General features: G+C 47.0%; 2 protein-coding genes across 3 annotated transcripts; both read right to left on the bottom strand.

Moving 5' to 3' along the window:
- Positions 1–28587: 28587 nt before the first annotated feature.
- Positions 28588–117023, bottom strand: atg2a (autophagy related 2A). 2 transcript variants are annotated; one of them, XM_056283868.1, is made up of 42 exons: positions 116424–117023; positions 115635–115797; positions 111151–111300; positions 110658–110760; positions 101444–101588; positions 99897–100091; positions 99480–99579; positions 97655–97819; positions 90361–90503; positions 89251–89329; positions 88691–88940; positions 87905–88046; positions 87085–87183; positions 79118–79273; positions 76697–76970; positions 73604–73676; positions 73317–73491; positions 67205–67347; positions 66914–67032; positions 65157–65311; positions 62326–62458; positions 60642–60826; positions 60465–60545; positions 59608–59714; positions 54058–54150; positions 53110–53180; positions 52738–52814; positions 51689–51859; positions 51274–51400; positions 45318–45544; positions 43950–44179; positions 41151–41286; positions 39777–40016; positions 39084–39185; positions 37316–37400; positions 36581–36734; positions 34865–34934; positions 33940–34022; positions 33602–33723; positions 33278–33432; positions 31354–31512; positions 28588–31171 (listed from the first exon to the last, which is right to left on the bottom strand). In XM_056283868.1, exons 1-42 carry the CDS (start codon positions 116592–116594, stop codon positions 30935–30937), a joined length of 6045 nt encoding a protein of 2014 aa, XP_056139843.1. In that variant the 5' UTR covers positions 116595–117023; the 3' UTR covers positions 28588–30934. The 2 variants fall into 2 exon arrangements, with proteins under 2 accessions (XP_056139843.1, XP_056139851.1); XM_056283876.1 differs by lacking the exons at positions 28588–31171; positions 31354–31512; positions 33278–33432; ... (4 more) ...; positions 37316–37400; positions 39084–39185 and adding an exon at positions 39488–39605.
- A 4441-nt stretch (positions 117024–121464) lies between these two features.
- On the bottom strand, positions 121465–124046 carry LOC130110764 (THAP domain-containing protein 1-like). The gene is given in 4 exon segments (XM_056277948.1): positions 121465–121482; positions 123080–123462; positions 123840–123965; positions 123968–124046. Coding segments are annotated over 4 exon segments (606 nt in total).
- Positions 124047–144179: the final 20133 nt, after the last annotated feature.

The following is a 144179-nucleotide window of genomic DNA, read 5'->3' on the forward strand; positions in this document are numbered from 1 at the left end:
TATGCATCTTCAGCACACTGTCATAGACAGAAAATACATCCACCAGTTCAAGGAAGTTACCACGGTTGTTACTGCAGTTGCTCTCATCTCTACCTTGGAATGCTCGTCCCTGCCGTGCAAGATTTACTGTCAGATCAATTAATCTGGTGGTCAGGATTTAGCTATTTGTCTGCCTCTCTCGCTTTCCAACACACCCCTTTACACCTGATACATTAAATTAAGACTATAGTGCCTTTTTATTCTTTTCTTTTTTTTGGTAATTGGACCATCTCACCATGCTTGTCATGTGCATCTCTGCGACTGAGTGTGGCTATGGACTGTGCACCTATGGACTGCTGGTGAATGTCAAAAACCGCCACTTGATCAACGCTGTCACTTTCTGCTCATATGCGTTCTCTCTGAGTGCAGCAGACTCCATCAGACTGTCTAGCATATTCTTCACCACAGACGAGTTTCTCTAGCTTCTCGCTGAGTTCCTGGTCCTCATGCATCCCACCTTCTCATCATCCACCGCCAAGCATGCATGGGAGCACTACATCGCTACCACTGGCCCACTGTTCTATGCTCGGGCTTGGAGCCTCGACCTGGCCAAGCTTACTGCCGCCAGGGAGGAGTTTGAGAATATGGAGCACCTCGGCCTCCAACAGGCTTCACCCCTCCACATTGTCCCGAAGCCTGGAGGCGGGTGGCACCCGTTCAGCAATTACCACCAACTCAACAATGCAATGACACCAGACCGCTACTGAGTTCCACACATCCAGGACTTTACTTTTCCAGCCAGGTGGGTGGTAATCTTTTCCCTAGTGGACCTCGTCCGTGCATACTATCAGGTGTCCGTCCAACTGCTGGATGTCCCCAAAACGGCAGTGATCACCCCATTTGGGCTGTTCAAGTTCCTGTGCATGTTGTTTGGCCTCAAGAACACTGCGTAGAAATTCCAGCACCTCATGGATTCAGTTCTACAGGACCTGTCTTTCATCTTTGTCCATCTAGATGACATCCTCATTACCAGCACCTCCAAAGCGGAACACCTGTCTCACTTCAGGACATTTTTCGAGTGACTCAGACAGCGCGGGCTGATCTTTAGTCCAGGCACGTGCCAGTTCGGGCTGACCACCATCAATTCCTTGGACACCGAATCACCAAGACGGCGATACCCCTCCCGTCAACAGTGGACACCGTTATGAACTTACCGCGACCATTCTCAGTCAAGTTCCTGCAGGAGTTCCTCGGCATGGGGAACTTTAACCACCGCTTTATCCCTCGAGCTGCTCAACTCATGCAACAGCTGTACGAGGCCCTGAAAGGCAAGGCCACCAAACACATTGTGGAATGGTCTGCAGAGAGGGACAAGGCATTTGTGGACGCTAAGACTGCTCTGGCTGATGCAACAATGCTGGCGCACCTATCACCCAAGGCTCCAATCACCGTAACCACGGATGCTACGTACTATGCAGTTGGTGCAGTGCACGAGCAGTGGGTGAACAGTGCTTGGCAGCCTCTCGCTTTCTTCAGCCGACAGTTACACCCCAGCGAACAGAAGTACAGCACCTTTGATAGGGAGCTCCTTGCCCTGTACCTCGCCATTCGACAATTCCGTTCCATGCCGAAGGCCTGCCAGTTCATAGAGTTTGTGGACAACAAACATTCGCCATGGCCAAGGTGGCTGAGCTATGGTCGGCCTGCCAGCAGCAACAGCTCTCCTACATCTTGGGAGTTCACCACGGACGTACAGCATGTCTCTGGCAAAATCAGCCTTATTGCCGACTACCTCTCCCCTGCCATCGTGGGGGCCGTCCACTTGGGACTTGACTACACCCGCATTGCAGCTGACCAGGCCGCCAAACCAGAGATGCAGACCTCCAGGACGGCTGTCACAGAGCTGAAGTTAGAGGACGTGGCTTTCAATAATGCTGGTACCCCGCTCCTGTGCGATGTCTCCATGGGTTAGCCCCAGTCCATCATTTCCATTGGATGGAGGCGACGTGTTTTTGGTGCTGTCCATGGCCCTTCCCACCCAGACAAAAAGCCATCTCAGAGACTGGTGCCGGCCAAGTTCATCTGGCACGGGCTCAAAAAAGACTTGAGAGACTGGGCTGACACCTGCATGGAGTGCCAGCACTCTGTAGTGCAACGCCATACCAAAGCCCCCTAGCACAGTTCCCGTTGCCCAAAAGGAGGTTCGGCCACGTAAACGTGGACCTGTTGGGCCCCCTGCCCCCCTCCCACGGTTTTACTTACTCCCTCAAAATGGTGGACAGAACGACTCGATGGTCTGAAGCCGTTCCCCTGTCATCGAGGACGTCCACTGAGGTTGCCCGGTTCAGCACACCATCTGACCTCTCCTCTGACCAGGGCTCACAGTTTATGTCTGACCTCTGGAACGCACCCACAGAGGGCCTAGGGATGAAGCTCCACTGCACCACCGTGTACCACCCACAGGCCAATCGGTTGTGTGAGCAGTTTCATTGCTCTATGAAGGATGCTCTTCGGGCTAGCCTAAAGGACAGCAGCTGGGTTAACAGGCTCCCGTGGGTGATGCTTGGCCTCAGGACCGCCCCTAAGGAGGACCTCAAGTCCTTGTCTACTGAATGGCCAGCCGCTGCAGGTCCAAGGGGATTTCATCCTCAACACCACGGCTCTCTGGTTTGCAGCCCACCGACGGACAGCGCTTGTGGATAACACCAGAGTTTTTGCCCCAGTCCCCGCTTCACAACACGGTCTCCTACAGTCTCACGTTGCTGCAAGTCTGCAGAATACGTTTTCTTCCACCACGACGCCCACCATGGACCCCTGCAGCCTTCCTACGATGCCCTTTCCGCGTCCTGGAGACCGGGAACATGCACTTTGTCGTGGATGTCAGTGGCAAGCCAAAGCGCATTTGTGTGGACCGCCTCAACCCGGCTCACCTGGACTTGGACCGACCTGTTGAACTGGCCCAGCCTCCATGGCGGGGCACCCTCCTACCCAGCCCCCAGCCCTCAACAAGGACCCCAAGGGTCCTCCAACCCCCACCCTAATCCCATGCCACCACAGGGTCCCTAACGCCCCTCCAGCATCTGGCCCCCGCCACATTAACGCTTCCTGTTATGGTGCATTCTGGGGGAACGTGTGTTGTGGACTTAAAACTCACCATAGCATGTTGTTTTGTATTAAGTTGACATGCTCACTTTAAGGGCTCATGGTGTAGCCAGGGCAACGTAGTGCCATGTTGTTGTGGCGGGGTTGTGAAAAGGAAATAAACAACACACGCGTTCATGTAGTCAAAAAGAGAAGTTGGTCATCTCTCTTCTTTCCCAACTTCCTCAGAATATACATCAATATTTGCGTAGCTGAGTGGAAAATACGAGGTTCCCACTAAAGCCACTAGGTGGCACTGTGCCGTTTTGGGTAACCCCCAATTTGAGATTTGCCCCCACGGAAATAGCGCAAGAGGAAACAGGAAGTGAAGGGTCTTTCATTTCGAGCGACTCACCTGCTTTTCTGCGGAGCATTTGCCGTTTTAAAAAGGGGTAACTGTATTTTCTATAAAATATATGCACGTGAGACAACTTAACTAAATATCAACACTTTATTTTAGCTTAGCAGCAACATGACCATAGCGTGGTGCAACCTAACGTCCTGCCCCGTATATCCTAACCTTGTTCCAATTGGTCCATATCACATACGGCTTCCTACTGGTCAAAACACTTATCCATCAATATATTATGTACTAATGTACAATAATACCACATCTCCCCTTTCTAGAGAACAAATGGTAGACTGCCTTTGTCTCATCAGACCTTAGAGGATTATTCTGCCTCTTTTGTTGAAAGGTCTGTCCCCATCTAAATCCTGTAAAGAAAAACAGCCTTAACATAGGCACTCGAGTGATTCTCCAAACTAAACAATTACTGTTTGCTAATTCTCACAGTATTACTTAAAGTGCTAAAAAACAAAACCCATAAACATGAACATAGGCTAGCTTTTCTTTTCTTTGTTTTCCCCCATAGAACAGTATCCATAACTTTCACATAGCCTTTTAGTTCCATAAAACATGTTACATTGGTGTTCTTTTTTTCCAGTTCACATGTTAAGTCTGACCGCCCACGCTTTCCAAGCGCTGGAGCTCTTCTTTGACTTTTCCTACCAACGGTAGTGGAATCCTCCTAGGGGTATTCAAGGAAAATGGCAAAGCCTCTGGTTTGAGCTTGATAGTGTACGATTGTTTACCTCACCTAGGCCACTGCACTGTTTGGGGTAGCTTTCCTTGAGGGTCTCCATTTCTATGCTGCCCACTTGGGTGAGCAAGCCAAAGGCTACAATGGCTGGCCTCCCGAGCAAGAGTGTGCTCAGGTTCTTGATCACATAGACCTTCTCCATGGTCTGCTTTGCTCCTCTCCTCAGCTGCAGCCTGGCGAACCCCGACACATCCAGCGGTTTCCATCCTGGACCATACAGGGGTTTCTCTGCTTTCTGGAGAGCAGACTGCTATGCATTAGAAAAATTGCTGTTAAAAACAGCCTGTGATACAAGAGTGACATCTGCTCTGGTGTCAAGTTTGAAAGTGATATTTTTGTCCATTATGTCTATATCAACAGTCCATGGATCAGCATCAGATGTCACAGAGCCGAGAAAGAAGCACTCCTCCTCCTCTTCCTAAATACCATGCACGGCTTTACCTGCACAGCACACACGCTGGTAGTGGTCTTTTTTTCTCCACAGGAACGGCCTTTGGCATCATTGGCAGGGCACTCATGCCTGGGGTGAGGCGTGCCTCCACATTTGTAGCACTGAGAGCTTTTTGGGTTTTTGCTCTGACCGCTGTGTGGCTTAGCGCCACTGCTTTTGGATTTGTTGAATTTAGGCTTTTCTTTATGCCGTCTGCCTTTAAATACTCTGTCCACAGGGCTAACGTCCATCTGCGTTACACTACTGGCATCTCTCCTCGGTGTGTTTTGCTGCTTTTTGATCTCCTGATTGTCTTGCCGCGATAATGGCTTTTTCCAGGTCTAGGTCCTTTGCCATCTGCACGCGTTCTGAGAGACGTGTATCTGCCAGTCCTACCACTATCCTGTCCCTTATTAGCTCGTCGTGCAACGCCCCATAACTGCGGGGTTCTGCTAATGCGTACAGGGCCGAGACGAGCGCGTCGACAGTCTCGTTTGCTTCTTGCTTGCGCGTGTTCATCAACGATGGTCTTTTGCACTTTAAAGAACGACTGGAAGCCATCCCGCACTACTGGTCCGCTTCAGTCAGCTTCAAGCCTCTCGACACACCATCAGCTTCGTCTGCCATACAATGAAATCTCCGTACAAATCCCCCATACAAACCTCCGCATCCACCGTGTCCACTCGCGTGGCTTGGAAAACCCAAAGCGCTCCGGTGACTGGACGCCAAACGTGGCGCTGGGTGTGTTAGCCATTCTGCTAGCTTGTTAGCCATTCTGCTAGCTCCTTCCCCGCTCCGCTCGTCTCCACCGTCACTCGTTCGTCTTGCTCGCCACACTCCTTTCTCCTTCCGGGTAGACCTTCTTCAGCACGGATGTAGTCAACAGCACTTCTGACACCATGTCGCATGTTCTATATAATATATGCACGTGAGACAACTGTTAACCAAATATCAACACTTTATTTGCGCTTAGCAGCAACACGACCATAGCGTGGTGCAACCTAACTTCCTGCCCCCGTATAGCCCAACCTTGTTCCGATTGGTCCACGTCACATAAGGCTTCCTATTGGTCAAAGCACATATCCATCAATAGATTACGCACTATGTAGAAGAATACCGCAGTGAATGTGCGTAAAATGTTATTTCTGTACAAAAGATCAAAAGATGGACATTAATATGATGGTACAGAAGGACAAACTGTCATGTTTACCGCCGATGGTAATGTACTTGGGCCGATGTTACACATTTCATCTACATGTGCTGTGTGACGCATGAGAGGACCGTGAGGTTAATAACTTTCTGAAAGCGCCAAGTTCATTTTACAGAGATGTATTTGGTTATAATTCATGTTTGAGAACATTTAATGTGTGCACATTGTGCCGAAAATAATGTTTATTTTCGTTGTGTGGCGCGGTATGGGGTTGAATGGCTGCCGCCATTTTGTGCCTCTGAGTTAGCACAGAGATAAAACGTTGTATTTTGAGCTATACTGCACATTTCATTTGGATTTCATCCAATATTCATGTACCAATCGTTTCCTCTTTTATAGAAACTCACCTTATGTTGCTTTGCTTACTTTTATTTTGTGTTAACAGAAGAGTTGCCACTGCAGTTACTTATGCACTTTATATTTGGACACCAATTAGATACTGGTTGCTGTAGGTGCTTTTAAGTTAACCTAAGATTCTGAGCACTGAGTGTTAAAGCACTTCATAGGGGTAGATTAGTGACCAGGAATAGTGACGTTATTATGTCCCTGTAAGGGGGAATATGAAAGGAATGAATACAAGTCAAGTTTATTTATATAGCACATTTAAACAACCAACACAACCACAACCACAGTTGAATCTAAGTGCTGCACAAGCTTAAAATACAATATAAGTGACACATATGAATATACAAATATGTAAAGAAGACATAATAAAATAGAGAATATAAATACAGAGAAGATGTGTTGCTGCTTCAAGTGCAAAAGTTGTAATGAAAAAAAAATCCAAATATATAGATTTTACATGTTCACCAAAATCCCCAATAAACATTGTATTGTCCCTTTAAGAAACTTTACAATAAGAAAAAAATCCCAATATTAATCAATATCAGTGCCTTTCGTCACCATAAACTACACAAAGAAATCACATTGGAAATGCATCAGAAAATGCTATCTGCATTGTACCTTTAACTGAATTAAGAAATTGTCAGAAAAACATCTGCATTGCGCCTTTAAATAGACTAAACAAGATATCAGGAAAATACCTGCATTGCACCTTTAAGCAAAATACTTCCACAGTTCCTTCAAACTGAATTAGAAAATACCTTTGACCAAACTGCATAGTAGGTGTGCATTATCCCATAGTGTCTATACGGCTGCCATACGTTTAAACCTGAATACAGTTGCGTCACTGGTGTAACGGGTTATTTTCTTGCCCGGTGCGGGATTCGCTACGGGCTGTACTGCACCACAAGGCGACATCACTAACTGTAATGTCCGTAGACGCCTTGTCTTACTGACATAAGAATAATTCAAGAACGAGCCGACTTCGTAGGTTCTTAACTGTGTAGCTTTTACTAGCGTTCATCCGACAGACAACCTTCATAACATGCGCTTCTCACTTCCTGTATACGTCACACGCACTGCACGTACACCCGTGAGTAGGTCAAGTTAAACACGTGACCTTTCATTCATTACACCTCCCCCTCTAAGATTATTTTCTAAACATTTCTCTGAACATTTACTGCCAACAATTTTAACCTGTATATCACCCCCCTTTTCACAAAAAAATAAAAAATCTCCCACAGTACACAAGTCCATACGCCTCACAAATCCAGCCGGATTGCAGGCTTGCTCACCCTGCCAGAGCGAGTAACATATGGTGTGGAAGTTGGCATTTCTGCTGCTCGGGACTCATCCGTGTTTCCACTCTCCCCTGGAGTGACATGGTCAGGATCCCTGCTGACAAAGGTGAGTGTTTTAGGTGTGGCCAACAGGTGGCGCCTGTTCCTTCTGTAATGTTCACCTTGAGCTGTCTCCACTATGTAGGATCTGGGAGTGGAGCTCTGACTGTGAACAACTGCTGGCATTGTCCATGTTTTCTGTCCATCAAGTTTGGTGAGTACTGCGTCACCCGAGTTCAGTGGGCGCAGTGTCCGCACGCCGTTCCTGCGGTTGTAGTAGAAAGCCTGCCTCGATTTGGCTGCGGCGTCAGCGGTTTTGATCAGTTCCTCTTTAGGCCAGGCCGATTTCAGGTTATGCTGCAATGTGGGTAAGGTGGTTCTGAGTCTCCTACCCATGAGCAATTCCGCTGGACTGGCTCCAGTGGAAGAAGAGGGTGTAGCTCTGTATGTCAACAGGGCGAGGAGAGGGTCTTCCTGCCTTAATATGCTTTTGGCTATCTGAACAGCCCTCTCTGCCTGTCCATTACTCTGGGGGTAGTGTGGGCTTGAAGTCACATGGATGAAATCATAATCCTCACTGAACTTCCTCATCTCTTCTGAAACTAGCTGTGGCCCATTATCACTAACTACAATTTCAGGGATACCAAAACGTGCAAATGTAGCCTTCAGCCTAGCTACAACCTGACTGCTAGTAGTTGTTGGTAGATTTAGGATCTCCAAAAACCTGGAATAATAGTCAGACACTATCAAGTAGTTTTGCTTTTTGTACTCACACAGGTCTATGCCAACTTTCTGCCATGGTCTGGATGGGAGCTCACTTGACATTAAAGGCTATTTTCTCTGTGTGTTCTTGTGTTCTCTGCAGAATTGACATTGCTGTATCTTTGTTGTAATGTGCTCTGTCATTTTGGGCCACCACACTGACTGGCTAGCTCTCTCTCTGCACTTAACTATCCCCTGGTGCCCGTCGTGTATTCTGTCTAAGATCACCTCCCTCATCTCTGTGGGAATGACGATACGACTGCCTCTGATGACTAAACCATCTACCTCAGATAACTCCCCTCTCACCTGATAAAAGTCTCTGACTGTCTCCGGCACTTTATCGACATACTCAGGCCAGCCGTGTCTGATGAAGCCCAACACTGTCTGGAGCTGCAGATCCCCATCCGTGCTCTGTTTTATCTCCTGCATCCTTTGAGGTGTGGCAGGCACCTGGCACACGATGGCAATGTGCGCTGCAACATCATCATGAGAAGCACCATCTCCGTAGCACTGCTCTGGGCCTCTGGAGAGTGCATCAGCCACAGCTAAAGTTTTGCCTGGTGCGTATTGAGCCACTGCATTGAAACGCATCAGCCTCATTAACAGTCTCTGGCACCTAATGGGCACATTATCCAAGTCTTTGCTGTTCATGAGAGGCACTAGTGGTTTATGATCGGTGACAAGTCTGAAATTGTCAAGCCCAAACAAGTACTTCTCGAACCTTTCACATGCCCAGACGCTGGCTAAGCACTCTTTCTCGATCTGTGCGTACCTTGTCTCTGCGTCACTCAGCCGTCGGGAGCAGTAGGCCACGGGCTTCCAGTGTTCCCCGTGCTGCTGGAGCAGAACGCCTCCCAGCCCGTAGCTGCTGGCATCTGCTGACACCACCGTAGCCTTAGTGACGTCATAAAAGGTGAGTACCGGGGCGGTGGCGAGTGCTGCTTTAAGGTCTTGGAATGCTGTGTTCTGTGCAGGTCCCCACAGCCACTCTGTCGTTGCTTTAAGCAGTCCATAAAGCGGCTGACCTACAGTGGACAGCTCTGGGACGTATTTTGCCAAATAGTTCACCATCCCGAGGAACCTCTTGAGTTCCGTCACGTTCTGGGGCTGAGGAAAGTTCTCTATTCCGGCCACTTTGTCCGGGTCAGGTCTGATGCCTGCCTCGTTGATGATATGACCAAGGAAGCGGACTTGTTTCTGTTTGAACTTGCATTTCGCTTGGTTCAGTTTGAGACCTGCTGTTTCAATGACCCCCAGTGCCTCTGCTAGGCGCCGGTCATGGATTTCCTCAGTCTCTCCATGTATAAGGATGTCATCCATGTACACCTCTGTGCCCTCTAGCCCGGTCAGAGTTTCCGCCATCTTTCTCTGGAAAATCTCTGGAGCACTCGTTATACCAAATGGAAGGCGGCAGAAAGCATACCTCCCAAATGGGGTGATGAAAGTGGTGAGCCCCCTGCTGTCTTCATGCAAGGGGATCTGGTAAAACCCACTTGCTGCATCCAACGTTGTGAAGAACTTTGACCCTGCGAGCCTTGGCATTATTTCCTCCATAGTGGGCAGCACGTATTTCTCACGTTTCACCGCTCGATTCAGCCTCCTGAGGTCAGCGCAGCAGCGAACCTCTTTCTTGTTCGGTTTCAGCACCGGCACCATAGCGGCGCACCATTCTGTGGGCTGAGTCACTTTTTCAATAATGCCCTCATTTTCCATGCGCTGCAGTTCTTTCTTAACCAGTGGTACAAGTGGCAGCGGTATCCGTCTCGCTGTATGCACCGCGTATGGCTGGGCACCCTCCACCAGAGCTATTTTCACTGGGTCTGTTTTCAGCAGTCCACTTGAACCGAAAACTCCACTGACCTCATTCATCCGCTTCACTAGACCCATCTCCACTGCCTCTGGACGACTCAGCAGACAGCTGCCTCTCCCCTTGATCACATACACTGGAAAGGAGTATTGTTTCTCCTTGTAGTTGGTTGTGGCTTGAAACTGTCCTATGCAGCTGATGTTTCCACCTGGGCTTATGAAGCATGTGTCAGGAGGTCCCAGTTTTATGTTTGGCTTCAGCTTTTTAAATGTCCCTTGGTTGATAACAGTAGCGTCAGCCCCCGTGTCAATTTTAAAGGTTATTGGTACATCACTTATTGTTAAACTAACAGTCCAATCTTCCTGACTGCTCTCTTTGCCAACTTCTCCCAGAAAGTACAGCTGTTTAACCTCTTCAGTGACTTCTCTCACCGCTTTAGAGTGACATACACGCTCCCAATGTCCCTTTTTATGACACTTGTTGCACTTACTGTTCGTTGCAGGACACTTCCGCTCATCGGTGTGCTGCGTCTTGCCGCACCTCCCGCATTCATCTACTTTGTTGGTTGCAGGTCTGCTGCCACCATGACGCTGTCCGCCCTTTTTGTTTTGGCGTCCGTCCCGCCGTCGGACAACATTGACGTTAGCCAGCTGGGCCTCTGGTTGGTTAGCTTGGAGGCTGAGCTGCTTTGTTATTGCCTCCGCCTGGCGCACTTGTTCAATGACTTTCACCAGAGTAAGGTCCGCTGTGAGCTGGAACTGACGGGAGAGCACCTTATCTTTTATGCCCACTACCAGACGATCTCTGATATGTTCATCCCTCTTGTCCCCAAACTCACAGTGTTCAGACAGCTCATACAATGCCCGGATGTACATCTCCGCTGTCTCTCCTGGCTGCTGGCTACGTTGATAGAAGCACGCCCTCTCATGTATGATGTTACGGCGGGGAATAAAGTAGTCGTCGAACCTTTTCAGTACGATATCATAGTCCACTTTATCACCCTCCGCCGCGAAGTCAAACGAGCTGAATATCTTTTCAGCCTCGCTGCCCATTGCATAAATCAGCGAACTCACTTGAATCTCCCCGTCGTCTTTATCCAGCTTTGTCGCGAGCCTGAAGCGCGAAAACCGTGGTTTCCACTCCGGCCATTCAACGGGGCAGTCAAACTTGAATTCACTCGGCGGATTAAACTTCGGCATGACCGCTCGTGTTCCGATACACAGACTATTCTGACACCATGTAATGTCCGTAGACGCCTTGTCTTACTGACATAAGAATAATTCAAGAACGAGCCGACTTCGTAGGTTCTTAACTGTGTAGCTTTTACTAGCGTTCATCCGACAGACAACCTTCATAACATGCGCTTCTCACTTCCTGTATACGTCACACGCACTGCACGTACACCCGTGAGTAGGTCAAGTTAAACACGTGACCTTTCATTCATTACAACTAACCGCTCGGCTTAAGGGTCAGACCCGTTAGCTAGGGGCTACCGTGTCTTATTAGTAGTTTACACTGGTAAACCAATAAGTCATTAAACAGTCTTGCTTTAACTTCAACACAAATAGCAGTTTTACATCTCCACATTCAACTAGCAGTGATCTACCTGTTAACCTGGAACACGCTGGCATCACTAGTCTACCCACGGTACCACATGAAACGCATACGGACCAAACAGCTGCCGCCTCACGAAATGGCGGCCATCACGTTTGTACGGCGCTGTCGCCAGCTAGCAAGCATGCTACAGCCGAGCAACACTTTCACGGTTAGCCCAACTAGAATCACTCGCTAAAATCACTCTAGACAGATATTTTCCTCTCCACTTGTTCCATGTAGCACAGAAAACCCATGGTGAAACATATTATAACCCTCGTTCTTACCTGTGAGGGGAATATGCTTGCTTGCTGGTTGTCCATCGTGCCCGATGATGACCATCTTCTATTTGTGGGTCCTTTGAGGACTCAGATAGCAGAAGATACCTGCGCAGAGATGATTTTTAAAGTGGCATGGGGGGTGCGCTTCTCCCAACGCCACATGACTTGATTGTAGAGGAGATGGTTCCGATGGCAAGGGGGATCCCTAGACGACCGACACCTCCACACAACTGCAGGGGGCTGCCGGAAATCCAGTTTTTCGGAAACCGCCTCGAAGCGTGCCGCCACAGCTTGCTTTTCTGTTGGGGTAAGCTCCCTTAGCCTTATGTCTTCCAGACTCACCCACAAGGCAGCGGGGCAGTGGTTGATAGGTGCCAGTGCCTGCACACCATATCTCTGGGGCCCACTGCTGCTCCGAGATCCCCTGCCAAGTTAGCCTGGGGCCGCAAGACCCCAGTTACCATGTGTGGCCACGGGGAGGCCTGGCAGGAGTCTTGGTGAAGGAGAGGCTATGTACTGGCAAGGGAAGGCTTACACGCTAGGATGCTTCCCTATTCGCCACAAAGGCTAGCCAGCGGCAGCAAGCTAAGGGCAGGAGGGACACAAGCGGGTTTGGAAGAACACATGCACCTTCCCTCCAACTACACACTGCTGCACTAGACGCATCACAACACCCTGTGTGTATGTACACACACACACACACACACACACACACACACACACACACACACACACACACACACACACACACACACACACACAGGGGAATATGAAAGGAACGAACACGGACACGACGTCGCCGCTTCGCGTCCCAACGTTGTAATGGACGAGCCGCAACCAACGCGTTCCCCTCGCGGGCAGAGCTAGGCATGAGCAATCGAAAACGCATCAGTAGATTACGGGCTGATTAGTTGAATTTGGGGGAAATAAAGACGCACTGTTAAAACGTTACTTCAACAACATTTCCCCAAAACATTAGAAGAAGCAAACTGGACGACGTTTTAAACACATCATCTCTTTTTAACCCCTTTTACCTGGACAATAAGAGCAATGGATTACACGGCTCTATACCAAAGCAATGGATTGCAGATAATCCGATCCGCAGCCCAGAGTGCGTCTCTAACTCCGATCTTCTTGTAAAGCAATGAATTATAGCCATTTTAACTTATTCGGTGCACATCCAGTGGACGTTTTTAACACCATCTTTTCCCATTCAGTGCATTTATTGGACATTTTCATATCCATTACAACGTCTCTTTTTGGGTGTATGAGCTACATTTTGAAGTGAGACGTTGTGTCTAAAGTTGCAAATCTGTTTGTATCAGAAAATCTCTGTTGAATCTATACCACTTGAAAATTCCAAATTAGTGTAAACTACTAATAAGACACGTTAGTCCCTAGCTAACGGGTCCGACCCTTTAGCCGAGCGGTTAGCGATGTCGCCTTGTGGTGCAGTACACTCTCTATCGAATCCCGCACCGGGCAAGAAAATAAGCGATTACATTAGTTTTAATACTACTGAGAGTAATACTTTGAGAGTAGTCGAGTAATAAAGAACCCTGAATATAGTTGTGTCCTGTGTCACACACATTTGCGATGTGTGTGTCTCTCTCGCTTGTCATCTTGCTGTTATGGAAAGGCAACATTGGGTGAGTTGACTTTTAACTTTTGGGAATGTAGGTTAAAAATAATGAATAAACTAAAATGTGTATATATGTATCGTGAGACGATGTTGTCATGTGCTGAATGGTGTACTGTACCTTTAAGAGGAACTGGTTGATGAAAATATGCAACCGGGGGAAGACAATTTATATAACACATACACAGTTGAGACGATCAGCAAAAGAGTTGGAGTTCAAAACTGGTGTCCGTGATTTGATTCCGAAAACCTCATTAACAGACTTGAGGTAAAGAAAGAAGTTACAAAATATAACATCGGCGACGAGAATTGGGAAAGCACAAGTAAGTGAGCTTACTTTCAACGTGTATAAAGTGAATATTTCGACGTTTGAGTCCTTCAAAGATCCAGCTACATTAGGCCCAAGATGGACAAGATGGCTGACTTGATTCGAACCTTTCGCCGATGGGAAAGGACTTTTCGTCAACCATGATACACCACCAGCTGCAACTATGCAGCGCAGGAGAGCGTTGCTTTTACATCATGCGGGCCAGAGGTACAAGATATCCCCCCCCCCCCTCCACAGGGGCGTCCGGGTAGCGTAGTGGTCTATTCCGTTGCCTACCAACACGGGATCGCCAGTTCGAATCCCCGTGTTACCTCCGGCTTGGTCGGGCGTCCCTACAGACACAATTGGCCGTGTCTGCGGGTGGGAAGCTGGATGTGGGCATGTGTCATGGTCGCTGCACTATAGCGCCTCCTCTGGTCGGCCTGGGCGCCTGTTCGGGGGAACTGGGGGGAATAGCGTGATCGTCCCACGCGCTACGTCCCCCTGGTGAAACTCCTCACTGTCAGGTGAAAAGAAGCGGCTGATGACTCCACATGTACCGGAGGAGACATGTGGTAGTCTGCAGCCCTCCCCGGATCGGCAGGGGGCAGTAATGTGCAGTCAGGGGAGGCAGTGCCTCACCCAGGCTGATAAGAAAAGAAAAATCATGATAGTAATACATTTATTTATATAACTTTAATTTGTTAAGATTGTTGTAAAAAATAATTTTAAAAAAGTCATGTAAAACTTGTTTTATCAATAAAAGGCAGGCCCTATTCAGGATGGCTTGCTCCCAAAGCTAGCGTTCGTGAATGCAGGCTGCTGAGGCAGAGTCTACTTGTGCCTCTCTGGCGTGTGAAATGAAAGCGAACGGTTTCGGAATTTTGCGCAAGCGTAGTCTGTTCTTAGTGTCTTTTCAGTAGCAACGATGAGGCACATCGCTAACCTGCCGCGCCTTTTGTGAACGGATATGTTTTGACTCTCTCCACCCTCTGGCCTACTGTCTTCTGCTTTTTCGCGCTGCCTACCCATCTATGGACCTCACTGCACGTTACTGGCAGAGGGGGTGGAGCAACGACCGGTACGGCTCGGAAGAGTGGGGTAATTGGCCAAGTACAATTGAGGAGACCCCCCCCCCAAAAAAAACATTTTTTCCCACCTTGCCTAATGCAGCCGACAGTGGCGATGCTAGGGTCTGTTGGGGCCCTAGGCAAAAATTCTCAGGAGGGGCCCTCCCAACCAGTGTTCGCCATTATGTTATAATCTGACACCAACAAAAAAAATATACGAAATATACACTTTTGATTCCAAATGTGCACATAATGTAACTTTCAAAATATAACAATAAAAACCAGAAGATTGTCACACTATAAATATAGATTATAAGGCTAGTGCAAATACTATACAGTTATCTGCTTAATCAGTAGCTTTTCTGCTCCACTTACCACCGTCTCTCTTTTTCCTGCTCACGAGGGATAACTTCATTTTCCTTCGTTGACGTCTTGGTGTGGACGCTGGGGGTAACTTTCACAGAGCACAGGCAGTGCACGTGCAACGCGAATGACATGGGGCCCCTACAAGGGAGGTTTCCTACTGTGATGTCATTGCAACTCGTCCATTGGTTGTTTAGGGCAGAGGGCTAGAGACTGTGCATTTAATGCTGATGCCAATCATCAAATTCGTGACGCAGTAGTCGCACGATGTTCAAGTTATGTGCGCCGCAAACTTCTGAAGAAGGGCATGATCTCTCTCGCCCGTGCGTTGTAGGTCGCGTCGCCCAGAGAGGATTGAGGAGCAGATGTGAGCGCCATCGGGGGAAGAGATTGCAAAGACAGTGAATGAAAGCGCGAGTCGCATAGGGCAAAAACAACAAAATTCAAAAGATTGCAATACCCACAAAGAAGCACGTCAGAACAACGTTGTTACAGATGTGGAAATGCACTTCGGCAAAGATCCGAAAGAAATGCCCAGCTAGAGGTCAGAAGTGCCATAAATATAATGGTAATGATCATTTCTCTAAACTATTTAAGTGTCATGGGTGTAGCAGAGAGAGGACCCAAGTGCAGACGGTGAAGGCAACCAGTTCAGACAACGAAGACGACAAATGGTAGGTAAAAAACAGCGGAGAAAGCTCACAGTAGTAACGAGACCAAACTTACACACTGCAGGAACTGACAACGGGGAAAGCTGACAGACGCGGAACTCTGGCGAACAGAAGTTCGTGTGTGAGTGAGACGAACCGACAACGAGCAGAGCTACCCAGGGGGATATATACCCCGTGGAGGCCATCAGAAAGATTGGGCGCAGGTGAACCGAACAGGGCAGAAACCGGACAGCCAATCAAAAGGGAGAGGCGAGTGAAGCCGGGCCATCAGGGTCATTCGGGCACACGGACTACACCACAAATCGGGAAACGGGAGAGCCCAGACCATGACAGGACCCCCCTCCCCTTTTCAAGGGACAGATTCCAGACGTCCCAAAACTAAAGGACCCAGAGTACCCAGCAGGACGGACAGAGGGGCCCAGGGGGAGGACGAATGGGGCCAGGGATCTCTGGCGGACGCAGGAGGCAGAGCATCTCCGGCGGACGGGCAGATGGATGATCCGGAGGCCAGCGATGCCGACAGTACCGCCGTGGCTGGAGGGCCGCGGGGCAAACGGACCTCGGAGGCGGCGGGACGGCCACGAGGCAAACAGGCCTCGGAGGCGGTCCGGCAGCCGCTCGTGGAGCAGGCTTCGGAAGCAGCTGAGACTCGGGGACGCTGGGCAGCTGAGGCGGTCGGCCGAACAGGAACCTATAGAAGGAGTCGGCCGGTGTGGCCGGCGGCTGGTAGTCGGGCCGGACGTCGGCCGAGGGACATGGGACTGGCGGAGACTACGGGGACCTCTCCTGGCCAGGCTGCTTCCCCAGAATGGGTCCAGGGCTGGAGCCGGCTAGGCACCACCCCTCGACCGATGGTTATCCAGCCGAACCCCCCCCCCCCCCCCGCCGGAGGCCATTCTCCCCAGACACCGGCCTCAGCCTACGTTGTCTCCGGTACTTCGAACCATCTGCTGGGTCCATACTGGCTGGTTCGTACTGTTACGGGTGTAGCAGAGAGAGGACCCAAGTGCAGACGGTGGAGGCAACCGGTTCAGACAACTCTTTTATTACAGGAAGGCGACAAATAGTAGGTATTAACAGCGGGGAAAGCTCACAGCAGTAACGAGACCAAACTTACACACTCTAGGAACAAAACGGCAGGAACAGACAACGGGGAAAGCTGACACGGCACTCTGGCGAACAGAATTTTCTGTGTGTGTGAGTGAGAGGAACCGACAACAAGCAGCGCAACCCAGGGGCATACATACCCTGTGGAGGCCAATCAGGGAGATTGGGCGCAGGTGCGCAGGACAGGACAGAAACCGGACAGCCAATCGGAGAAGGGGGAGGCGAGTGAAGCCGGGCCATCAGGGTCATTCAGGCACACGGACGCAGGCGAACTACGGCACAAATCAGGGGATGGGAGAGCCCAGACCACAGACCATGACAGTAGGACCAAGAATATAGGGAAACAGATAGTCAATAATGTGAAAGAGCAATCAGATTATGCGTTTGTGGTGAGTGATGACTCATTGCGAAATTGACTGGCTGTTTCCCTGGGTGGGGTAAACTTAAAGATGCTTGTAAACGCTGGTGCAACCTGCAATATAATTGATGAGAAAATCTGGGGGAAACTGAAGTCAGAACACATAAAATGACATTCCTATGTGCTAGAGGCAGAGAGAAAATTTTATGAAAATGTTATTAACTTGTTCTGAAGACTAGAATCTGCAGGGTGTGAAAGGGATTGAGACTGTGAGGTGCTGACAGAGGAGAACGTAGCTAGGCAGCATCGGATGGTGGTCTGTAGGATGACTTTGGCGACCAAGAAGAGGAAGATAGTGAAGGCAGAGCCAAGGATCAGATGGCGGAAGTTGAAGAAGGAAGACTGTTGTGTGGAGTTCAGGGAGGAGCTAAGACAGGCACTGGGTGGTAGTGAAGAGTTGCTGGATGGCTGGGCAACCACTGCAGAAATAGTGAGGGAGACAGATAGGGAGGTATTTGGTGTGTCATCTGGACAGAGGAAGGAAGACAAGGAGACTTGGTGGTGGAATGAGGAAGTACAGGAAAGTATACCGAGGAAGAGGTTGGCAAAGAAGAAGTGGGATAGTAGAGTGATGAAGAAAGTAGACGGGAGTATAGGGAGATGTGGTGTAAGTAGACGGGAGTATAGGGAGATGTAGTGTAAGGTAGAGAGGTGATGAAGGCAAAGGAAAAGGCATATGGCGAGTTGTATGAGAGATTGTCCGGGTACGATTGGGGAGAAAAAGGGTGGAAAATTAAAACAAAACAAAAACACACAAAACAAAACAAAAACAAGGTGGCGCAGTGGTTAGCGCAGTCGCCTCACAGCAAGAAGGTCCTGGGTTCGAGTCCCGGGGTAGTTCAACCTTGGTGGTCGTCCCGAGTCGCCCTCTGTGTGGAGATTGCGTGTTCTCCCCGTGTCTGCGTGGGTTTCCTCCGGGGGCTCCGGTTTCCTCCCACAGTCCAAACACATGTAGGTCAGGTGAATCGACCATACTAAACTGTCCCTAGGAATGAGAGTGTGTGTGTGTGTGTGTGTGTGTGTGTGTGTGTGTGTGTGTGTGTGTGTGTGTGTGTGTGTGTGTGTGTGTGTGTGTGTGATGGCCTGTCCAGGGTGTCTCCTCACCTGCTGCCCAATGACTGTTGGGATAGGCTCCAGCATCCCCGCTACCCTGAGAGCAGGATAAGTGGTTTGGATAATGGATGGATGGTTTAGGGCCAAAATACATTTCTGATCTTCTGCTACACTATGAACCACTCAGACCGCTCAGCTCGTGTAGGACAGCTCTGCTGTCTGTCCCCAGAGTCAAAAGTAAACATCGAGAGGCAGGTTTCAGTTTTTATGCATTATTTTATTCCGTTTTTTATGCACCGCAGAGGTGAAGATGATAAGATCTTCACTGGGAGTGATGAAAAAGGACAGGATTAGGAACGAGTATATTAGAGGGACAGCTCAGGTTGGACGGTTTGGAGACAAAGCAAGAGAGACAAGATTGAGATGGTTTGGAAATGTATGGAGGAGAGATGCTGGGTATATTGGGAGAAGGATGCTGAATATGGAGCTGCCAGGGAAGAGGAGAAGAGGAAGGCCAAAGAGGAGGTTTATGGATGTGGTGAGGGAGGACATGCAGGTGGCTGGTGTGACAGAGGAAGATGCAGAAGACAGGAAGAGATGGAAACGGATGATCCGCTGCGGCGCCCCCTAACGGCAGCAGCCGGATGAAAAAGAAAAAGAAGAAGGCTTCTGCATTTCGTGAGTTCAGCATGTGCCTGGTGAAGTTTCCTATGTAAAATTCAGCTCTTGCTGTCACTTTATCAGAAGTAACAAACAAGTTTCCTACAACATGGTAGACATGGTTAAATTTTATGTTTGAACCTGCAACACAGAAGTTTCCCGTTTTGTGTAATTCGTCTCCCTCTTGTGGCCATACATTAAATGCATCTTGAAAAAAGAAAAAAAACGGAGGAAAAACCCTTGAGAGAATCGCGGAAGGATCTGATGAGGTAATTGGCCTTGCAGTAATTACATTTATGCAATTATTGCAGAACTTGTTAAGAGTGGTTCACGTAAACTTATTATCACGTGTGTTCAAGCGCGGGAACGTCGCCAGAGACAGAACTTGTTTGAAGTAGAGGTGGACAATACTGATTCTGCATACTGTAGTATTCCTGTAACCTATCACGTTACAGTTGATACGACAGGATATGACATAGGACGTACGGAAGTACTTGAGGTCAGAGACGTCATGGGGATGCCCCGATGGAGTTCATTAAAGACAAACAATTTGAGTGAACCGCCTCATTCACTATACCGTATCAATGAATACGACATGGTGTCTGAGTCGTTGATCGAACTCGCGTCAAAGAGAGAGAAGATGGATTCCCACGGCGTTCCGAGCCCTAAGATGGACTGGGATTCGACGAACCTGCCGGACGCATGGAGAAAGTTGCGACAGCATGCTGAGCTGATGTTCTCAGGCCCACTACGTTTGCAAAACGAAGAAGCAAAGTGCAGTTATCTTCTACTACGGGTGGGAGAAAAAGGACGCGACGTCTTCAACACATGGACCCTGACAGCTGCTGAAGCTAAGTTACTGAAAGCGTATTATGATAGATACGCGGAGTACGTGATTCCTAAAGCTAACCCGATTTTTGCAAGGTACAAGTGTAAACTAGACACGTCAGCCCCTAGCTAACGTGGCTGACCCTTTAGCCGAGCGGTTAGTGACGTCGTCTTGTGGTGCAGTATACCCCGTATCGAATCCCGCACCGGGCAACACAATAACCGGTTACACTGGTGGCAGCGGTGGGATCCGGAAGTGTGCAGATCCTCAGAAGTCTCTTCGGAGCGCGGGAATAACAAGCGCGAGGGCGCGCTTCCGGGGAGGGTGACGACTGTAAACTACTAATAAGACACGTTAGCCCCTAGCTATTGTGGCTGACCCTTTAGCCGAGCGGTTAGTGACGTCGCCTTGTGGTGCAGTATACCCCGTATCGAATCCCGCACCGGGCAAGAAAATAACCGGTTACACAAGTTTCATGAAAAGATGCAGAAGGCGGGAGAGTCCTTTGAGAATTTTGTAACAAAGCTAAAGTTCCTCGTTAAAGACTGTAACTATGCTAACAATGATGAAATGGTCCGGGATAGGATTGTTTTTGCAACCAGCTCACCAAGAGTGCGTGGGAAACTGCTTACCCACGGACCAGATTTGACCTTAGAGAAAGCCATCGAGATCACTAGATCGCATGAGCTAGCACAGGAACAGATCAGAATGATGGCTGGCAGCCGCGCCAGTAGCGATGCTGCGCTACATGCTGTAAATAAGAAACCCAACAGGAATGAAACAGTTAGGCACAGACAGGGGTGATATGCCAAAGGTGATGATGGTGCCAAATGATGACCACAAACAATACAGAAATGAGAAGTGTGGATATTGTGCATGGGAACACAATGCCGATGAGGTCTGTCCCGCAAAAGGGAAACAGCGTAGTAAGTGTAAGAAATTTAATCACTTTGCTAAAGCTTGCAAGACAGGACCAAAAACGACAAAGATACACAGGAAAAGTGCATGGCATAGTAGAAGATGACAATGTGACTGAGGATGAATCCTTCATAGACACAGTTACTAAGAATCCCAGTAATAATGACAAAAGGCAAGCATTTGCTTAACTGGAGTTGGGACCACAAAAGCACAAACTGAAGTTTAAACTGGACACAGGTGCTGATGTAAACACAATACCGAGAGACATGTATGACAGGGACTTTAGAGATGTAGATCTAAGACCAGCAGAAATAAAACTCAGTGCATATGGTGGTCAAGCACTGCATGTGACAGGGATGTGTGACCTACAATGCAAGTACAAAGGCACTACTGTCATGCAAGAGTTCTACATAGTCAGTACACAGGGCCCACCTGTCCTAGGCCTGCAAGCCTGCCTAGACACAGGCTTAGTCAAACTGGTGCTATCTGTCGATGCTGCACAGAATGAATCTACTAACATTATGGCTGAGTACTCTGATGTGTTTAAGGGCATTGGACAGTTCCCAGGAGAATGCACAATCTAGCTGAAACCGGATGCAGTACCAGTGGTGTACCCTCCACGGATTTTACACAAGCTCCGCAACCGTTTGAAAGAAGAGCTGGATGAGATGGAAAGAGTTGGAGTCATCCAGAAGGTAACAGAACCCTACAGAATGGGTGGTTGTTGAAAAACCCCACACTGGCAGACTGAGAATATGCCTTGACCCCAAAGACCTGAATCAGGCAATACAAAGACCACATTACCCAATGCCTACATTAGATGACATCACAGCAAAGTTGGCTGGAGCACAATATTTTAGTATGCTTGATGCACGGTCAGTCTACTGGGCGATCAGACTAACAGAAGAATCTTCAATGTTGACAACCTTTAACACTGTGGTTGGCCGGTACAGGTTTCTCTGCCTTCCTTTTGATGTCATTTCAGCACAGGATGAGTTCCAGAGGAGGATCGATGAGACCTACGAGGGCCTCAGTGGCGTTGCAGCCATCATTGATGACATTCTGGTGTATGGCAGCACAAAAGAGGAGCACGACGCAAACCTACTGGCCATGCTGCAGAGGACGAAGGAAAGGGGGGTAAAGTTAAACCCAGATAAATGTGTCATCTGTGTTCCAGAGGTCAAATACTTCGGACACAGGCTGAGTCGTGAAGGCATCAAACCAGACCCAGGCAAGGTGGAAGCCATCAGAGATATGGAGCGACCTCAGAACAAGGCAGAGCTTGAGACAATACTGGGGATGACCAAATACCTGGCCAGATTTGCACCCAGATTGTCAGAGGTGAATGCACCACTACGTCAACTACTGAAGGAAAGCAGTGAGTTTGTATGGGATGCAACACACGACAAGGCGTTCCAGAACATGAAAGATCTCATTGTACAGGAACCAGGTCCAGTCCTCATATACTTTGATCCAGAAAAGGAACTGACACTACAAGTCGATGCATCCAAGAGTGGCCTTGGAGCAGTGCTCCTACCGGAAGGTAGGACAATTGCATATGCCTCAAAGTCACTAAATCAGTCTGAAGAAAACTACACTCAAATTGAGAAGGAGCTCTACGCGGTCCTCTTTGGGTGTAAGCGCTTTCACCAATACGTGTATGGTCTCCATGTAGTCATCGAGTCTGACCACAAGCCTGTCGAATCGATACTGAGGAAACCCCTCGCAGCAGCACCAGTCAGACTTCAATGCATGATACTACAACTGCAAAGATATGACATCACTATCATGCACCGCCCTGGAAAAGACATTCCAGTCGCAGACACGTTGTCCAGGAAGTCGTCGCCACCAACGAGACCAATCTGAGTGAAGGCATGGATGCCCAAGTACACATGCTCATGAGTAACATACTGTGAGTGACAGCAAGCTTATGGAAATCCAGGCAGCTACATCCCGAGATGCGCAGCTCACCGTGTTGAAACAGGCAATTCGGGCTGGCTGGCCTGAATCAAGAAAGAAGTGTCCACCCAGTGTTGCTGAATACTGGAATCGCAGGGACAAGATCACAGAAATCAGTGGTGTGTTGTTCAAAGGTAAGAAAATCGTTGTCCGCACACACTACGAGAAGAAATGCTAAGACACATACACACAGGACACATGCGAGTAGAAAAGAGTAAACAAAGAGCTAGAGACATTCTATTTTGGCCTGGCATGAATGCACAGATAGAATATGTAGTGGGGAGATGTCCCATATGCATAGAGCGCTGCAGCTCAAACACAAAAGAACCAATGATCTCACATCACATTCCTGAGAGGCCATGGCAGGTTGTAGGTACGGACTTGTTCACCTCTGAAGGGCAAGACTACATGGTAGTTGTAGATTACTACAGTAGATACTTTGAGATTGAAAGAATACATCACACTACTTCGTCTGTAGTCATCCACAAAATGAAAGCCATATTTGCTAGACAAGGAATACCTGAGAGAGTTATCAGTGATAATGGCCCTTGTTACAGTTCCAGGGAGTTCAAGAGCTTTGCAGAAGCATGGGAGTTTAACCACATCACTTCTAGCCCCCACTATGCACAGAGTAATGGCCTTGTGGAGAGAACTGTCCAGACAGCCAAGATGATACTGGACAAAGCCAGAGCAGAAAGAAAGGATCCATACCTCAGTTTGCTGGAGTACCGCAACACTCCAGTCGATGGCCTGCAGCCACCAGCCCAGCTGCTAATGAGTCGACGACTGAGGTCAGCACTTCCCACCACAGGTAAACAACTCCAGCCACAAGTTGTCTGTCAAAAGGCTGTGCATGCCAGGAGAGTACAGCATCAGCACAGACAGAAGCAATACTATGAGTTCAGTGCAAGACCACTGTCAACACTAAAGTGTGGTGACACAGTCCACATCCAACAGCCAAACGGATGTTGGAAACCTGCCACTGTGACGGAGCCTGCAGCCACAGAGAGATCCTACAACGTCCACACTGATGAGGGTCAAGCCTATCATCGCAATTGTCGTCACCTGCTACAGCCAAAGGACAACACTACACACACAAGCTGTGAATTACAACCAGAACCAAATGATGGTACAGAACAAGGGACGTCAACGCCGGACACTACATCTTCATACACATACACTACCAGGTTTGGACGTGCAGTTAAACCAAGAAAGGTCCTTGACCTGTAAATGTAAAGGGTGTAGGCGGATCACTGCCCTATGGACATTTGTCCAAAAAAAACCCAAAAAACAAGTAATGATAATCATGTGTTGAACGTTACATTTTCTGAATTGCACTGAACATGCCAAATGCAAGAGTTAAAGTTTACTATTACCTGCTTATCGTGCTTATGTTGCATTTTGAATTGCACTGACCGTACTGAAGGCAAGATTTGAATACGATACTTGCCTCTTTATCCTACCTACTTACCTGAAGGGTATACTTCGTTCGAGTGTTCTGTTTATCATATGCTAAAAATTAGCAGTTACTATGTTTTCACTGTAGCCTTGAAATATTTAGTGTTTTAAAAAATGAGCACGTTTAGAATAATGCACTTACGTCATAAAATGGTTTACTCACTGGGGCAGTAGAAATGTGATTGATGCCAAATGTGTTGTATGTTATGAAGGCATTTTATTTTAAGAAGGGAGACGTATTCCTGCAACCTATCATGTTACAGTTGATAGGACAGGATATGACATATGACGTACGCTTGATAGGACAGGATATGACATATGACGTACGGAGGTACTGGAGGTCAGAGATGTCATGGGGATGCCCCGATGGAGTTCATTAAAGACAAACAATTTGAGTAAACTACCTCATTCATTATACCGTATCAATGAATATGACACATACTGCTGAGAATTAATGCGCCGTGTCTTTATGAACAAGTAAGCCGGGTACCTGAACACCGAACCCTGCCTAGTGTTTGTCTTACTGTGCAGATTTAACCGCAGTGCTCATTATCATGACTTGCTTTCTCTCTTTCATGAAGTAAAATGTCTTTTCCTTGTGTCCAACATGACATGACGGCTCAAGCGATGTTCTGGAAAGAGAGGATGACCACAAGGGTGATGATTATGAAGATGATGATCAGAGCCTATTGCAGAGGACACCCCCCCCCCAAAAAAAGAAAAAGACTGCAGTTGTTCTTGATGAGGATGCAGTAAAAGGTTTGAGACGTAGGCTACATCAGATGTTAAATGTGTTTGAATGAATCAGGCCTCGCAATAAGATTTGATTTGTACTGCCATCTGAGATTTTCTATGTGGGAAAGCTCTAGGCAGCAATGGAGCGGAACCAATCAGTTTTTTTTTACTCTCACTATCGACTCTGTGCATAACTGTAGTCCACTGACTTCCGGTTTCTACTGCAGCGGTCATACCAGTTTCCTGTATGTTGGCGCGTGCTATTGACAACGGCATATTTTTGGCGATGCCTGCAAGATTTACCATGGATAAATGTCCACCACACGCACACAACTGTCCACACACTTCCACCTGCACCTGCTTCCAGCCAGCGGGTGAGAGGAATCAAGTTCCGTCCCCCATTGTGAGGACGGACAGACGGACGGAGTTGATAGATATATTGACGTGTTTGCTTTTCCCCACATAAAACCCCCTTTCTTACAGTGAGGTGTGACACACTGGGGCGTCTTGCTTTCAGTGAATTTCCTCTTCAAATGTATTCTCACAGGAATGTAGTGCAGCTAATTCAGGGGGGCAGCCGGGACGCTAGGATTCGAACCGCCGATCCCCATGTTGGTAGGCAACGGAATAGACCGCTACGCCACCCGGACGCCCCCCCCCCCCCCACAAACGTTTTTAATCACATTGTTGACCAATTTAGTTATAATTTTGTTCCCTTAGCCATCACTTCACTAAATAGACTAGGACGCTAACCATACATAACTACTACACTGTACAACACTCACAGATACGAGACCAGGCAGGAGTCTCCGTGGACTATGATGTTGTGGATGACATTGTGATCTGTAGCGAGAGTAGGGTGCAGGTGAAGGAGAGCCTGGGGAGGTGGAGGTATGCACTGGAGAGAAGAGGAATGAAGGTCAGTAGGAGCAAGACGGAATACCTATGCGTGAATGAGAGGGAGGACAGTGGAATGGTGAGGGTGCAAGGAGTGGAGGTGACGAATGCATACGAGTTTAAATACTTGGGGTCAACTGTCCAAAGTAACGGGGAGCGCAGGAGAGAGGTGAAGAAGAGAGGGCAGGCAGGGTGGAGTGGGTGGAGAAGAGAGAGCAGGCAGGGTGGAGTGGGTGAAGAAGAGAGAGCAGGCAGGGTATAGAGTGGGTGAAGAAGAGAGTGCAGGCAGGGTGGAGTGAGTGAAGAAGAGAGTGCAGGCAGGGTGGAGTGGGTGGAGAAGAGTGCAGGCAGGGTGGAGTGGGTGGAGAAGAGAGTGCAGGCAGGGTGGAGTGGGTGAAGAAGAGAGTGCAGGCAGGGTGGAGTGGGTGAAGAAGAGAGTGCAGGCAGGGTGGAGTGGGTGGAGGAGTGCAGGCAGGGTGGAGTGGGTGAAGAAGAGAGCAGGCAGGGTAGAGTGGGTGAAGAAGAGAGTGCAGGCAGGGTGGAGTGGGTGAAGAAGAGAGAGCAGGCAGGGTGGAGTGGGTGAAGAAGAGAGTGCAGGGAGGGTGGAGTGGGTGAAGATGAGAGAGCAGGCAGGGTGGAGTGGGTGAAGAAGAGAGTGCAGGCAGGGTGGAGTGGGTGAAGAAGAGAGTGCAGGCAGGGTGGAGTGGGTGAAGAAGAGAGTGCAGGCAGGGTGGAGTGGGTGAAGAAGAGAGAGCAGGCAGGGTGGAGTGGGTGAAGAAGAGAGTGCAGGCAGGGTGGAGTGGGTGAAGAAGAGTGCAGGCAGGGTGGAGTGGGTGAAGAAGAGAGTGCAGGCAGGGTGGAGTGGGTGAAGAAGAGAGTGCAGGCAGGGTGGAGTGGGTGAAGAAGAGAGAGCAGGCAGGGTGGAGTGGGTGGAGAAGAGAGAGCAGGCAGGGTGGAGTGGGTGAAGAAGAGAGAGCAGGCAGGGTGGAATGGGTGGAGAAGAGAGTGCAGGCAGGGTGGAGTGGGTGAAGAAGAGAGAGCAGGCAGGGTAGAGTGGGTGAAGAAGAGAATGCAGGCAGGGTAGAGTGGGTGAAGAAGAGAATGCAGGCAGGGTGGAGTGGGTGAAGAAGAGAGTGCAGGCAGGGTGGAGTGGGTGAAGAAGAGAGTGCAGGCAGGGTGGAGTGGGTGAAGAAGAGTGCAGGCAGGGTGGAGTGGGTGGAGAAGAGAGTGCAGGCAGGGTGGAGTGGGTGGAGAAGAGAGTGCAGGCAGGGTGGAGTGGGTGAAGAAGAAAGTGCAGGCAGGGTGGAGTGGGTGAAGAACAGAGTGCAGGCAGGGTGGAGTGGGTGAAGAAGAGAGAGCAGGCAGGGTGGAGTGGGTGAAGAAGAGAGTGCAGGCAGGGTGGAGTGGGTGAAGAAGAGAGTGCAGGCAGGGTGGAGTGGGTGAAGAACAGAGTGCAGGCAGGGTGGAGTGGGTGAAGAAGAGAGAGCAGGCAGGGTGGAGTGGGTGAAGAAGAGAGTGCAGGCAGGGTGGAGTGGGTGAAGAAGAGAGAGCACGCAGGGTGGAGTGGGTGAAGAAGAGAGAGCAGGCAGGGTGGAGTGGGTGAAGAAGAGAGTGCAGGCAGGGTGGAGTGGGTGGAGAAGAGAGTGCAGGCAGGGTGGAGTGGGCGAAGAAGAGACAGCAGGCAGGGTAGAGTGGGTGAAGAGAGTGCAGGCAGGGTGGAGTGGGTGGAGAAGAGAGTGCAGGCAGGGTGGAGTGGGTGGAGAAGAGTGTCAGGAGTGATGTGTGACAGAAGGGTACCAGCAAGAGTTAAAGGGAAGGTTTACAAGATGGTAGTGAGACCAGCTATGTTGTATGGTTTGGAGACAGTGGCCCTGATGAAAAGACAGGAGGTGGAGCTGGAGGTGGCAGAGGTGAAGATGCTAAGAATTTTCACTGGGAGTGATGAAGGACAGGATTAGGAACGAGTATATTAGAGGGACAGCTCAGGTTGGACGGTTTGGAGACAAAGCAAGAGAGGCAAGATTGAGATGGCTTGGACATGTGTGGAGGAGAGATGCTGGGTATATTGGGAGAAGGATGCTGAATATGGAGCTGCCAGGGAAGAGGAGAAGAGGAAGGCCAAAGAGGAGGTTTATGGATGTGGTGAGGGAGGACATGCAGGTGGCTGGTGTGACAGAGGAAGATGCAGAGGGCAGGAAGAGATGGAAACAGATGATCCGCTGTGGCGCCCCCTAGCGAGGGCAGCCGGAAGCGGTGGTAGATTGTAGAACACGTGGCATGTGTGGTTCAGTTTTATATATTGTCTTGTTGAATGTTGCCCATCAAATGCCCTTTAGGGGTTGTAATAAAATCTTTAATAGTTTTTTAAGAAGACCCCCGCCCCACAAATGATGTTTTCAGGGGCATGTGAGCTTCCAGGTGGTGCAGCTCCAGACCGCGCTCCACATAAACACAACAGCTAGAAGATAACGCCACTGCTTTTACAAAACCAAATGACAAACGACACAGCCTGTTCAGGTTTTTATAATCACGTTTTTATTTTTGTATTAATTTTGTTGACTCGTTGTCTTTGTATTATACAGTTTATGATATAGTAAATAGTAATTACACACAAGAGGCTTTACAAGTATCACCTACTCGTCTCCCCCACAACATGCATCAAGTGTGCATGTGCACACACTCATCCTCTCAAGCACACACACACACACATTCCTTTACACATGCGCACTGGGACAAAAATCCCTTGCACTTAACAAAAACAAAAAAAGATAAAAATGTAAAATGCTTTTACGACCAAACCCCAGTTTGCCTTCTTCCGTCACCACCGCATCCACCTGCTTCACATAAATGAGTATGACACTAATGTTTAACAAAATTAGAAAAAGGAAACAAAACAGAAGCATGAAATTAGAAATAAAGGCAGCTAAGAAGTGGGCGGTGGCTCTGGAGGCATGGCGGGCTAACTCAAAGGCCAGAACGAGTCTCCGATCGCCTGACAGAAACGGGATCTGAACGCAACAGAGACACAAAGTATGGTGAAGTGCTTCCAATGCCCCTTTCCCACGACATGGTACCGGCTCGACTGGACTGGACTCGCAGAGTGTTGTTCTCCATCACCGTAGCAGTACTCCTCAGTGTAGCTGGTCTGCATTGACTTTGGTACCCGTGCCAGTTTCTTTGGAACCTGGACAAAGGCGGTACCCGAAAAGTGGTAACAGTTACCAACATGCCGGTACTTTCCAGGAATAGAAAAGGAACAAGTCGAGTGGAGCTGGTACCATGTAGTGGAAAAGGGGCATCAGTAAGAGAGCAAGGTGCTGCCATCAGCAGGCCGTTGTGCTGTGGGTCTGTAGACAGTGTTCCATGGAAACGATGGAGCTATAGTTAACCTCTATGTAGCATGAGGAAGACTCACCGTGCTACGGTCCTCATGAGGATCTGTCTGAACTGGTTCCTCCAGTCGGCATAACCGAGTACATGAATGAATACGAGACGGTACGCATTACGCTGACAGGATCTGGAGGCAACACAAACTAGTTCCAAATAAGAAAAAAACAAAGGACACTCAGCAAGTTTTATGGCACAAATGACCACACTAGGGGGAAGGGTGCATTATGGGAAGTAGCTGTTGTGAGGTCAGGGTGAAAAGCCGACAGTCCTAACAACCTGTGTAAGGCTTTTAGTCACAGGAACCTTCTCTAAAGTCATCGATGTCTTCACTGTTCTGGTGTGGGGGAGGTGTACCCCCACATGTGGACATATTCCAACCCCCCCCCAAATTACTGACCCTCGTGTACGCAGATGGGCGGGGCTAGTCGCTGATTGGCATATTTTTAAACAACACAGAGTTTTTATCTGTTATGCCGGTGACTTGAGCAGAGAGCTACAGCGATGTCTGCATGATGAGGAGAATCTATATACTAGAAATGTAGTGCGGGAAGGGGGTGAGGAGGAGAATTTATATACTAGAAATGTAGTCGGGAAGGAGGTGAAGAGGAGAATCTATATACTAGAGATATTGGGGGGAAGGGGGTGAGGAGGAGAATCTATATACTAGAGATATAGGGGGGAAGGGGGTGAGGAGGAGAATCTATATACTAGAGATATGGGGGGAAGGGGGTGAGGAGGAGAATCTATATACTAGAGATATGGGGGGAAGGGGGTGAGGAGCAGAATCTATATGCTAGAGATATGGGGGGGAAGGGGGTGAAGAGGAGAATCTATATACTAGAGATATAGTGGGGAAGGGTGTGATGAGATTCTACATACTAGAGATGTGGGGGAAGGGGGTGAGGAGGAGAACGTATATACTAGAGATATAGTGGGGGAAGGGGGTGATGAGGAGAATGTATATACTAGAGATGTAGTGGGGGAAGGGGGTGATGATCTATATACTAGAGATGTAGTGGGGGAAGGGGGTGAAGAGGAGAATCTATATAGTAGAGATGTAGTGGGGGAAGGGGGTGATGAGGAGAATCTATATACTAGAGATGTAGTGGGGGAAGGGGGTGATAAGGAGAATCTATATACTATAGTGGGTGAAGGGGGTGAGGAGGAGAATCTATATACCAGAGACGTGGGGGAGGGGGGGGTTGCTGAGCTCTTTGTGACTGCATCATGAAGAAACAAGGGTGTAAGCTAAGTGTGTGCACTAATACGGAGCCATGTGAACTACTGGGCCTTGGTCATGGCAGTAGTAGTTGAGTCTTTAATTTTGCATTAGAACAAACCCTCAGTCGGTCGTTGCCACACCGTACGTACAAACCCACACACACACACACACACGCACACACACACACGTTCAATCCCTTGATTCCCTCCCAAAGCATCGTCACAAACACACACACATGCAAACACACAGGCGATCACTCTTGGCTCTCCTCCGTGCGCCACTTTAAGAAGTCCTCTTTCCTCGCGTCCGGTTTGATCTGGTTGCGCATGCCGCCCAGCAGGTTGGAGGTGGCCTCGGAGGCCACGATCAGGGGACGGACCACGGTGGGTGGGATCTGTCGCAGAACGCCGCCCACGGCACCTGGAATACCCTTCTGCTCGTGGCCGCGGGACGCCACGTCGCACAGGGTCTGAGCGGTGTCGATCACCCCCTGCGGAAGCACAAAGGAGGCCACAGGTGTGAGCGAGGGAGTAAGAAGCACGCCACGGAAACATGGAGGTGTGACACCGACGGGGAGTAACTGCTGGTTTCTGGACTTTGCTTCGGGTTCCAGCAAGGTCGCCTATCCCCTTCCCTCCCTCCTGACAGGGTAGGGGAGGTTAGAACACCCACCTCGCGGACGGTGTCGTAGGCCTTGACCACACCTTCGCGGAGGTCGGCGGGTTGGGGAGCTCTGCGGGGCCGGCTGGAGGGGGGCTGGCCCTCTGTGATGGCGTAGCGCGTGAGGGGCGGCGTGGGAGACAGGATGTCGTACACAGTCTCTGCTGTGGCCTGCAGGGGCAGCAGAGGGACACCCAACGTTAACCACGTACGTGTGTGTGTGTGTGTGTATATAGTAAGAGACGATCTGCCGTCACACCAGCCTCATTTTGATGTACAGGACACAGCTGTGAAAGCGCACAACTGAACTCTGATCCACACACACGTTTGTGCTTTCATAGTGTATTAAAATGAAGCCCTTACGTGCTTTCTGAAAGAGCTGATAGGAACACGAGTGTTACCTCCCTCTCACCTCACTCCGTTGCACTGGACTTTGTGCTCAGCTAGTGCTTCTCCACAACCGTACTAACCAGACAAACACGAGGAAGTGCCGTTTGTTTGAGGCACTGTGGAGGGACTGTGCACCAATGCCCCTTTTCCACTGCAGGCACAGCTCAGCATTTTCGCTTTTTACCGATTTTCACCAAAAAATACCCAGATTTCTTAAAAGGAGCAGATTGGTTTAAACTGATTTTCACCCGGATTCTATGTTTCCACGGATCCAAAGGTTGTTCCTGTTCGTGTGAGGTTATGTAACAGTGTCCTCTTGTGGCGAAATTTGGCATGCGGGATGGCTTTGGAAAATAAAAACCGAAAATGCTGAGCCTTGACTACATGGTACCGGCTCAACTCGACTCAACTCACTTCTGTGTCGTTTTCCATTACCGTAACAGTACCCCCTCAGTGTAGCTGGTTGTCAGAGCGACGCCTGGTTTTCGATTTCAAAATGTACTTTTAAGATAACGCCGCTTCGACCGCTTCGGTATTTAAAAATGCCGGGTGAAATCCCATGTGCGCATGGATGATGCGGTGACACGTTTCTCTGACCAATCAAGAGAGCTGCATTGATTTCAGTACCCGCTCCGGTGTTTCTGGAACCTCGACAAAGGCGGTACCAGAAAAGTGGTAATGGTTACCAAAATGCCGGTTCCTTCCAGTGATGAAAAATGAAAAAAGGGCGAGTCAAGTCGAGCCAGTACTGTGTAGTGGAAAAGGGGCTATGTGTAGCAGGACTGACAGACAGCACTATGAATAACTCTGTTACCCCATCCCTAACTGATCCACCTGACGGTCTGATGTGACAGCATCTGTATCATTCCTTTTTTTGGGGGGGGGGGGTTTCCCCCCCAATTGTATCCAGCCAATTACCCCACTCTTCCAAGCTGTCCCGGTCGCTGCTCCACCCCCTCTGCCGATCCGGGGAGGGCTGCAGACTACCACATGCCTCCTCCCATACATGTGGAGTCGCCAGCCGCTGACAGTGAGGAGTTTCACCAGGGGGACGTAGCGTGTGGGAGGATCACGCTATTCCCCCCAGTCCCCCCCCCCGAACAGGCGCCCTGACCAACCAGAGGAGGCGCTAGTGCAGCGACCAGGACACGTACCCATATCCGGCTTCCCACCGCAGAAACGTCCGACCAAGCCGGAGGTCTCTATCACTCCTGTGCAACCAACAAGTAATCCCTGTAAAACCCCGTGTCAGAAACCACTACTTATCAGGAGTGCACATGCTGAGTGAGACAGAAACTTGAAGATTTTATCATGACTTTTACCATTTCTGAAATGTCTGTGACACATTTTAAGCCATTATGAACTTTCATAACAAGCATGATTTTCTTCCCTGAAATAAAAATGAAATTGCATCATCGGGGTTCAAACATGTGACTGACTGGACGGTCCAGTGCTACATGTGTAAGGCTTTAGTTTAAAGCATGCAGCTCCTCTCCAAGGTGCCCCTAGCTGGTGGGGGTCTAACCAGTCACTTCGTGAGCAGTACCTGTATGGCCTGCACCAGCCTGTTGCTAAGCTCCAGAGCAGCCGAGGCTGTAGAGGTGCCGAAGGACGCTGCCCCCCTCTGGAGGCCTCGGATAATGCGTCCATCTTTCCTGTACTGCTCTATGGGCATCCAGAACAGATCCCTCACTCCGTGAACTAAAGGGAAATGAATAACAAGGAAGAAGAGGATGGGGAACAACAGACAAGGGAAGGAAGCATGAAATGAGAGAATCAAGGCGGAGATGTCAAGGTCACTCGTCACATGTAAGCACATGTTGGGAGTTTCAGTTCGTTTTGGTCACGACTCAAGGAAACCTTCACTCACACAGCTGAACGACAGAGTGCATGGGGCCCAAACCTCCCAGAATTCCCGGCAGCTGGTTCTTTCTGATGTCAGACAGCCATTCTGTAACAGCATACTGGATCACCTTGTCTACACCGAGAAGACTGGGTGGGACAGGATAGGGAAGGAGCAGGAAGTCAATAGAGAAAGTCCTCCACTTATCATTCCTGTAATCCCAACAATATCTTTACAAATCCCAACATATAACAACGTCATTCAGGGCCAACTCTCTGGGCCCAGGATTTCCAGTATCACTTCTCAGGATCTTTGTACCGATCGAGTGTTGTGTAGGTAGTACTGATCAAGTGTTGTGTTGGTACCCGTGTCTGCAGCAGAGTCTCTTCAGCTTCAGCTCGGAGCAGTTCAGCTGGGCCAGGCCAATCAGAATCCCTGCAAACGTTCCCTAAAGAAAAGTTCATGTCAAAGGGTAAAAAGTGGAAACTTAATGTGCGCAACCAATTTTCTTATTTCATACACAGCAAAACGCCGTCACATATTTCCAGGTTTTCTGGTGAGTGTGATCCCTCCTCTCTCTCATCCATCCATCCATTATCTGAACCGCTTATCCTGCTCTCAGGGTCGCGGGGATGCTGGAGCCTATCCCAGCAGTCATTGGGCGGCAGGCGGGGAGACACCCTAGACAGGCCATCACAGCCCCACCCCCCCCACCCACACACACACACACACACACCTAGGGACAATTCAGTATGGCCGATTCACCTGACCTACAAGTCTTTGGACTGTGGGAGGAAACCGGAGCCCCCGGAGGAAACCCACACAGACACGGGGAGAACATGCAAACTCCACACAGAGTACGACCCGGGACGACCCCCCAAGGTTGGACTACCCGGGGCTCGAACCCAGGACCTTCTTGCTGTGAGGCGACTGCACTAACCACTGCGCCACCATGCCACCTCTCACCCATTCAGTCTATCACCAAGTCATTATTTCAAACTTAATTCATATCACATATTCAGAACATTAAAACTGAACTGCAACTCACGGTAACATGAGAACACGTCAGTAGTCATTAACCACACAGTTAATAATGGTGTTACTAATGTTAAGGAAATGGTAATGTTAGGTAATACTAGATAAATGCTAATAATAACATTTACCTAGGACAGTATGTATGTGTGTGTGTGTGTGTGTGAGAACATGAAACCTGGTTAAGGGATAAGCTGAATGCATGTCTGTAGGCCTGAACGAGAGCGGGCTGATGGGTAGTGTTGGGGTGCAGCTCACCTGCTCAATGGCAACGTGTTTGCCGTGGTAGTCCAACCAGATAGGCACTTCAGAGGTAAACCGAAACTCCCTGGAAGAAGAAGTGAATTCCATACAACTAATGACTATTTCCTGTTATTCCTCTAGCTTTTATTTTTCCCCCAGCAGGGTTGGCTGATGTTACTTCTTATAAGCTATGCCTCGCCTTCATATCTGCGACCCTGCCGCCACCACGGTGTCCATATAGTTCCATACACACAACCTGAATGGAGTTGTGGAGCGACTAAGCGGAGCAGCAACTGTGTGAGGACGCATTATGGGATGTTTCTTTTTGGTATTTCCCCCCTTTTTTCTCCCCAGTTGTATCGGGCCAATCACTCCACTCTTCTGAGCCACCCCGGTCGCTGCTCCACCCCCTCTGCTGATCCGGGGAGGGCTGCAGACTACCTCATGCCTCCTCCCATACATGTGGAGTCACCAGCCGCTTCTTTTCACCTGACAGGGAGGAGTTTCACCAGGGGGACGTAGCACGTGGGAGGATCACACTATTCCCCCCAAGTTCCCCCTCCCCCCGAACAGGTGCCCTGACCGACCAGATGAGGCGCTAGTGCAGCAACCAGGACACATACCCACATCCAGCTTCCCATCCGCAGACACGGCCAATTATGTCTGTAGGGACGCCCGACCAAGCCGGAGGTAACGCGGGGATTCAAACCGCCGATCCCCGTGTTGGTAGGCAACGGAATAGACCGCCACGCCACGCGGACACCGGAAGTATTTATGTTTTGTGTGAAAAAATACGGTTCTATGCGCACAGAGCTGCGACTAGTGCAATTTTGATTTCCCCCCGGCTCACGAGCAGTCAGTCACCCACCGCGTCGAGTTGGTTTGTGGCACTTTGGGGTGGGGGTGGGATGGAGAGCGGCAGATGTTTCCCCTTTTTTGATTGGTCACTTGAATACAGGCTGTGACTTGAGTGAGTGGCGGTTGGAACACAGCCATACTTGGCCCACTGGTTGGTGCAGATGGACTAGCGGCCTGCCAAAACCGCTACTGCCACTCATAACATGGCAGGTCAGGCAAGGTAATACCTTCATGGCCCTGTGTACTCCCACCACCTCTTATAGTGAACCATTTAACATGTTGCATTTCGGGTGTCCGGGTAGCGTAGCGGTCTACTCCATTGCCTGCCAACACGACAATCACACCAATCACCAGAATCTCCGTGTTACCTCCGGCTTGGTCGGGCGTCCCTACAGACACAATTGGCCGTGTCTGCAGGTGGGAAGCTGGATGAGGGTATGTGTCCTGGTCGCCGCACTAGCGCCTCCTCTGGTCGGTTGGGGCGCCTGTTCGGGGTGGGGGGTGGGGGGAACAGTGTGATCCTCCCACGTGTTACGTCCCCCAGGTGAAACTCCTCACTGTCAGGTGAATAGAAGCGGCTGGTGACTCCACATGAGTCAGAGGAGGCATGTGGTAGTCTGCAGCCCTCCTCGGATCAGCAGAGGGGGTGGAGCAGCGACCGAGACGGCTCGGAAGAGTGGGGTAATTGGCCAGATACAATTGGGGAGAAAAAGGGGGAAAATTAACAAAAAAAAGTTACATTTCACAGCTTCGAGTGCATGATATGATACACTGGTTTGGTGCACTAACATCACAGTGCCACTTGCAGGGTGTTTAATGGACCAATATAAAGCCGTACGCCACCCTGTGGGGTGAGGAGGGAGCGTTTCCTACCGGAAATAGATGGGCTGGTCAGACGAGGATGTGGAGCCAGCAGAGGAGGAGCTCTGCTCGCTGTAGGTGGTTTCAACAGAAGAGGTGAGGTCGGGTCCCAGGCCACCAGCTGACTCAGTCTCCTCAGAGGCCTTCTGGGAGGGCTCTGCCTTGGCTGGGAAAGCACGGGTGGACGGAAAACAGACAACAGACAACAGTGGATAAGACAGTAGAGCACAATGTAAGGACAGGCCACCTCCTCGACACAAAAATACAAGAGTCAGTCACTTCTCAGAGTCTTAAATCACGCCCCAAGACATGTAGGTCAGGTGACCCGGCCCTACTAAACTGTCCCTAGATGTGAAAATGTTGGCCCTGTGATGAACTGGCGGCCTGTCCAGGGTGTCTCCCCTCCTGCCGCCCAATGACTGCTGGGATGGGCTCCAGCATCCCATGACCCAATTGGGGTAAACGGCTTGGATAATGGATGGACAGATGGAATAACACCCTCATGCCAGAGAACAAGTCATTTCTAAAACAAACACTGCCCTAAAAACCGGAACCAAATGATACTGATGTCTGGTCAACCACTTGTTCAGTCCTCAGCGGTCCAGTGCAAAGCCAGGAGCCTCGCTGACATAAGTACCCTGCATGACTGACCTCACTGCTGTCTGACACACGAGCTCAGCAGCACGAGCAGCCCTTCACATAAAATGACTGGGACACGTGTTGGACTGGTTGGGAGAGAAGGCTCACCTTCAGCTGCTGGGTCTACAGGAAGGTAGGGGTTAACGGAGGAGGCCAGATTACTGAAGTAGTCCTTCAGGAAGAAAAGAGCATCCTGCAGGGAGAGAAACAGCAGGTTCATACACTGGCCTCCATTTTCATTTTTCTTATTATATATTTTTCTGCAATGGATAATTGTCCAAAGGAGTTGAATCAGGTGCAACTCGACTTGGTATATATCCGTGAAGATGTTTTGCCTCATCCAAGAGGCTTCCTCAGTTCGTGCCTTTCTGACTAGACCAAGCTAGTCTGAAAGGTCTAGTCAGAAAGGCACGAACTGAGGAAGCCTCTTGGATGAGAGGCAAAACGTCTTCATGGATATATACCAAGTCCAGTTGCACTTGATTCAACTCCTTTGGATAACCATGACCTGGATGAATGAGAACATTTACAGACAATGGATAATTGTCTTTTACAGAGAAGTTACGAAGGTAACCCTGGTTCTGTGAATTCCCGCATGACTGCCAGTGTCTCCTCGCAAATATTTTTTTCATCTTTTCTTTTGGATTTTTTCCTCCTTTTTTCACCCCAATTACATCCGGCCAATTACCCCACTCATCCCAGTCGCTGCTCCACCCCCTCTGCTGATCCAGGGAGGGCTGCAGACTACCACATGCGGAGTCGCCAGCCGCTTCTTTTCACCTGATGGTGAGGAGTTTCCCCAGGGGGATGTAGCGTGTGGGAGGATCACGCTATTCTCCCCAGTCCCCCCCCCCCCGAACAGGTGCCCCGACCGACCAGAGGAGGCGCTAGTGCAGCGGCCAAGACACATATCCACATCCGGCTTCCCACCTGCAGACACCCAACCAAGACGGAAGAAACACGGGAATTCGAACCGGTGATCCCCGTGTTGGTAGACATTTCCAAATATTTTATTGAAGAATAATAATTACATATTTTCAATCACACATATACAATTTACACTGTTGTATTTGCAAGATACAAAAACAGGAGAACACTCGCCTAAGAAGAGTATATGGGAGGAATAAAAACAGTAAAGTGAAGTGAAATAAAATAAATCGAATAGGACCCCCCAAGTGTGTTATCAGTATACTGATAATCCAGTAGGGTTCTACAACATGAATGAACTGGGTTATTAGTGTACTGATAATCCAGTTGGGTTCTACAACATGAATGAACTGGGTTCTACAACATGAATGAACTGGGTTCTACAAAAAGAATGTACTGGGTTCTACAACATGAATGAACTGGGTTCTGCAACATGGATTAACGGGTTCTTCAACATGAATGAACTGGGTTCTACAACATGAATGAACTGGGTTCTACAACATAAATGTACTGGGTTCTACAACATGAATGACCTGGGTTCTACAACATGACTGACCTGGGTTCTGCAGCATGAATGTACTGGGTTCTACAACATGAATGAACTGGGTTCTACAACATGAATGTACTGGGTTCTACAACATGAATGACCTGGGTTCTACAACATGACTGACCTGGGTTCTGCAGCATGAATGTACTGGGTTCTACAACATGAATGACTTGGGTTCTACAACATGAATGAACTGGGTTCTGCAACATGGATGAACGGGTTCTACAACATGAATGACCTGGGTTCTACAGCATTAACGACCTGGGTTCTACAGCATGAATGTACTGGGTTCTACAACATGAATGACCTGGGTTCTACAACATGAATGACCTGGGTTCTACAACATGAATGACCTGGGTTCAACCACAGTTGCTCGTGTTTAACCCCAGCAGTTGGTGGTACCTGGTCAATGTTGAGTCTTAGCGGAAGCAGGCTGACCCTGAGACAGCACTCCGGTCCACCAAGGCCAGACTCCGGACACAGCTGCAGAGCCTTCACCGTCAACTGAGACAGACAAACCACAGTCACTGTCTGATATTGTTGTCCCATCAACATTACACCCACCAAATAATACGTCTGTCATCATCTCAGAAGCTACGTCTACATGCCGAGCACGTCCTTATCGATGTCGTGAGAGAACCTGCTCCCCGTCTGATTCGTGCCTTTGTCCCCCTCTTTAAGATTTTGTGTTTGTGTAATAGTATGAAATAACCTCTCACCAGGATATTCACACTGACTGACTACAGACTGATGACTGATGGAGTGAACTGCGTGATTTCTGAGAAAATGAATCACAGCACGATCCTGTAGTTTCTGTCCTCACTTGCTTGGACTTGATCAAACCAAAAAAAAAAGAAAAAGAAAAAAAAAGAAGGTTGCTGGGTCAACCCGAGCTTGAAAATACCTCTTTGCATCTGTTTTGACCTGTCAGGTGGAGGAGGAGGAGGATTTACTACATCTGGTCACTTCACTTCAGATAAAGGTTACAAATGAAGCTGTGTGCAAAGACCCCTCCACCCCCCAATTTATCTGATATCTCAGCAGAATAAGTTAAAACAAAAAAGGCCTGGTGAGGACAGAGAAAAGCCCCCTCACCATGTTGGAGTGGGTACGGCGGGGCATGCTCTCGCTGGTGTAGAGGTAGAGGAACTTGTTGATCTGTGAGGACGCCAGCCGGTCTCGCACCTCCAGCTCCTGCACAATGAAAACCTGTCTGGAGAGAGGCTGTTCCCCACCCGGGCCAGCGGCTGCACCCGACCGAGCGCCGTCCCCCGCCGATATGTCACCCTCCTGCCCTGGTACCACCACTGTGTAGGACTCATGCTGGAAGGACACCTGGGGGAGAAACCGGGAGGGAAAAATCCTTCAGAGAGAGATGCTGAACCTGAGAATGACAGCGATACTCACCTGTATCATGCTATGATGCTACAGGCTGAGCAGGGCTTTTAAATAAACGTGCAAGGTTAAATACGATAAATAATATATGTAATAAAATGTAATAAGTATATATTTAATTATATATAATAATATATAAAAAATATAACAATCAAATTTAATAAATATATATTTAATTATAATATATAATAATAAAATAAAACAATAAATGAATAATTATAATATAATAAAATGAAAATGTAATTAATAAATAAACATTTAAATTTAATAAATATATATTTAATTACAATATAATATATATGTAATATATAATAAAATAAAAATTAAATAATAAAAAATTAAAATTAGTAATAATAATTTAAATAAATAAATAAATAAACAAATAATAAGAATGTTTCCAGAGTTAGGGCCGTGACACACCAGGCCAACGGTCGGCCAATGTCAGGCCGTGGGTGACCCTAGTTTTTGTGGTGTGTCCCACATCGTCGGGACTAGTCGGACCTGTCAGTAGCTGTTTGGCTGATTCAGCATGTTGAATCGGCGGAGCCCGTCGTGAGAGAGAGCCCTCTGATTGGCTGTTCAGCTTAGTGAATCAGTGCTAAGCTAGCGTATCAGGGCCATCGGCTGTAGTCTTTGCGGTGTGTTCAAGTGATACTTTTTGGCCCAGACGGCAGGCGATGTGAGGCGACGCAACGGTCGGCCTTCATCACTGCTAGTTGGTTTGGTGTGTCTGGGCCCTTAATCAGTCAGCCAGAATCACAGTTTGCACAAGTGATGAGTGTGGTACTGATGGTCCAGTGGAACGTCTTTTATTTCTGGTGATAGATCTGTCACCAGGGTATCATTTGGTGTCAGGTGTTTTCCAGATGTTGCAGCCTCTCCATGTAGAAAACGCTTTGCAACGAAACCATAAACTGTTATACCACATTAACCACACTGGTTCAATTCCTCTCAGCTCGGTAGCGCTGAGGGATTCTGCACAGTGTGCAGTACCATCAGCACAAGATGGTATACGTTAATCCTCAACTAAGGGTGTCAGGGAACCGTTGAGCCATCACACACCAACACACACACCTTGGTAAGCTGGATCTCCATGAGCAGCGTGTGCTGACGACCACTGCCTCCGGCCCAGCGCCAGGAGTTCTGGGGTCTGGAGGAACCCACGGAGCGGGATGGTGAACCACGCATGCCTGGCGGGACAGAGCGACTCCTGGTGGGGGTCAAATGAGAGGGGCAGAGAAGTGGGGAAAGCAGAGGAGACAGGGGGAGGGAAGTAGGGAGGGACATAAGATGAACTGAGGGAGGGAGGTCTTGAATAAAACTGAGACCACCAATACACAAAGTAGTATGGTAATTAATTTATGTTTCAGATAAAATCAGTCTCTCTGACTACGTTTGTACACTTTGGCACCGGACAATCCAGGCATGGGCAGCCATGTGCCACGGGGCACCAAGTGGATTTCCCAACAGGAGGTAATGACTAGTCTGTGTGACGGTGGGTAAGCAGCGGTATCAGCTAGCGTAGTGATTGATGGATCACTGTACAGGATCACTGCCCTCCAGGATTTCACGATCGTAACAATTAACGCAAATTCAGCCAGTCCCCGTGAATTCTGCGCCACCTTGCAGTTTTGTCCAATCACCGCAACTTTTCCGCAAATCTGATCGTAGTTTCCCGCGAGTTTCACCGATCACAGCAGTCCCCCGCGCAAACCGTTGAGCCACACGTCACCAAACTCACTTCCTGGTTTCTGATTGTGAAGACGCAGACACGTGCGCCACAAACATCTCACATTTACTTACTGAAATCACTGCCAGAGACCGTGCAGGGCAATTCCCTGATGCTCTGCACGGAAGCAGGGGGAAACTGTTTTGCAACACGTGCAACGTTGTGGTGGAACACAAACCAAAATCATCACTTGACTCACACTTTTCTACTGCAAGACACACCCAGAGAACGGCTGAAACGCGTGGACAACAGACAAGAAAAACCACCACGACAGAGGCTGCTGCATCCAGATCTACTGCATCCGGATCTACTGCACCCAGGTCTGCTGCATCCAGATCTACTGCACCCAGATCTGTTGCATCCGGGTCTACTGCATCCGGATCTACTGCATCCAGATCTGCTGCATCCGGATCTACTGCACCCAGATCTATTGCATCCAGGTATACTGCATCCAGATCTGCTGCATCCAGATCTATTGCATCCAGGTCTACTGCATCCGGATCTACTGCACCAAGATCTGCTGCATCCAGATCTACTACACCCAGATCTGTTGCACCCAGGTCTACTGCATCAGGATCTGCTGCATCCGGATCTACTGCACCCAGATCTATTGCATCCAGATCTCTTGCATCCAGACCTATTGCATCCAGATCTACTGCACCCAGATCTGCTGCACCCAGATCTGCTGCATCCAGATCTCTTGCATCCAGATCTATTACATCCAGGTCTACTGCATCTGGATCTACTGCACCCAGATCTGCTGCATCCAGATTTACTGCACCCAGATCTGTTGCACCCAGGTCTACTGCATCAGGATCTGCTGCATCCGGATCTACTGCACCCAGATCTATTGCATCCAGATCTCTTGCATCCAGATCTACTGCACCCAGATCTGTTGTATCCAGATCTGCTGCACCCAGATCTGCTGCATCTAGATCTGCTGCATCCAGATCTCTTGCATCCAGATCTACTGCATCCAGATCTATTACATCCAGGTCTACTGCATCTGGATCTACTGCACCCAGATCTGCTGCATCCAGATCTACTACACCCAGATCTGTTGCACCCAGGTCTACTGCATCAGGATCTGCTGCATCCGGATCTACTGTACCCGGATCTATTGCATCCAGATCTGCTGCATCCGGATCTACTGCACCCAGATCTGTTGTATCCAGATCTGCTGCATCCAGATCTCTGGCATCCAGATCTACTGCATCCAGATCTGTTGCATCCAGAGCTACTGAACCCAGATCTATTGCATCCAGATCTACTGCAAGCGCAGAAAGAATCAAGGTGAGGTAGATTCAGTATGCATGGTTAGTGGTGAGGCTGTGTGTACTTTAACTTTTAAGCCTGCTTGCTGCTTTGTAGAATACCCACTAGGTGCACTTCTTCATGTACAAATAAGGCACATTTTGTTAGAACTTTTGAAACCTGGAGCCTTTTCTGGTAAGGTTACTAGTAACAGAACGATGTGGTTTTACTCTGCCTGGAACGATTTATCTTCGATTTTTAATGAACTTTATTTCCTTGTAAAAAAAATAAAAATGGCTAAAAACATCCATTGCAAATTTTTTAGAAAAGATGCCATGAAATCAGCCATTTTAGGCTAGGCCGCAACAATCCCCCAAAAAAACCCTGCGAGATCCTGGAGGGACTGACTATGCCTGCATACAAATGGCACACGCCCCTTTTGCACTACATGGTACCGGCTCGACTCGACCTGACTCGCTTCTGTGTCGTTTTCTATAACCGTAACAGTACCCCCTCAGTGTAGCTGGTCGTCATAGCGATGCCTGGTTTTCCATTTCAAAATGTACTTTTAAGATAACGCTACTTCGACCGCTGCAGTATTTGAAAATGCCGGGTGATATCCCATGCACGCACTGATGACGCAGTGACACGTTTCTCTGACCAATCAGAGGTCTGCGTTGATTCTGATACCCGTTGCAGTTGTTTTGGAACCTCGACAAAGGTGGTACTGGAAAAGTGGTAACAGTTACCAAAATGCCGGTACTTTCCAGTATGGAAAACGAAAACGGGGCGAGTCCAGTCAAGTCGAGCCGCTACCATGTAGCGGAAAAGGGGCAATAGTTGCCCATGCCTGTGGTAATCCCTCCCATGTGTAGGTGTGCTTGTTTTACCTATTTGTATGCTGGGCATGTAAAGACAGGGGCTTGCCCCCAAAGTCTTTGCCCCCATAGAGGTGCCAGATGACGGAAACCTCTCGCAGCACCACCCTGTTCTGGGGCACGGGGAAGTGGCTAGGTGCCCTGAGCAGATCTGTGCTGCCACGCGGCCTGGAAAAGTGGCCATCCTTAACACGAATAGGTCCCTGGGCAAGCACCGTCACCACTGGCTCTCCATCTCTGGGCTGGAGGGGAAGAAAGGGAACACTGAGTACTCGGAGCACAACAATCACTTTGAGGATGAAGACTGAGTTTATTTCAACTGCAGAGGCAACACGCTAGCTAGCAGGGGACGGAGAACACAAATTAGACGAAAAGGTCGGTTTAAAGCAGTGCTTCTCCACGTTTTATTGGGTGAACTCTACCCTGCCAGCCTTCTTACCAACCTCAGTGGGAGAACAGTTGTAAATTAGGGCTATACAAGCAAATTTCCCCCGATTTGACTATATTACAAGTTATTTTTATTATAGCTATAGTTGCCCACCAACACGAGGATCGGCGGTTCGAATCCCCGTATTACCTCTGGCTTGGTTGGGCGTCCCCTACAGATTCAATTGGCCATGTCTGCAGGTGGGAAACCGGATGTGGGGTATGTGTCCTGGTCGCTGCACTAGCACCTCCTCAGGGGGGAGAGGGAACTGGGGGGAATAAGCGTGATCCTCCCACACGCTACGTCCCCCTGGTGAAACTCCTCACTGTCAGGTGAAAAGAAGCGGCTGGTGACTCCACATGTATGGGAGGAGACATGCGGTAGTCTGCAGCCCTCCCCGGATCGGCAGAGGGGGTGGAGCAGCGACCGGGATGGCTCAGAAGAGTGGGGTAATTGGCTAAGTACAATTGGAGAGAAAAGGGGGGGGGTTATAGTTACTATAGTTATTACTACCAGATATTACCAGTAAGAGTTATTTAGCAACCTTGAGATATTTCATCTAACTCTTTAAGCATGAAATAAAAACACAAGACCAGTGTGACCAATCTACAAGAGTAGATGTATATAGACTTATTTAAAGGTCAGTAACAACGATAGGAAACCAATGTCAGCTCAACACCTATACTCATACTGGTGAGTACCAGCCTCACTACAAGCATTGGTGAAATGAATGGCTGTTGTGAATGCCCCGTTTGCACCCCAACCACCCAACTTTCTGCCACTTTTCTCCCAGCACCCCTCATCATCCTCTGAACACCCGGTGCAGAGGCCCTCATTAAGAGACCCTCATTTAGAGGGAAGAGGAATCAGAAGAAAGGGAATCAGAAGAATATTATATAAGGTAGGAAACAGAATAAAGGAACAAAGTGGGCTAACAACTTAAAAGGGCTCACAGGGATTCCCATGCCAGGAGCCTCCAAGATGCAGAAGTCGTCATTGTCGGTGGAGCCCTCTGAGCCTTCCTCTGACATCATGTCTGCCTGTGCCTCAGTTGCTGTGGCCACTGGTCCATCAAACTCAGACTCCTCCTCCCGGTGCAGGATGGAGGATTGGCGTTTCTGTGCCTCGCCAGGAAACAGGTAGACAGAGACAGGTGAGCCCCGAGGTACTGTGGGAGAACCTGGATACACAAGGAAATGCCTGTAAATTGCTTGTATTTTTCAAAGGGACTCAAGACACCTCCTGGGTACATCAGGGGACTGAAAACCGGTTTATGTGAAAGACTGGCATTGTGTGTGAACCCAATATAACAAAGCAGGAATAAGGGTTTCACATAATATATATATATACACGTATCATTGTGGATGAGTGTGAAGACCCTGCTGTGTGTGAAATTGCACACTGTGTCCATAAAGAGGGTAGCTACGACTGCTTTTGTGACACCGGTTATGTCTATGACAATGAAACCAACAGCCGCCAAGGTACGCAAACACACACACACACGTGCACACACACAAAGAGTTTCATAAGCAGTGACTGAACTGCTTTAGCCTCAGCAGGAGCTGATGCAGCTGTGTTGTGAAGTCAGAAAAGGAATGCTGGAGACATCTGAAATCATGGAAGTAGGTCAACTGTCACATGTATCGGGCCTCGTCTCAATGCCTAGCGAGTAACCCCAAGGGTAAGAAACTTCAACCGACCCTGTGCTCCCCCTTATGATTGTATGTAATAGGGCTGAACAATACATCATTTCAGAATGGACATTACAGCATACACGTGCTGTGGTCACATTGTAGAGGATGTTATGTACGGCAAAGGGGTCCATTAGTCCTGTTAGGCTAAAACTCTTATTGCTTGATTGAAAATGAAATCTAGCCAGTCTGTTTTTTTTATGCCTACTCTTGAAGAAAAATACTCTAGCACATCTGACATATAGTATAATTTAGCCTGATTTAATGACTTCTTGGACAACTGCCTTGTTTCCCCCTCTAAAATCCCCCTTGTCATTGCTGGAGTAATACATGCTTTACAAATGCTGCTTTGAAAGCTGCATACTACTACTACTACTTTCGGCTGCTCCCGTTAGGGGGCGCCACAGCGGATCATCCATTTCCATTTCTTCCTGTCTTCTGCGTCTTCCTCTGTCACACCAGCCACCTGCATGTCCTCCCTCACTACATCCATAAACCTCCTCTTTGGCCTTCCTCTTCTCCTCTTCCCTGGCAGCTCCATATTCAGCATCCTTCTCCCAATATACCCAGCATCTCTCCTCCACACATGTCCAAGCCATCTCAATCTTGCCTCTCTTGCTTTGTCTCCAAACCGTCCAACCTGAGCGGTCCCTCTAATGTAATCGTTCCTAATCCTGTCCTTCTTCATCACTCCCAGTAAAATTCTTAGCATCTTCATCTCTGCCACCTCCAGCCCTGCCTCCTGTCTTTTCATCAGTGCCACTGTCTCCAAACCATATAACATAGCTGGTCTCACTACCATCTTGTAAACTTTCCCTTTAACTCTTGCTGGTACCCTTCTGTCACAAATCACTCCTGACACACTTCTCCACCCACTCCAACCTGCCTGCACTCTCTTTTTCACCTCTCTACTGCACTCCCCGTTACTTTGGACAGTTGACCCCAAGTATTTAAACTCAAATGCCTTTGTCACCTCCACTCCTTGCATCCTGACCATTCCACTGTCCTCTCTCTCATTCACGCATAGGTATTCCGTCTTGCTCCTACTGACTTTCATTCCTCTTCTCTCCAGTGCATACCTCCACCTCTCCAGGCTCTCCTCAACCTGCACCCTACTCTCGCTACAGATCACAATGTCATCCGCGAACATCATCGTCCATGGAGACTCCTGCCTGATCTTGTCCGTCAACCTGTCCATCACCATTGCAAACAAGAAAGGGCTCAGAGCCGATCCTTGATGTAATCCGACCTCCACCTTGAACCCATCTGTCATTCCAACCGCACACCTCACCATTGTCACACTTCCCTCATACATATCCTGCACCACTCCAACATACTTCTCTGCAACTCCTGACTTCCTCATACAATACCACACCTGGCTCGTAAAATCATGTATCTCGTTTTTATTCTTTAAAGTATAACAAAAACAAAAAAATGGCAGTGTTGGATTTATTTTTCCTCTTTTTCTGTGGACTGGCGGCCTGTCCAGGGTGTCTCCCCGTCCGCTGCCCAATGACTGCTGGGATAGGCTCCAGCATCTCTGGGACCCTGAGAGCAGGATAAGCAGTTTGGATAACGGATGGATTATATACAGTGGATCCGGAAAGTATTCACACCCCTTCACTTTCCCCACATTTTGTTATGTTACAGCCTTATTCCAAAATGGATTAAATTCCTTTTTTTTCCTCATCAATCTACACACAATACCCCATTATGACAAAGTGAAAAAAGGTTTTGTAGAAATTTTTGCAAATTTATTAAAAATAAAAAACTGAAATATTGCATGTACATAAGTATTCACACCCTTTGCTATGACACTCAGAATTGAGCTCAGGTTCATCCTGTTTCCACTGATCATCCTTGAGATGTCTGTGAATGTTCTCATTCATCCAGGTCATGGTTATCCAGAGGAGTTGAACCAAGTGCAACTGGACTTGGTATATATCCATGAAGACGTTTCGCCTCTCATCCAAGAGGCTTCCTCAGTTCGTGCCTTTCTGACTAGACCAAGCTAGTCTGACTGGCTGCTGGTGAGACTCAGAATTTATCCTCTAGGAGTCGTTGTCAGAGCTATTGATATGCGTGGCTCTTTGTGATCTGATGTTTACCAATGCCCGTCGCTAACAGAGCCATAGATATGAGTGGCTCTTTTTTGTGTACCAATGTTTGGCCGCGCCCGTTGTTATCGGAGCTATTGATATGCGTGGCTTTCCTTGAGACATCCTTGAGATGTTTCTACATCTTGATTGGAGTCCACCCGTAGTAAATTCAATTGATCGGACATGATTTGGAAAGGCACACACCTGTCTATATAAGGTCCCACTGTTGACAGTGCATGTCAGAGCAGAAACCAAGCCATGAAGTCAAAGGAATTGTCTGTGGACCTCCAAGATAGGATTGTATCGAGGCACAGATCTGGGGAAGGGTACAAAAAAATTTCTACAGCTTTGAAGGTCCCGAAGAGCACAGTGGTCTCCATCATTCGTAAATGGAAGAAGTTTGGATCCACCAGGACTCTTCCTAGAGCTGGCCGCCCAGCCAAACTGAGCAATCGGGGGAGAAGGGCCTTGGTCAGGGAGTTGACCAAGAACCCGACGGTCACTCTGACAGAGCTCCAGCGTTCCTCTGTGGAGATGGGAGAACCTTCCAGAAGGACAACCATCTCTGCAGCACTCCACCAATCAGGCCTTTATGGTAGTGGCCAGACGGAAGCCTCTGCTCAGTAAAAGGCACATGACAGCCCGCTTGGAGTTTGCCAGAAAGCACCTAAAGGACTCTCAGACCATGAGAAACAAGATTCTCTGGTCTGATGAAACCCAAGATTGAACTCTTTGGCCTGAATGCCAAACGTCACATCTGGAGGAAACCAGGCACCTCTCATCACCTTGCTAATACCATCCCTACAGTGAAGCATGGTGGTGGCAGCATCATGCTGTGGGGATGTTTTTCAGCGGCAGGAACTGGGAGACTAGTCAGGATCGAGGGAAAGATGAATGGAGCAAAGTACAGAGAGATCCTTGATGAAAACCTGCTCCAGAGCGCTCAGGACCTCAGACTGGGGCGAAGGTTTACCTTTCAACACGACAACGACCCTAAGCACACAGCCAAGACAATGAAGGAGTGGCTTTGGGACAAGTCTGTGAATGTCCTTGAGTGGCCCAGCCAGAGCGCAGACTTGAACCCCATTGAAAATCTCTGGAAAGACCTGAAAATAGCTGTGCAGCGACGCTCCCCATCTAACCTCACAGAGCTCGAGAGGATCTGCAGAGAAGAACGGGAGAAATACCCCAAATATAGGTGTGCCAAGCTTGTAGCTTCATACCCAAGAAGACTTGAGGCTGTAATCGCTGCCAAGGGTGCCTCAACCAAGTACTGAGTAAAGGGTGTGAATACTTATGTACATGCAACATTTCAGTTTTTTATTTTTAATAAATATGCAAAAATTTCTACAAAACCTTTTTCGCTTTGTCATTATGGGGTATTGTGTGTAGATTGATGAGAAAAAAAAGGAATTTAATCCATTTTGGAATAAGGCTGTAACATAACAAAATGTGGGGAAAGTGAAGGGGTGTGAATACTTTCCGGATGCACTGTATATATATATACATATATATACACATGTATACACATATATACACTACCGTTCAAAAGTTTGGGATCACCCAAACAATTTTGTGTTTTCCATGAAAAGTCACACTTATTCACCACCATATGTTGTGAAATGAATAGAAAATAGAGTCAAGACATTGACAAGGTTAGAAATAATGATTTGTATTTGAAATAAGATTTTTTTTACATCAAACTTTGCTTTCGTCAAAGAATCCTCCATTTGCAGCAATTACAGCATTGCAGACCTTTGGCATTCTAGCTGTTAATTTGTTGAGGTAATCTGGAGAAATTGCACCCCACGCTTCCAGAAGCAGCTCCCACAAGTTGGATTGGTTGGATGGGCACTTCTTTGAGCAGATTGAGTTTCTGGAGCATCACATTTGTGGGGTCAATTAAACGCTCAAAATGGCCAGAAAAAGAGAACTTTCATCTGAAACTCGACAGTCTATTCTTGTTCTTAGAAATGAAGGCTATTCCATGCGAGAAATTGCTAAGAAATTGAAGATTTCCTACACCGGTGTGTACTACTCCCTTCAGAGGACAGCACAAACAGGCTCTAACCAGAGTAGAAAAAGAAGTGGGAGGCCGCGTTGCACAACTGAGCAAGAAGATAAGTACATTAGAGTCTCTAGTTTGAGAAACAGACGCCTCACAGGTCCCCAACTGGCATCTTCATTAAATAGTACCTGTTAGAGCCTGTTTGTGCTGTCCTCTGAAGGGAGTAGTACACACCGGTGTAGGAAATCTTCAATTTCTTAGCAATTTCTCGCATGGAATAGCCTTCATTTCTAAGAACAAGAATAGACTGTCGAGTTTCAGATGAAAGTTCTCTTTTTCTGGCCATTTTGAGCGTTTAATTGACCCCACAAATGTGATGCTCCAGAAACTCAATCTGCTCAAAGAAGTGCCCATCCAACCAATCCAACTTGTGGGAGCTGCTTCTGGAAGCGTGGGGTGCAATTTCTCCAGATTACCTCAACAAATTAACAGCTAGAATGCCAAAGGTCTGCAATGCTGTAATTGCTGCAAATGGAGGATTCTTTAACGAAAGTAAAGTTTGATGTAAAAAAAATCTTATTTCAAATAAAAATCATTATTTCTAACCTTGTCAATGTCTTGACTCTATTTTCTATTCATTTCACAGCATATGGTGGTGAATAAGTGTGACTTTTCATGGAAAACACGAAATTGTTTGGGTGATCCCAAACTTTTGAACGGTAGTGTATATACACATATATACACACATATATACACACACACACACACACACACATATATATATATATACACACACACACATATATATATACACACACACACATATATATATATGTGTGTGTGTGTGTATATGTGTATGTATATACATACATATATATATACATACACACACACACACACACATATATATATATATATATATATGTATGTGTGTATATATATATGTGTGTGTGTGTGTATATATATATATATGTGTGTGTGTGTGTGTGTGTGTATATATGTATATATGTATATGTATATATATATATATGTATATGTATGAATAAACGCAGAGCCCAATGGGTCAGCCATCCATTTTCTTTGGGACAATCATTTGTACATGCTGAAGTACCTGAGTCCAATCCGTCTTCTCGGTGGCTCTTCTCGGTGTCGATCAAGGCATCGGCGAGATCGTACTGGTTGATCTCAGCTGTCTCAGCTGGAGGGTATGGCAGCAGGGAGGCAGGACTTTCTGACAGCTGGAAAAACAAAACCAGACGATGAGTCTGCCTTTTTATCCGACATCCACATCTAAATGCTCACACTCTCACTTAATCACTCAGGAGCAACTGTCATTTGGCAAAAGTAAGAAAACGTCATGCAGGTCATTCTGCACTTTTTGGGTGCTGCCATGTGACAGTGTTGAAGCACTGCCAGCTGAAGGACCGAACGATCATGTAATCAACACTTCGCTGGTATAAACAACCATTTAAATCTCATGAAGTCCAGGTTTGTTAAACTTCTCCATTGAGGATTCAAGGTCTTACCGGTAATTTCTGGCCGGCAATCTCTGTGGGCGAGGTGTGTCGGGGCGGTGGATGCAGGTCCCCCTGAGAGACAAGGTACTGCAGCAGGTTCACCAAGGAGGCACAGGAATCAGCACAGGTGTGGAGGTGGACCACGTTGTTAGAGCAACGCAACTCAAATAGCGGCTGGCTCTGGGGGGGGGGTTAGAGAGAGAGGAGTCAGGGAAGGGTGACAGACTTAACTGCTTCAATCCCCAACATCACTCATCAGTACTGACTGCAGGTACACAAAACCATCGGTGACATTTCCCTTTCAGGGAGGAGCAAGAGGTGTGTGTGTGTGTGTGTTTAAAGACCCCACACCCAGAAAAATGTTTAAGATAAAAACAACAAAGGATAAAAGGATAAAAACAACAAAGGACCAATGCCATTCATCACCCATTTTGTGATACTAGTTTTGGTTCTTCTGCAGGATGCAGTATAAGCCATTCATAACGGGGCGTCCGGGTGGCGTAGCGGTCTATTCTGTTGCATACCAACATGAGGATCGCCGGTTCGAATCCCCGTGTTACCTCCGGCTCGGTCGGTGTCCCTACAGACACAATCGATCGTGTCTGTGGGTGGGAAGCCGGATGCGGTTATGTGTCCTGGTCCTGCACTAGCGCCTCCTCTGGTTGGTCGGGGCACGCCTGTTTGGGAGGGGACTGGGGGGAATAGCGTGATCCTCCCACGCGCTACGTCCCCCTGGTGAAACTCCTCACTGTCAGGTGAAAAGAAGCGGCTGGTGATTCCACATGTATGGGAGGAGGCATGTGGTAGTCTGCAGCCCCCCCGGATCGGCAGAGGGGGTGGAGCAGAGACCGAGTGACTCGAAAGAGTGGGGTAATTGGCAGGATACAATTGGGGAGAAAAAAACCGGGACAAAGATTCTGGTTATGTATTGGGGGTAACTGGTAGTGTGCTTCCCGTTGTATTGAGCAGTGATGTGACTTTTCCTGCCAAACGGCACCGCTGCTGCAGAGGGAAGGTGAAAGAAAGTGCAGGTACACAAACACACGGTGTGCACTCACCAGCTTGCCCGTGTCACTGCCCTTCCACGTGGTGATGGCCAGCTCCAGCAGGTCGATGTCCAGGACACAGATGTAGTCTGGGAACAGGAGAGACATCTGGGCTCATCAGAACCACTGCAAACCCACGCTGCCACAGGAACACTGGTGCTTTGTGTTTACGATGACAAGGGATACGTCCTAACCACAACACCCATACAGTGATGACACGGTGTTGTGCAGACAACACTCTGTATGCTGACTGTAAAACACCCATCAGCCGTGCAGACCATGTGCAGCCATCCTCTCAAAGACACACAAATATTACACTGCAAGACTGACGGCTACTGTGAGACAAGTGCCCTAACAAAGATGGCCCCGTGTGTCCTACCGTACCTCTCCTCAGGTCGACGGTGTCGGTCTCAAACTTGTCAGACAGGTAGAGCGCGGAGTTGTCCAGGATGAATCTAGCCACAACCAAGACAGAACAACACAGCGCATCATGAAGTGCAACGAACAATTATTTTCCGACTGTTTTCTGAGCCGTTCCGGTCGCTGCTCCTCCCCCTCTGCTGATCCGGGGGGGGGGGGGGGGCTGCAGACCACCACATGCCTCCTCCCATACATGTGGAGTCACCAGCTGCTTCTTTTCACCTGACCAGTGAGGAGTTTCACCAGGAGGATGTAGCACATGGGAGGATCACGCTATTCCCCCCCAGTTCTCCCTCCCCCCTCCCGAACAGGCACCCTCACTGACCAGAGGAGGCGCTAGTGCAGCAACCAGGACACATACCCACATCCAGCTTCCCACCCGCAGACACGGCCAACTGCGTCTGTAGGAATGCCCGACTAAGCCAGAGGTAATACGGGGATTTGAACTAGAGATCCCCATGTTGCTAGGCAACGGAATAAACCGCCACACCACCCGGACGCCCCTCCGTTTAATTTAGATGCCTCTATAAGACTGACACGAGCAAATAAGACCGTCAGTGGGAAGGTTGTATGTCATTATATAATGATTTTGCTCGTCTGCGGATTGGATTCCCCACAAAATGGGGGAACATTTTATGGCACGTCGCCCCAATTAAATATATATGCATTACCTCACTGCTGTATATCCGGCAAACACCTGTTTCTTCCAACACACCACCACATCTCTCACTCTTTCCTTCAAAACAAACTCAAGAGCAACGAAAAGATGACGGCAGGTCTCTGCAGCGAGGTAATGCTAACGTGAAATCAAGTCATCCTTCTGCAAAAGTCGTGTGTGTTACCGTGAACTGGAGGGCAACTCACAAAGACTCACCCACAAAAAACCACGTAATGTCTCTGTTGAGCCAGTACCTTAGGTGGAAGGTGGCCGTGTCAACAATGATGTTGCTGGACAGAGAGAAGGACTCGGCTGTGAAGAGCACTCTCAGTGGCAGATACAGGGGTCTGTGGCAAGCAGAGAGACAGACAGACAGAGACGAGAGGACAAAGAGTAGGGTTAATACACTCTATCATGTTCACTATTCTTATATTTTATACATACATATACATATACGTACACTACCGTTCAAAAGTTTGGGATCACCCAAACAATTTCGTGTTTTCCATGAAAAGTCACACTTATTCACCACCATATGTTGTGAAATGAATAGAAAATAGAGTCAAGACATTGACAAGGTTAGAAATAATGATTTGTATTTGAAATAAGATTTTTTTTACATCAAACTTTGCTTTCGTCAAAGAATCCTCCATTTGCAGCAATTACAGCATTGCAGACCTTTGGCATTCTAGCTGTTAATTTGTTGAGGTAATCTGGAGAAATTGCACCCCACGCTTCCAGAAGCAGCTCCCACAAGTTGGATTGGTTGGATGGGCACTTCTTTGAGCAGATTGAGTTTCTGGAGCATCACATTTGTGGGGTCAATTAAACGCTCAAAATGGCCAGAAAAAGAGAACTTTCATCTGAAACTCGACAGTCTATTCTTGTTCTTAGAAATGAAGGCTATTCCATGCGAGAAATTGCTAAGAAATTGAAGATTTCCTACACCGGTGTGTACTACTCCCTTCAGAGGACAGCACAAACAGGCTCTAACAGGTACTATTTAATGAAGATGCCAGTTGGGGACCTGTGAGGCGTCTGTTTCTCAAACTAGAGACTCTAATGTACTTATCTTCTTGCTCAGTTGTGCAACGCGGCCTCCCACTTCTTTTTCTACTCTGGTTAGAGCCTGTTTGTGCTGTCCTCTGAAGGGAGTAGTACACACCGGTGTAGGAAATCTTCAATTTCTTAGCAATTTCTCGCATGGAATAGCCTTCATTTCTAAGAACAAGAATAGACTGTCGAGTTTCAGATGAAAGTTCTCTTTTTCTGGCCATTTTGAGCGTTTAATTGACCCCACAAATGTGATGCTCCAGAAACTCAATCTGCTCAAAGAAGTGCCCATCCAACCAATCCAACTTGTGGGAGCTGCTTCTGGAAGCGTGGGGTGCAATTTCTCCAGATTACCTCAACAAATTAACAGCTAGAATGCCAAAGGTCTGCAATGCTGTAATTGCTGCAAATGGAGGATTCTTTGACGAAAGCAAAGTTTGATGTAAAAAAAATCTTATTTCAAATACAAATCATTATTTCTAACCTTGTCAATGTCTTGACTCTATTTTCTATTCATTTCACAACATATGGTGGTGAATAAGTGTGACTTTTCATGGAAAACACAAAATTGTTTGGGTGATCCCAAACTTTTGAACGGTAGTGTATATATGTATATATATAGATATACACTGCTCAAAAAAATAAAGGGAACACCCAAAAACACAATATAGACCTCGATGAATGAAATATTTCAGCTGAAAATCTTTATTTATTAGACAGAGGAATGTGTTTAGAGCAAAATAACCTAAGAATGATCAATGGAAATCAAAATCATTAGCCCATTAAGGTCTGGATTCAGAATCATACTCAAAATCAAAGTGGAAAATGAGAACATAGGCTGATCCAACTTCTGTGGAAATTCTTCAAGACGATTCAAAATGAGGCTCAGTAGTGTGTGTGGCCTCCACGTGCCTGTATGCACTTCCCACAACGTCTGGGCATGCTCCTGATGAGACGACGGATGGTCTCCTGAGGGATCTCCTCCCAGACCTGGATCAGGGCATCGGTCAACTCCTGGACAGTCTGTGGTGCGACATCGCGTTGGCGGATGGTACGAGACATGATGTCCCAGAGGTGCTCGATTGGATTCAGGTCTGGGGAACGTGCAGGCCAGTCCATAGCATCAATGCCCTCGACATACAGGAACTGCTGACACACTCTGGCCACATGAGGACGAGCATTGTCATGCATGAGCAGGAACCCAGGGCCCACTGCACCAGCATATGGTCTGACAATGGGTCTGAGGATCTCATCCCGGTACCTAATGGCAGTCATGGTACCTCTGGCTAGCACGTAGAGGTCTGTGCGGCCCTCCAAGGATATGCCTCCCCAGACCATCACTGACCCACCGCCAAACCGGTCATGCTGGAGGATGTTGCAGGCAGCAGAACGTTCTCCACAGCGTCTCCAGACTCTCTCACGTCTGTCACATGTGTTCAGTGTGAACCTGCTCTCATCTGTGAAGAGCACAGGGCGCCAATGGCAAATCTGCCAACCAAGATGTTCTCTGGCAAAGGTCAATCGGGCTGCACGGTGTTGGGCTGTGAGCACAGGCCCCAATTGTGGACGTCGGCCCTCATACCATCCTCATGCATTCTGTTTCTCACTGTTTGAGCAGAAACCTGCACATTAGTGGCCTGTTGAAGGTCGTTTTGTAGGGCTCCGGCAATGCTCCTCCTGTTCCTCCTTGCACAAAGGACCAGATAGCGGTCCTGCTGTGGGGTTGTTGTCCTCCTGCGGCCCCCTCCACGTCTCCTGGTGTACTGGCCTGTCTCCTGGTACCTCCTCCATGCTCTGGACACTGTGCTGGGAGACACATCAAATCTTCTTGCCACAGCACGCATTGATGTGCCATCCTGGATGAGCTGCACTACCTGAGCAACTTCTGTAGGTTGCAGATACCGCCTCATGCCACCTCTAGTGGTGAGGGCACTAGCAAAATGAAAAACTAACCAAAGATCGGCCAGAAAAGATGAGGACAGGCAAATGGTCTGTGGCCACCACCTGCAAATCCATTCCGTTTTATAGGGGTTGTCTTGCAAATTGTCTAATTTCCACCAGGTGGAAATTAGACAATTTACCAACAGGTGAAATTGATTCACAAATCAGTGTTGCTTCCTAACTGGACAGGTTGATATCTCAAAAGTGTGATTGACTTGGAGCTACATTGCATTGCTTATGTGTTCCCTTTATTTTTTTGAGCAGTGTATATAGCGTTTTTTCCGAAACAGTCAATGGTGTTATAAGTGCTCAACTAATATGTGTTATTAGTTTATATATATACACACACACACACATATATATACATATATATATTCCCTACTTTATGTGTGTGTGTGTGTGTGTATATATATATATATATATATATTTTCACACACACACACACACACACACACACACACACACACACATATATATATATATTCATTCATTATCCAAACCGCTTATCATATATATATACACTACCGTTCAAAAGTTTGGGATCACCCAAACAATTCGTGTTTTCCATGAAAAGTCACACTTATTCACCACCATATGTTGTGAAATGAATAGAAAATAGAGTCAAGACATTGACAAGGTTAGAAATAATGATTTGTATTTGAAATAAGATTTTTTTTACATCAAACTTTGCTTTCGTCAAAGAATCCTCCATTTGCAGCAATTACAGCATTGCAGACCTTTGGCATTCTAGCTGTTAATTTGTTGAGGTAATCTGGAGAAATTGCACCCCACGCTTCCAGAAGCAGCTCCCACAAGTTGGATTGGTTGGATGGGCACTTCTTTGAGCAGATTGAGTTTCTGGAGCATCACATTTGTGGGGTCAATTAAACGCTCAAAATGGCCAGAAAAAGAGAACTTTCATCTGAAACTCGACAGTCTATTCTTGTTCTTAGAAATGAAGGCTATTCCATGCGAGAAATTGCTAAGAAATTGAAGATTTCCTACACCGGTGTGTACTACTCCCTTCAGAGGACAGCACAAACAGGCTCTAACAGGTACTATTTAATGAAGATGCCAGTTGGGGACCTGTGAGGCGTCTGTTTCTCAAACTAGAGACTCTAATGTACTTATCTTCTTGCTCAGTTGTGCAACGCGGCCTCCCACTTCTTTTTCTACTCTGGTTAGAGCCTGTTTGTGCTGTCCTCTGAAGGGAGTAGTACACACCGGTGTACGAAATCTTCAATTTCTTAGCAATTTCTCGTATGGAATAGCCTTCATTTCTAAGAACAAGAATAGACTGTCGAGTTTCAGATGAAAGTTCTCTTTTTCTGGCCATTTTGAGCGTTTAATTGACCCCACAAATGTGATGCTCCAGAAACTCAATCTGCTCAAAGAAGTGCCCATCCAACCAATCCAACTTGTGGGAGCTGCTTCTGGAAGCGTGGGGTGCAATTTCTCCAGATTACCTCAACAAATTAACAGCTAGAATGCCAAAGGTCTGCAATGCTGTAATTGCTGCAAATGGAGGATTCTTTGACGAAAGCAAAGTTTGATGTAAAAAAAATCTTATTTCAAATACAAATCATTATTTCTAACCTTGTCAATGTCTTGACTCTATTTTCTATTCATTTCACAACATATGGTGGTGAATAAGTGTGACTTTTCATGGAAAACACAAAATTGTTTGGGTGATCCCAAACTTTTGAACGGTAGTGTATATATATATATATATATATATATATATATATATATATATATATATATATATATATAAAACATCCATCCATCCATCCATTATCCAACCGCTTATCCTGCTCTCTGGGGTCGCGGGGATGCTGGAGCCTATCCCAGCAGTCATTGGGCGGCAGGCAGGGAGACACCCTGGACAGGCCATCACAGGGCCCAGAGAATATAAATAAACAAATAAATATATAATGAAAAAGATATAATTATCTTTTCACATATTCTTTCTTTTTGGATTCCACCCCCCCTTTTTTTTCTCCCAGACTCTAATTTGGACCAATTAGCCCGCTCTTCGGAGCCGTCCCGGTCTCTGCTCCACCCCCTCTGCTCATCCGGGGAGGGCTGCAGACTACCACATGCCTCCTCCCATACACGTAGAGTCACTAGCCGCTTCTCTTCACCTGACAGTGAGGAGTTTCACCAGGGGGCGTAGCACGTGGAAGGATCACGCTATTCCCCCAGTTCCCCCTCCTCCCCGGACAGGTACTACGACCGACCAGAGGAGGCGCTAGTGCAGCGACCAGGACACATACCCACATCCATCTTCCCACCCGCAGACACGGCCAATTGTGTCTGTAGGGACGCCAAACCAAGCCGGAGGTAATACGTGGATTCAAACTAGCGATCTCCATGTTGGTAGGCAACGGAATAGACCGCTACGCTACCCGGACACCATCTTTTCATATAATTCTTATATTATGTTATATTATGTTATGTTATATTATATTACGTTATATGATATTATACAATGTTATGTTATATTATATTATTTTATATTATATTATGCTATGTTATATTATGTTGTTATATTATATTATATTATATTATATGATGTTATATTATATTATGTTATATTATATTATGTTATATTATATTATATGATGTTGTTATATTATATTATATTTTATTATGTGATGTTATATTATACTATGTTATGTTATATTATATTATGTTACGTTATATTATATTGTATTACATTATATTGTTATATTATATAATATCATGTTATATTATATGAAAAGATAATTATATCTGTAACATTGCTCTGACTGTGTGTGTGTGTGTACCTGTAGTCCACAGCGCAGGTTGCCAGGTGTGTATGCAGGACAGTGATGACAGCAGGTGGTGTGTATCCTAGGATGGGGTCATCGATGACGTCCAGAAACTCAACCAGCTGCAGCAAACAAACACAGTTTGCTGGTGACACAGCACGCCAGAGACACGTCACTCCAGTGTGTGTCACAGCAGTGTGTTTTACACCAGTGTGTTTCAGGGCTTTTACATCCGGCAGCACAGACGTCCACATGAACGCTGTGCATGTTCAGTCCATATACCCAGTCTCACCATCATGGGCAAACGGGTCCCCTCAATGTGACTGAACTGGGTGTGACAGGATATGACATCTGGTGACATGAGGTCTGGTGATGAGGTCTGGTGACATGAGGTCTGGTGATATGAGGTCTGGTGATATGTGAGGTCTGGTGACATGTGAGGTCTGGTGATATGAGGTCTGGTGATATGAGGTCTGGTGATATGAGGTCTGGTGACATAAGGTCTGGTGATATGAGGTCTGGTGACATGAGCTCTGGTGACATGAGGTCCGGTGACATGAGGTCCGGTGACATGAGGACTGGTGATATGAGGTCTGGTGTATATTGTGTTACTGGACTACATCCCAGATTCAACTCAGTACAGCCCTTCTGTCCGGGGGCTAGAATGAGGGGCTACTTTCAAATGTCGTCTGCAGAACCCATCTCTTGTGTCCATGCATTGCATCATGCACATTTAAAATCAGGTTTGGGGCAGGGGGAGAGACAGGGGGGCAGACGGTCAGGAGGGGGCAGACAGAGGGGCAGATGGACAGGAGGATACTGAGGACACTGAGCCAGCTAGCTTCTGGAGACTCTCCAGCTAATTATCCTACCTGCTCATGCCAACTCTGATTGATCTGGGTCATGTGATGTCGCATGGTGGCTCCTTTGAGACGAAGGGCAACCAGAAACTCCTGAAAAGAGACACAGGTTTCGTTTCAGAAGTGCATCAAGCTTGAGACCGAGTGTGCTTCACTGAAGAGCTTCTTCAGAAAAAGAGGAGCACTGACCTTGACGTTCCTCTGGGTGTCCAAGGTGATTTTGATGGCAGTAGACAGCATCTGGAGCTCGGTCTCCCTGCCGCTCACGCTACTCACCCCCAGTTCAGTGGGGTAGATGATAGGGTCCAGGTACCTTGGGGTAGTAAAACTGGGCATCTCTAAGTACTCTGGGAGAGGGGAGTCTTTCCCCACTACTGCAGGACACATGGGAGGAAACACATTAGACATTAGACCAGAGGAACGTGGGTCTGAATGTTAAACAGACCATCTATCCATCTATTATCCAAACCGCTTATCCTGCTCTCACGGTTGCGGGATGCTGGAGCCTATCCTAGCAGTCACTGGGCGGCAGGCGGGGAGACACCCTGGACAGGCCGCCAGGCCATCACAGGGCGCCCACACACACATTCATACCTAGGGACAATTTAGTACAATTTAGAAACCGGAGCCCCCGGAGGAAACCCATGCAGACACAGGGAGAACATGCAAACTCCACACAGAGGACGACCCGGGATGACCCCCAAGGTTGGACTACCCTGGGGCTCGAACCAGGACCTTCTTTCTGTGAGGCGACCGCACTAAGCACTGCGCCAACGTGCTGCCAAAAGTAAAACAGACCGTTCAACTTTATTTAAAGGGAGGTTTTTATGGAAGACGAGGTTTGTCTCATCTTGTCTGGGGTGGTAAAGTGTCACACATTACTGCTTTTGCAGCACTTCAATAACAGTTCTGTTTCACCAGCTTCTTCATGCGACCAAGCAGCACACCTTGAACAAGTCATTCAGAACTGGCCCTTCAGGTGATGTTGCACCAGAACGCCATCACACTACTGACCCTGCAGACAGCCTGTTTTCATGACAGGTGGGTGTTTTCATGACAGGTGGGTGTTTTCATGGCAGGTGGGTGTTTTCATGGGAGGCAAGTGTTTTCTTGGGAGGCGGGTGTTTTCATGGCAGGCGGGTGTTTTCATGGCAGGCGGGTGTTTTCATGGGAGGCGAGTGTTTTCATGGGAGGCGGGTGTTTTCATGGCAGGCGGGTGTTTTCATGGCAGGCGGGTGTTTTCATGGCAGTTGGGTGTTTTCATGGGAGGTGAGTGTTTTCATGGGAGGCGGGTGTTTTCATGGCAGGCGGGTGTTTTCATGGCAGGCGGGTGATTTCATGGGAGGCGGGTGTGGCGCACTGGAAACCAAAACTGCTTCTGGTGAAACCACAACCTTTCATGAAAGGTTCTTCCGAGCCGTCCCGGTCTCTGCTCCACCCCCTCTGCTGATCCGGGGAGAGCTGCAGACTAACACATGCCTCCTCCCATACATATGGAGTCACCAGCCACTTCTCTTCACCTGACAGTGAGGAGTTTCACCAGGGGGGCGTAGCGCATGGGAGGATCACACTATTCCCCCCAGTTCCCCCTCCCCCCTGAACAGGCGCCCTGACCGACCACAGGAGGCGCTAGTGCAGCGACCAGGACACATATCCACATCCGGCTTCCGACCCATGGCCAATTGTGTCTGTAGGGATGCCCGACCAAGCCGGAGGTAACACAGGGATTTGAACCAGCAATCCTCATGTTGGTAGGCAACAGAATAGACCGCCACACTACCCGGACACCCCACAGATATGTTTCATAGACATACAGTAGTGATACCAATTTGTTAAAAAGGGAAAAATAAGAAAGCTGCTCCTGGCTCCTCACCTCGATGGTAGAGCTCCACTCTTTTGCTCTCCAGGCACAGGAAGTTAAGGTTGGGGTTATTCTGGTGTTGTGCCACGCTAAATATCTTGCCCCCCTCCAGGTCGAGCACAATCTCTCCATGGTTCTGGTCCTCCTGTCAGCACAGTCAGAACGGAGAGAAAACAGAATGGACAGTCCAAATGGTACGAAGTCCCTTACCTTACAAAAATTAGATTATTAAAGTGTAACTCCTTCCCCAGGTCTGAGCCTAACTCCACCCATCGCATTATTCTGAAAATGCTAAAAAGTGGGGAAGGGGTTGAGCGGGGGGCGGGGTGAGGCATTACAGTATGAGGCAGGAATAGCTGGGGAGATCTGTGAGAAGGGCCCGGCACATGCCCAGAGTCACTGCCACTGTAACCAGCTTACCTTTCGGTACGGTGCGTTGGACACCGCCCCATGAAGACACCCCGACCGCTGCAACACAGATGCGCCGCAGATGGAAGGGGGCCCCACAAGATGGGCTGTGCACTGTGCTTTGCAGCAGCGGAGAGAGGCGGGCGACGGGGTTACTATTCCCCCAGCTGCGGCACGAGCCCAGCCAAGCCCAACCCACCCAGTTGTCCGGTCGGTGGTGCTTCTATAGCCACAAGAAGCACAAGTCTGAGCCGTTGTGCCAAAATTGGACATGATGAAGTAATGTGACTATAACTAACTGTAAAGTGAGAGAACTTCAAGAGGAAATGATGAAGTAATGTAACGATAACTAACGGTAAAGTGAGAGAACTTCAAGAGGAAATGATGAAGTAATGTAACTATAACTAACTGTAAAGTGAGAGAACTTCAAGAGGAAATGATGAAGTAATGTAACTATAACTAACTGTAAAGTGAGAGAACTTCAAGAGGAAATGATGAAGTAATTTAACTATAACTAACTGTAAAGTGAGAGAACTTCAAGAGGTAATGATGAAGTAATGTAACTATAACTAACTGTAAAGTGAGAGAACTTCAAGAGGAAATGATGAAGTAATGTAACTATAACTAACTGTAAACTGAGAGAACTTCAAGAGGAAATGATGAAGTAATGTAACTAACTGTAAACTGAGAGAACTTCAAGAGGAAATGATGAAGCAATGTAACTATAACTAACTGTAAAGTGAGAGAACTTCAAGAGGAAATGAAGCAATGTAACTATAACTAACTGTAAACTGAGAGAACTTCAAGAGGAAATGATGAAGTAATGTAACGATAACTAACGGTAAACTGAGAGAACTTCAAGAGGAAATGATGAAGTAATGTAACGATAACTAACGGTAAACTGAGAGAACTTCAAGAGGAAATGATGAAGTAATGTAACGATAACTAACGGTAAACTGAGAGAACTTCAAGAGGAAAGGATGAAGTAATGTAACTATAACTAACTGTAAACTGAGAGAACTTCAAGAGGTAATGATGAAGTAATGTAACTATAACTAACTGTAAAGTGAGAGAACTTCAAGAGGAAATGATGAAGTAATGTAACTATAACTAACTGTAAACTGAGAGAACTTCAAGAGGAAATGATGAAGTAATGTAACTATAACTAACTGTAAACTGAGAGAACTTCAAGAGGAAATGATGAAGTAATGTAACTATAACTAACTAAACTGAGAGAACATCAAGAGGAAATGATGAAGCAATGTAACTATAACTAACTGTAAACTGAGAGAACTTCAAGAGGAAATGATGAAGCAATGTAACTATAACTAACTGTAAAGTGAGAGAACTTCAAGAGGAAATGATGAAGCAATGTAACTATAACTAACTGTAAAGTGAGAGAACTTCAAGAGGAAATGATGAAGTAATGTAACGACAACTAACGGTAAACTGAGAGAACTTCAAGAGGAAATGATGAAGTAATGTAACGATAACTAACGGTAAACTGAGAGAACTTCAAGAGGAAATGATGAAGTAATGTAACTATAACTGTAAAGTGAGAGAACTTCAAGAGGAAATGATGAAGTAATATAACTATAACAAACGGTAAAGTGAGAGAACTTCAAGAGGAAATGTTGAAGTAACGTAACTATATCTAACTGTAAACAGAGAACTTCAAGAGGAAAATGTAATAAAGGCACAAGCTTAGTGAGGCTAGCAAAAAAATAGGTAACCTCTGGTGAACAATGAGCGTCAGCATATATTTGAAAATGAGCAGGGTTTCACAGACACACTCGAGGGTGGGGGCTGGGGGAGGGGGTGGGTTGCCCACCTCTGATTAGGGGCATGAACATTAATTTTTTTATATAAATTTCATGACATGGACAAGTCCCAAACCGGTTGACTCCGAGTCACCCTTGGCCCCGCGAGGTTCAGAGCTGATTTAAAACAGCGGCTGGCATGTTGAGCCATTTTCAACCCACAAAAGGCCCATTTTTTATAAATCTGGTAAGAAATGTCCATGTTAAGGCCAGCGCAGATGTGTTTCATCACAGTACAGTCATTTCATTCAGTTTACATGATATGACTGTACTGATATGACCACTTCCAGTGTTGGAAGATGGCGGCATGAATTCGTGTTTGTGGCGGGCTGGTGTCGGAAGACAGCGGCGTGAATTCACATTTGCGCTGGCCTCACCCGGTACCGTTCCTGATTAAGCTTGAAAAACATGTTTAAGTGTGCGGTACCTCTTTAAAAGAGGATGCAGTTAACAAAATAAAAACTGGTGAACAAGGGACACGAAACAGTTAAGAATATCTCCTGTAGGACAGGAAGGAGTTCACTTAAATAAAATGACACCTGTCTTCAACGTGTGAATCAATGAGGTGGATGAACAAAGTGTAAAGCAGGCATGGTTAACAGACAGTTGGCTCACCATCTTGTCCGTCATGGCTTGGAGGCGCCCCTTGCCAATAATAACTGTGAGGGTAAGGAGGCTGAGGGTGTGGTCAGGGCGGAGCTCTGACCGCCTTTCCTTGGCTGATTCGGTGGCCGGGAGGAACCGAGGCTCCTCCTCATCAGAATCTGAGTCTTTAATACAATGAGAAAGAAATCAAAACAAGGCTTAATCTGGTTTCCTGAGTGGATGAAGATCAAGAGCACCCCTACTTTAAAATATACTCAGAATAAATGTTGCTACTTTCTAGGTTCCACTATCGGTTGCCTAATGCTCTACAGCAGTCATTTCCAGAGACTGGGTCGGGACACACAGGTGGGTTGCAGAATTTATTTGGGCCGCCAAATAAAATTTGCAGAATTACTTCCATAGTCTTTTATTTTAAGATTTAAATCTGCAGATTTATATCTGCGCGCTCCTCTTGCACACTGGACTGGAACGCAATACTAAAAAGCAAGCAGGCTCCCCTGTCACGTGACATTACCAAGCTGTAGATAACATTAATATGGACACGTGGCTATTTGGAGGAGGCCTAAAAAGATCATAGTCAGGGTAATAGCACATAATAGGGCTGATGAGATTTTATGAGGAATAGAACTGATGTATTTAACGAATCGACTCTGCATAACTGTAGTCCACTGACTTCTGGTTTCTACTGTAGCAGTTATACCAGTTTCCTGTTTGCTGGTGTGTGCTATTGGCAATGGTATATTTTTCACGATGCCTGCAAGATTTACCATGGATAAATGTCAACCACATGCACACAACTGTCATCATACTCATGTCCACAACTCACGTCCACAATTATGAGGATGAGGATACTCTTCCTCATAATTGTGGATGTAACTTGATGTGTACAACTTGAAACTTTTCACCCGTTTGCTGGTAGGTGCAGGTGAAGTTTGTCGACAGTTGTGTTCACGTGGTTGACATTTATCCATGGTAAATCTTGCAGGCATCGTGAAAAACATGCCACTGTCAATAGCACACGCCAACAAAGGAAACTGGTATGACCGCTGCAGTAGAAACTGGAAGTCAGTGGACTACAGTTATGCACAGAGCCGACTGGTTGTTGACCGTCCAAACTGATTGACAGACGGTTTGATAATATTAGCTGCACTTTAACACAAGCCTACTTGTTCTGATAACATGCATGAAGCATTTCCAAAATCTTTCAACAAGAAGCACGTTTTCGATAGGAGTGAATGTTCATACTGTTTGTACTTGTAACACTGAATCTGATATGAAAGGCTTGCGTACATTTTGTTTGTTTTACCGAGGGGAGGAAATAAAAACAACAGCCTGCTAACTCCACCTAAATGCATAAACGAAGCTGTGATTTATCAAACGTGTATCTCTTCAAAATGGCTGCTTTACCTACTCAAGATAAATAACAAGGTGATGTGGAAGTGGCAGTAAACACTGCCAGAAACGTTCATTTATGCACCAACTTGCTCATCTCATGATTTATAAGTAAGGTCTGTTGTGAATTCAGTCGTGAGGGCTCGTTGTTTTTAGAAAGTGGGTCCCCAGAAAAGAAGTTTGGGAAACACTGCTCTACAGCATCGGTCCTCACAGATCAGGTACAGTGGTGGCACAGAGAATCATGTGTGTGAAGCATTTCTTACCAATCTAACACCACACTGGCTCTCCGATACACCGTTAAGTGTAACTGCTCTGCAAGCTGGGATGAAAACTTCATACATTTTCCCTTTCACAGCTGCAGTAAGACTCACCCAGTCTGAAGGCTGACTTGCAGAGCTGAAACTCATCGTGGTGGTGATGGCGGCCAGGGTGTGGGCTGTGGGAGGAGGGAGGGGGAGGGGGCTCCCACATCAAGAGGTCATTGTTGATCCTAGATGGAAGATGGACACAAAGACAAAATGTGAGACGCTGTTATACGGCATAATATGAGAGATTATGTGGGAGAGAAAAAGGGACAGATTGTCCCGCTGGTACCACAGTGCACCCACATACACCCAAACACACACTCATACAAGTACATGCATGGGAGGTGGGAGGCGTACCTATTGTAAATGCTCTGGAAGGCCTGTTTGCTGGGCAGGAGGATGTAGGCCAGAGGCAGGCTAATGTCAATGGCACACTGGCACTGGGACACACACTGGGCCTGGAACTGACACATCTCCTCTGGGTCAGCTGGAATCACCATCTGGACCACAGAAGGAATCATAGACAAGATAGATGAGAAAGAAAAGATGTGGGGGAGGAGGAGAAGAGAGAAAAATGTAAGTAGGAGGAGGACAGGGGAGGTTGATCAAAAAGTCAGTGCAGGAGGATGAGAAGTAAAATACCCCTTTTCCACTGACATAAGGCCAATGCTGGTGCCGGTGCTCAGCCAGGGAGCCAGCAAACCATTTTACAAACCGACCAGTGCCACTGGTTTGAGAAGTGAAAAATTATGTGACCAGATGCCGCTGTTAACTTGATGTTTGTTCAATCAAAATCAAAACTTTACCTTGAGTATTAATTACGCACCAGACCCAACTACACCATGAACCGAAGGGCAGACAAGATCCACCAACTGCGGCAAGAGCTTTGGACAAGGCAGTTCAAGGTAGCAACCGAGGAGGAGAAACCACCACTGGCTGAGCTCCGTTACATCATCAGGAAGAAGCTCATGACTCTGCACAGAGCAGAATGGCACAGGAGACGGAGGAGAGAGAGAGAGAGCCAGGATGCATACTGTGTTTATAGCTGATCCATTTGGATTCACAAGGCAGTTGTTCAGGCAGAAGTGCAGCAGTCGTCTTGCCTGCTCTAAAGAAGAGGTAAACCACTTCCTGCACAACACTCTGAGAGACCCTGATAGATAGTAAGCACTAGGGCCCCTCAGAGCGTATAACACCACCCACGATGGAGTTCAACACCAGAGAGCCCACCTGGAATAAAGTCCAGGAGGTGGTTACTGCAGCCAGAGCCAGCTCTGCTCCATGACCCAGGGGAGTACCCTATAAGATGTACAAGTGCTGCCCAGAGCTCCTCAGTATCCTCTGGAAGATTCTGCGGGTGATTTGGCACAGGGGAACTGTAGCGGACCAGTGGGGGCAGGCAGAGGGAGTCTGGATACCAAAGGAAGAGAACTCAAACAAGCTGGAGCAGTTCAGATTCATCTTGCTCCTCAATATGAAGGGGAAGATCGTCTTCTATGTCCTACCCAGAAAGATGACAGACTTCCTTTCTAAGAATGCTTACATTGATACTTCGGTACAGAAAAATGGCATTCCTGGAGTTCCAGGGTGCCTAGAACACACTGGACTTATCATCCAGCTGATCAGGGAGGCGCACGAAAGGAAGGGTGACCTAGTTGTGCTTTGGGTTGACCTTGCCAACGCATATGGCTCAATACCCCACAAGCTAATCGAGACTACCCTGGACCAATACCATGTACCCAGTAACATCAAGGAACTCATCCTGAACTACTACAGGAACTTCAGGCTCAGTCACATCTGGGAACACAACATCTGACTGGCAACAGCTTGAGATGGGGATTATAACTGGGTGTACCATCACAGTTACACTCCTCACCCTTGCCATGAATATGGTGGACAAGGCAGCTGAAATTGAGTGCAGAGGCCCTCTGTCCAAGTCTGGTGTTCGGCATCCCCCCCATCAGAGCCTTTATGGATAACCTCACTGTCACCACATCATTGGTGCCTGGTGGCAGGTGGCTCCTCCAGGGCCTGGAGAAGCTCATGTCCTGAGTTAGGATGAGTTTTAAACAGAGGTGTGAAAACCAGGTCCAGAAAGTAAATGTCCAAACCATGTATTTGCTCCAACCATGTTACTAAACCAGCTGATTTTGTTAGCTAGTCTTCCCTACCTAGTTGAGGAGTGGTGTTGACTAGAATCTGCTGGTGTAGTGCATGAGTGGAGCAAATACATGGTTTGGACTTTTACTTTCTGGACCTGGTTTTTACACCTCTGGTTTTAAACCAGCCAAATGTAGAGCAATGGTGTTGAAGAGGGGAAAAGTGGTGGACCAGTTTCGCTTCTTTTTGGATGGTAATCCAATCCATTACTGAGAAATCAGTCACGAGTCTAGGCAAGGTCTTTGACTGTAGCCTTAGGGATGCAGCAGCAATCCAAGCAACCATCAAGGAGCTTGAGACTTGGCTCACCACAGTAGACAAGTCTGGCCTACCTGGCAGGTTCAAGGCTTGGATTTACCAAAATGGCATCCAACCCCGAGTCCTCTGGCCTCTGCTGGTTTATGAGGTAGCCCTGTCAACAGTGGAGAACTCGGAGAGGAAGCTTAGTAGCTACCTCCAGAGATGGCTGGGTCTGCCGCACATCCTTACTAGTGCAGCAATGTATGGGAGGAGCAACAAACTCCATCTCCCTATCAGCAGCCTCGACAAGGAGTTCAGGGTTTCTCGCACAAGAGAGGCACTGCTGTATCTTGATGCATGCTCAATAATCCAGGTAAGAAAATAAAAGAAGTTTGAATCAGTTCATCTGGATACAATGTTTAGTGACAGATATGTTTCATCACTCAACTAAGTGACATCTTCAGTCCAAACTGACTGCAGGTATCCCACCCTTATAAACAATACAGTGGCATAACGACCAAAACCAATGACCAGTTTCATATGGAAATATGGGTATGGCCGTTAACTAGAGCTTCAATGGCCATGTGTACTATTCACAAAGGACTTCGGAATGTTTGCAATCACAGCATTGCAAGATGGTGACAGATGTACTCTTAAGCCCCCCCCCCCCACCTCGGTTCAGGGATGGTCGTTCCCTCTTAACATAGATGGTCTCTTTGTCTTCCTGTTCAAACGATTGCTCCTCCCTATCAAGAATGTGCACATCGTCATCCCTGAAAGAGTGGCCACTGGCCTGTAGATGGTGTAGACTGCGGAGTCTTGGTCTGACGTGTTAGCTCTCCTGTGTTGTGTCATCCTCTTGGCCAGTGTCTGTTTAGCTTCCCCAGTGTGTAAATCACGGCAATCCTCCTGGCACTTAACAGGACAACAGCTGTTTCAGTGTAAACCAGTGGTGATTCCGTATGTGGCAGGAGTGTCAGAAAAGCTGAGATGCGTATTTTCAAAACATCTTGTCTCAGTTGCTTTCAAATCCCAAAACATGCTGCACCAGAAGTTGGTCCACTCCAAGGATCAGGTCCCCTACACAAACAGAGCAATATAGTGTATGCTGTTAAGTGCCAGGAGGATTGTCGTGACTTGTACACAGAGAATTGATCCACTTTCTAACTGTGAAAAAAAAAGATACAGACCTGCTGTTCCCTGAATGCTCCTAAACCTGCATATATTTGCATTAAAATTAGTTTTAGATCAATTGCACAAAAAAAAGTTACGATTAGATCTACCTAAAACGACCATCAGCACTCATAATTTGCACGTGATTGTGTGCGTCATGTCAGTATTTATGACGTGTGTTGGTCGCATCATTTCCTTCGTGAAGTTCGTTGCTCTGTCCTAGAAACACACTAGTGCCCTCCAGTGCAGAGAAATTGTCTAAACTTATCCAAAAGAATTGAATCAAGTGCAACTGGACTTGGTATATATCCGTGAAGACGTTTCGCCTCTCATTCAAGAGGCTTCATCAGTTCGTGCCTTTCTGACTAGACTAAGCTAGCCTGACTGGCTGCTGATGAAACTCAAGATATTTATCCTCTTTGGAGTCGTTATCGGAGCTATTGATGTCAATGGCTCTTTTGTGTTCCGATGTTTAGCAACGACAGTCATTGGAGGTGTTAGTTTCGACTTTGTTAGTGCTCCATTCAGTGGTCATGAGAGTTGTTGGAGCCGTTAGTGACCGACTGGTGTTCTTGGAGGCTAGGCTTCTTGAGTCTCCTGGGTAGAGATGAAAGGACGGCATTGTAAGTGGGAGATAGGTGGTGTCGCAGACCTCCTCCTCTTTTGAGGGATGGTTTTTCCAGTTTCACATAGATAGCTTCCTTCACCCCTCTTTCAAACCATCTATCTTCCCTGTCCAAAATGTGTACGCTGCTGTCCTCGAAGGAGTGTGTCTTCTCCTTTAGGTGTAGATAGACTGCTGAGTCTTGTCCTGAGGAGTCTGGCCTTCTGTGTTGGGCCATCCGTTTGTGTAGTGGTTGTTTGGTTTCTCCTATGTATAGGTCAGTGCAATCTTCACTGCATTGTACAGCATACACCAGATTGCTTTTCCGGGTGTGTGGTACACGGTCTTTGGGATGAACCAGTCTTTGTCGGAGTGTGTTGCTGGGTTTGAAGTATACCGGGATGCGGTGTTTGTTGAAAATTCTCCTGAGTTTCTCGGAGACCCCAGAAACATACGGGATGACTGTGCTATTCCTTCTGTTCCTTTCTCCTCATCGCTCACCTGGTTGGTCTTTTTGGAACGTGTTGCAATTTTCTGGGGTAGCTGCAGATTTTAAAGCTCCCCTCAGGTGTTTGTGTTCTTCCCGTTGGGCCTGAGTGCTGCTGGGCACATTATCAGCTCTGTGTTGCAGAGTTCTGATGATGCTCAGTTTGTGTTCCAGAGGGTGGTGTGAGTCGAAAAGTAGATATTGGTCTGTGTGTGTAGGTTTCCTGTAAACCCCAATGTGGAGGCTCCTGTCTTCCTCCATGTGGACGTCACAGTCCAAGAAGGGCAAACTGTTGTTCTTTACGTCTTCCCTTGTGAACTTAATGTTCTTGTCAACTGAGTTGATGTGTTTGGTAAACACTTGCACCTCGTGTTTGGTTTTTGACCCATGTGTCGTCCACATATCTGAACCAGCGGCTTGGAGGTGTTCCTCTTAAGGAGTTCAGGGCCCTGTGTTCTACCTCTTCCATATATAAGCTGGCCACAATGGGAGATACTGGTGAGCCCATTGCACAGCCATGTTTCTGTCTGTAAAACTGGCCCCTGAATTGGAAAAACCATCTCTCAACAGAGGAGGAGGTCTGCGACACCACCTATCTCCCACTTACAATGCCGTTCTTTCATCTCTACCCAGGAGACTCAAAAGCTTAGCCTCCAAGAACAACAGTCGGTCACTAACAGCTCCAACGACTCATGACCACTGAATGGCGCACTAACGAAGTCGAAATGAACACCTCCAACGACTGTCGTTGCTAAACATCGGAACACAAAAGAGCCATTGACATCAATAGCTCTGATAACGAATCTAAAGAGGCTAAATATCTTGAGTTTCATCACCAGCCAGTCAGACTAGCTTGGTCTAGTCAGAAAGGCACGAACTGATAAAGCCTCTTGGATGAGAGGCGAAACGTCTTCACGGATACATACCAAGTCCAGTTGCACTTGATTCAATTCCTTTGGATAACCATGACCTGGATGAATGAGAACATTCAGATAGCCTAAACTTGATTTTTAATTATTGCCAACACGTCTGGTTACAGGCGCCATTACAGACACACCATGACTACCACCGAGGCACTGCAGTATTTACAGGCATTGGACAGCGGCCATTATAAATTGTTTGAAAAATAGTATTAAAGTTGTTAAAATGTTAATTTTGGTGTCAGTTTCCTAACAAACATATTACAATATGTAATGCATTAATATCTTAACTGGGTATTTATCTTGACACAATATAGAGTTTAAACACCGTGGTCATTTTGACCGCTCATGGTCGTTTTAGGTAGCAGTGAAATCCTGGTCGTTCTGGCTTTGCCACCTGAGAACCAGTTTATTTGTGGTGCAAATGTTCATAATCGTTTTTTTATTAGGTTCAGGAGCTGGCACCAGAAATGACCTGACGTCAGTCAAAAAAGGGGTAAAAAAAGAAATGAAGAGGCTATCAAAAATACAGCGGAGCACCTGGAGGAAACCCACACAGACACGGGGAGAACATGCAAACTCCACACAGAGGACGACCTGGGGTGACCCCCAAGGTTGGACTACCCCGAGGTTCGAATCCAGGACTTTCTTGTGGTGAGGCGACCACACTAACCACTGCGCCACCGTGCTGCCTACGGCCCTAAAAGTTCTCCTAAAAAAACAAAAACAAACAAAAAAAAACCCTACCGGGACCTCTGTTCGTTTAACAGTTAAACGTGTACATGTTTACTACACAGGAGGTTAAACACTCTCAAACGAATGTTCATTTGTCACAAATACAGCATGCATTTTTGTGAGTGCCATTGTGTGTGTGTGCCATCACACCTCTTCCGTCTCAAACATGGTTCGGTTGGAGGAGAAGGGAGAGCTGGTTTTCTCACGGAGCTCGCAGGCACTCTCAAATGACATGGCCCCCAAGTCTCTTACCAGGCCGATGCCCAGCCCGCCCAGAACTCCGCCGGGGCCCTGGGCCTCGCCTCCATTCACATGCACCGAGATCCTGCGAGGGCAATCAAGAGGAAGATGAGGAAGACCAGGCGAGGGTCTCTGTTGAGGTCTTTTGTGCCGTACTGCCATGCTGTGGAATATTGTGACCCCTCCCCACCACTCACCTGGGCACAGCGTCCTGGCTCTTCTTTACCCTGACGCAGGGGAAACGGCCTCCCTCCCAGCCCTCGTACGCTCCTGAGGAGAGGCACAAGTACATTTAAGTTACATGCAGGGGAAATACGGTGGCACCAGTCTCTACGTGGACGCATCCATCCAAAGCACAGCTGGGACATGTGCTGCAAACTCCGCCATAGCTGAAAGAACATGTGCTGCAAACTCCGCCGTAGCTGAAAGAACATGTGCTGCAAACTCCGCTGTAGCTGAAAGGAATGAATTTGTACCAACGTAACAGATGATAAAACATAAATAAATAAAACACAGGTGTTGGGTTAGAGCGCCATGCCATTCTTAAAACTCTTAAAAAAGAACACGGAGCATAAAAGTAAAAGATTCAGATCCTTTAATGAGCACAGGGTCGGGCCAGCGGACTTGGTACAGCGAGTAAAAGCACAGTCCCAACAACACACTTCAACACAGGACCACAAAACAACAGTCTTTCCCCATACTGCACAAAAATATACACTCAGCGAGCAGAAAGTACTGCGTATGGAGGTAAAAGTGAGCGGGAGGAATTCATATTGCAGTGGGAAAAAGCCCTTTTGAAAATGGGTTGGTTCTGTGGGCAGTGACCTGCACCGCCTCCCAGAGGGGAGCAGCTGGAGGGCATCATGCTAGCTGAGCAGGGCTGGGGATGATTCTCACTGCCCTTCTCACTGTTCGTTTGTGTTGGAGTGAATCAGCTGGTGGTGGAGGTGGAGGTGGTGGTGGAGGCGGAGGTGATGATTTTGGATGATTTATTGACAATGCGTTGGAGTTTATTTCAAGGGTGCTTGTCAAGAGCGACTGTGCCAAACTGTTACGGATGATGTGAGGATACTTTCAATAACTGCTGAGTAGAAATGGAGCAGGAGGAGCGTCCCAGGTGGTGTGCCGGTCTATTCCGTTGCCTACCAACACGGGGATCACCAGTTTGAATCCCTGTGTTACCTCCAGCTTGGTCAGGCGTCCCTACAGACATAACTGACCTTTTGCAAAGTCCCGCCTCCCTTAGTTACTGTTGCTATGCCCGTCAAGCATTTCAGAACGATCCAGGAAGTAGCCGGAAAACACCAAAACATGAAGGGAGAAATCAGCGCATTGTGTGGGTAAAAGTAGCAGTAATAATACGTTAGCTGTATTAGCTATCAATAATAGCTAGTAGCGAGCTTAGCTTGGAGCAGACAGGTATTGTTGTTGATTCTGGATGGATCAAGCTGGCCATGGGGTCTGCTATACTGCCAAATCTATTGCCCACATTGCGCTTCTTGCGTTCTGGGTTTCGGGAAGGGAAAGAAAATTACACCCCCTCCAAACTTTTCAGATATCTAGTATCCGATCTGCAGATCCCATAGGCACACCGTTTCAGCATTTTGCTGTGTGTTTGAAAGCTTGACAGACCATTGCTAAGGTAGGATTGGACAAGCACCGTTCTGGGGCGGTACTTTGCGAAAGGTCAATTGGTCGTGTCTGTGGGTGGGAAGCTGGATGTGGGTATGTGTCCTGGTTGCTGCACTAGCACCTCCTCTGGTGGATTGGGGCACCTGTCGGGGGGGGGAAACTGGGGGAATAGTGGTATGTCCCCCTGGTGAAACTCCTCACTGTCAGGTGAAAAGAAGTGGCTGGTGACTCCATATGTATGGGAGGAGGCATGTGGTAGTCTGCAGCTTCCCCGGATCAGCAGAGGGGGTGGAGCAGCGAGCGGGACAGCTCAGAAAATAGGGTAATTGGCCAAGTACAATTGGGCAATTGGGGAGAAAAACCCCAAAAGAAGTATTGGTTATATGAGTGTCAACAAATGGTAACTTTTTTTTTAAAATTTCCCCCCTCCCCTATTGTACTTGGCCATTTACCCCACTCTTCCGAACCGTCCCGGTCACTACTCCACCCCCTCTGCTGATCCGGGGAGGGCTGCAGACTACCACATACCTCCTCCCATACACGTGGAGTTACCAGCTGCTTCTTTTCACCTGACAGTGAGGAGTTTCACCAGGGGGACGTAGCACGTGGGAGGATCACGCTATTCCCCCCAGTTCCCCTTCCCCCCCCGACCAAGCGCCCCAACCAACCAGAGGAGGTGCTAGTGCAGCGACCAGGACACTTACCGCTCGATGGTGTTTTAAGCCCCCAACGTACTCTTCAAGGCAGCGCTGCATGGAAGGCACTCCCCGCCCCCTACAGTTTCAGCCAATCACAGCACTGGCGCTAGATTTCAACGTTTTCCCTCCTTCTGCAGTGAAGGAGTTCGACTCAAACAAACGTCAATCTTAAAAGTGCAGCGTTTGACGTAAATATCCTTTTAAGCGAAAGTTTGACTCGTGTACATTCACAAAAAGACCCTAGATTGCATTTTGGCGACAGTTTTGCTTTAACTTACTTAGCTGCTATGTCTAGATGTCTTACAACTTATCTAGCAACAACTGGATGCCTGAAGGAGTTTTGGAAAGACACCCACTCAACCATGCCTTTGTGCAGCTCACTTAAAACTAGGTTGTCTCGTAGCGGTTTAAATAAGCAGACTGGGAGACATAGGCTAATGCCTAACTACATAGCAATAGCACTACTCAGTCGCTCTCATAACCACCCAAAAAATGAATTGGCTGCCTGGAACTTAGCTAGCGCTAACTGCTAGCCCATTACTAAGTAAACTCTGTCCTGCACGGATAAGCTTAAAAGTAGTACATGCCAACATAAACTGAATGCTCACCACTGCCAGCTATTTGAACAGACTTACTAAATTTGAGCTAACCTTGGCTTAAAATAGTTAGCTAAAATCTACCACTGCAATCTGTTTACAGTTAGCTAGCTAGCTGAGGTGTCCGTTCAGCAAAGAAAATCCCTAGCAGCTAGTGTTTGCTATATTTCAAAGCATATGTCATTTAAAAAAAAAAACATTTTGATTGGATGACTTTGGATAATGGAGAACACCTAGGAAGCTGCCACTGGAACATAATATTAAAGTGAACTCGCCACCTGATCTGTGAGCAGTTGATTGTCACCCAGAACAGGAGCTGGTTAATTTGTGTGTCAGAGTTTGTGTGCATGTTTGTCTCCCTCACCATGCATGTCTGTGAAGGAGGCCTCTAGCAGCTGGGTAAGACAGGGCGACAGAGGCTTTCCCGGGGCAGCCTGCTCTCCTTGGAGGTCCGGGGCCTCCTGGTGCTTCAGCTCCAGGTTCGTCAGCTCAAGCACCAAAGTCTCCTGACGCACCACCCTCTGGGTCGGGGGTCGGCGCTTGGGCGGGGGTCTCAGGTCTGGCACGGGGAAGCGTAGCCGGAGAATCGCATGTGGGGAAAGGAGCAAGAAGGAGGACCACAGCTCACTGCTCTGGGTCTGGGAGTTGGAGAGGGAGAAAGACGGAGAGAGTTTGTGAGTCTGTAACCGAGTTTCCAGCCAAGTGTCTGTTTCAATAAGAAAAGCTTGATGGAAACCGCAAGAATCAGATAAAATCCCACAAACTTGCATGCTTTTACACTGGCCTGAGGTGATAAACTTTTTATTTGATAAAAAATAATGCAGTGGATTACAATGGAAAGACATCTGCAAAATAAGAAATGAAATCGTCACATGGCCGGCTGTTAAGTCCTCGAGGAACGAACATGATGTCTTATGGGGCAACATGATTATCAGACATGTTTCAACCCATCCACTTTAACCTCAGTACTGAAAAAATGCATCAAAAAACCCAGCTGCCAAGGCTGCACCAGCCAGTGCATTTTTACCATCAGTCCCAAGCCCGGGTAAATCGGGAGGGTTGCATCAGGAAGGGGCACCTGGCGTAAAACCTTTGCCAAATCAAATATGCAGATTATAAATTGGACGTCCATACCCGATCCTCCATTTTCATATGTCACCCTGTGTTCCCCCCTCTACTTGAAATATGTATTCACCACAGCCATTTCCCCACCCTTTTTACAAAATCCACCACCATCTGTCCTTCCTCATTCCTCTGCTTGACACCATACCTGCCCATCACCTCCTCATCACCTCTGTTCCCTTCACCAACATGCCCATTGAAGTCTGTTCCAATCACCTCTCTCCTCCTTAGGCACACTCTCCACCACTTCATCCAACTCATTCCAGAACATTCATCATCACACCTTCGATTTCCAGCTTCATACTCATCACTCTGTCTGACACTCTCTTCACATCTAGCACACTCTTGACATACTCTTCCTTCAGAATTACCCCCACCCCATTTCTCCTCTCATTCACCCCATGGTAGAAGAGTTTGATCCCTCCTCCGATGCTCCTGGCCTTACTCCCCTTCCACCAGGTCTCTTGCACACACAGTATGTATACCTTTCTTCTCTCCATCATATCAGCCAGCACTCTCCCTTTACCAGTCATAGTGCCAACATTCAAAGTTCCCACTCACCTCCACACTCCTACCCTTCCAACCTTGTCCAACCTCGGGGGTCGTCCCAAGTCGTCCGCTATGTGGAGTTTGCATGTTCTCCCCATGTCTGCGGTGGGTTTTCTCTGGGTGCTCCGGCTTCCCCCACCATCAAGAAGACATGCATGTTTGGGCCCAGACACACCAAACCGACATCAGAGAACGAGCGGCAACGAAGGCCAACTGTTGCATTGCCTCACGTTGCCTCCGTCGCCTGCGTCTGGGCTAAAAAGTAGCACTTGAACACACCTCAAAGACGGCAGCCAATGGCCAAGTAGCAGGTACGTTCTGTGCCTGCATGAGAGGAACATTTCTTGAAATGTTCAGGTGAGATGAAGACAAAAAATGAGAAGAGCCTTCTGCGTGTGACCTCTTGACTTCGCCATTTGCTTGCTTTCATAACTTCCATTTCTCTTCTTGTGCACTGATTCGCTAAGCTGAACAGCCAATCAGAGTTAGCTCTCTCACTGACAGGCCCCGCCACCGATTCAATATGCTGACTCGGCTGAAAAGCTGCCGACCCAACGGTGTGGGACGCACCGCAAAACCTAGGGCCACAGACGCTCACCGACAGCCCAACATTGGCAGACGGCCTGGTGTGTCACGGCCTTGAAGGTTAACACTCCTGAATGTTTCCTTGACCGAGGCACGGCAAGACGAACTGGAGTTGGTCCCCAGGTACTGAACGATGGCTGCCCACTGCTCCTAGCTACACAGCTAGGATGGGCTAAATGCAGTGAAGAATTTCCCTACGGGGATCATTAATGTATATCAAAATCAAAACCAAATCCTCTCCTGCCACCTCCGGACATGCCTTCTCCCTCTCCTTCGCCCAATAGTAGCAGAGTTTCCACCGGCACCCTCCTGGCCAGTGAGTAAAATATCCTAACAAGTATGTATGATGACAAAAACTATGACAATAAGACCCAGACTGTAAAAAAATGGAATTATGGCTTAATTCTGATGACTCTTTCTGCGATATTTAATAATTTGGTTAAAATGCATCACAACAACAGATGGAAACAAGACTTGTGCGTGCACATTTAAATGTTCACTTGTGCTACTGTGTGTGAATGTAGTGGACCTGCATGTGCAGAGGTCCAGTGGTCTGTGTGGGACAGTGGTTGAAGGCCTTGCTCAGGTTCCCCAGGCGAGTGAGGATGTCCAGGTCCAGCTCAGCACTCAGCTCTGCCAGCTCCACCTTCACAACGCTGTCACGACGCACAACCCGCTGCTTACCCTGTGGACACAGCACAAACACACAGTGTACACAATGTTGACTCCAAAGCAAGACATCTGGAGGTTATAATGGACTGTGATTTAAACTTTGACCCACTTAAAGAATGGTACCAAAACTGCATTTCACTACCTGAAAAATAGCACAAGTTCTGATCTCTCTTCTGCAAGCCAAAGAAAAACTCGTTAATGTGTCGGGATGGGTACTGAGAGGCGTCTGCGTGGCGTAGCAGTTTATTTCATTTCCTAACAACACTAGGTTCACTGTGTTGCCTCCAGCTTGGTCAAGCGTCCCTACAGACACAATTGGCCGTGTCTGCGGGTGGGAAGCCGGATGTGGGTATGTGTCCTGGTCGCTGCACTAGCGCCTCCTCTGGTTGGTCGGGGAGCCTGCTCGGGGAGGGGGGAATTGGGGGGAATAGCGTGATCGTCCCATGCGCCACGTCCCCCTGGCGAAACTCCTCACTGTCAGGTGAAAAGAAGCAGCTAGCGACTCCACATGTATCAGAGGAGACATGTCTGCAGCCCACCCTGGATCGGCAGCGGGGGTGGAGCAGCGACCGGGATGGCTTGGAAGAGTGGGGTAATTGGCAGATTACAATTGGGAGAAAAACGGGGAAAAATAACTCCACAAGCAATTCAACTGCTTGAATTAGCTGACCATGCTGATGATGTGTGATTGCATACAAAGAGTACAAGTTTAAGTCCCAGGTGGGACGCCACTAAATGCCACATTAATGCAATTTCCAGTGCTGGGTTTGTACATATGTATATAAAACCTACACAGAAGCCAAGTGAGTTTCACTACTTAATTAGAAACTCCATGTACAATGTCACGTTAAAGAAACTGACTACGTTGCTTTAATACTGTAAAACTAACTACGTAATACAGTGGACATATACTATGTATCATTACATAAAACAGCAGACATATATTTATCATTATATAATACAGTAGACACATGTATCATTAGATAATGTATGAGACATATATGTATCGTGTCTGTGAATGTTTTCATTCATCCAGGTCGTCATTGTTATCCAAAGGAATTGAATCGAGTGCAACTGGACTTGGTATATATCCGTGAAGACGTTTCGCCTCTCATCCAAGAGGCTTCATCAGTTCGTGCCTTTCTGACTAGACCAAGCTAGTCTGACTGGCTGGTGATGAAACTCAGATATTTATCCTCTTCGGAGTTGTTATCAGAGCTATTGATGTCCATGGCTCTTTTGTGTTCCGATGTTAAGCAGCGACGGTCGTTGGGGGTGTTAGTTTCGACTTTGTTAGTGCTCCATTCAGTGGTCATGAGTCGTTGGAGCCGTTAGTGACCGACTGGTGTTCTTGGAGGCTAAGCTTTTGAGTCTCCTGGGTAGAGATGAAAGGACGGCATTGTAAGTGGGAGAGAGGTGTTGTCACAGACCTCCTCCTCTGTTGAGGGATGGTTTTTCCAGTTTCGCATAGATGGCTTCCTTCACCCCTCTTTCAAACCATCTATCTTCCCTGTCCAAAATGTGTACGCTGCTGTCCTCGAAGGAGTGGGTCTTCTCCTTTAGGTGTAGATAGACTGCTGAGTCTTGTCCTGAGGAGTCTGGCCTTCTGTGTTGGGCCATCCGTTTGTGTAGTGGTTGTTTGGTTCTCCTATGTATAGGTCAGGGCAATCCTCATTGCATTGTATGGCATACACCAGATTGTTTTTCCGGGTGTGTGGTACACGGTCTTTGGGATGAACCGGTCTTTGTCGGAGTGTGTTGCTGGGTTTGAAGTATACCAGGATGCGGTGTTTGTTGAAAATTCCCCTGAGTTTCTCGGAGACCCCAGAAACATACGGGATGACTATGTTATTCCTTCTGTTCCTTTTCTCCTCATCGCTCACCTGGTTGGTCTTTTTGGGACGTGTTGCAGTTTTCACAAAGGTCCAACTGGGGTAGCCGCAGGTTTTTAAAGCTCCTCTCGGGTGTTTGTGTTCTTCTCGTTGGGCCTGAGTGCTGCTGGGCACATTGTCAGCTCTGTGTTGCAGAGTTCTGATGACGCTCAGTTTGTGTTACAGCGGGTGGTGTGAATCGAAAAGTAGATATTGGTGTGTGTGTGTAGGTTTCCTGTAAACCCCAATGTGGAGGCTCCTGTCTTCCCCAATGTGGACGTCACAGTCCAAGAAGGGCAAACTGTTGTTCTTTACGTCTTCCCTTGTGAACTTAATGTTCTTGTCCACTGCGTTGATGTGTTTGGTAAACGCTTGCACCTCTTGTGTTTGGATTTTGACCCATGTATTGTCCACATATCTGAACCAGTGGCTCGGAGGTGTTCCTCTGAAGGAGTTCAGGGCCCTGTGTTCTACCTCTTCCATATATAAGTTGGCCACAATGGCAGATACTGGTGAGCCCATTGCACAGCCATGTTTCTGTCTGTAAAACTGGCCCCTGAATTGGAAATATGTAGTGTTCAGGCAAAGGTCTAGTAGTTGGCAAATCTGGTCTGGGCTGAGGTTGGTCTTATCGTGGAGGGTGTCATCCCATAGCAAACGTTGCCTTACAGTTTCCAAAGCTTCCATGGTTGGGATGCAGGTATCATTGGGTTTATGTATCATTACATAATACAGTAGACACATTAAATAATACAGTGGACACAAATGAATCATTACATAATACAGTAGACACATATGTATCATCATATGTATCATTACATTATACAGTAGACAGACCCACCAAAGTCTGGAAAAGTATTTCTGCTGATTCATTGAATGAGACAGTGAACTTCCAGCACGGGGCACAACTACTTCACTGTCCTACTATAGAGTTGTCATGAGCTTTTAAGGCCTCACCTTCCTACTACTACTACTACTACTACAATTACTTTTGGCTGCTCCCGCTAGGGCTCGCCACAGAGGCTCATCCGTTTCCATCTCTTCCTGTCCTCTGCTTCTTCCTCTGTCACACCAGCCACCTGCATGTCCTCCCTCACCACATCATAAACTTCCTCTTTGGCCTTCCTCTTCTCCTCTTCCCTGGCAGCTCCATATTCAGCAGCCTTCTCCCAATATACCCAGCATCTCTCCTCCACACATGTCCAAACCATCTCAAGCTTGTCTCTCCTGCTGTCTCCAAACCGTCCAACCTGAGCTGTCCCTCTAATATACTCGTTCCTAATCCCGTCCTTCTTCATCACTCCCAATGAAAATCTTATCATCTTCATCTCTGCCACCTCCAGCTCCACCTCCTGTCTTTTCATCAGTGCCACCGTCTCCAAACCATATAACATAGCTGGTCTCACTACCATCTTGTAAACCTTCCCTTTAACTCTTGCTGGTACCCTTCTGTCACAAATCACTGCTGACACTCTTCTCCACCCACTCCACCCTGCCTGCACTCTCTTCTTCACCTCTCTTCTGCACTCCCCGTTACTTAGGTCAGTTACGTCTACCACTGCACCATAGAGAGCATCCTGACCAGCTGCATCTCAGTGTGGTACGGCAACTGCACCTCAGTAGACCAGAAAGCTCTGCAGCGGGTCGTCAAGGCGGCCCAGCATATCACCGGTACCCAGCTCCCAGCCGTAAAAGACATTTATCACAAACGCTGCCTTCGAAGGGGTCTGAGCATCAGTAGAGATCCCACCCACCCCAACCATGGACTGTTCTCCCCCCTGCGCTCTGGGAGGCACTACAGGAGCCTCAGAGCCCGCACTACCAGGCTCAAAAACAGCTTCTTTCCCCAAGCTGTTGCCCACCTGAACCTGGCTACCCACTGAATGTCTGTAGATATTTTTAAATATTTTGTACTCTTGCTCTTTTTTAACTTATTTTTAGCTTTTGGTCTTCATGTGTGTATATCTTATACTGTATTTGCTGTGTTTCTCTGTCTGTCTTGCACTGTTTGGTGAAGCCACAGCCTTCATTTCCTTTTTAACATGTGCCCGCACATTGTTTTTAATGACAATAAACTGAATTGAACTGAATTGACCCCAAGTATTTAAACTCATCCACCTTCATCACCTCAACTCCTTGCATCGTCACCATTCCACTGTCCTCCCTCTCATTCACGCATAGGCATTCCGTCTTACACCTACTGACTTTCATTCTTCTTCTCTCCAGTGCATACCTCCACCTCTCCAGGCTCTCCTCAACCTGCACCCTACTCTCACTACAGATCACAATCTACTACTACTACTTTCGGCTGCTCCCGTTAGGGGTCGTCACAGCGGATCATCCGTTTCCATTTCGTCCCGTCTTCTGCGTCTTCCTCTGTCACACCAGCCACCTGCATGTCTTCCCTCACCACATCCATAAACCTCCTCTTTGGCCTTCCTCTTCTCCTCTTGCCTGACAGCTCCATATTCAGCATCTTTCTCCCAATATACCCAGCATCTCTCCTCCACACATGTCCAAACCATCTCAATCTTGCCTCTCTTGCTTTGTCTCCAAACCGTTCAACCTGAGCTGTCCCTCTAATATACTCGTTTCTAATCCTGTCCTTCTTCGTTACTCCCAGTGAAAATCTTAGCATCTTCAACTCTGCCCCCTCCAGGTCCGCCTCCTGTCTTTTCGTCAGTGCCACTGTCTCCAAACCATATAACATAGCTGGTCTCACAACCATCTTGTAAACCTTCCCTTTAACTCTTGCTGGTACCCTTCTGTCACACATCACTTCTGACACTCTTCTCCACCCACTCCACCCTGCCTGCACTCTCTTCTTCACCTCTCTTCTGCACTCCCCGTTACTTTGGACAGTTGACCCCAAGTATTTAAACTCAAACTCTTCTCTCCAGTGCATACCTCCACCTCTCCAGGCTCTCCTCCACCTGCACCCTACTCTCGCTACAGATCACAATGTCATCCGCGAACATTATAGTGTACGGAGACTCCTGCCTGATCTTGTCTGTCAACCTGTCCATCACCATTGCAAACAAGAAAGGGCTCAGAGGCGATCCTTGATGTAATCCCACCTCCACCTTGAACCCATCTGTCATTCCAACCACACACCTCACCACTGTAACACTGCCCTCATACATATCCTGCACCACTCCTACATACTTCTCTGCAACTCCTGACTTCCTCGTACAATACCACATCTCCTCTCTCGGTACCCTGTCGTATGCTTTCTCTTAATCTACAAAGACACAATCTGACTCCTTCTGGCCTTCTCTATACTTCTCAATCAACATTCTCAAAGCAAACATCGCATCTGTGGTGCTCTTTCGTGGCATGAAACCATACTGCTGCTCGCTAATCATCACCTCTCCTCTTAACCTAGCTTCTATTACTCTTTCCCATATCTTCATGCTGTGGCTGATCAACTTTATACCTCTGTAGTTGCTACAGGTCTGCACATCGCTCTTGTTCTTGAAAATCGGTACCAGTATGCTTCTTCTCCACTCCTCAGGCATCCTCTCACTTTCCAGGATTGTGTTAAACAATCTAGTTAAAAACCCCACTGCCATCTCTCCTAAACACCTCCATGCCTCCACAGGTATGTCATCAGGACCAACTGCCTTTCCACTCTTCATCCTCTTCATAGCTGCCCTCACTTCCTCCTTGTTACTCCACTGAACTTCCTGATTCACTATCCCTACATCATCCAACCTTCTCTCTCTCTCATTTTCTTCATTCATCAGCCCCTCAAAGTATTCCTTCCACCTTCTTAGCACACTCTCCTCGCTTGTCAGCACATTTCCATCTCTATCCTTGATCGCCCTAACTTGCTGCACATCCTTTGCAGCTTGGTCCCTCTGTCTAGCCAATCCTCACTACAGATCACAATGTCATCCGCAAACGTCATAGTCCACGGAGACTCCTGCTGATCTCGTCCGTCAATCTGTCCATCAGCTTCCTGACCTTGAGAAATTAAATCATATGCAATGTTATTACATATCATGTACCCACAACCGAATATTCCCCCTGCAATGACACGCCCGAATATTCCCTCTGCAATGACACGCCCATAGTACAACCCAACATCCTTAACTGGTTTATTGGGTAGATGAACCATGTCAAAAATCCTAATTCTATCCTGAAAACACAAACATAATGAATAACAACAATAACGAACTAAACTAGATTAGGCATGAATTATTTTAGAATTTGCTGAAAAAACTGAATTTTGAAAATGTTTACTGCATACTGTCACATAATCACTCCTTGCAGCTATTTTTTCTATCTATGCTACGCAGATTCTGTCCGGGCTGTGGAACAATGGACCAACTCTTTACCCTTGCGGAAGTGCTGAGGGGGGCATGGGAGTTTGACCAGCCAGTCTACATGTGTTTTGTGGACTTGGAGACGGCTCACGACCGTGTACCCCTGGGCATTCTGTGGGGGGTACTGCGGGAGTATGGGGTACGGGGCAGTTGCTACACGCCATCCGGTCCTTGTATAACCAAAGTGAGAGCTGTGTCCGCATTCTCAGCAGAAAGTCAACACATTTCCGGTGGGTGTTGGACTCCACCAAGGTTGTCCCTTGTCTCCAACTCTGTTTGTGATGTTTATGGACAGGATCTCAAGGCGCAGCCAAGGTGAGGTGTGTGTCCGTTTTGGGAACCTCAGAACTGCATCTCTGCTCTTCGCAGATGATGTGGTTTTGTTGGCTTCATCAGAACGCGACCTCCAACACGCACACGGGCGGTTTGCAGCTGAGTGTGAAATGGCTGGGATGAGAATCAGCACCTCCAAGTCTGAGGTCATGGTTCTCTACCGGAAAATGGTGGATTGCTCCCTCCGAATTGGGGATGAGTTGTTGCCTCAAGTGAAGGAGTTCAAGTATCTCGGGGTTTTGGTCACGAGTGAGGGTAGGATGGAGCGGGAGATTGACAGGTGGTTTGGTGCAGCATCAGCAGTAATGCGGATGTTGTACTGGACCGTTGTGGTGAAGAGGGAGCTGAGCCGGAAGGCAAAGCTCTCAATTTACCAGTCAGTCTTCGTTCCAACCCTCACCTGTGGTGATGAGCTTTGGGTAGTGACCAAAAGGGTGAGATTGCGGATACAAGCAGCTGAAATGAGTTTTCTTCGTAGGGTGTCTGGGCTCAGCCTTAGAGATAGGGCGAGGAGCTTGGACATCCAGAAGGAGCTTGGAGTAGAGCCGCTGCTCCTTTGCATTAAAAGGATCCAGTTGAGGTGATTCGGGCATCTGATTAGGATGCCTCCTGGGCGCCTTCCTTTGGAGGTTTACTGGGCACGGCCAACTGGGAGGAGACCCCAGGGTAGAGCCACAACTCGCTGGAGGGACTACATGTCCAATCTGGCCTGGGAACACCTTGGGATCCCCCAGGAGGAGCTGGAGGGTGTTGCTGGGAAGAGGGACGTCTGAAGTGCCCTACTTAGCTTGCTGCCACCACGACCCGACCCCGGAGAAGCGGCTGGTGATGAGATGAGAGATTCTATGCAAGTTTATTCTCTGCATATGTTAGGCAAGTTTATTCGTTCAGATGGGAAGTGCGGTATATAGCATTTTTATGTATGAAATGTGCTGTAAATGTGGAGGTTGATTAACATATTTACTAATTATAAAACATGTTAATTCTTTCTTTTTTTAAAGTTTATATTTTTGGTATTTTCCGCCTTTATTAGGTAGTGATAGTAGAGAGAGACAGGAAAGGCAGGGGAGAGAGAGGGGATACCATGCAGCAAAGGGCCCGGGCTGGATTCGAACCCAGGCCGCTGCGGTAAGAACTCAGCCTTATGTGGTACCCCTCTACCAGGTGAGCCACCGCGGTGCCCCCAAGACCTGTTAATTCTATGCTACTATGAAAAAAAACCTTCTCTGAGATGTCACAAAGGGCACAACAGCAGGCAGTGTGTGTGTGTGTGTGTGTCTCTGTAAGGTTACCTTGCGCAGAGGTTTCTCCATTAGTCCATAATGCAGCTGAGCACAGGGCCGGGCGGCAGCTCCCACCGTGAACAGACCAGCTCTCTGGAACTGGAGCAGCTGGACGGACCAACCAACAGGAAGACAGACAGACATACAGATGGACACACAGTAAGCTAGAAGCACCCAAATCTAACAGAGTATGCATTAATCTGGTAAGTGAGAGAGAGACTGAGAAAGAGCAAGAGAGAGAGAAAGATGGACAGAGGGATTCCACTGAGTTGATATTTAAGATATTCAAGGAGGAGGCGTCCGGGTGGCGTGGCGGTCTATTCCGTTGCCTACCAACATGGGGATCGCCGGTTTGAATCCCCGTGTTACCTTCGGTTTGGTCGGATGTCCCTACAGACACAATTGGCCATGTCTGTGGGTGGGGAGCCGGATGTGAGTATGTGTCCTGGCTGCTGCACTAGCGCCTCCTCTGGTCGGTCAGGCTGCCTGTTCAGGGGGGAGGGGGAACTGGGAGGGAATAGCGTGATCCTCCCACACGCCACGTCCCCCTGGCGAAACTCCTCACTGTCAGGTGAAAAGAAGCGGCTGGTGACTCCACATGTATTGGAGGAGACATGTGGTAGTCTGCAGCCCTCCCCAGATAAGCAGAGGGGGTGGAGCAACGACCGGGACGGCTCGGAAGAGTGGGGTAATTGGCCAAGTACAATTGGGGAGAAAAAAAGGGGAAACGCCCCCCCCCCCCCCCAAAAAAAAAGATATTCAAGGAGGAAGGAGTGAGCAAGAGAGACAGACAGAGGAAAGAGACACAAAAGACAAACAAACGCTCTACCTCGCTGTACTGTGGCTTGCCGTCCTCCCAGAGACACTCTAATAGTTCCAGCCTACTGAAGGACAGGTCAGAGGTCATGGCTCGACTGTGACGGCTACCGCTCCGCATCTCACAGGCAACCTGCACTGCAGCCCCCGTTATCCTGCCAGAGGGGAGCAGAGTGGGAGAAAGACAGACTGGGATTGGACGGCATTCTTAAATGGGTAAAGTATGACAGACCCACCACACCCATGGGTTTATGTAGGGCAGCGGCTTGGGGGGGGCACCAGAGGTCGATATTGCGCTGCCTTTTCCCCTGAGAGTTCAGCAGTTGTCGCTGTGTGTCCCTTACAGGACACTGTAAGTGTTCCGTGCGGGACGCCATCTTCCCTTAGCTTGTTTGACTGCCTTGTGAGGTTATGGACCAGCAGCTGTTTTGAGCCAATCAAGTGCCACCAGGTCTCAACCACAGCTCAGAACCCCCGTGTCCGGTGCTTTCTTCTCTCCGCACAATACCCCACTATGCATAAAAGAAACACAACACAGAGTCCCAGGGTGTGTAGCGAGGCTCCAGCACCAGTGGGTCACATCTACATGTACCTGAGCAATATGGTGTACATGACTGGCTAGGTCTGACTGTATTAAGGCTGCACAAAGAATCGGACAAAAAAAAACAAAACACCTCATCCTGGTTTGGTCAAATAAAGCCAAACTGCAGTTGCCCTACTGTTATCCTGGAGACAGAAGTGTTCCAGACAGCGGCCTAAACAAGTTATGAATAAAGCGAAACAGAAAATGAGACTCCACCTGAGGTGGGAATGTGGGCAGGCCCTGGCGAAGCTGCCTCTCAGGTGGTGGAAATCTCTCTCACTGAACATGCTGTCCTTGAAAAAAGCCAGCTCCCGGAAGAAGACCCGAGACACCTGGTCCAATGAGGTGGCTCCGTCGGGACCGGCGGGCGGGTCCACCTGCAGCAGGGTGACGGTGAGTCCTCCCAGCGTTAGTCGCAGCAAGGCGTCAGGCTTCAGCGGCTCAGACTGGCTACCGTGGGACTGCCCTGCAAAGAATTGGAGCAGAGTTCTGTAGCATGGTGCCGTTTGTTTTTCCCACAACACTTCACCGAGAAAAACAGTGGTTAAAAAAAACAAAAAGTGCTCGCTAAGTGATCAAAAGTCATAAAAGTGGGACAAAGTAAGAGGAAGACTGCATCGTCAGTGAAGCTGTCATTCAGTTTCACTGGAAACAAACAAACGCCACCGTGCATAATCATGCTGTGTAAAGGGAAAAGCAGATGTTCGGTGCAGATTCCAGCTGTTCAGAGCTCCTGTCTTAGCTTCCAGCAGCTTTGTACAATGCGGTGGTCTTACCTCTGGTGCGGCTGCTGGCCTGAGGCACACCGGACTGAGACCCCGCTACAGGCTGCCGCTTGGGATACCTCACCGTGCCCTGGGGGATGAAATAAAAAGGGGTTCGGAGAAGATCCAGACTCATCAGCTCCGTGTGTTCATTTGAAGGCTACATTTACCAGCTAGGCCTGTTTGTTGTTTTGCTTCACACTCCACACCAAGAAAAGAAAATCAACATTTCTTTTTTACCACCCCCCCCCCTTTTTCTCAACCAGTTTTACCCGGCCAATTACCCCACTCTTCCGAGCCGTCCCGGTATCTGCTCCACCCCCTCTGCCGATCCAGGGAGGGCTGCAGACTACCACATGCCTCCTCCCATACATGTGGAGTCGCCAGCCGCTTCTTTTCACCTGACAGTGAGGAGTTTCACCAGGGGGATGCAGTGCGTGGGAGGATCACCCTGTTCCCCCAAGTTCCCCCTCCCCCCCGAACAGGCGCCCCAACCGACCAGAGGAGGCGCTAGTGCAGCAACCAGGACACATACCCACATCCAGCTTCCCAACCGCAGACACGGCCAATTGTGTCTGTAGAGATGCCCAACCAAGCCAGAGGTAATACGGGGATTCGAACCGGCGATCCCCATGTTGGTAGGCAACGGAATAGACCACCATGCTACCCAGACATCCCTCCTTTGTGCCCTATTAAAGCGCTCTTCCTTAATTGGTGTCACATGATAGAATGTGGGTGGGTTGCCAAAATATAAATGGTTCAATTTGCCCACTAGCGTCATCGTACCCCACCCCTCATCTGTAGGCACGCCCGACCAAGCCGGAGGCAACACGGGGATTCAAACCACCGATCCCCGCGTTGGCAGGCAATGGAATAGACCGCTACGCTACCTGGACGCCCCCAAACATTACTTTTTACTCAAAATATCTGCGAGAGCTGAAAGTAGAGAAGGTACAAGAAGGAGCGACAAGTACATTTTAACACCACAGCTGATCAAGGTAGTCCCGTGTTTGACCTCATCACTGCTCCTCTCCAGTCCACGTGACACGAGGACAGTACAAGTCGACCAGCGGTCATATAAATGTAAACAGGAGCATTTGGACTGATGGCGCCGGGTTCTACCTGCATAGACAGCCCCGCAGGCTGTGTGAGGCTGGCCAGGCTGTATGCCGATGACTCCATATCGCTGTCTGAGAGCTCACTGCCGGAGCGTACCGACGTCACACTGCTGCTCATGCCGCCAGGACCCATGGAGTAGAACATCTCTGGAGGATGAGGACACACAGACACAGACACACACACACACACACACACAGAAGAACAGATTCAAACACACAAAGTTACGAGAAAAGCGTGGGATTGCTTTCCAAGTGAGTTCCAGAGTAGGACTATTCTTCTTACACACTTTGCCAACAAGGTTCCTCTGCAAAGCAAAGGCATGACAAGTGAAGAGGCATTATATTTACACACAGACTACTGCCAATACGTAAAGCCTCCTACAGACTGTGAGATTTTAGCAGTCCTATAAGTTAATGCAAGCCACACTGTGTGATGTGGATCTAATTAACTCGGGTATCATACAGTCTAAGTACAGTTGGGTATAATACAGTCCACAGTCGGGTATCATACAGTCTACAGTCGGGTATAATACAGTCTACAGTCGGGTATCATACAGTAGGCCTGTCAGATAGCATTTGAAATTCGAATGTACATTCGAATTATGGTAATAATATTCGAATTTGAATATGAAAATATGAAATTCGATTTTTTGTAATATATTTTTTAATATATTTTTCCCCCTTATTAATATTATTATTATTAATGCACACACGTTTAAATGGAAATAAATGATGGTTTCGTGAAACGTATTTTATGAAAATAAGCATAGCCTACATCCGTAGTAAAACCGGAAATTAAAAAGCTCTTGTCAGTTCCCACGCCGAGCGGGCGGGCTCATAGAACACAGGAAATGGCGGAATCCGAGAAGAACGTTGGCTGTGACCCAAGCGCTAGCACTAGCACTAGCACATCTCCTGCGAGAGTCATTCATACTCCACAACATCTGAGAAGTTACGCATGGAAATTCTTTGGGTTTTGGGCTGTTAATGGGAAAATCGAAGAGAGAACCCGTGACAAAGTTGTTTGGGGACACGTATTGCATGGCTGTACCAGAACTGCAGAATGGTGTAAACCTCAAGAAAGAGATGAACAACTATGAATCTGAAGTCCCGATACCTGCCAACCAAAACCCACTTCTCTGGTGGAAGGCGTGTGGTTCCGGAAAATATCCACACCTCGGGAAGATGGCTCAGAGATACCTCGCCGTGCCAGGGACATCCGTGCGCTCTGAGCGTGTCTTTTCTGATGCGGGAAACATAGTCACCAAAAAAAGGAGCGCTCTCGAGTCTGAACACGTGGACGCTTTGGTTTTTCTAGCAAACCACTATTAGCACAACTTCTTATACTACTACAGTGAGTAGGACTCTTGATTTTATTTTTTTAAGCCCCGTGGGTCATGGATAATTTACTATGCCTATGTTACTTACGGTAAATTCGTTAACACCATCTGGCCTTTTCCTAGTCAGATTTATTTTACTTGTATGTTACTTAGAGTAGGCCCTAGTTAACATCATCTGGCCTTTTCCTAGTCAGATTTATTTTATGTTTAGGGGTGCTCAACAACAGTTTTTGGACTAATATGTGCGGACAATGTGCTGGAGTTGTATGTTGTCATAAATATGCTGTTAATAAAAACACGGGCTACAATAGACTTACTCTCTCTGTATTGATTTTTGGGGGTGATATGCAAATTCAAGGTATTCGAATGCCATTCGAACCTCAGTGTGTAATATTCGTTATTCGTTCGAGGCCTATTTTTGGCATTCGTTCACAGCTCTAACAGTCTACAGTCAGGTATCATACAGTCTACAGTCGGGTATAATACAGTCTACAGTTGGGTATCATACAGTCTACAGTCGGGTATAATACAGTCTACAGTTGGGTATCATACAGTCTACATACAGTTGGGTATCATACAGTCTACAGTCGGGTATAATACAGTCTACAGTTGGGTATCATACAGTCTACAGTCGGGTATAATACAGTCTACATACAGTTGGGTATCATACAGTCTACAGTTGGGTATCATACAGTCTACAGTCAGGTCTCATACAGTCTACATACAGTCGGGTATCATACAGTCTACAGTCGGGTATAATACAGTCTACAGTTGGGTATCATACAGTCTACATACAGTTGGGTATCATACAGTCTACATACAGTTGGGTATAATACAGTCTACAGTCGGGTATCATACAGTCTACAGTCGGGTATCATACAGTCTACAGTCGGGTATCATACAGTTTACAGTCGGGTATAATACAGTCTACAGTCAGGTATAATACAGCCTACAGTCGGGTATCATACAGTCTACAGTTGGGTATCATACAGTTTACAGTCGGGTATAATACAGTCTACAGTCGGGTATAATACAGTCTACAGTTGGGTATCATACAGTCTACAGTCGGGTATAATACAGTCTACATACAGTTGGGTATCATACAGTCTACAGTTGGGTATCATACAGTCTACATACAGTTGGGTATCATACAGTCTACAGTCAGGTATCATACAGTCTACATACAGTTGGGTATCATACAGTCTACAGTCAGGTCTCATACAGTCTACATACAGTCGGGTATCATACAGTCTACATACATCAAGTGTGATGTATGTAGACTGTATGATAACACTATTGAATCGCAGGCTATGACGCAAGTCCATGAAAATGTCATCGGCGTGCGTGCCGCATCAGCGCGCGTCATCGATCTACGCCGCTGGTAGAGCAACATGACGCCAAGCAGGAATCCAGTCCTCTCAATCAGTGGTGGACAGATCAATCCAAATATCGATACCACGTGGGCATCGATACCACGTCGGTTCTAGCCCGATGGGATCGATGCCAGTTTCAGTTTACCTCTCATAAGTCGCCCACTTCGACAAGGAGTAGAACTGTGTGCAAACAACGTTGTATTGTCGCGTGAACATACGCATTGCGTGCACGCAGGGAGGCACCCTGACTACCGGCGCCATTCCGACACATGCCAGGACGGCAGAGAGAACGAGGAGCACTGTGGGGAGTTACTTTACACGTGAAAGTGAAAACCCTGTGAATTCCATTGTGTGTAAGAAGGCTGTTCACTACTGTGGCAACACCATCAATTAATATAACCATATGAAAACCACGAGAAAGAGAACACAGAGCTTCAAAAGAAACGAAGGGAGGAGGACGGGAAATCTCACGGACAGACAGACAGACAGACAGACAGACCGACAGACAGACAGACCCCCAGCCCAGAGACGGAGTTCACTGGCAGAGTCCTTTCAGAGAGGCAAGGAGTTCCAGGTAGGCTGTGTAGTCAAGTTAATATTCTAGTCAAATCGGATCTTCAGCATTGGTCAATGTTAGATTTCCAAACTGTGATTGTACATCATTAGCTGTTACTTCAGCAGACTGATTAAATAAAGACTATATTCAGGCAATCAGATAGATTCAGCCCACTGAAACTTACCTAAATCACTTATCTTAATGGAATTGAAAAAAATATACCTAAAAACTGAAATATAATAATGGGTGAATATAGTAACCTTTTTGTGCAACTGTGAAAGGGAGACTATAGGATTCCTGTATGTAGTCTACATAGGCTATAGACCTCATTATTTTGTTATTTCATCTAGGTGATTCCCCAGGAGTTCTCAGTATAACCAGAAGCCTTGCCGAAACAACTGTGAAGGACATACAACCTCGCTCTGTGGTTGAAGATGAGGGTTTTAGGAATTTTGTCAAGACACTTGAGCCACGCTGTGTGTGCACGTACACACACACACACACACACGCTACAAGACTCCAAGTAGGAAAACTTTAACGGAAGGGAAAATACCAGAAATGTATGAAGAATGCTGATCAAAAGTAAAAAAAATCTCTGGACAGACGTGGCCATCAGGAGCCACAGGGGCTTATTTAACCATCTCATGCCAGGTCATCGATGAGCACTGGCAAATGCAAGCCTATGTCCTGGAAACCTGTAGCTTTGCAGGACAACACAGCGCGGACAAACATTTGCGCAGAATTAAAATGAATTGCTGATGAAAGGGGCATAACTGACAAAGTTCAGGCTGCAGTCACAGATGATGGAGCCAATATGGTTGCTGCAGTGCACCAAGCAGGTTGGGTGCATTATCCATGTTTTGCACACACATTAAATGTAGTGGTAAAAGACTCCATTAAGGCTCTTCCTCATCTACTCAACATCCAGCAGAGATGCAGTGCTAGAGTAGCTTTCTTTCACCACAGCACAAGAGCAGCAGAGAAGCTCAAAGGAATTCAGAAACAGCTGAAGTTTCCAGAACACAAACTGTTAGTTCAGCTGATACAAGATGGAACTCTGTTCTATATGTCCGAGAGACTCTGTGAGCAGAAAGAAGCTGTTACAACAGTCCTATGTCTTCTTGAAAAGAGCTCACTGTGCTTAAGTGAGGAAGACTGGTCCATGATCAGTCTCTCCATTGATGCCCTGAGACCCTTTGAGGAAGTGACGAGAGAGATATCAAGTGAAAAACGTGTTTCACTTTCAAAAGTGATTCCTCTCATGTCACTCCTTATGAGAGCAACTATATCTTATGAGCGCAACGGTAGCAAGCTAGCTGCTGAGCTGTCAGTGCAATGCTAACATCGTTTCAGTACTGAAACCTTTTATGGTCTCGCTGTCAGCACCTTCCTGGACACAAGATTTAAAAACCTTGTTGAAGCTGTAAAAGGGCGACTCATCACTGAAATGCAGTTACTGAACCAGACCTCGGCCACTTCAGTGTCAGCTCCTGAATCCACCTCAAGCTCTGCCTCAGCCATGGATACTGCGACTACCTCAACCTCCCCTGCAGTGGCCACTGCATCCCCACCTGCAGCAAAAGGTGGGATATGGACAGAGTTTGACACTCAAGTGCTTGCACCCCAGCAGCATTGCACAACTGCCACTGATGCCTTAATTGAAATGCGCCGGTTCTCAGAAGAGAAGCCAATTCCACGGGATCAAGACCCACTACTTTGGTGGAAAAACAATGAACAAACATCCCCCTCTAAGCAAGCTTGCCAAGAAACACCTGGGAGTCATTGCGTCCTCTGTACCTGCAGAAAGGCTTGTCTCTAAGGCAGGACAGTTACTAAGCCAGAAAAGAAGCGCAAAGAAAGGGAAACATACAGACGTTATTGTTTCTGAACAAAAACCTCTAACTCAGTGGTTCCCAACAGGGGACTGGGGCCCAAAAGGGGGCCTCAGGGAATATTTCCTTGGTCACAGCATGGCCTTGGGGGTAAAAAGGTTGAGAATGTCGCTGTAACTGAAGGAAAGAATAATGGTCTAGGGTAGTTTGTGCCCTTGTTTGGTTATTTGCACTTTGCTTGTTTACAACAGTTTTAAAACATTCATTGCTCAAATAATTGTGTGCACTTTGTTTATTCAAAAAACTTTTTTCATGATTGCACATTCAACTTACAGTAATAAAAAATATTTGCCTTATTTGCCTTTAAAAACTGTCCTGTGTTTTAACATGCACGTGACTAAGTGTGAAGCAAAAAGTCTTCCAGATCATAAATCAAAAGATCATTTAGTGATCATGAAAGTGTATTCAGATTTAGCCTACTGATGATTCATTCACCTCATAAATCATAACACGCTGCTCTCGCCTACATGAAAGTACATAAGCCGCTTTAGAAAAAAAAAAGTTTTTGGTATCGGTATCGATATCAGGATACTGGCCCTGTAATTACTTGGTTTGGATTGAAACTAAATTCTGCAGTGTCGCACACCACTACTGGTTAATTTTGTCGCCTGTGACGCGAGAGAGCCGGGTTTGCGTCCCGGCTGCGGCGGTTCCCAGACTGCCCCCCAAAAAATTCACTACAATATTCAACTTGAGCAAGAAATTTGTGTGACGCTGTGTTGTGAAAGCCTATCAGCGTTGAGATTCTCCTGACGTCCTGTTGAGTCGAAAATGGACGACGAGCTGATCGTCGTGGGTTCACGTACTTGATCCTGCGGCCAGAGTAACGCGAATAAAAACAAACGATCCTGCCATCAAACTAGTGGACGTAAAGCGAGGTTTGGCGGGAACACAACGTCACAGGACCACTGTTTTGGAGCCACGACCAAAGATATCGCCACGTTTAGTCATCGTTCGTCTGAGAAGGCCCACATCACATGGTGTGTAGCAGGCTTTAGAGCAACACACGGGAACATGTCCACACAAAATGTCTGCAATTAATCATTCAACATGCATAAGAGGATGTCATCAAGTTACCATATTTACTATCTCAACTTAAACTGAGGACAAGTTACCTGTCGTATTGTTTAACACTTGTTTATTTTCAAAACCAACAGCAGGGGGGAGAGGGAGGGGGCTGCAGAGAGATGAAAGGAAGTCAGGGAGGGAACAAGGGGAAGTATGACGAGGTGGGGGAGGCTATGTTTAGGGGAGGATGTGATCTCATGTCTTCCATCAGAGCTGCTCCGTCTCTCCCTGTCTCTCTCTCTGACACACACCGTCACTCAAGACATTATCTTGACATCGACCCTCATGCACACACTTTTTTTCCTCTCAAATCTTTTCTTTTCTCTTGACCCCCCTAGCTTTCATTAAATAACCACTTTGGAAGTGTCAAAGGTCACGCAAGTGTACTGTCTGCCCCTGTTTGCTTTCAGTCATCTGTGGAGAATTCTCAGCATGGGCTTTTATCTGATCTCTCTGAATCGCAGTCTCATCTGCAACCGCGCTTTGGTAATTCTGGCCTTATTAGAGATGGTGGTGTTTTTTCGATAACCTCATCTCTAGCATAGAAACGCCTTTCAAAACGAGGCCAGTAATTGTCATGTGTGTGTTTATTGTGACCCAGGTGCAACCGTTTCCCAGCGGTGGACACACAGCTTATCCTTTATTAACCTGACTTAGTCCTGGCATTTCGCACCTCAGGCTGGGCTCCGACCCCGTGCAGCCCTATAGATGCACACAAACATATACACAGGTGCACAAGCATGCATGCACATTAGGACTAGTCTCTCAAGCAGACGTGTGCCCTCACACACCTTCACCCTGGCGTTATTTAACCCGCTGCTGTGAGGCAACCTGCTGTTGTATTCACATTTATAAATCCAACAACTATGCTACTTTATGTCACAGTACTTCATCGCAGGAGAACCTGTCCCGTTTTTACGTGGGTTTCATTTTCAATGAAACTCATTCTGTACACACTCTCACATGTTTGAATGAGTCACAACTGCAATCATGCTAACATCTGGCAGGAGTCGAAACCCTTATTTCACAACCCACACAACTGCCTGTGGATTTCCGTGGCTTGCTGTACCTCCATTCTCCAGGCTGCTGAGATAGGCATCTGGGTCGGCCTCGTCGTCCCAGTCCCTGTCCCTTGGACTGGAGCCCAGCTGCTTGCTGAGGTCCTCCTCAATCAGACGCAGGTCCTCCGAGTCTAAAGGACGGCTCTGCACCCCCGCTCCTTTACTTTCTGGCTCTAAGAGAGGGGAGACAGAGCACAGGGGTCATTGCGTGTATTGCATGTGTGCATGTGTGTGTAACCTCAAACTTCAGGAGAATTTACTGATGTCTGCTACCCTACTCCATCCCCAGGGCATGACAGAAACAGCAGAGTTGCCTGCTGTGCGTGCATGCACATGTGTATTCTGAGCCCTCGTGCGGTGGTATTAAGGTTAGATTTCTGTGGCTAATCACCGACTTGGTGTCACATACAGCACAAAATACTGTATTTAAGTAGCTAGCTGACATTTGTTAAGACCCATCCATAGGGTTAGTGGTTGTGCCAGGGAGGGCATCCGAGGTAAAATTTTGCCAAATCATTATGTGGCTTGACAAGAACGACATGATGAAGATGATGAAGAAGAAAAGTAGTAGTCGTAGTACTTGTAGCAGTAGTATCTATTGTGGCCCTTGATGGAGAGCATATTGCAGGGATGATGAGAGATAGAATAGATAGGATGACGAGGTATAGAAAATTTAACATTCTGGTGGTAAAACCATTACGGCAAATAGACCACCCAACAATTTCTTGACAGAGTCAAGTGTTTCACCTACCAAAACCTGCACATACCACATTTCAAATCTGCACAACACAACACTGCACACCAATAAAAATCCAAATCTGAATGCTCAATTTGGTAATTCAATATTACAAAATTCATAAAATCACAACTGCCTAGGTACAACGTTTTTTTTTTCATTCAACAATCATCCCTTGATTCATTCTACCTTCTGCCAATAACAAGTTAACACAAAAACACCACTTAGACAGAAGAGAAAGGATAACATCACATCACATCCATCATGGCTGCTGGATAACTACACTGGCCCTCTCTGGTAGCCAGGCTTTCGTCCTCCTCGTAGAGCTCTCTGACTTGGCAGTGTTCTTCATATCTAAGGGTAACGCGCTCCATTCAGAAGCTCCAGAGCACAGTAACATCGCTCCTGTAGCTTTCGAAGCGCAGAATAGAAGTACTTGTGTCCTGTTACATTTCATTACCATTAACTTTTTTTTGGACTTTTTCTTCGACTTGTACCATTACCCCACTCTTCTGAGGCGTCCCAGTCACTGCTCCACCCCCTCTGCCGATCCGGGGAGGGCTGCGGATTACCACATGCCTCCTCCCATACATGTGGAGTCGCCAGCTGCTTCTTTTCACCTGACAGTGAAGAGTTTTGCCAGGGGGATGTAGCGCGTGGGAGGATCACGCTATTCCCCTCAGTTCCCCCTCCCCGAGCAGGCTCCCCGACCAACCAGAGGAGGCGCTAGTGCAGCAACCAGGACACATACCCACATCCGGCTTCCCACCCGCAGCCACGGGCAGTTGTGTCTGTAGGGATGCCCGACCAAGCTGGAGGCGACACAGGGATTCGAACCAGAGATCCCCGCGTTGGTAGGCATCAGAATAGACCGCCACACCACCTGGACGCCCCCGCCATTAACTTTTATTGGTATTATCTTTACTATCTCACTTACTCAGTTGAGAGCTATTCCTTTAATAGCAGCAGTCTTAGAATTAGTTGTACTTCTAGTAGTAACGTGAAATACTAGTAGGGGTTAACAAGTAATAGTAGTGGCAGTTTTGTTTGTGTGTATCAGTGGGTCTCTGTCCAGGCAGATGTGCATTTCATCAGACCTGTGTCTATGCAGACGGCTGCCAGCAGGTCCGTCAGATGGGTTATTTGATGAGGAGACAGCAGCAGGTGGACGCAGCCCACCTTCCCATCCAACTCCAACTAATGGCCAGAGACACAGAGATAGAGGGAGGAAGGAAGGGAGGAAGGCAGGAAGGGAGGAAGTGGGGAAAGGGATGGAGAACGGCAGGAAAACAAAAACAGAGGTCAGCAGGAAAAGAGGGTTGTTTGTATTATTATAGTATCAAAAAGTGATCCAATGATCATATGTTTTAGACATGGCAGTGCAATATGCACGTGTGTACACATACATACATACACACACACACACACACACACACACACACACACACACACACACACACACACACACACACACACACACACACACACACACACACACACACACACACACACACCTTTGGTCCGGGCAGCATGTCATTCTGCTTGATCTTAACGGTGGTCTCTATGAAACCAGAGCAGTTTCCTATGAGGAGTGGCTCCTGAGGAGGGGAGGAGGGGGCCGATGAGGGTTTTTCCTCTTCCTCATCTTCCTCCTCATCTTCCCCTTCACTAGCCATGGCTGATTCTGAGGGGACACCTGCTGAAGACCCCTAAGCATCGAGCAAGACCATATTTTTTAAACAGGTAAGTGCTTGTGCACAATCTCCATAATATCAGTAAAGGTAAAAATCTGAATGAAAAGTAATGGAAGTATCTTAGGACAACAAGTGCCGTGCTTATATATACACGAAGAAGCCAGAATTTGTTAGAATAAAGCCGGAATTTAAAGAGCCAGTACCACCCTCCCAAAAACATGCTAGTCCACCCGCTGCCAAGGATACACGACCTGCTGTGGGGTCTGATCCCAACCCCCGTCTTGTCCAGAGCAATGCTCCCTAAACTGCTTAATGACACCCAAAATAGGCCCGACTGGCCGTTGGTTGTCTCCCTATTTCTTTTTTTTCCCCCTAAATTTATTTCTGATTTCTCCCAATGTAGTGGCCAATAAATCCCTTTTTTAGTTGAAACTCCCACCCTCGTACTGCATGCGTTCGCCAACTGCATCTCTCCGGCTGGCAGTCTCGAAGGAGACGCCTTCCCACTTTCGTGACGAGGCGACTCCAGGCCGAACCACTGCTTTTTCCGACACACACAAGAGACGTGTTCATGTGACGAACACAAGCCGACTCCGCCCCCCTCCCGAGGACAGCGTTGCCAATTATCGCTGCTTCATCGAGTCCGTCCATAGTCAGATCTGACAAGACCGAGGCGCGAACCCCGGTCCCCAGTGGGCAACTGACCATCGACACAAAGCCGATGCTTAGACCGCTACACCACCGCTGATCCTGTCTGCCCATTCTAACAATTTTGCCTTCAGAATTTTTAAAAAGAGCTTTTTTTCTGGGAATAAGCCTTTTATATATAATTCATATATCCAGCCATTACCCAAGCCGCTTATCCGAATTCGGGTCACGGCCGTCATTTGGCAGCAGGTGGGGAGACACCCTGGACAGGCCGCCAGTCCATCACAGGGCCGACACACATCCACACCTAGGGACAATTTAGTACCGACAATTCACCGGACCTACATGTCTCTGGACTGTGGGAGGAAACCGACGCAGACACGGGGAGAACATGCAAACGCCACACAGAGGACGACCCGGGATGACCCACCAAGGTTGGACTACCCCCGGGGTTCAAACCCAGGACCTTCTTGCTGTGAGGCGACCGCGCTAACCACTGCGCCACCCTGCCGCCCCCGTTCACTCCCCTACTCCATAAAATATATGGCCGTAGGAAAAAGGATAAAGAATTAAATATCAGGTAAACATTGATAAGTAAATAAGACAAACATACATGAAATAATACAAATAATAGATGAACAGAAGAAAATAAACCAGCATTACAAAACAAATAACCAGATGAATAGAAGACCAAGAAAGGCACGTGGGGCTCTGATCACCTGTGCGGTTCCGGTGCTCTCATAGAAGAGCTGTACGGAGCTGAGCTGGAGGATCTTGTGCAGGAAGGCCGGGGGCTGGTGGATGTCCACAGGCACGGTAGTCTGGCTGGCTGGGTCACGCACTGCCTCATCACAGTACTCCAGCCTGGAGCCCGGGGGCGGCATGCATGCACAGGACATGACCACACAGGCACATTTAGATTATGTTGTCCAGAGCAGAAGAAAAGACATGAGGACAGATGAACACAGAAGAGACCTGCACAAACGTGCAGCAACATCACACACACCAGGCTTCCTGAGTGGAATGCCTGAGTCAGCGGAGAAAAGGGTGGGTCAAGAAGAAGGACTCTATAGAAGATCATTAATGATACATATAACCACTACTGCAGACATCCACCCCAGGTAATACTCAAGCTCATTAACAAAAGAACCTCCCCCCCCCTTCACTTTCATTTTCATGACTTAGAAAGCTGAAATGCACCACTACCGTTAGCCCCCTGGATCTTGAACTGAGTTTGTAACTTGTATAAGAACACAACGAGGATCTTGGTCAATAAGTACAAAGCGCTCCGGGAGGAAATTTATCCTATTAGCTTGAGGCAGCACAAATGAAGAGGGTGGTGCAAATTCACGTCTGCAGCACCCTCACCCAGTACCGGCGTGGGAAGATGGCGACACGAATTCACATTTGCGGTGGCCTCACCCTGTACCGTCCATGCATTGTCTTTGTCCACATCTAAATTTTTGTCTTCATTTGTTGGCTGGGAGAGCTGGAGCTGGATCGGCTGCAAGAGCTTGGTCTGCTGCGCTGTGGGCCCAGGGACCACGGCCTTGCTCGGAGCAGTACCTGAGGAGGTAACACCAAGGGCGGTCTGACAGGAAGCAGAAGCGGGACAGGCTAAGCTAACTGCTAGCCCATGCAGACCGGCAGCTCGGATAACACCAAGGGCGGTCTGGCGGCGGCCTCACCTGGCGTTGACTGATATTTTTGATGTCGTGAGGAGCACGGGGAGGTGAGTCAAGGGTGTCTGGCTGGGACAGCTGGCGCTGGATCGGCTTGGTCTGCTTCATCCGGTTGCCACAGGGACCACGGCCCCTGCCTGGAGCTGCGCCCAAGGAGGAAACACAGGGGGCGGTCTGACGGGACGTGTAATCGGGGCAGGCTAGGCCAACTGCTAGCCCATGCAGAACGGCAGTTCCGACAGTCATCCTGGCTGGTGTTCATTCCCTTGGACAGTGATTTTTTTGTTTTGGTTTGGATGTATGTGTTAGTTTGAATATGTGTGTTCTTGTAGATCTTGAATGTGTTTTTGTCTGTATGTTTCACTGCTGTGGGCTGGGGGAAACGGCATTTCGTTTCCCTTCATGGGCGCAAGTACATGAGGTGAAATGACAACGTGTTCCTAATTCCTGAGGGTGCAGACAAAGAGGGACTTCTGGTAACTGACCCACAACAGTCACCACAGCTCTGAGGGGCTCGGTCAATAATCCAGGGCCAGACACGACTGCAGCAGAGCATGCATCCAAATGTAAACAAGCATGGAACACAGATGATCAACGGCCATGAGACGGAAAGTGACGGATATACACTCACCGGCCACTTTATTAGGCACACCTGTCCAACTGCTCGTTAACGCAAATTTCTAATCAGCCAATCACATGGCAGCAACTCAATGCATTTAGGCATGTAGACATGGTCAAGACGATCTGCTGCAGTTCAAACCGAGCATCAGAATGGAGAAGAAAGGTGATTTAAGTGACTTTGAACGTGGCATGGTTGTTGGTGCCAGACGGGCTGGTCTGAGTATTTCCGAAACTGCTGATCTACTGGGATTTTCACGCACAACCATCTCTTGGGTTTACAGAGAATGGTCTGAAAAAGAGAAAATATCCAGTGAGCGGCAGTTCTGTGGGCGAAAATGCCTTGTTGATGCCGGAGGTCAGAGGAGAATGGCCAGACTGGTTCGAGCTGATAGAAAGGCAACAGTAACTCAAATAACCACTCATTACAACCGAGGTATGCAGAAGAGCATCTCTGAACGCACAACACGTCGAACCTTGAGGCAGATGGGCTACAGCAGCAGAAGACCACACCGGGTGCCACTCCTGTCAGCTAAGAACAGGAAACTGAGGCTACAATTCGCACAGGCTCACCAAAATTGGACAATAGAAGATTGGACAAACGTTGCCTGGTCTGATGAGTCTCGATTTCTGCTGCGACATTCGGATGGTAGGGTCAGAAATTGGCGTCAACAACATGAAAGCATGGACCCATCCTGCCTTGTATCAACGGTTCAGGCTGGTGGTGGTGGTGTAATGGTGTGGGGGATATTTTCTTGGCACACTTTGGGCCCCTTAGTACCAATTGAGCATCGTGTCAACGCCACAGCCTACCTGAGTATTGTTGCTGACCATGTCCATCCCTTTATGACCACAGTGTTCCCATTTTCTGATGGCTACTTCCAGCAGGATAACGCGTCATGTCATAAAGCTCGAATCATCTCAGACTGGTTTCTTGAACATGACAATGAGTTCGCTGTACTCATGTCAATATGGACCAAACTCTCTGAGGAATGTTTCCAGTACCTTGTTGAATCTATGCCACGAAGGATTAAGGCAGTTCTGAAGGCAAAAGGGGGTCCAACCCGGTACTAGCAAGGTGTACCTAATAAAGTGGCCAGTGAGTGTATATCAAGAGACAAGGGGGCTCTCTGTAAATGTGGCCCACCGCAGTTAAGGCCAATTCCATATCATGACGGCAAAATTAATGTCAAATAGTCCATTAGTAAATATCCATCCATCCATTACTCCAACTGCTTACCCTGCTCTCAGGGTTGCAGGGATGCCGGAGCCTATCCCAGCAGTCATTGGGCAGCACGTGGGGAGACATCCTGGACAGGCCGCCAGGCCATCACACAGGGCCGACACACACACATTCACGCTTAAGGGCAATTTAGTATGGCCGATCCACCTGACCTACATGTCTTTGGACTGTGGGAGGAAACCGGAGCCCCCGGAGGAAACCCACACAGACACGGGGAGAACATGCAAACTCCACACAGAGGACGACCCCCAAGGTTGGACTACCCCGGGGCTCGGACCCAGAATCTTGTTGCTGTGAGGCGACCGTGCTAACCACTGCGCCACCGTGCCACCCATTAGTTAATGTGAGCTGCCAGAAACACAATAAAACAATTTCATGTTCTCAATCAAACCTATTGATCATGACTACATTATCGTGCAAAATGAGAGAGACAGATAAATCAGATGCGCAATAGGTCAACAATAGCTACAGTAACTGTCAGTGGAATAGTTCATGCGTGCACATCCATCATGGCTGTGGACGCTTTACATTTGGACGTGTATTTCAGGCTTGACTCCGATGATGTTCTGTACAGAAGACAACACCTAAAGCACCAAGTACAACTTTTGACTTGGAGCCACTTTGACGATGTGAATACAAGGAATGAATCTTTTTGACTCTTGAGCAGATAATCTGCCTCATAGCTTTGGCAATGGAGGGGAGATGAAACCGTATTCCTGGCCACCATCTTGTTTTTAACCGAAACTGACAGTAGCATGAGCAACATATACAGTCTTAGTTAGTTAAGCAGATACTAGATTATATAATAGTATAACATTAATCACACGTAGTGAAAGGTGCTCACACCTGTTATCTATCCCCTTTTATATTTCCTCTTTGGTGGGGGATGGCGGTGCTGATTCGTGTTTGCGGCGGCCTCACCCAGTGCCGACTATGCAGTGCCTTTGTCCATGTCTACATCTGAGTTTGTGTTATTGTGTGAGTAACTTTACGAGGACTTATATCTGTGATTGTTGATTTCGTTTGATGGCTGGGAGAGCTGGTGTTGGATGGGCTGGGAGAGCGGGGCAGGCTAAGCTAACTGCTGGCCCATGCAGACCGGCAATTCCGATATCAACAAGATAACACTGAGGGTGGTCTGGCAGCGGCCTCGCCTAGCGTCGATTGTGCAGTGTTTTTGTCTGCGTCTGTCGTCGTGTGGAGGTGTGTTGAAGGTGTCTGGCTGAGGGAGCTTGGTCTGCTGCGTCCTGTGGCCCAAAGACCACGGCCCCAACCGAAGCCGTGCCCGAAGAGGAAACACTGAGGGTGGTCTGACAGGACGTGGACGCAGGGCAGGCTAAGCTAACTGCTAGTCCATGCAGACCGGCAGTTCCGACAGTCATCCTGGCTGGCGTTCATTCTCTGGACAGTGAAATTTTTGAATTGTGTTGCAAATTTACTGAATGGACTGTGTTGTTGGCTGTTTGTGTTTTTTGTTGCTTTCTTCTCTGGTTTTGTATGTTTTTGATGGTGTTGTTTTTGGGAGGTTTTGGATATGTGTTGTTGTCTTTTGTGTTGCACTGCTGTGGGCTGGGAGAAATGAAATTTCATCTCTTTTGTGTACGCAAGTACATGAATGAGATGACAATAAATTGTTCCTGATTCCTTTGGATAGCTCACATTCACTTAACGTGTACACGATAGTGCAATTGTCAGTGTGTACATTTTAAAAATGTGATTCAGCAGTGAACAGCAGATCATAAAGAAGTTATACAAAGCTGGAAAAAAAGTCGAACCAGCTTTTATTTGTGAATATTGCACCGATTTTTATCAGTGGTAAGACATGATAGACATTGTGTGGAAGACGCACCACTCAGACCGGTAAGATGTGATCTGTCAGGGAAAGAAGTTAGGCTGGAAGACTGTGAGACTGTTGTGAAGCACTTTTGTACTTAAAACGGCAATATCGAAGATTCTCACTCAAATAAATATTGGCTAAGTAACTATCTTATGCCTAACGGATTGAAGTAAACCGTGCAGAAGAAGCTCTGATCTTAAACATGGGAGATTGCAGTCGTTTGGTAAGTGATTTAAAACTTGTTTTGAGTTTTGATTCGGATTTAGGTCTGATTAGCCTTTGTTGGGCTGAGCACTTACGAGTTTCACTCTCTGAAATCAGATGGGGGCGGGTTCAGCTATGGTACTTCCTGGTATCTAAACACACAGCTGAGCTGTAGCATCAGCCCTTATTGCGTAAAGACCAAATTGGTTAGACCTGCGAGTCTACCGAGCATGGAAACTTTCCCTTTTCAACTATTTTCTCTCGTTGCCTGCCTCATCCACCATGTGCTACAAAGACATCGCTGTCATTCATGTTTATCGAAAAAAATCGTATCTGTCGTAGACAACCCTGAGAACCTCTATTCACTCAGGAAAGCCTCCTCTACTCACTCCTCCTTCACTTTTGGCTTATGGAATTGCCAATAGGCTGTAAATAAAACAGAATTTATCCAAGCACTTGCTAGAACACCACACCACTTCCCACAACGCTTCCGGTGTGGGAAGATGGCAGCGCAAATTCACGTTTGCAGCGGCCTCACCCAGTACCGTCCCTGCAGTGTCATTGTCCATGTCTGCGTCTGAGTTTGTGTCTTCATTTGATGGCTGGGAGAGCTGGCGCTGGATCAGCTGGGGGAGCCTGGTCTGCTGTATCCTGGTGGGCCCAGGGACCATGGCCCTGCCTAGAGCTGCGCCCAAAGAGGAAACACCAAGGGTAGTCTGACATGACGCAGAAGCAGGCCAGACTAAGCTAACTGCAAGCCAAGGCAGACCAGCAATTCCGATAACACCGAGCGCAGTCTGGCGGCTGCTTCGCCTCGTGTTGACTGTGTTTTTGGTGTTGTCTTGTGGAGCGGGGGGGGGGGGGGGGTCGAAGGTGTCTGGCTGGGAGAGCTGGCATTGGATCGGCTGGGAGAGCTTGGTTTGCTGCGTCTGGTGGGCCCAGGAACCACGGCCCTGCCTGAAGCTGTGCCATATGAGATTCATCTGTCTACCGTTGCCAGCTAACAGCGTCTCACCCACCTCATTCTCTCCCCTGACCGGGGAGGAACTCTCCAAGCTTCTGCTGGACTCTCGTCTCACTACCTGTCCGCTGGACCCGATACCATCCAACCACCTACAGACCATTTCCCCCGCACTTAACACTTGACCCCGCAGTCACACACATCACCAATTCCTCGCATACAACGGGTGTGTTCCTCACCGCATTTAAGCAAGCTTGGGTCACCCCGCTGCTCAAAAAACCTACACTCAACCCAGCCCAGTTTGAAAACTACAGACCGGTTTCACTCCTACCCTTTCAGAAATACTTGAGCGCAAGGTCTTTAACAGGGTCTGAATTCCTTTCTGAGAACAATCTGTAAGATCTGAATCAGTCTCGCTTTAAGCGGGGTCACTCTGCTGAGACTGCACTCCTGTCGGTAATAGAATCACTACGTTTGGCTAGAGCTGGTGGTCAGTCCTCAGCTTTATTGTAGCTAGATCTGTCAGCTGTCTTTGACATGGTTAACCTCCTCTCCACACTCACTGAGCTTGGTATCTCAGGATCTGCCCTCTGCTGGTTCATGTCCTACCTGTCAGGGAGATCTTTTAGAGTATCTTGGAGGGGAGAAGTGTCCAAACCACACAGCTTATCCCCAGGGGTACCTCAAGGGTCAGTGCTCGGTCCCCTTCTCTTCTCAATATACACCACCTCACGTGGTGCAATCATCCGCTCCCATGGTTTCTCATACCATTGCTATGCTGACGATACCCAGCTCTTCCTATCATTCCTGCCAGATGACCTCAGTTTTCGGCACGGATATTGTCATGCCTTGCTGATATCTCCGCATGGATGAAAGAACGCCCTCTTCAGCTTATCCTATCAAAGACTAAGCTCCTTGTCATCCCATCCTTACAACAATAGACCAATATCCAGCTCAGATAACCCAACTCATGCAAACAAAGTCTGTCCGAAACCTGGGTGTCATGATTGATGACCAACTAATTGATGACCAACTAACCTTTAAGGTTGACGTGGTCTCGATTGCTCGGTCATGCCAACTTGCCCTGTACAACATTAGGAAAATTAGACCCTACCTGTCTGAGCATGCAGCACAACTCCTGGTACAGGCTCTTGTTATATCATGCATTGACTACTGCAACTCCTTACTGGCAGGTTTCCCTGCATGCACTTTCAAACCTCTGCAAATGATCCAGAATGCAGCGGCGTGTCTGGTCTTCAACCAACCCAAAACAGCACATGTCACTCCGCTGTTCATATCCCTCCACTGGCTCCCAGTTGCTGCCCGCATCAAATTCAAAACCTTAATGCTCGCTTACAAAACAGCAACTAAAACGGCTCCAGCCTACTTGAACTCCCTCATTCAAGTCTACACTCTGTCCTGCTCACTATGCTCTGCCAATGAAAGGCGCCTGGCACTTCTGCCACAATGGGGCCCTGAGTCACTAGCCAAACTCTTCTGTAGTTCCCTGGTGGTGGAACGAGTTACCAAACTCCATTTGATCTGCTGAGTCCCTCTCCATTTTTAATAAGAAGCTAAAAACCCAGCTCTTTCTCGAACATCTCCACACCTGATGATATTAATATAAAAAAAAAGAGAAAAAAATTCGCTTCTATGCACCCTTTGCATTGCCTTTTTGCACTGCCTGTTTGACACCTATGTCTTATCAGACTTGAACCTATTTTTTTGGCACTTACTTGCATTGTTGCCTCCTGACTAGATCCTTGCTTGTGTTGTATTATCTCTGAGATGTATACGTCCCTTTGGATAAATGCGTCTGCTAAATGAAATTGTAAATTGTAACAAGGTGACACAATGACGAATCACCGTTATCAGCCACTGATGAAAGCCCTTGCATTGCAGTAATACAGAGAAATACAAACGTGTCTGTGGCGACATTCCGGCAAAAATCCCAAGCATCACTCCCTGTACAATGCTTAGGACTAACTGCTGCTGGGTGAGATAAAACCTCCAGCAGCAGTTAGTCCAACAGAAGGGATAGGCAGAACAACCACTTCATATTCCGCGGTTGTGACGGACAAACTAGTTAGTAGTTTTAAAATGACTCCAGGGAAGTGTATGCCAAAATACAATGCAACCAGCCTCTTCCAGATTGCCAATTTAAAGGTGACGTATTTAATAAAATGAATGCCATTTAGTCCAGCCACCTCCACAAGATCCATAGTAATGACAAGAAAACTGACAAGCATGGCTGAAAAGCTGTAAACTAGAATGATTGAGAGGCAGGAGGAACACTCTGTCACAGAGAGCATCTGCTGATTGGTTGAGGCCTACCAGAAGTGGTGAGATTGTTGAGATGCTGAATATGACAGGTTTAAATGCAGAGGCTTGATTTTCTCTGTAAACATTTGAAATAATCCTGTTAAAGCAATATGAATATTTTCACAAAAAATGCTGTGAAAGAAAGTTGCTTACTCCCATTTTAAAACGTAAAAAACCCCATCTCCGCCTACTGACATTGATTAAAGGATATAAAGGGTGCAGATGTAGGGGACAGTGATGGATGGTAATGTCCATGTAGAAAGGATATAAAGGGGTGTACATGTAGAGGACAGTGATGGTGGTGTGATTTGACTGAAGGTGTCGGTGTTGTACTACCACATCTCAGCCCAGCTTCTCAAGTGTGTCCAGAGATTTTAGTTAGCTAATGACGGCGAGTCGTCTTTCTACTCGCCTCATATTTCATTGGTCTAACATGCTGGACCCCACATGTGATGCCTACAGCACATGAATGTCAGTGTCTTTGATACCCCATATGACGTAGGCAGTTAGGAGGGGGTTCACACCTTAAAGTGCATTTTCCCCCCGACAAAAGAAAAAGGATAAATGTTCTCTCTACATACAGTTGTGCAATGTGTTATGTTAGTTGTTGAATTTATGAGCGCAATCACTTCAATTTATGAGAGCAATCACTTCTACAACCCATACAAACATGTTTTCAGCTCAATATGTGTAAAAAAAACCAAACATTGATTATCCTTTAAAATTATGAAAGTCCAACACCTCTGTATTTCCGGTAGGATTTCATATATGAGTCTACTTAGTTAACGACAACCTGGGTCTTTTTTCCCCCCCTTAATTTAAAAATAAAGAAATCTTTGCCAAATGTAATTTCTAGAGCCCCAGATCCTGGATTCTCTCAGCATGTTTTAGGAATTACTAAAAGAGCAGAGGCAGATCACAGATTATTGAAGCAGAGAACCATCAAAATCCCTTGTGTACCAAGACACAAGAAAGTCCCCATATAAAATCATTGAAAAATTCCATTAAAAGCCAAATTAAAACAATGGGAAGAATTTTTGAATCTTTGAGAGGAGGTATGACCTACCGTTTTATGTGCACCTCTAAGGCAATGCCTGTTTCCAGGTCCAGGGGCTGGTGCTCAATGCGGACGATGGTGTCCAGGAAAGTGACTTTAATACGACGAAGGACTTAACACACAAACGAGATGAGGCACACACACAAAGATTCAATGACTTTAACACTAGAATCCATCACTGTGATTTGCTGTACACGAGAAGCCAAGGACATTCAACATTCCATTTATCAAAAATTTCCTTTTCAGAGTTATCATAAAAGTCAGGCTGGTATCATAAAGACAGCTGCACATTATCACTGGGGAGCAGCTGGTTGTCAATGTGCTGGTGAAAGACAGGAACACAGGTATGTCAATCTTAATCTGATCAATGTGTTCTTTTCAGTTAACATGCTGCCATCATTTGATTCTAACACTGGAACACGCACCACTGAGAGTCACATCCAACTGCCCTTGTGCCTCTCAAACATGCAGAACACATCATGGCATACTAAGCTTTACCCACCTGTCTCAATGGTTTGTGCAAACATCTCTAGACCATCCAGCGGTGCAGGTGGCTCCTCGGACGCCTCTGGGGGGTCCTTCAGGCACTCCTGAGCCAACTGCATGCTGGAGGTCATGCTCGAGGACCAGCCTTGGGAGTCCCAACCCCCACCTGAAATGCAAACATACATCTCATCACCAAACACTAGAAGAGTGCACTCAGTACAGTGCGGAGCTTCACCAGGCATACGCATCTCCCCTTCTGCCGGGCTCGGACTCTGCAACAAACCACCCCCTTTTGTCGCCTACTGGGAGAAGGGAAATACAAGCACATGGAGACAGAAAAACCAGTGTTTTTCCTGCCATTATAAGACTTCTGCACAGCGCCCAAGTCGATGGAACGGGAAATATGGAAAAAACAATTGTTAATATGCAACATCAAACTAAAAATCTACCTAATTAAAATGTTTTGCTTGTCAGTAGCTACTGAGATGATTTCCAGCTGTGACTGTAATTAATCCTACTCTTGAAATTGTATTTTTACAGTGGAGCTTTAATGTTGGGAGACTCTTCCACATGGCGGTGAGCTGAATTTTTGGTCCATCCAGTGTTCCTCCAGTTCTCCTGTGCTGAGATCAGTGGTGAATGATTTTCTGGCTTGCGAAACAAGATCAACTTCTAGTTTACTTTCAACACTCACACCCAAATACATAATGTTTTGTCTTGATGCACACTCAATAAGCCAGCTAAGGAAATCACAGATAGTTGAATCAGTTCATCTGGACACAAAACTCAGTGGGAGAAATGTTTCACCACTCATCTAAGTGACCTCTTCAGTCTCAACTGACTGCAGGTATCCCCACCCTTATTTATAAACAATACAGTGGCATCACAATCTAACCAACAATAATTTTCATATGCAAATTGCCATGACCACTAATTAGAGTTAAAATGGCCATGTATAGTATTCATAGAGGATTGGGGAATAGTTGCAATCACAGCATTGTAAGATGGTGAAAGATGTACTCTTAGCCCCCCGCCCCCCCGGTTCGGGGATGGTCGTTCCCTCTTCACATAGATGGCCTCTGACTCCCCGTTCACACCAGCAATCCTCGCACATCCTTGATAGGGAGAGTGGCCACTGGCCTGTAGATGGTGTAGACTGTGGAGTCCTGATCTGATGTGTTAGCTCTCCTGTGTTGTGTCATCCCCTGGCCAGCGTCTGTTTTATTTCCCCAATGTACAAGTCACAGCAATCCTGCCAGCACTTAACAGCATACACTATATTGCTCTCTTTGTGCCGTGGGACCCGATCCTTGGGGGTAGACCAATTTCTGCATTGTGTGTTTTGGAGTCTGAAAGCAACTTACATGAGTTGTTTAAAAAATAAGTGTCTCAACTGTTCCAACACTCCCACCACATATGGAATCACCACTGGTTTACATTTAGGCAGCTGTTGTCCTTCTCTCTTCGATTGGTTGGTGCACTGTTTGAGCATCTTCCTGGCTTTGACAAACACCCAGTTAGGATAAACACACTTAACCAGGGCCTGCTTAATGTGGGACGTCAACCCTTCCCCGGCCAGATTCCTGCCTTGGAGTTACTTTTTCTTTTTCTTTTTTTTCCTAATATGCATGTCTTTTTTATCCACTCCGTTTCCGGTATGGTAAGATGGCTGCATGAATTCGTGTTTGCAGCGGCCTTACTCAGTGCCGGTGTCGGAAGTTGGTGGCGTGAATTCACATTGCGGCGGCTTCACCCAGTACCGTCCATGCAGTGTCTTTGTCCATGTTTGCATCTAAGCTTTGTCTTCATTTGATGGCTGGAAGAGCTGGCGCAGGATCGGCTGGGAGAACGGGGCAGGCTAAGCTAACTGCTAGCCCATGCAGACAGGCAGTTCCGATAACACCGAGGGAGGTCTGGTGGTGGCCTCATCTGGCACTGACTGTGGTGTTTTTGATGTGATCATGAGGAGTGCGGGGAGGTGTGTGTGTAGGGTGTCTGGCTGGGAGAGCTGGTGCTGGGAGAGCTTGGTCTGCTTCGTCCGGTAGGCCTGGAGACAACGGCCTCTGCCTGGAGCTGCATCTGAGGAGGAAACGCCGAGGGCGGTCTAACAGGACGTGGAAGCGAGGCGGGCTAAGCTAACTGCTAACCCATGCAGACCGGCGGTTCCGACAGTCATCCTGGCTGGCGTTTGTTCCCTTGGACAGTGATTTTTTGCTTAGTTTGGATATACAGTGCATCCAGAAAGTATTCACACCCCTTCACTTTCCCCACATTTTGTTATGTTACAGCCTTATTCCAAAATGGATTAAATTCCTTTTTTTCTCATCAATCTGCACACAATACCCCATAATGACAAAGTGAAAAAGGTTTTGTAGAAATTTTTCCAAATTTATTAAAAATAAAAAACTGAAATATTGCATGTACAGAAGTATTCACACCCTTTGCTATGACACTCAAAATTGAGCTCAGGTTCATCCTGTTTCCACTGATCATCCTTGAGATGTTTCTACATCTTGATTGGCGTCCACCTGTAGTAAATTCAATTGATTGGACATGATTTGGAAAGGCACACACCTGTCTATATAAGGTCCCACTGTTGACAGTGCATGTCAGAGCAGAAACCAAGCCATGAAGTCAAAGGAATTGTCTGTGGACCTCCGAGACAGGATTGTATTGAGGCACAGATCTGGGGAAGGGTACAAAAAAAAATCTTCAGCTTTGAAGGTCCCGAAGAGCACAGTGTTCTCCATCATTCGCAAATGGAAGAAGTTTGGATCCACCAGCACTCTTCCTAGAGCTGGTCGCCCAGCCAAACTGAGCAATCAGGGGAGAAGGGCCTTGGTCAGGGAGGTGACCAAGAACCCGACGGTCACTCTGACAGATCTCCAGCGTTCCTCTGTGGAGATGGGAGAAACCTTCCAGAAGGACAACCACCTCTGCAGCACTCCACCAATCAGGCCTTTATGGTAGAGTGGCCAGACGGAAGCCTCTGCTCAGTAAAAGGCACATGACAGGCCGCATGGAGTTTGCCAGAAAGCACCTAAAGGACTCTCAGACCATGAGAAACAAGATTCTCTGGTCTGATGAAACCAAGATTGAACTCTTTGGCCTGAATGCCAAACGTCACGTCTGGAGGAAACCAGGCACCTTGCTAATACCATCCCTACAGTGAAGCATGGTGGTGGCAGCATCATGCTGTGGGGATGTTTTTTAAGCGGCAGGAACTGGGAGACTAGTCAGGATCGAGGGAAAAATGAATGGAGCAAAGTACAGAGAGATCCTTGATGAAAACCTGCTCCAGAGCGCTCAGGACCTCAGACTGGGGCGAAGGTTTACCTTTCAACACGACAATGACCCTAAGCACACAGCCAAGACAATGAAGGAGTGGCTTCAGGACAAGTCTGTGAATGTCCTTGAGTGGCCCAGCCAGAGCCCAGACTTGAACCCCATTTAACATCTCTGGAAAGACCTGAAAATAGCTGTGCAGCGACGCTCCCCATCTAACCTTACAGAGCTCGAGAGGATCTGCAGAGAAGAATGGGAGAAATACCCCAAATATAGGTGTGCCAAGCTTGTAGCTTCATACCCAAGAAGACTTGAGGCTGTAATCGCTGCCAAGGGTGCCTCAACCAAGTACTGAGTAAAGGGTGTGAATACTTATGTACATGCAATATTTGTTTTTTATTTTTAATAAATTTGCAAAAATTTCTACAAAACCTTTTTCGCTTTGTCATTATGGGGTGTTGTATGTAGATTGACGAGGGAAAAAAAGGAATTTAATCCATTTTGGAATAAGGCTGTAACATAACAAATGTGGGGGAAGTGAAAGGGTGTGAATACTTTCCGGATGCACTGTATGTGTTAGTTTGGGTATATGTGTTCTTGTAGTGTTTGGATGTGCTTTTGTCTTTGTGTTGTACTGCTGTGGGCTGGGGGAAACGGCATTTCATTTCATTTCATGTACGCAAGTGCATGGAGGGAAATGACAAAGTGTTCTTGATTCTTGATTTTTAATGATGAGAGGAAACTGGAGCACCCGAAGCAAACTCCACACAGAAAGGACCTGGGACGGCCTGGGGTTTGAACCCAGGACCTTCTTGCTATGAGGCAACAGTGCTAACCACTGGGCCACTGTGCCACCTCGTTGGAGTTACTTAACCACAGAGTATTCTCTTTGGGTAATGTGACCTAATGTTCAAAATCCCCAACTCAGAAACTGTGCAGCAGAAGCTCATCTCACTGCTAACATGACAGTTTGGAAGAAAGAAATTAAACTGCAAATCAAGCCACTAAATCTGGAATGTGTGTAGGGCAACTTAAAAACCACGGACAATTTGAGAATTGATGATTATTTATCAGGAGACAAGAACCTGTAGCTTCAAACCGAGTCCTCCCTGGAAGACCCGGTCCCCCAACTTTTAAAGGCGCTGCTGTATGTCTGGGATTGCAAATGGGAAAAACACGAGTCATCTAGACTGGCGGACATTTTAGGTAACTTACTTGTCCGACACTTGGGTCGGCATGTTATTTGTAGTCCAGAAACTTCTAGGGTGCAGTGGTCGGTTACCAGTGCTTGCCATGGGATGGTCACTGCTATACTGCTAACAAATCCATCCACGATTTCAAGAGGTGCCCCAAGAGACTCCAGAAGCTCATTGACCGCCTGTGAAATGATAAAAACAAGTCAACCAAGCACGTCATGAGACAGGAGGCAAAAAAGAAGAAGAAGAATGTATTGAGAACAACATCAATCTGACCGTTATCACTCTTGGTGTGGATTTATGGATGGTATAAGACAAAGGAGTTGAACGTCACAGGGGTGGACAATCTTATCCAGAAAGGGCCGGTGTGGGTGCAGGTCTTTGTTCCAACCAAGCAGTTACACACCTGTGTCTCCTAATCAAGTTCCTCAACAGACTCTACTGGTGGATGAGTGGGATCAGGTGTGTAACTGCTTGATTGGAACAAAGACCTGCACCCACACCGGCCCTCTCTGGATAAGACTGCCCACCTCTGGTGGGGAAATTTCGCGTATCCGGAAAGACAGTCAACAACTGGTGGATTGCTGACATTGCTGGTCTAAAAACATTCACTGGCTGTGATTCGTGTCGTGCAAATTCATGGAATTCAAGAGGCGGAGGCAAAGGAGCTGGGTTATGAGTATGACGTTGAAGATGGTTGGTTGTTGAACTCTACTCGGATTGCTAAGTAGGCACCGAGCCGACAAAAACAAGAGGACGGTGCGCCGGCCGGGGGAGCTGACAGCTCCTCCACGGTAGCATAACTCACCCAAACATCGAGGTTGATTTCCTTGATGACCCCGCTGCCATTGTACAAGTCCAAGCCCAGCTGGTCCAAACTCAGTCGTTCCTGTAAGAAGTGACCGAGGTAGTGCTGCAGGAGGTACCGACAGGCCCGCTTCTTGATTGAGCCCGACCAGGGGAACAGCCAGCGAGACATGAGGCCGGAGACAGCGGGGTGAGGAGGGAACGCAGAGGACAAAAGCGAATCCGGTCCTCCGGCACCAGCATAACAGACCCAGACAAAGTGTGCAGACAAGGAGCGAGGTGCACCGCGTTAGCCGCACTAAAATGGCTATTAGCAGCGGGCTGAGACGTAGCTCTCGCTCTCTCCCCCCCTGACACAAAAACCCCCAAATCCTTCGTGTCAGGAAACGACGAGGGTCCAGCGCCGTGTCATGAGCTGAAGTACGCCGCTTCTGTGGCTTTAGGTCATCTTTTTAACATCCGTTTGTGTCGAATCCAGGCGGCAGGTCCTCCTGGCGTCTCTCCTCCTCCTCTCTCCGGGTTGTTTATTGTTATCGAGCGAACCGACGGCGCTGCGAGGGAGCCACTGCGTCATTGCGTCACCCAGACCGGAAACGGGGGGACGGCGGAGTCGAGGCGACGCCATGTTGGTAAGGTCGACGAGAAGGCACGCAGGGGTCAACACGTCCGTGACGTCAACGCGCTGGAAGTGACGTCACGTCGGTTTTATTTGTTCCCGGAGGCACAGTTGTTGCGTAGCAGCGGCAACATTTAAACACACCAGCAGAACACACGGGGCGCATAAATACAGCATGTAGCGAGGAGAAGCAATGCAGCAGCTAACGGTGTTCATCAAGGTGGAGCTGGTACTACCGCCTGCTGCTGGAGTGTAGCAGTGAAATGGCTGAGGGGGGGGGGTGGAGGAGTGTTGGTATCTGTTGGTTTTGACTACTGGGTATTTGAAGCGGGGAGCAGAAGGCAAGGTGTGAAACTCTAGGTGCAGGGACTGGGTGCTGTCAGACAGGATGGATTCTGCTTTCCTGAACTTCCACTTGTTGTATAACTCAGACAGACTTTTCTGTTGGGTACCTGTCATGCTACTGCACACCTTGTTAGTGCATGTTTCTGTTTAAGATTGAGAGAGGCATACCAACAAAGAAAAGTAATGACCGACTCAACAAAATTTCTGCAGAACCAAGTCATCAGGGACCTGTCCACACCGCACTTAGCCAGCTTCCTCAGACCAAAAAAGAAGAAGAGGCAATGCTGGATTTTGTTCCCCCTTTTTTGCATAGCAACTTGGTATTACAATCAACGTTCAGCTTGTTATCAGTTATAGTGCCCAGGTACTTGTACGGCTCATTCAGTAGTTTGAGCAGATCATGTGGACATGTGCAGGCCTTGGCCCCTCTGGGAGCTAGCTGGTCTCCCGCAGGTTTACGTTGAACCTGTTTACGTTGAACCTGCGACACAAGGCGCGTTTCCGTTGCAGTTTTGCGCAAAATAGAAGCGATTAAAGAAAAGTAGACAAAACGCAACTGCGAATGGTCTGCGCTTCCACTAAATGATGTCATGCAATTAAAGCTGTTTCCTCCTCTCGCGATAGTTTGCAAGACCTGATTTCTTTTCTTTTATGCTATAGAAGAAAAAACACAACAATCAAAATACAACACACACATACACCAAACCAATAAGGCAATAAAACATTTCACAAACCCATCGAACTCTACAGAGTCAAAAAGGACAAGAATCAAAAATTATGTAACCCGGGGCCGGGGGTAACCCAAGCCTAATTCCTCCTAATAATTGACGTCTTTCAAAAATGACATTGCAGACTTTACATTTGTGTTCTGCACATTGTGCATGATGTTTGGGTAGTTCATTAATATCTGCATTCTTCTGTGGCTATGCAGTCCACACATGATGTAAAATGCTTCCAGGTATCATGGAACAGTCAGCCATCTCAGGGGATGAAAAGTGTTGAATAACATATACATCTGTCTCAAATGCTGTAGCTATATCTTTCATAGTTTTCCTATGTCCGTGATCTGGCCCGTGAATGTTCTCAACTGTGTCTGGCACCATTTTTCGAGGTGGATTGGTACCAGGCACACACTTTGTCAGTGCAGGCTGTGTCTGCAAAGCCTTGTGTCACAGCATCTTTGACCTTGTAAAGTAGTCCTGCTGTATGACTGCAGCACTTCCCTCTGTTGGCCATACAGTCACAGTTCACACCTACAACTTTGCTGTCCTTTCTCTGCAGAGTTCATTCAACATTATGATGGTTGTTAATGGACTATGAGTATCGGACAGGTCAATTTAGAACAGTGTTTCTCAACCCAGTCCTCAAGGACCCCCCTATCCTGCAGATTTTCATTGTAACCCTGCATAGGTAGCCCTGCTTGTACTTACTCAACCAGTCATCTCATAGCACTTAATTATGCAAGGTGTGCAAACTCAGACATTCATTGCTGATTGGTTGAATAACTACAAACAGGTACCTATTCAGGATTACAAAGGAAATCTGCAGGATAGGGGGTCCTTGAGGACTGGGTTGAGAAACACTGATTTAGAATGATGTGTTCATTATCTGGCAGAGTGTGCAATATTTGGCCAACCCATACAGAGCTCAGGTCATTTTGACCCTCTATTAGAGACCTGTAGTTGGCATTTTGTTGCTCATCACAAGCCAGGCGATTAATGAAATAATATTGAATACCTACAAAAAACACATTCGTGTTTTTAAAACGTTTTACTAATATAACTGGTCTGTGATAAATGCAACCCTCGAATGTTTACTAGCTATCACGTTAGCATATTAGATAGCTACACAAACGTTAGTTACTTCATCACTTGAAATGCGGCACATGGTTAAGTGGTCATTTTTCTCTCTCTATCTGGCTATTGACATAACCGATGTCTAACTAATATGTACAATTTGAATAATGTTAAGATCACCATCCTTAAGGTACCTTCATTAGTAACTGGGGGCCACTGTCTAATGTCGTCAATCCAACTACCCATGCTGCTGTCACTGCTGTCACTTGGCAGGCAGTAGCAAACACTGCTACTTGCCACCGCAGTAATGGCGGCGGCGCTAGGTGGCGGAACACACGAATTGGTTGGCGGATTAGTCTATGTCTTGCGGAGAATCCTTCTCCTTACACTGCCGCCAGGATGAAAGCTTACAAAAGTACAGACAGTTATATATGTATTTTCGTTCTGGATGGGTCAATAATGCTGCCGTTTGGGATGTGAAGGACAAGAAATTCTTTATCATCAAAGCAAAGGTGAGTGCTAATTAACGTTAGCTAGCTAGCTACATTGATCGCAGGTGTTTCAGACTGTAGTCAGCCTTCTAGGGCAATAGTGACAAGGAAAGCAAAGCAGTAATATTTGGTTAGGTTAACAATCTATGAAATCTAGTCAAAACTTCTGTCCAATGTCAGGTAAACCAACCATTCTTACAGTTTAAACGACCCACCATTGACAGCTTGGGTTGCTGTGGAGAAGGAGGGCTTGGTGCGATTTGGCCACTGCACTTGTATGGCAGGGTTAGGAGAAGTGTTCTTGCATGTAGCTGCCATACTCTACGCTTTGCTAGCAGCTGTGAACAAACTGAGTGGCACTACATGCACTGATAAGGCCTGCAACTGGAGTGAGTGAGCCTAGTATGGCAGCCATAAGGAAAGTAGGCTATGCAGAAGGGAGCCAGATAGCGTTCACAAAGGCCCAGAGAAAGAGATCTGCTGATGGGTGTGGCGACCTCCCCCCTGCGAAGTTTCCACCTCCAACCCCAGATGAATGCACAGCATTCTACAATATGCTACATATATCAGAAGGCACTGAAAAGGAACCTGTCAAAAGCTCCATTTTGTCTGTTGTCCCTGGCCATGCAAAGAAGTTCATACCTTGGGCAGTGCAACTCAACATTCCTGCATCCTTAAGCAAGATGTACAGGTCACTGTCACGCCAAGAACTGCAGGCAAAGAGTGAAGAGGTCTTTACAGAGTTGAGCATAACAGAAGAACACGTAGCCTACATTTTTACATCAGTGGTTGAATGCATGTCAGGAATATCCCAGGCACAAGTAGTTGAAGTACAGAATTCTAAAGTCATCTTTTTAAATATATTTCTTCCCGGTAAAAGTTAATTCGTCACTGTTTAGATTTGTCACATATCACAAACTTTTTACTTAACCTTTTTCAATTGTAGTGCCGTGTGATAGAAAAGGAGACAAGACTACAAGCAAAATGTGCCATGTGGTTTGACCAGAAGGCAGGAAGGGTGACTGCTTCAAACATCCAAGCAGCCTGCCACACTGACCCAGACAAACTAGCTGTCTCCCTGCTGAAGAAAGTGTGCTATCCTGTGGCCTACAAGGATCCAAACAACAACACACCAGACTCTCTCAGGTATTCACATACACTTTACACTGGATGAAAGCAGCACACAAATAAATAGAAATCTGTATTCCCAAATAGGCCAAAAGAAAGCACAAAAGTGATGGGGAGGGAAACCACTGCAGTGCACAGAAACATTTTTGATACAGCCTTAAAATACTCCTTTCACAGCTTTTGTGATTTGTTTACATCCACTTACCTCATCACCGTGCTGGTAAAATATAAATTATCCAGATAAATAACATCTGCTAAGAACATCATTTAGAATGATGCCTCGCAGTAGTAATGTTACTGTGATATGAGCCGTATACATTGTTATGGTTATTATTTATTACTATCATTTGTTGAGGAGTCGAGGAGTACACCAAGATGATGGAGGGCCACCACACCAACTTCACCGTCAGGAAGGGAGTGCTGGTCATCAACCCTCAATATCCATGGTTAGGGGCATCGCCAGACGGCACATTGACATGTGACTACCATGACACGGGTGTGTTGGAGGTAAAGGCACCCAGCAGCCTTCAGAATAGCACTTTGATGGAGAAAAGCAAACAGGATATCCTTTTTTTGTCTCCAAGAGGTGGAGGGTAAACTTTCACTGAAGAGGGACCGTCAATACTTCCATCAGGTGCAGACACAAATTCATCTAACAGAAGCAAGCTACTGTGACTTTGCAGTCTGGGGACCAGGGAAAGGAGGCACAGGGGAAATCCACATTGAGAGGATTCTGCCTGATACTGACCTTTTTGAAACCATGTGTGAAAAGGTTCCCATATTTGTCCAGACATGTGTCATTCCAGAGCTAGTAGCTGAAGTGTTCACAGCTCCTAGTCTAGCACCACATGATGCCACCAAACCATCTGAAGTCGCGGGCTGTTACTGTGGGGTGCCTGTCCTACATAACGAAGACAGACTTTAGTGTAAATCAGGAATCTGAAAAGAATACATTCATAGAAGTTGTTTAAAGCTTGACACCACTCATTTAAAAATGCTGTGTTGGAAATGCAGTGACTGTATGCGGGAAATAGCTAAACAAACGAGGTGTAACAAAAAAACAGAACAAAGTATAATCTTGAAGTGTTTTATTCAACACAGGGCACATACTTTCTGCTGTAACAGTGGTGGAATAAGTATTCAGTTATTTCATATTAAATGTACATTTGTGATTGTGACGTGTGATTAGATATGTATATACATTTGTTATTTAAAGTCTGAATTCGTCATTGTCAGTATTTCATTGTAAATGAACTGTTTCACTGAGAGAAGGACCCTTGGAGGCTGTGGGAGGTGACAGAACAACCACTCTGCTTTGAACACCAACGCAGTGTGGCTTGGTGCAACAGCCTGACTGCCGTGTGTGTGTGTGTGTGTGTGTGTGTGTGTGTGTGAGAGAGAGAGTGAGCGCAGTAACACGTTTTAACTTAAAGGAACAATTGAGGGAGCCAGATTTGTCGGTGCACAGCACACATGGACAGTTTTATCTAGAGGTGTAAGACCTTCAGGATGCTCGGCTTCATACATCTGAATTCCGATCGTACTTTGAAGTATAGTATAACGATTCCTTGCCTCACCGATGACCCTCTCTACATGGATTCTAACAGATGCAAGTCCTCGTGTGGACTCCAATTCCACAGGACCCAGTTGCTCTTTCCCCTTAGTAAAAGCTGGGATCTTAAGCTCAGCATTGTATAGACCAACTGAATCTGCCACATCAAATCCTGTATCAGCAAGAATCACATCACCTGGGTTGAGTCGATCCAAAAACCCACTTCTCTCAGCCAAGTGTTTGTTTGATGTTCTGCCACCGCATCCTTTAGATATAGTAAAAGAAACTGTTCCTTGTGGTGTTATGCCAATTAGATATTTCATGGTATGGTGATGTTTGTATTGTGAGTATGTCTGTGCTCTTGCTCTTAGGTCTCCAGGCTTTTCAATTAAAATCTCAAAGCAGCCAATAATACAGGCGCATTTACGAAAGACCTGTCTAAATATCATAGGCGTTGACATCTGAAGCTCATCTCGATTTGGCCAAAACAAGTGCTGGAACAAGCCTGGCATTCGACACTTCCAATGGTGCTTCTAAATGTTCTACTGGCAGTTGGAATTGAGACCTTAAAGATGCAACTAAGTAATGAAGGGGGAAGGTTCGTTTTCAGCCTTACAACTGTATGAGCACTTGTCGGAAGGGAGAGCGGGTTGTACCAGTCTGCAGAAAGGATATGACAAACATTAAAAGTACATGTAACTTGAAATATGTAGAGATTCCAGTCATTGCCTTCACTTTTCCATCATCTTTTTCAAAAGCCAGTTCATCAAATGTTCCTGATTTAGTAATGTCCTTCAGCTGATGGTTTTCCTCCCTGAGGTAATTGCATTCCCTCTGTAATCTTGCAATGTTCTCTTTGCATGGTTTGTTGTCACACTGTTCAGCCTCAACAGGGGGCTCTGGCTCAATGTCTGGCAGTGGCACTGATGACAATTCTAGGAGGACATCCACTGCATCTAGCTTCCTTTTCTCGTCCACCCTCTTTTTCTGCATTCTGCTGTGCTGCTCATATCTTTCCATGTCTTTCTCCCTTTTCCTCTTCTTGGTGGCTGGTGTGTGCGAGAACACAGATGGAACCCAGCAGGGGGACAACGGGTCATCAGATTTGGTACCTATAAGTTAATAATACAAGATGGTTTTAGTCCAACACATGCCAACAAGCTAGAAGTAGCTAACATATGTGATATCATTCCTGCAGATTGAACTACTCAGACTGAAAATGAACATTCCCCTTAACTAACTTAGGACAACTGATTATTTAGATAGCATTGGCATCTTATTATTTAGCTTGCTAGCTCCACTGTGGCCTTGACGGCAAGCTATCTAGCTACTGTAGATAATCTAGCTAGCTAAAGGACAGGTGCAATCAACTCCTAGCATTAGCTAGCTAGCTACTGACTAGTAAACCATATCAGAATGCTTACATAAAGATAGGCTAATGACTAAAAAAATACAATAATCAAAATACTGAACGTTTACTTGAGCTTACCTTTGATGAAATCTTCACTGCAAAGACGTGTGTACTTGGACGGTTTCCATTCTTTGCCCTCCCCAGGGACGGAGGCACGTCTAATAGTGCATATCCACAGTCTTCGGCTCTCCAGGCTTTCTTTTTAGGCGGGATTCTGTGAAAGCACAACCCAGGGTTGTCTCCTCGTCGCTTACTGCAAACAATTGCACAGCAACTATTCGGCATTTTCAAACGTTTAGGTAAAAACTTGATAATGCTCACCTGGCGGGCAGCAGAAGAATGTTTTGCCCGCCAGGTGGGCATTGAAATATGAATGTGATGCGGAAGAGAAAACAAAATGGAACAATTTAAGTCAGTATTAAGTATTAATAGGCAACATATGTTGTGGTGTATGAAACACTAATACTGTTCTAAAACTGTTTAAGTAGATAACTGGAAAGTGCACACGGCAGACTTATGACAGTGGCGTAGTATATTTATTCTTACGCTGTAACAACCTAGCTATCCCGAGTAGAGCGGAGTACCAAGAGAACGCCCTGGTGGCGATTCTGCCTTATATACTCTTCAGGAACAACCAATAGCTGACCTCCACCTCATTCAGCACCAATCACATTGGTCTGTGCACATTCAAAACCCACCAACCCACACTGGTTAATATTCTGTGTTGGGAACACCGCATATGTGAAAACTGGCGCAGATGGAAGCAAAGATATAGGTTGTACATGACGGCAACTGAAATGTCGAAAAAGGAAAACAAGGTTCAAGTGGCAATATTACCGCACACCCTCGGTGAAGAAGCATTCGAGATGTACAACATACTTGATATAGCCAGGGCCGCCCTTACAAAAAAAAGTATACTTAAAGTTCATTTTATTAAGTAAACGTAAGTGTAGTTGAAGTATAATTCACAAGTTTACTTTATGTTGTAAGTATACGAATATCAATGTACTAGTGGTATACTTGTAAGTATACCATTTTAATACTTCTTCGGACTAAATTGGCCCACTTTTCAGTTTATAATAGTAAACTTTTAAGTATACTATATACAGTGCATCCGGAAAGTATTCCCACCCCTTCACTTTCCCCACATTTTGTTATGTTACAGCCTTATTCCAAAATGGATTGAATTCCTTTTTTTCCTCATCCATCTCCACACAATACCCCATAATGACAAAGTGAAAAAGGTTTTGTAGAAATTTTTGCAAATTTATTAGCTTAGTCACTTCAAAATGATAAATGGTTTCATTCCTGAATATCAACACAATGTATGTCTTGGAGTTACTCAGCAACTGCCCACATTGTGGTTTGATACAGCAAACAGTGAAGCCCCCTGTACATTGGCAAACAGATAGAAGAGGTTGATTTGAGACTTGTAAAAATAAAACCACCTGTTGAGATAACCAGGACACCAAGGTCAATAAGTGAAAGGAAGGTGTGGAAAGCTTCCGAGTGGCGAGCATTTCTCCTCTTCTATGCTCTGCCTGTCTTGAAAGGCATACGCCCTGCCAGATTTTGGAATCATTTGTTCCTTTGTCTTTGGTATATATGCATCAATGCAGGATAAGAGCAAGACTAGGAGCATCTTGATGTCAGAACTCGCTCTTACACACAGTGTGCCCCTTCACAAATAGCTAGAATATTTCTGTTGTGGAGAGAATTGCCAGAAAAGCCAAGCATACTATCACAAGTGCAAAGGTTCAGTCATTTGTTGAGGAACTTTATTCTAATAAGCAAAGAACAGAAAAATGTGAAATACTAAATGAAAGTCTCCAGGGTTTTGGGCACCCCCCATTGCAAGACACTATCAGAACTTCGTATAGACTTGCCATTGCCAAGTTATGTGGAAATCTACGTAACCGTTTCTGGTCTTACAACCGTTTTTGTGGTTGCTGGAATTCTGTATCACAGTCAAAAAATTGACCGCCTAAAGAAAAGATACACCAGTGCTGTATACTTGAAAGATGCTACATTGTATCTCATTTTTAAACAAAAGTGTGCACATCAAAGCCCTGCATATCGTACATGTAGCAAACATTGTTGTGTTTTAGTTGAGGTACTTGCTAAATCTAGCAGGCCTTTACATAAAGACTCACAAATAAATGTACAGAGTACTTTCATACATGAGGTTAGGAAGACTGGAAACATCAGGGCTATCTGGCCAGACGTGATAACAATGAAATGTGTTGTTGTTGTTGACAAATTTTCATTACACCTTTGCCAAATCAATATGAACGGCACTGGGAGCAGTAACAAGTCCCGTGTTGTGGCCAATGATTTGCTCCTTTTGCTATTAGACTTGATGTTTTCTGATGAGATTTAAATATGCTAATGACTTGTAACCTCAGCCAGTATGAATCAAGTCTGTTACAATACTGTCACACTAGAATTGTCAATAAAAATCAGCTAAATCCTTATCCGTTTGTGTGGGTTAATAACACTGTGTACAACAGGTTCAGCTCCACCTGTGTACTACTAGTCAGATATTGTCTCCCAAAGCTGAACTGTTACTATAAACTTGGACACGTAAGTGTATAAGATAGGATGTAAAATATCTGCTGGAGTACTACCTCAAAGATGCCAATATGTGTGAAAAAATAGTCTTCTCTATCAAAAGTATGCAAATCTCCATCAAAAGAGTACAGGTATGCCAAATATACTTAAGACTTTTCTGTCAGTATAAGCCAAGTATATTCAAGTATAAGTACCAAGTATAGGCCAGATATACTTAAACTTGTCTCTATACTTGTCAGTATAAGCCACGTATACTGAAGTTTACTTTTATTTAGTATATCTCTGATCAGTATATAAAAAGTAAACTATAAGCATACTTACTTATTTTTAGTTTAAAACAAGTATACTAAAAGTACGCTTGAATAAACTTCTTAGATGTGCAGGTGGACCACATGTTGCAGGCTTTCAGAGACTACTGTGCGCCACAGAAAAACGTGGTGTTTTGAGAGGCACCAGTTTTGGACGTATGCAATGCAAGAACCGATGCACATTGACAAATGTGTCACAGAGCTAAAACACAGGAGCAAAGGCTGTGAGCTCGGTATAACCGAAAATGCCATACTGAGAGACAAAGTCGTTTTCAGTGTTACAGATAAGCACCTGAAAGAGAAACTGCTGAGAGAGTCTAACCTGACTTTAACTAAAGCCACTGATATTTGCAGGGCATCAGAGATAGCCAAGGAGCAAATCAGCGTAATGGTGTGCGCAAAGAAGGAAAATGAGGTGCATGCAATAACGGAGGCAACAAGACCAATAAGGCAAAATAAAGCTAATGTCAACAAAACAGCATTCAGTGCTCATCATAAAAAGGAGAAATACGTCAACCAAACAAAAGTATGCAACAGATGCGGAAAGACACATGGCCCAAAAGCATATCCAGCATATGGCATGATGTGCAGAGCTTGTGGGAAGGACAATCACTTTGCCAAGATGTGCAGAATGAAAGGAGTGAAAGCAGTGCAGACAGTGGATTCACTATTTGTGGGCAGTCTGGAGTGCACCCAGGTAAATGCACTGAGCAAAGCTAGTGATATGCCGTGGCGAGCTACTTCGTCAATTGGAGGAGTGCCCATCATCTTTAAACTAGACACGGGTGCTGACTCTAGTGTTCTCCCTCTAGAACAGGTCAGAAAACTCCTAGGCAAAGTACGCCTTAGTCCCACAAACACAGTATTAAGAGCTTATGGAGGTAACCAGATAAAGCCAGCCGGTAGCACCTACCTGAAATGCAGTACTGAACGAGCAGAGTCCAAGCTCCAGTTCTATGCCATTAAGCAGTCAGCATCTCCAATTCTTGGAAGAGCAGCGTGTGAGGAGTTGAACTTGGTCAGACGTGTTGATGAAACCAAGGAGAGCTCACCTGCAACCAAAGAAGAGCTGGTGAGGCAGTATCCAGAGGTGTTCCAGGGGCTTGGGGAGTTCCCTGGTGAGCATCATATTCACATTGACCCAGAAGTGACCCCCGTGATCCATGGCTGCAGAAAAATCTCGTTTGCCATCATGGACAAACTGAAAAAGACACCGAGCCAGCTGGGAAAAGCTGATGTCATCACTCCAGTAACAGAACCGACAGTGGGTGAACAGCTTGGTAATAGCTGAAGAGAAAAATGGCTCACTCAGACTTCACCTTGATCCTCGAGAGCTGAACAAAGCCATCAGACGACAGCACTACTCCATACCTGTTGTATATTGTGATTATACCTGGTCCGTTGCTGCCACCTATAGGCGGACCAGGGTATTGATATTACGGGTGCCTTGGAGTGTCACGTGACAGTTGCTGTATAATAAAACCAAGACGGCAAATTTCGAATCCGTCTCCCGACTGATTTATGTTGTAACCTAGCAGTATAAGTTGGGCAATACTCTAAGGAAGCTACAACAAAGTGGCGACGAGGATCTTATTCGACATCCGCGTGTGTTTCTCCGCTCGTTTTGAAGATTCTGAGCCGGACTGTTGCTGTGAAAGCTGGAAGCTAGCAGGTTAGCAAGTTAGCTTCACCGTCAGAGACTGCAGAGTCGGCAGAGGTAAGATACTTGTGAAAAAAGCGGCAAACAAGGGGAAAATGGCGGGGATGAGTGGGAGCATTGGCCCCTTGATGAAAATACTGAGCAGTGGTGCTCCTACACAGAACGTTTTGAATACTTTGCTCAAGCAAATGGGATTGCAGATGAGAAGATTGTGCCAACGGTCTTGAGTGTAATGGGGCCGAAAACCTTTGGTCTGCCGTGTTGCCTGGTCCAGCCAGCCAAGCCTGGGACCAGAAGCTACGCTAGCATAGTGGCTACGTTGACGGCCCATTTCTCACCCGAGCCACTGGTAAATGCAGAACGTTTTCGTTTCCATAAAAGAAACCGAGAGGAAGGGGAGAGTGTAACAGTGTTTGTGGCTGCACTGAGGAGGCTAGCAGAGCATGGTGAATTCAATGATGTGCTGAATGTCACTATAAGAGACAGCCTCGTGTCTGTGGGCTACTCAGAAACGTCTGCTAACTAAAGGTTCACTCACATTGGACAAAGCTGTCGAGATTGCTGTGTCAATGGAGCGAGCTACCAGGGAAGCTCAGCACAAGTGGTAAACTGCACCGGGTCTCCACCGAGGATAAGGGGGCTCATGAAAAATGTTACCGATGCGACGGAACAGGACATTTTGCAGCTGATTGTTGGAGTAAGGATGTGGATTGCAGGAAGTGTGGAAAAAAGGGGCACCTGGAACACGCTTGCAGAAGTAAGGGAGCTGACAGAAACCCAAGGCAAGTAACCAAATAGCCAATGCCCAAATTCAAAAAGAGACAGTCTGTACACAGTGTGGAACCAAGCCACACCACCGCTGAGCCCAACAGCTCATCAGATGAGGCATCAGTGTATGTACCGTCAGTGCAGGGAGGTCCAGATGGATATTGGGAAACTCCACTGCTGGAGGGGAAACCAGTGCGCATGCAAATTGACACCGGTACAGCTGTCCCCATCATGTCGTATGCTGTTTACAAGGAAACCTTGCAACACCTTCCATTACAGCCAACCAGCCTCAAACGGAAAACATCCACCAGCGAGTCAGTGTGAACAAAAGGCGTCGTTAATGTCACAGTCCTGGTGAATGGCCAGACAGCTAAACTACCATTGTATGTAGTCAAAGGGAACTTTCCATCTCTGCTGGGTCGGTCGTGGCTAGAGGAGCTCACACTGGACTGGCCTGCAATTCATATGGTGTGCAAAGGTGAAAAACGTCTGACAACGGTTCTGAAAAAACATGCAGATGTGTTCAAGGAGGAACTGGGAACGATGAAAGACATAACAGTTAAACTGAACATTCAGCCGGATAGCAAACCAAGGTTCATGAAAGCCAGACCAGTTCCATACGCAATAAAGCCAAAAGTGGAAGCAGAGCTAGAATCCTTGGTCAAGAGGGGGGTGCTGCAGCCTGTCAGCCAGAGTGACTGGGCCACTCCAATCGTGCCAGTTATAAAAAAAGATAATTCGGTGAGAATCTGCGGCAACTTCAAAGTCGCCATAAACCCAGTGCTTGAGGCTGAACAATATCCACTGCCCCACATCGTGGAGCTTTTCACTGGATTGGCTGGGGGACAAAAATTCAGCAAAATTGACCTCACACAAGCCTACCTCCAGATGCAAGTCGATGAGAAGCCGAGAGAGCTGCTCACAATAGTCACTCACAAGGGCCTCTACCAATACTGCAGGCTACCCTTTGGAATAACATCGGCCCCGGCTCTCTTCCAGCATGCGATGGACCAGATACTGAGCGGCTTGGCTGGTGTCCGATGCTACGTGGACGACATACTGGTCACCGGGAAGACAGAGCAAGAGCACCTGGAAAATCTGGACGCCACACTGCAGCGGCTGGAAGAATATGGACTCAGGGTCCGCAGATCAAAGTGTGAGTTTTTCCAGTCTGCAGTAGAGTATTTGGGTCACGTAATAGATTATGAGGGCTTACACAAAGCTCCATCCAAAATCAAAACGATCGTGGAAGCACCGACGCCTCAAAATGTGAATCAGCCACGCTCTTATCTCGGGCTCCTAAACTACTATTCATACCGAGCCTCTATTCTCTGCTGCGACTACTTCACCAGCTGTTGTGCCATGGTAAGGCATGGAAATGGACTGCCTTTGCGCAACCAAAAAAGGCACTGCTTGAGTCTGACATGCTGACAAACTTTGACCCCACATTGCCCTTACAACTCGCATGTGATGCTTCCCCTTATGGAGTGGGGCCAGTCATTTCTCACATCATTCCCAGAGGTGAAGAGCGGCCGGTCGCGTTCGCTTCATGCACACTCAACCAAGCCAAACGCAACTATGCGCAAATTGAACGAGAAGCGCTGGGAATTGTGTTTGGGGTCAGAAAATTTCACCAATATCTCTTTTGGAGGAAATTTGTCCTTCTGACAGACCACCGTCCCCTGACAACATTTTCCGGGCCCCATACTGGTATTCCTTCCTTGGCAGCCAGTCGGATGCAAAGATGGGCCTTGTTGTTGTCCGCCCACGACTACGACATCAAATACCGCAAGTCGGAGCTGCATGCAAATGCCGACAGCCTCTCTAGGCTGCCCCTGCCGGTTGACCATGGTAAGCCACAGTAGACTGGCATTTTCTACTTCAGGCAAGTGGAGGAGGCTCCCATCACTTCTACTCAAGTGAAACGACACACCAGAAATGACCCTGTGCTGTCCAAACTGATAGCTGTTGTGATCAGCGGAAGGAGTGGGAACCTTCCAGAGCTAAAACCGTACCTATAGAAGGAATGAGCTCTCTGTGCAGGCAGGATGTCTCTTATGGGGACGCAGAGTGATTATTCCACCCACGCTGCGAAAAAGGCTACTACAGCAGCTACATGCAAGCCACAACGGAATAGTCCGCATGAAAGAACTCGCCAGGAGCTACTTCTGGTGGCCTGGGCTGGATGGGCAAATAGAAGAGACTGCGAGAACATGTCCATCTTGTCAGTATGTCTGTGAATGTTCTCATTCATCCAGGTCATGGTTATCCAAAGGAGTTGAATCAAGTGCAACTGGACTTGGTATATATCAGTGAAGACGTTTCGCCTCTCATCCAAGAGGCTACCTCAGTTCGTGCCTTTCTGACTAGACAAAGCTAGTCTGACTGGCTGGTGATGAGACTCAGAATTTATCCTCTTGGAGTCGTTGTCAGAGCTATAGATGTCAATGGCTCTTTGTGTCCCGATGTTTACCAACGCCCGTCGCTAACAGAGCCATAGATATGAGTGGCTCTTTTGTGTACCGATGTTTGGTAACACGTTCCAAAAAGACCAACCAGGTGAGCGACGAGGAGAAAAGGAACAGAAGGAATAGCACAGTTATCCCGTATGTTTCTGGGGTCTCCAAGAAACTCAGGAGAATTTTCAACAAACACCGCATCCCGGTATACTTCAAACCCAGCAACACACTCCGACAAAGACTGGTTCATCCCAAAGACCGTGTACCACACACCCAAAAAAGCAATCTGGTGTATGCTGTACAATGCAATGAGGATTGCCCTGACCTATACATAGGAGAAACCAAACAACCACTACACAAACGGATGGCCCAACACAAAAGGCCAAACTCCTCAGGACAAGACTCAGCAGTCTATCTACACCTAAAGGAGAAGACACACTCCTTCGAGGACAGCAACGTACACATTTTGGACATGGAAGATAGATGGTTTGAAAGAGGGGTGAAGGAAGCCATCTATGCGAAACTGGAAAAACCATCCCTCAACAGAGGAGGAGGTCTGCGACACCACCTATCTCCCACTTACAATGCCGTCCATTCATCTCTACCCAGGAGACTCAAAAGCCTAGCCTCCAAGAACAACATTCGGTCACTAACGGCTCCAACGACTCTCATGACCACTGAATAATGAAGTCGAAACTAACACCCCCAACGACCGTCGCTGCTAAACAAATGCAAATCAATAGCTCCGATGGCGACGGGCGCGGCTGGACATCGGAGCACAGGAGAGCCACGCATATCAATAGCTCCGATAACGACGGGCGCGGCCATAACATCGGTACACAAAAGAGCCACTCATATCTATGGCTCTGTTAGCGACGGGCGTTGGTAAACATTGGGACACAAAGAGCCATGGACATCAATAGCTCTGACTCCTAGAGGATATATTCTGAGTCTCATCACCAGCCAGTCAGACTAGCTTCATCTAGTCAGAAAGGCACCAACTGAGGAAGCCTCTTGGATGAGAGGCGAAACGTCTTCACGTATATATACCAAGTCCAGTTGCACTTGATTCAACTCCTTTGGATGTCCATCTTGTCAGCAGGTGCGCGGCATGCCACAGCCAGCCCCCCTCCACCCATGGGAATGGCCAGACGGACCCTGGCAGCGTGTCCACATTGATTTTGCTGACCCATTCGAGGAGAGGATGTTTCTGGTGGCGGTTGATGCTCACAGCAAGTGGCCAGAAGTGGCCATAAGGAGATCGACAACAGCTGAGAAACTTGGGGAAATGTTCAGTCAGTTTGGCTTCCCCGAACAGCTGGTGAGTGATAACAGGCCCCAATTTGTCTCACAAGAGTTCGAGCGATTCCTCGAGGTAAATGGAGTGCAACACATCCGCTCTGCTCCTTATCACCCATCTACTAATGGATTAGCAGAGAGATTTGTTCAGAGCATGAAACACGCTTTGAAGGCTTCTCAGGGCCACGGCTCTCTCCACCAGAGGCTGAACAACTTCATGCTGTCTTACAGAAATGTGCCCCACGCAACAAGAGCTGCTCCTGCGGTACTGCTCATGAAGAGACAAATCTGCACCAACCTCGACCTCCTAAAACCACAAATGACCAAAGAGACTGTTCACCTGAAACAACAAACTCAGGTTCAACAACGCCAACATAAAGCAAAAGAAAGGATTTTCTTCCCAGGTGACAGTGTACTGGCATGCAACTATAACACCGGACCAAAATGGGTGCCAGCCACCGTCCTGGCAGACAGGGCCTGTGTCCTATACAGTCCGGACCACTGAGGACACCGTCTGGAGGAAACACACAGACCAACTGCTTGCTGCAGAAACAGCGTCTGAGAACACTACACCACCACTACCAGTGGTCGGTGCTGAGCCATATGAGCAGGACAACCCAGCCCAACCAACCCTCACCCAGAATGCACCAGGTCACACAGAACCTGCTTCTTCTGGGCCCATCTCTTCAGCAGTTTCAGAGACAGAACTGTCATCATGCTCCACACTGATGTCTGTCCCTGTTACACCTCTTGCAGATCCGCCAGAGGCTGGTGCTAACTGCCGGTATCCCCAGAGAGAACGGCGGTCTCCTAAACGCCTAGATTTATAGCAGCCACACCCTGAAGAATGGGGCAGGATAATCCCCAGGGTTATGGCAGTGTCTGAGTAGTCCACCTAATTTCCTTAGTTAAAAAAAAAATAGCGGTCTAAGCATCGGTTTTGTGTCGATGCAGTTGCTCTCTGGGGGCCGGGATTCGCGCCTCGGTCTCGTCAGATCCGACTTTGGCCGGACTCGAAGCAGCAATAATAGGCAACGCTGTCTTCGGGAGGGGGGCGGAGTCGGCTTGTGTTCGTCACATGAATGCGTCTCTGTGTGTGTCGGGAAAAGCAGTGGTTCGGCCTGGATTCACCTCAGTGACGAGGCGTCTCCTTCGAGACTGCCGGCCGGAGAGATGCAGTTGGCGAACTCACGCAGTACAAGGGTGGGTGTTTGAACTAAAATAGGGATCGATTGGCCACTGAATTGGGAGAAAAAGGGAAAAATCAGAAATAAATTTAGAAAAAAAAGTAATATTGTTGCTTGTCACTGGGAGTAAGGGGGACTGTTAATTATATTGTAATTGAACAGTTTTGATTCCAGGGATTTGAGATATTTTAGTTACCATGGACAACATAGTGTTTACATGTCATGACAGTGGCTTATTGGTTACAGGTGTTTGTTCTGATATTAGTGATGCCACATGTTCATTAAGTGGGGAGGAGATGGTGTATATTTTGATTATACCTGGTCCGTTGCTGCCACCTATAGGCGGACCAGGCTATTGATATTACGGGTGCCTTGGAGTGTCATGTGACAGTTATCTAAAGGAATTGAATCAAGTGCAACTGGACTTGGTTATCTATCCGTGAAGACGTTTCGCCTCTCATCCTTTAGATAACTATGACCTGGATGATTGAGAACATTCAGTTAGGCGACAGCTGTTGTATAATAAAACCACCGGCTGTCATGACGGCAAATTTGGAATCCCTCTCCCGACTGATTTATAGCAGTATAAGTTGGGCATTACTCTAAGGAAGATACAACAATACCGACACCTACAGGTGTCCAAAGCAGACTGTCTGGCAAGAGAATATTTACAATACTCGATGAAAAAGACGGATACTGGCAAATTAAGCTGGGCAGAGCATCGTCACTGTTATGCACCTTCAACTCGCCATGGGGGCGTTACAGGTTCAAGCGTCTCCCATTCGGTATAAAATCAGCCAGCGAAGTCTTCCAACAGAAGAACAGTGAAACATTTGGTGACATTGACGGTGTACAGGTGATAGCTGATGATATGATCATCGCTGCAGCTGATGAGAAGGAACATGCCGAGATACTGCACAAGGTAACACAGAGAGCCAAAGAGATGAATGTTAAGTCCAATGCAGACAAAGTGCAGTACAAAGTGACGGAGGTGAAGTATATGGGACACGTGATAAACCCTGAGGAGTACGGCCAGACAGTGACAAGGTGAATGCTATTGTACACATGCCAGCACCAGAAGATAGACAGGGTCTACAAAGGCTACTAGGTATGACTAAGTACCTGTCCCAATACATACCTAATGAAGCAGCAGTGACAGGACCTTTACGGCAGCTACTGAGGAAAGATATGCAGTGGCTGTGGCCACATGAACACGATGCTTCCCTGACCAACCTCAAGACAGCACTACCTGAGGCTCCAGTGCTGAAATTCTTCGACCCAAAACAGCAGATAGTCCTCCAAGCTGATGCATGGAAAGATGGGCTAGGTGCGTGCCTGCTGCAGCGAGGACAGCCAGTGGCATATTCATCCAGAGCCCTAACAAAGGCCGAGCGCAACTATGCGCAGATTGAAGAACTGCTTGCGGTCGTGTTTGCGACACGAAAATTCAAACAGTACGTGTTTGGTGCACATGTGGTGGTGCAGTTAGACCACAAGCCTCTGGAGGCTATATTCACAAAGCCATTAGGACAGGCACCTGCCAGCAGAGGTGTGGACACGAGTCACATGACTTGGACTCGAGTCAGACACGAGTCATGAATTTGATGACTTTAGACTCGACTTGACAAAATGTAAAGAGACTTGCAACTCGACTTGGACTTTAACATCAGTAACTCGTGACTTCACTTGAACTTGACCCTTTTGACTTGAAAAGACTTGCTACTTCCCCCAAACCCAAAGATTAAAAAGTATGTTGACATGGACCGCTCTATCTCTCTTTGTACATACACGTGTGCATCTGCGTATGTGTGTGTGTGTGAGAGCAAGCGCGCTGTCGGCACGACATCCAATCAAATTAGATCCACGTTGTTTTGAGCCGACAGCATCCAACCAATCAAATTACAGGACAACCAATGACGAATAACAGATAACAAGGCGCCAGTTGGCAAAATGATACCAAAGATCGTTTCGTTTGGGTATAAAAATTACGAGGTGGTCAACAAAAAACGAATTGCTGTATGTAAAACATGTGGGTCGAAGATTACGGGCGGAGACGCAACAACTTCGAACTTCGTTCGACATTTGAAGTTGCACAAAGAACGGTAAGTTTTGAATGAAAGCTAACACTAGCTTATCGGCTAAGTAACGTAATTGCTAGCTGCATAGTTAAATCAATGAGAGTGTACACTCACTGTTAACGTCACCTTGCAAACACGGTAATCTGCATCCACTGCGGGTTCATTCCCTTACTCCTACTTATTATGTTGTAACAGGACAGTTTGGGATGTTTGAAGCGGGATTGTATAAGGTGCTTAGTTAAGGTGCTTAGTCAGTGTATCACACACACAGTAGACTGCTGTCAGCAGTAAAACATAAGCAAACCTAATCAAATCAAGGTCAGTTTAAATGTACTCTATGTTAAGAATATGTGTACGTTACCATGTTAGCTTGCTGCCAGACGAGTTTTTCCCGACAGGAAAGCGAAGTATATCTTACTCTCTGCAGCGCACCAGATTCCACTGACAAAAACAGCCATTTTACTTTGCAGCACACGGGAGTTGCTTGTTTACTGCTGCCTCATTGAGGTCGTTTATGTCATTTCGGTAAATCACAACTAAGCTGAACTATCACCGAAGACATAAAATAGCACAAATAAACTTAATGATTGAGGTAGCAGCAGACCAGCAATTTCTGTGTGACGCGAGGTAAAATTGCTGTTTTTGTCAATGGAATCTGGTGTGCTGGAGAGAGTGAATTAACAAGCATATAACTTCAGTTTCCTGACGGAAAGGGCTGTTTGATGGCAAGGTAAAGCAGTGAAAATATTATTAATATAGCATACAATGACAATGAAATTGATTTTATTAATGTAATGTTACAACACACACACTAATACAGTATACAATTAATATTAACACAAAATGAATATTAACACAATGTTACGATTGATATGTGAGTAGAGTAGTTTCAAATACAATTCATGTGTGGCTATAAGGGATTTTCTGACATCTGTTTCATATGCTTACCTGTTACAGATTTGAAGAATTCCAGATGAACAAAAGCATCATAAATGAACCACAACAGCCTTCAATCTCAAAATTCCTGGACCGTCGTGTAGGGCATTACAGCATGAGTCATCCACAGCATAGAGCTATCACCAATGCAATACTGTCTGACTTGATTATTGATTGCAACTTTCCCCTGTCTATTATGGAAAACAAGAGTTTTCGGCACTTTCTGACAGTACTTGACAGTAAGTACAGCCCAGTGTGTCGCAGAACGTTGACATCAAAAACAGAGAGCCTCGCTGAGGAGAGACGTTCAAAATTAAAAACTCAATTGAGCAACACTGACCATGTTTCAGTCACTGTGGACATTTGGTCTGACCGAAAGATGAGGGGATTCCTTGGTGTCACTGTCCACTGGATAGAGAAAGAGGCAGAGAGAATACAGCTAAAGACTAATCTCTTGGCCTGCAACCGCTTCAAAGGGTCACACACAGCTGAACGAATCTGTGACCAATTTGAGTCAATATGTGATGAATACAACATCAAAGATAAATTGTACTACATTATTAGTGACAATGCTGCTAACATGCGAAAGGCGTTCACTTGTGTGCTTCCCCAGTGAACAAGAGGATGATGATGACGGAGATCATCTTGATGACCCTGAGCTCTGGTGTAACTTAACCCTGGAAGATCAGCAAACGGTAGATGCTGCTATTGCAAAGAAACAGCGCCTGCAGTGTTTTGCGCACACTCTTCAGCTGGTGGTGGGAGACAGTTTGAAAGAAACAAAAGTGGTATGTCCTTCTCTTTCCAAGTTATCTAAACTTAGCTCACTGCTGCACACAAGCACAACATTCAAAGATGTGTTTGATAGTTAATTTGGGGAACAGAAAGGCATCCCTGCTGCAGTCAACACAAGATGGAACTCAACACTGAGGCAAGTGAAGGCAGTTCTCCAGTGTGATCATCTAAAGCTCTGTGCTGTTCTAGAAAAGGCTGGGCATAAGGAGTTGTCATTCACACCATGAGAGTGGAATCTGTTGAAGGAGTTGGTGGACATCTTGAAGCCGTTTGGAGAAGCAACTGATTTGACACAGGGGGTGAAGGTCGTCACAATCAGTGCAGTTGTTCCATCCGTCTTGTCCCTCAATCACCACCTTGAGAAGCTGAAGTCTCAAGTTCGTTTCCTGAGCGGCCTGGTCAGAAGTCTCCAGGTATCCCTGAAAAAAAGATTTCTTGGGATCTTCATTAACGTGAAAATGGCCAGGACTCAAGATGGGATCACTGCCCCCTTTTCAGACCCAGTCTACCTCAAAGCAGCCGCCTTGGATCCAGCCTTTTCTCTGCTGTGGGTGGAGCCCCATGTGCTGGGCCATCGTGACATCAAGGCAGAGGTGGCACAACAAGTTAAATGTAAATATTATTGACTTTAATGCAAAATTTTTCCTCATAATCTGATCTAATTGACTGCAACAATAATTACATTTTTCAGTCTAACACTATCACCAACATAAATGGTAATAAGGGCTCTTTTGTTTCTGCTGTTGCTGTTACATGTTTTGCCAGAATTGATCCTGCAAGATGCTGCAGAGACTGAGCAACCTGTGCCTCTGGTTGATGAAGAAGAGCAAGAAGATCTTGGAGAAGGAGAAGGGCTGTTTGCTGCATACCATAAGAGGCAGAAGAAGGATGTTGGGACCACTCCAGCACTACAGCTAAGTCACTACCTTGACATAGCCGAAGGACAGGCTGCCCTTTTGTTCTGGGCACTGAACATGAAGACTATTCCTTCACTCTTCCGAGTGGCCATCAGTCTTGGCGGTGCCTGCCTCTAGTGCTCCAGTGGAGCGAGTTTTCAGCCATGTTGGCATCATACTACATCCCCATCGTGCACAAATGACTGACAGACTTTTGGCCAATTTGATCTTTTGCAAATGCAATGCAGCATAGGGCCCTGACATAGAAAAGCACAACCCTGCTCATTGTTATGTTCATGTATTTGCCCTCCCGCCCCCCTCTTCCAATCTCTCTCTCTCGCTCTCTCGCTCTCTCTCACACACACACTCACATTCACACACACAAACACCAGTCTCAGTCTCTCTAGGGATGCATACCAATTATTTTAGCGGTTTAGCCTCCATGTGTGTGTGTGTGTATATATATATATATATATACATATATACAAAGATTTTTTTATCAAGGGAGCAACAGTAACTGATAGAGGCGTGAATATATTACATGTAGATTTATGTTTGTGCGTGTTTCTATATCTGTGAGGACCGTAACGGAGGATGTGAACACGCTGGAGTGGAAGGAGAGTTTTTGGAAAGTGTGGATATGTTGAAGATGTGAAGACATTTTTAGAGAAAATGTTTGAAAACTAAAAAATTAGGACTGTTTTGCAAAACTGAGGATATTTTGTGATGAAGACGAACACTTTTGAAGAGTTAGGAAACTTTAATAGAATGCAGATCATTTTTTGGGAGTGAGGATATCTTTTATAAAGTGGTGACATGTTTGAAAAGGTTACGGTTACACTTAGGTTTTGAAAGGAGTTAAAAAGACTGAAACATATTTTTTAGAAAGTGGTGACACATTTGGAAAAGTAAAATTTTTTGGAGGACGGTTTTTGTGATCCTCACTTCATCCAAATACCTGTTTGAGGGTGAAGACATGGTTTTTAGTTTAAGGCTAGATTTAAGTTTTAAGGTGAAGACTGTTTTACAAAAACGAGGATATTTTGAGACAGAAACAAACACTTTTGGAAAGTCAGGACACTTGAATCTTAAGGAAATTTTTCAAAAATGAAGACACTTCCAGAAAGTCGGTGCAGTTTTTCAGAAGTGATTATTCATATAATTTTTGGGGGAGTGAGGATTTTTTTTTTATAGTGATGACCTGTTTGGAAAAGGTTAAGGCTAGATTTAAGTTTTGAAAGGAGTCAAAAAGACCTGTCTAGTTGAAGGTGAAAACGGTTTTGCAATATGATATGAGATCAATACAATACAGGACAGAAACTGCTATGCAACTAGTTAGAGTGCAATATGCTATGGAAATACAATGTCAGCACTTTTTGTGCAAATTACATTTGCATTTGTTTCTTTCAAATGTGTTTGAACAATGTTCTTGCAAAAAAAGGTTTGATAAATAAATACAGATCTTAAAAGCATACATGATCTGTGTAAATATTATTTCTCCGTTGTTAAAAGGACTTGAAACTCAAACGGTAGGACTTGGGACTTGACTTGAGACTTGTTGGTCTTGACTCAGGTCTTGCCTGTCTTGACTCGGGACTTGAGGGCAAAGACTTGAGACTTACAAAACAATGACTTGGTCCCACCTCTGCCTGCCAGACTACAACGAATGCTGCTACAGCTTCAGCGTTACGGTCTCCACATCAAGTACACGCCTGGAAAGGAAATGCTAATAGCAGACACTTTATCCAGAGCGTTTGGTGCTGTGGAAACACAAGAGGAGTCCATGACTACAGATGAAAAGGTAGTCTATGCCATGGAAGCAACTGAGGCTCTGGGAAGAGAGACGCACGAGATGCTTAAGATGGCAACTGAGGAGGACTGGACCTCGCCAAAGCTACTAGACATTCACCAGAGAGGTTGGCCAAAGCACAAAAAAACAGACAGATGCTGAGCTTAAAGTCTATTGGCCAATAAGAGACACAATCACAGTAAATGGGGGGGGGGGGTCCTGATGACAGGAGACAGATCCAACTCTGCTGGGTCCATGTCTGGTCGAGTCTTGCTGTAACGCCGTGTGTTTGGACCCAGTCGCAGAGAAGAGGCAGTTGGTAAGCACTCAGTCACTTTACTGGACTTCAGCCAACACACAATAACCAAAAAAACCACTGCCAAACAGGCAGGTAAAAATATTGTAACGTGCATGGATAAGTAGACACGCTGGCCGCTGGCTGGCGGGTCTGACCTTTTAGTCTAGCGGTTAGCGATGTTTCCTGCGGTGCGGGCGATAAGGGTTCGCATCCCGGCCGCGGCAGTTCCTGTGGTTGCCTTGTCCCCCGAATTCGCTACAATATAAACAAGCATAAACATAAAATGCGAAACACAGGAAACACTCTCACACGGAGGAGACAGGCGAAACACTGTCTCACACGGAGGAGACGGGCGAAACACTGCCTCACACGGAGGAGGCGGGCGAAACACTGTCTCACACGGAGGAGACAGGCGAAACACTGCCTCACACGGAGGAGGCAGGCGAAACACTGTCTCACACGGAGGAGGCAGACGAGGTTTCGGGCGACAAGGGTTTCCGCAAACCGACGCTAAGCTTCTCCAAGACTCGACCACGTATGTCTGCAAAGCACCCGGTCAAATAGTCCCCAGCACAGGTGCACCTAATCACAGGCCAATCAAGGGCAGGTGCCCCTACTCGCCGACAGGGGGACGTCCCACCTGTTGGCTGCTGACCCTCTGGCCAGTGATCGTGTCAGGCCACGAGGAAGACCATTTGAAGGGGACGTTTTCGAATGTTTTTGTTCAGCTTTTTTTGGTTCATTTTGTGGTTCCACTATCAGGCCGGCCATTTCGCAAGGCAGAACATGTGGAGAGGTATATCACATGTTTGTGTTGTTTGAGAGGCTGCATGACAAAGTCTAATGTGCCCCTTCCTTAAAGACCGCGTGTCTGGGTTTAAACTGGAATGTTGACTTTAGCTTTCGTGTTTTTGGCATCCAATACAGTATTTGGTTGAACATTTTAGTGTCTTGTGAATGTTTATATGTGTAGTCCACTGGTAGTGTTTATCTACGTAATAAACTATAAGTATGATGTTCAGTTCATGAAAGAAAACTTACAAGTATACTTGCAGTATAAAAACTATTCAACTTACAGTTGACTGAGGATATGCCTAAAAGTGTGCTTTCATAAACTAAAAAGAGGAATGGAAGTATATAACTAGTAAACTAAGTATACCTACAAGTTCACTTCTAGTATAGTTGCAGTACAAAATAAAACTAGTTGAGTACTTAAAGTTTACTACTGTTAAACCTAAAGAATACTGTAGCGTGCATGGATAAGAAGACACGCTGGCCGCTGGCTCGCGGGTCTGACCATTTAGTCGAGCGGTTAGCGATGTCTCCTGCGGTGCGGGCGATACGGGTTCGCTTCCCCGCCGCGGCAGTTCCTGCGGTTGCGTTGTCCCCCGAATTCGCTACAATACTTAAAATGTACTTTGATAAACTAAAAAGTGGACTAGTATAAAATAAGTAGTAAACTAATCACGGTCCGAAATTAACTTCCTGGCTTACCGGCCAAGGGGACTGGTAGATGGAAAAATCTACCGGCCAAGCATATTTTTTACCGGCCAAAATGATTAGTCGCCTTTTTGTGCCATACATACGTTTTCAGTACATATCAATGGGAGAATAAGGGATTGTGTTGAATAAAAGCTTTTAAAAATGTGACGAGCAGATTTGAAGCAAAAATATTTTTATGTAAAATTAGTCAATGGTTAAACGATAAAATGTTACAAGTATGGTTTCATGTTTTATTTGCAGTGTTATTATAACTGCTCGAGTGCTCCACATGCCCATCCCTAGTCCCAGACTACTTCTCACTCTACGGTAGCCACTCTCTTTGCACCGTCCGTGAAGTCTGGCCTCCTGCTCCTGAGAGAGTCTTGGTGCCACAGATCAACAGCACTGGTTGGGTCATACTCCCTGATCTCGGGAGATGACAGCTGCACCATCAGTAGATCCGAGAGATAGTCTGAGTTGAGATTGGACCGCCAATCAGTTTCAACCTGTTCCATGGTGTTGAAGCATCTTTCACATTCGGCTGTGGACACAGGGAGTGACAGGACCAGGTCAACCAGCGCCAGCAATCAGGACAGGAGTAATGATGGCTCCTGTTGACATCTGACCAAGAGATCCTCTGCAGGGAATGGGGCTCTTGATAGATCTTCGCCTTCAGGACAGTCCATTGGTCGGAGATCATCTCGACATGGATGCCCGAGGTCTTCAGGATCGGCGTGAAGTGGTCCACCAGTGTTTCAACTTCAGTGTCACCGAAATCGGAAATAATTGAATACATTTCACACTACAACAAGTGTCATGCAGTTGTTACTGTCAACCTTTAAAGTCATAATCATGTTATCCTGGCCCGACTGCCCTGTGTCATACAAAACATACAGGAACAGTAAACCAACCTCCTGCTGCACCTCCTGACTCAGGCCAGTTGTTAAAGCTGACCAGCTTGGTGGCACTCAGCACCCCTGCACTAGCCTGTCCAGCATATCATTCTGTGAGCTGACAGGGGTCTTGTGGTCACCTTTGGTCAGTGCCACTCCCTCATAGCTGTCGCCCACCGAGCCTTCATCATTGGCCCTTCTCTGATGATAAAAGGCTAATTTTACTTACAGTGATTTCATCCTTTCACAACTTACCTGTACAACACACACGCTCACCCCTTCTCTCCCCCTCCTTTGTAGGTGTAATCCTTTCTCTGTCTAAGGTAAGTATTTTCTATTCCAGCATGAATCCTTTCTCTATCTCAGGTACTGTACATTTTTTTCATTCCAGACGTATCATAAACATACCTGGTTTTGCACTTTTTAAGTACTGCCTGTGTTGAGCAGAGGGAACTCTGGGCCTCGGCAGCAGTGATGGTGGACCTCTGCAGACAGGTGGACAGGCTGCTCAGGTGACTCAGTATCATGCAGGAGACCACAGAAGCCGACGACGACAGCCGTGCAATAGTACTTCTTGGCCTTTGCCTGCTGGACACCTCGCACATTTTGGGCATCAGGAGATTGAATCTGAAATACATGAACCAAGACAAACACCCACAATTAGAATATTTTAAAGTAATAAATTAACTTGCTGTCCAAAAAAAACGGATCTATAGATACCACAAATTTTATGAGTCCTATAAGTCCATAAAGCATTATGTTTCTAATGGTAACAGTGGTTGTTATGTACTGTATACTGTACATTATATTGATGATTACTTTTGGAGTACTTAGCATAGCAAACTAGAGCCTACCAGATCCAGGTGCTGGACAAACCCCTGGTATCCCCGCAGGAAGTGGTCCAGCGCACGCAACAGGTGCCCTACCCATTGGGTTCCTCCGATTCTGGTGGGCACAAGTGGTGTATGCCTGAGAGCCTGGACGCTGTTAACAAGGTTT

The sequence above is a fragment of the Lampris incognitus genome, chromosome 1, assembly GCF_029633865.1.
Source record: "Lampris incognitus isolate fLamInc1 chromosome 1, fLamInc1.hap2, whole genome shotgun sequence".
NCBI classification, from domain to species: Eukaryota; Metazoa; Chordata; class Actinopteri; order Lampriformes; family Lampridae; genus Lampris; species Lampris incognitus.

What these genes read in the sequence shown, in the direction of transcription:
- atg2a (XM_056283868.1), bottom strand. Translation starts at nt 116,594, where the DNA reads ATGTCTCGCTGGCTGTTCCCCTGGTCGGGCTCAATCAAGAAGCGGGCC. An exon ending in GCAAGCCACAGTACAGCGAG is followed by an intron (nt 87,184 to 87,904) that starts GTAGAGCGTTTG and finishes TGGTCCGTCCAG; the next exon opens with CTGCTCCAGTTCCAGAGAGC. An exon ending in AGCCAGGACGCTGTGCCCAG is followed by an intron (nt 73,492 to 73,603) that starts GTGAGTGGTGGG and finishes TTGCCCTCGCAG; the next exon opens with GATCTCGGTGCATGTGAATG.